General features: G+C 33.8%; 7 protein-coding genes and 2 pseudogenes across 13 annotated transcripts; 4 read left to right on the forward strand and 5 right to left on the reverse strand.

The window, feature by feature from the left end:
• The first annotated feature begins 11876 nt into the window (after positions 1-11876).
• Positions 11877-40259, forward strand: LOC147383798 (callose synthase 3-like). The gene is made up of 43 exons (XM_086425188.1): positions 11877-12028; positions 12128-12390; positions 14123-14223; positions 15742-15866; positions 15981-16074; positions 16528-16638; positions 16724-16840; positions 17896-17988; positions 18086-18177; positions 18682-18808; positions 19304-19441; positions 19557-19633; positions 19718-19811; positions 21729-21842; positions 21961-22078; positions 23861-24195; positions 24316-24368; positions 24463-24523; positions 25389-25470; positions 25557-25606; positions 25698-25784; positions 26582-26719; positions 27170-27264; positions 28006-28090; positions 28167-28327; positions 28465-28588; positions 28686-28783; positions 29633-29771; positions 29865-30016; positions 31948-32057; positions 32166-32288; positions 32413-32481; positions 32592-32781; positions 32860-33022; positions 33823-33942; positions 34244-34359; positions 34463-34546; positions 36637-36749; positions 36856-37085; positions 37491-38285; positions 38562-38612; positions 39513-39698; positions 39815-40259. Exons 2-43 carry the CDS (start codon positions 12198-12200, stop codon positions 40061-40063), a joined length of 5853 nt encoding a protein of 1950 aa, XP_086281314.1. The 5' UTR covers positions 11877-12028; positions 12128-12197; the 3' UTR covers positions 40064-40259.
• Positions 40260-44057: 3798 nt separating this feature from the next.
• On the reverse strand, positions 44058-46137 carry LOC147383799 (Concanavalin A-like lectin protein kinase family protein). Its single transcript, XM_086426056.1, has one exon. It carries the CDS (start codon positions 46063-46065, stop codon positions 44080-44082), a length of 1986 nt encoding a protein of 661 aa, XP_086282182.1. The 5' UTR covers positions 46066-46137; the 3' UTR covers positions 44058-44079.
• Positions 46138-48815: 2678 nt separating this feature from the next.
• Positions 48816-54987, reverse strand: LOC147383800 (Rhodanese/Cell cycle control phosphatase superfamily protein). The gene is made up of 6 exons (XM_086426070.1): positions 54862-54987; positions 53261-53493; positions 53013-53163; positions 51507-51592; positions 51307-51411; positions 48816-49186 (listed from the first exon to the last, which is right to left on the reverse strand). The coding sequence occupies exons 1-6, from the start codon at positions 54900-54902 to the stop codon at positions 49116-49118; spliced, it is 687 nt and encodes a 228-aa protein (XP_086282196.1). The 5' UTR covers positions 54903-54987; the 3' UTR covers positions 48816-49115.
• Positions 54988-59325: 4338 nt separating this feature from the next.
• Positions 59326-63269, forward strand: UPM1 (urophorphyrin methylase 1). The gene is made up of 5 exons (XM_086425461.1): positions 59326-60057; positions 61336-61413; positions 61535-61604; positions 62228-62505; positions 62756-63269. Exons 1-5 carry the CDS (start codon positions 59515-59517, stop codon positions 62909-62911), a joined length of 1125 nt encoding a protein of 374 aa, XP_086281587.1. The 5' UTR covers positions 59326-59514; the 3' UTR covers positions 62912-63269.
• Positions 63270-64764: 1495 nt separating this feature from the next.
• LOC147383802 (UDP-glycosyltransferase 92A1 pseudogene) lies at positions 64765-66399 on the forward strand (annotated as a pseudogene).
• Positions 66400-76271: 9872 nt separating this feature from the next.
• LOC147383803 (beta-glucosidase 12-like) lies at positions 76272-88566 on the reverse strand. Its single transcript, XM_086424849.1, has 13 exons — positions 88357-88566; positions 88193-88262; positions 87386-87444; positions 87234-87309; positions 85146-85223; positions 84982-85069; positions 82678-82930; positions 81714-81829; positions 79941-80158; positions 79465-79496; positions 77718-77820; positions 77522-77630; positions 76272-76620 (listed from the first exon to the last, which is right to left on the reverse strand). The coding sequence occupies exons 1-13, from the start codon at positions 88537-88539 to the stop codon at positions 76452-76454; spliced, it is 1554 nt and encodes a 517-aa protein (XP_086280975.1). The 5' UTR covers positions 88540-88566; the 3' UTR covers positions 76272-76451.
• Positions 88567-91488: 2922 nt separating this feature from the next.
• LOC147383804 (peroxidase 56-like) lies at positions 91489-95520 on the forward strand (annotated as a pseudogene). Its single transcript, XR_015172821.1, has 5 exons — positions 91489-91973; positions 93628-93708; positions 93795-93895; positions 94543-94695; positions 94998-95520. The product of XR_015172821.1 is annotated as a peroxidase 56-like (transcript).
• Positions 95521-96261: 741 nt separating this feature from the next.
• Positions 96262-100212, reverse strand: LOC147383805 (uncharacterized). 5 transcript variants are annotated; one of them, XM_086426102.1, is made up of 9 exons: positions 99784-100212; positions 99135-99233; positions 98749-98952; positions 98450-98600; positions 98234-98344; positions 97737-97810; positions 97003-97075; positions 96631-96830; positions 96262-96541 (listed from the first exon to the last, which is right to left on the reverse strand). In XM_086426102.1, the coding sequence occupies exons 1-4, from the start codon at positions 99874-99876 to the stop codon at positions 98493-98495; spliced, it is 504 nt and encodes a 167-aa protein (XP_086282228.1). In that variant the 5' UTR covers positions 99877-100212; the 3' UTR covers positions 96262-96541; positions 96631-96830; positions 97003-97075; positions 97737-97810; positions 98234-98344; positions 98450-98492. The 5 variants fall into 5 exon arrangements, with proteins under 5 accessions (XP_086282228.1, XP_086282230.1, XP_086282227.1 ...); XM_086426104.1 differs by having other exon boundaries at positions 97003-97065; positions 98483-98600; positions 99784-100210; XM_086426101.1 differs by having other exon boundaries at positions 98483-98600; positions 99784-100210.
• A 3692-nt stretch (positions 100213-103904) lies between these two features.
• Positions 103905-116681, reverse strand: LOC147383806 (beta-glucosidase 13-like). Of its 2 annotated transcripts, XM_086424851.1 has the most exons (13): positions 116475-116680; positions 116314-116383; positions 112981-113039; positions 112828-112903; positions 111364-111441; positions 111200-111287; positions 109336-109588; positions 108084-108199; positions 106561-106778; positions 106034-106065; positions 105285-105387; positions 104851-104959; positions 103905-104246 (listed from the first exon to the last, which is right to left on the reverse strand). In XM_086424851.1, the coding sequence occupies exons 1-13, from the start codon at positions 116655-116657 to the stop codon at positions 104078-104080; spliced, it is 1554 nt and encodes a 517-aa protein (XP_086280977.1). In that variant the 5' UTR covers positions 116658-116680; the 3' UTR covers positions 103905-104077. The 2 variants fall into 2 exon arrangements, with proteins under 2 accessions (XP_086280977.1, XP_086280978.1); XM_086424852.1 differs by lacking the exons at positions 105285-105387; positions 106034-106065 and having other exon boundaries at positions 116475-116681.
• Positions 116682-124509: the final 7828 nt, after the last annotated feature.

Consider the following 124509-nt stretch of genomic DNA (forward strand, 5'->3'; position numbering starts at 1 on the left):
CAATCTAAATGAATGAAGGCCTTCTTAGATTTGGTAAGTTGGTGGGCTACTAATACCATCTCATCCCTCCATTCGAGAGGACCTAAGATTAAATCCCTTGATTTCCTTCGCAATTGGTTTTGGTCTTTCATGAGTAGACTCAGTGAAAAAATAGTTCATATTTATAGAAGATATGATTTGTACTCACAATAGTTGGTGATCCAGAGGTCTAGGTATCCGATGGATTAAAATAAACGTCTTGACTACCATAATACAGAGAAGAACTAAGATAGCATGGTTGTATAGTCTCATCTTGAAAAATCGAACTTCAACTTTTGTTCGGTGTGCTATGGTGCTCTCCTTAGATGCTTTATGAAGTACTTCCTGAAAAAAGAACATATACTTCAGCTAAGGACATATTCTGCAATGTCAAAAGTTTATATAGAGTTAGAATTCATTTTAATTAGGTTTCACAAAAACAAAACTAAGAATTTTAGTTTTAGTAAGCAAATCAAAGAAGAATGTTCACTTGAAATGGGCTTGAACCAAATGGTAACAAATATAAATAGTTGTGAACTTTTGACTCCAATACTAAATAAATTAAAAGCTAACATTAATTTTTAATTTTTTTCAGTTAAGGAGTAAAATATATTCTATTTACTCAAGACTTGAGAAGTGTAAAGTCACAAGCACAGATAAAATCAAGTGCCCAATTCTACAGTAATCCAAAAATTATGGAAATTTTTAATTTTTATATATTTTTAATGCATTTACATGCATAGTACAATATACAGGTACATATATTCTGAGGCAATATTTTACATAAATTAAGAACACCACTAAGTAATCAAATAACTTAACAAATATAAGTAGATTTATCATTATCATCATCAAAATCCTTATCCTAAAGAGTTAATTAGTCTTATCATTATGTAATGTTTTGCCACAGATTATTAAAAGATCTGAAACAACAAATATTACAATACAAAACTCCAGTAGCACAAATAAAATGTCGTGTAACTTGGTCACTAATAAATTTAAAAGCAACAACAAATTAAACAGATAAGAAAGGTGAGTTAATCCAATAGTGAACTTCATATCCATTTTAAAACACAATTAGAAATTTCATCTTGAAAAACAAGTTCTAGGAACCTGAAATTTCACCTTTATTTTTTTTTGTACTCATCTCAATATCTTGGAGCTAATCAAGAAATGGAACCAATGAAAAAAAATGTCAAACTAATACTAATAGCATACACAAGAAAATTGTAGTAAAATAATATAAAATTAAAATTTATTTTAGAAAATTATGTTAATTTATATGTATTTATTTTATTCATCCTAGTCAACTTTTGAATGGCATAATTTTATAAAAATGAAGTAGTAATTAGTTATGGAATATACTAATTAATGATGACTCAATGTATGTCATGCATCATAGTACATTACTTTATATGCTCTACTACTATTCTAATTTCTAAGTTTAATTTGTAAAAATGAAGGATCATAAATCTTTTAGGTACCTAAATCTAATATTTTTATATCACTTGTCACATTATTTTTTTCTTTTCTTATTTTTGATAAATCCGGTACGGTATAATTTAAAAGTTATTCACTGGTTGGTTGGCCAAATGAATGTTTAACAAGGTCTTTTAGGAGTTTGACATCAATTTTTTCATGTTCACCGAAACAATAAATTAACCCCCTTTTCCAACCACTTGTATTTATGAAATATGCTCATCAATAAATTTCAACATCAGCATCAACCACATCAATCAATGTGAAAGGCAAATCAATAAATTATACCAATAAGATAGTACAACAACATTATTTGATACTAAAATTTTATATTTTGGGTGAAAGAGATTTTTTTAACAACATTCTTGAAACTATTTTTTTCCCCATATTTATTTTATAGTTTTTGCAGAATTTAGAGGAGTTACTAAAAGAACTAATTATCAAGTAAGTTTAAGGTGATAGAGGCACTCATTCATCCTTAAAGCAGACTCTGTATTTGTGATTTGTGCCCATAGTTTATAAAATCATTTCAGCCTGTGATCCTCGAGGTGATCTCGATGAGAAAATGTAGGAATCTATAGATCAGATAACAATAAAATTCATCCCAAATAATGTTGTAACCAAAGGAACCATATTGATCATTATTTTGGGTGAATGTCATTATCATTTGATCGACCAAACCTCTACAATAATTAAGGAAAATTTGAGATTCAATCAAAAACCTTAATATACTTGAAGATTCGATCAAAATTTGAGATAGATTGAAACTCTAACATGACTGATATATTTAACAAAGTTGCTGGAAAACATCTCCCTTAAGCACGGTAAATTAAGAAATCCTAATTTTGGAAAAAAATTCATATATCAATTCTAAAGAAATCTCTATCCAATATCAAAACTCCTCCCAAATAAATTAGAAAACACTGTTCACCTAAATCGGAGCAACGGATTAATGAAACAAAATCCAATGAAATTCTAGAGCACAAAAATTCTTGATTAACTAGTTTTGGAAACCAGAAGTTAATATGGATTCAAGCATCAAAGACGTTTCTGAAATCATCTCAAACTATCTTGAATGGAAAATTGTGCCATAGAACTCTGAATTTGGTAAATTACGAGATGAGAAGTAGCCAACCTGAATTGATGAAAGAATTTTTATTGATTTGATTTTTGAGAGATGAACTTCGAAGAATCTCAAAAATAAAATCCTAGATTTCTAAATTTCCACTCTTCTTCTTTCGAATGATTATCGAACTATGTTGCTTTGGTAAACAGTTTAGTTTATTCGAGACAAAGATAACAAGGACTGATTTTACCATGGTAATTTTACCCTCAACGAAACAACTATTCTAGTTCATGAGTTAAGAAATCAGTCATTTCTATTGTAGCGACTGATGTAGTCCATCGCTTTAAAATGACTTATACGAATTGTCGTTTTTGTCGTGGTATTTAACACAATATAACATAGTGCAACAAACATGTGAGTACGCCCCCTATTAAAAGATTACCACCACGACCCTAGAAAAATTACATCCTCAACCACATTGATTGAAGCGACCGTGACATTAAGAACAATCATTTTGAGCAATAAGAGTCGTTGTAGAATGGGTTTTGATGTCTCATGATTAAGTAAGTAAAGCTTGGAGTTCAGAAAAAATAGGAAGCATAGGACAAGTAGATATAATTGTAACGTAGGCTTCATAGCTTGAACAATCATCCAATTCAAGGTGTTAAAGACAAGATCAACATCAAAAATAGGTTGGAATCAAAAGGGTTTTAATTTTATGAAGATAACAAGTGATGGTGAGATTACCCTTTTTGATAGTTTGAAGTTGTAAAACACAAGCGGTGTTTTGAGACGAAAACATAGTTTCAAGAGATTTCCAAACATCTCTCAATGTGGTGAGACCCATGAATTGGGCAAGTATTAATTCAGTTAAGGTAGCATTGATCCAAGAAAAAAGCATTTGATCAACTCATTTCCATGATGCAAACTCGGGATTTGGAATACAAATTTATGTTTTCTCGTCTTCAATCAGTTGAGGAGGGATCAGAGCAATTTCATCAATGTATTCAGGGGCGGAGCTAGGATTTTGCTCATGTGGAAGCAACCAAGAGTAGAAAAAAAATTGTGGGGGCAACTAAAAGTGAAAAAAATAGTTGTGGGAGCAACTAAAAGTCGAAAAAAAATTGTGGGGGCAATAATGGTAAATTTCTTTATCTATCGCTAAAATTTGTCACAATAGCACATTAATCCATAGAATTTGACAACTCTTATGGAGGCAAGTGCCCCCACTCTTAATCCGCCCTTGAATGTATTGGTAAAGATCTTGACTACAGAGAATTGATGACATTTGGCTTTTCCATAAGAGAATGATATTTTTGTCAAGCTTAATAGAAACAAGGTGAGTTACATTGTGAAGGGATTGAATAGAAGTTAAAGGAGACATTGAAATTTGCATTTGAGGTCAATAAAAAAGAGATGATTGAAAGTAAATGATAATGGTTGGATGGCTGGTATGATACCATGGAAGTTTAATGCACACAACAGCCCTAATTAGGATTGTGATGCCTTTTATATTAATATTAAAATATAAAATTACAATAATGCCTTTAGGCTTGTCTAATAATAACATATACACTAACACTCACAACGTTTCAAATCATTCCAACATTCTTAATCTTAAGTAGAGTAGACTTAAATTTGAAAAATAAAAAATATTCCTTAGATTATTTACATAGTTAAGTTATAATGAGTTTTTGGTGACAATATGATTGACCATGCAATTAGCTCGTCTACTATTATAACATAAATTAAGGCCTTTATGTCAACAATAAACATATATTATAGCATAGTGGAAGAGGCATGTGATCTTGATTGAATTTTGACTTATGATCGTTATTGTTCTTTTTATGATGAGGTGATTAGGCTCACAATATCAAAGAATCTCTCTCCCCCTCTCTTTCAAAATGGAGTGGGATCTACACTACCCCACTTTATTGCTTCTCCTCTTCTTTCCTTCAAATTTATTGTCTTCTATCCCCTTGCCACTCTCAATAATATCATTTCAATTGTATTATCTTTCCTCTTTTACTCCTTTAGTATAATAAAACGTAACAGTGGGTAATGTCACTCAAAGATATGGGATACTATGTAGTACTAAAAAGAGGTAGTTAATCTGGAGGAAGCAATGGAAACAAAAGAAAACTATAGTATAGAGAATACTTTGTTGAAATTTTGGAGAAAAAAAATGAAATAATTGGGTATAAAAGTCTAGAGGTGGAAACACTAAGTCATGGGGGCTCTTTCTCTCAATGGTGTAATATTAGGGTAGATAATCTTAAATACGCGTCCAAACCTTAATTTTGTTGGAAAGATTCAAGGACAACGATGTACTCAAAGACAACAACGCAGTGGAGAATGATATCCGGTAAGATTAAGGTTTCTCTCTATTGAAAAATCAAGGATGAGAAAAACATGACTAAACTCATGAAACGGGTTTAACCTTAAAGATTCAAAAAGAGAAAATAATTATTAAAAAAAAAATAATAACGAACAAGAAATCATAAACAACGAATGAACATTAAGGATTAAAACGAAATAACATTACTTTATTGAGAGAATTCACCCCTAGCCAAGGCTACGATTTTAGCAATCCATACAAGAGAAAACTAAAGGTTATTTTTCAGAAAGAGAGAAAAGATAGGTTAGAAAAAACAAATTAGGTTTTAGGAAACCTATTTATAAATGTTTATAGTGATCAAAACACAACCCACCTCAATTTGCGAGTCACCATGGGTACAAATAGGGAATAAAAAATTATTCGATGCTTTCAGCCAAAGTGGGGCCAACTCCATGAGATTTCAACCACACCGCGGTGATTTTCACTCTTTGAGGTTCCACTTTTATTGTGAATTTTTCTTGTAATTTTGCTAGACCATTGGTACACTTGAATTTCTTCAATGAGTTCTTTATAGTGCTCCGAATTTCTAATTTGTGATGTCGATTAATCTTTGTTGGTCCAATTGATCCCTTAATTGCATTTAAATTACTAAGTTCAATGTGAAGGTCTCCGCTAACTCATGATACCTGTATTGAACAACTAAAAATCAATTAACAACACATTATGCACTTGAGAACCAAAAGCTAAGAAACTCTCTAATGTAAGAACTTAAACTCCTAAGAAAACGATAAAACTTCAAATAAAAATATCATCAGAGTGCACATTTGTGCACTCATCAGTGGGTCTCACTCCAACTATAGTAGAATGGGGTCCACACACTACCCCACACTTTATTACCTTCCATCTTCACTTCACTCCATTTAAATTTATTGTCTTTCCTACCTCCACATTTTGCAATAAGGGTATGTTTGATTACACATGGGAAAAGGGGGGGGGGGGGGAAGGGGATTTCATTTTTCATCTATTTAATTAATATTTTCTAAAAATCCAGTCAATGATGGATTTCACTTCTCCACCCTTTCAAATCCATTTTCTAAAACCTTATCTTTTTCTCTTCTCATTTCCCTTCCCACCACCATTGCCATTACCGTCACCACTGACACCATCGTCGTCAAGGTCTATTCTCTCTCTCTCTTCCCACCTTCACCTCTAACCCCTGGTCTATCTTCACTTTCTCTCATATTCTTCTTCTTCTACAACTTTACCCCATTGTCTGTGTGGTCGTACTCTTCCTCTGTCCTTTCTCATCCTACTCTCTCTATCTCTCCTATTTTTCTTCTTCTTCTTTTTTTCCCATATGCAATCAACCACACATTTTCTTATTTTTTCCTTTACTTAATTTATATGGAAATGGGTTTCCATGTAATCAAATAGACCGTAATATCCTTCCAATTTTACTATATTTTCTCTTTCATTCTCTTTTTTATATATCATTTTATTATTATACAAGAGTAAAATTGAACAAAATATGGGTTTTTTTATTTGTAGGTGTAAGAGAAGGTTCCACCATCACATTCATTCCTGGACTCCAATAAAGATGAAGTGCACGTTCATTTTCCTACCTTTCTTTTTAATGTCACCACCTTCTCTCCCCATTTTGTTCATTCAGGTGAACACCATCATCAGCTTTCAATTTGTTGGTTGTACCATTATTGGCTTTCAATTTATTGATTGTACCTCAGGATTTTTTTCTTGTATTGTCATCGATTTGTGTTCCTTCCTTATTTAGTTCTTAGTTACCAACTCCTTAAGCCTCGTAGTAGGTAAGAGAGTGAGATTAGTAATGCCTTAATTAAAAAATACTAAATACATTCGCATGTGATATGCCCTTAAAGCCTCTTCCCTTTCTTCACAGAACAACAAGAACCTTGTCTCCCAAGGGCATGACATCTTAGTCAGTCATTCTAAACTAACTTCGTAGGACACAACGCTAAACACTACACTAATGTGGCCATATCTATAAAATCATAGATTTTTTTTCTCGAGAAACAACAAAGAAAATCTATGATTCCATGCTCGCATGGCCATGTTAGCACAATGTCTTCTAAAGTCAATTCAGCATTTTTTTTTATTTATAAAGAGTACAAATCCAACACAATGGACATATATAAGTGCTCTAGGGATAAGAGGACACATTATTAAAGGCATGAGTTTGGTATATTATTAAATGAATAGGGATCCAATCTGGTGTCTCGTTCCTAACTAAGGTTAAGTGACATCCTATTTCATGCCACATGGCATATTTGGGACCCATTCTTTGATGACCCTACGTACCAAAAATCATAGTGTTTGATAACTTGTATCCATCAGATTTAATCTCTTGAAAAAGAATTTAAATCCAACGATTAGAAATCATTCTTAAGACAATGCTATATAATCAATGGATTTACATCACCAATCAAAATGATCTTTTGTGCTTAGATTCACCAAGAGATGGAGGTTGAGAGTTTCAAAGATCATTCGTTGATCAATTAAGAACATCAAACCTTTTCTATTTATGTGAACAACAAATTCGTGCCACTATAGAAGCGGCGTGTTTTAATTATTATTATATTATTTTTAAAATAATAATAAACAAAGACACTTTCTAAAAACCAAAATACAATAACAATATGGGACCCACGAACCTGAGTTAGGATAGCGTGACGTGGATATAAGCAGGCTGATTTCGTACTCCTCGACATTTTGGTTAATATATGAGATACCCTGTATTTTCAAATTTATCAAATACCCCTTGACCTAGGTCTTCTTGAAAGATCAATGAAATTACGTGAATATCCTCACCTTCAACCTCCAGTTGAAAAAACCCCCTCTCAAAATTCCATTATCTTCGACCTAATAACTTTTAATCTTAGTTGATTTAGATAGACATATGTCCCTTCATGTTTTGGTGAATATTTGAGATACCCTTTTAAATTAATGTCATGTAACCCTTAATTTACATGTTAAAAGTGTGTTAATTATGTGACTTTCACCTCTAATCAAAATAGAATATTGTTGAAATGACCTCAAGTTGGAACCCCACATCCCACTTCTTGACATGAAAGTGTATGGGAACCATAGATGCTTTTCATCAAGATACAAGTGAAAAAAACATCTACGGTTCTTATCTACTCTCACGTCGAGAAGTGCGATATAAGGTCACTCCAGCATAATTCATCAAAATATCCTTGATTTTTTTTCAAAATTAGTCATGTTCAATCTCTAAAGTAAAATCCTTTATCCTTCCATTAAATTTTAGAATTCTATTCTAACGAGATTTTTTTATTTTTTTGTTTTATTTTTGGGAATTAGAAATTGTTGAAACATTAGGTAGAAAAATCAAGGATTTTAAATAAGAGGTCAAGGTTGAAAAGGATTGATAGAAATAATTTTTCACATAGAAATTGATGAGCTTGAAGATAATGTATTTTGGAGAAAAAAATCGAAGATTTTAGCTATAGGTTGGGGATGAGGACATTTCAATCAATTTGTATTAATCTAATGAGAAGACCAAGGTCAAGGGGGTGTATTATCATTTTTGAAAAACAAGGGTTTCTCAAATAATCATCAATGTCATCGTGTCATACGACTGACACCACGTGTCATCTTTATTGGCCAAACGTCAAAACAGACAAAAATTCTTCTCTAATATATCTCACGAGATATCGAATATTTATCGTCTCCAACCGCGTAAATATCGAGAGTGGACTAGTGTCAAATTCAAGTGGGTCCCACTAAAGTGAAAAAGTTGCTAAAGGATTTAAAACAAGGAAAACAACTCAACACTTTATTCTACTGAGATGGGACACACGCGAGTATTTAACCATAAATACCCCTAAACGATGACAAAATAACTAAAGTACCTCACCGCCTTACCAGAAATTGTTGAGTGTCTTTTGCATATTGGATCACCAAACGACCTTTTATAATAATTGACAAAGAATCACTCAAGAGTTTCGAAATAAACAGTTTTAATCAAGGGTAAAATGGTCAATCGAATATTCCCCTCCCACAAACGAGAACTTTCCTTGGGATGGGCGGAAACTATGGGCACATAACCCCATACGTTCAGCTTTTTTGAATTTTGAAACCTTTTGATAATATGGGAACCTACTTGAACATATTTACATTTCGTGTCCTTAATTTCTGACAAGTTTTTTCAATCAAATTGACTTAAATGCCCTCAGAAATTGACGGTTGCTTTTATATATTTAATAAAAATAACTATTTTTTTTTCCAAATTGAGTAATGTTGGTGGATGAATACAAAAATTTTGGCTAGTGGGTTAGCATCGTGAGGGATATTTTTAGAGAGCTGCTTTTGCCACACCAACTCCTATCTAAATCACTAATGAATTGTCCGAATAGGTGTGGCGTTAGTAAAAATTGGTATGGCAATAGTAACTCTATTTTTATTTTTCGACCCATAAAAAATATTTTTCGAAGTAGAAAGTATGTTGGTATTTTACATGATTTTTGAATTTCTATAAATGTCAAATATATATATATATATATATATATATATATCGAAGGGAGTAAATGGAGTTAAACATTTTTTAATGTATGAGTTAGAGATTTCATAATGGACTAGTTTTTTGTGATGATGATCTTTATGATGAAGAGATCATCCTTACCAAAACTCAGCTTATTCTAAAACTTTCAACCCTTATTTTCAAAAATATTTGGTACAATGTTTAACTTTCTTTAGGACATCTAAATGCTTCTCTACTGTCTAAGACCTCATGGGGACCTTAGCAATGTCCAACACTCTTTTTTTTTTTTCAATAATACCTCTTATCGTTTTGTCTTTTAATGAAAAAAACAATGGTATGTTAGTCTTTTATCTAATAAATATATTTATTATGTCATTAATAAATATATTTATTATATTGTCAGTTATTGTCAAAGCATTTCATACAAAAAAAAAGAAGATATTTGATTCAAAATACTTGAATGCTCATAAAATTTACTATGTTAACAAGCATTTATTATGTAAAAGACAGATACACCCTTAACAAGCATCAAAGTTGGACTTTCTATTTATATTCTTAATCTAAGTAGAAGTAAATAGGATTTTACTATTTTTATGCAATTATAATATAATTAGAATAAAACTAAATTTTGTTTGTTCTTTATTATTTTATAAATATTATTGTAACTCCCTTTTTTTTTTTGGGGGGGGGGCACTTTCTATTCTTCAATTATTTTGATCTTGTTTTCATTATCGATGATTGTTTGAATTACCTTGAAACCCAACCCACCTATTATTTATTAGAAAATTTATTTAAATGACCTTCGCGGAGGGTCTTATTTATGAACAATCTCTAAAGTTTTGCCAGTAGTTTGGCAAGACATTTTGTAGATTTTTCTCTTCTAAATGGTCCCTCGTTATTACCGAACTCTGTTTTTTTTATTTACTGTAGAGTTCACCACATTTATTTACTGTCTCATTTGACGTTATTTTTATTCAATATTAAGCTCACAATTTTTAGTATAGAACTTACTACTTTTTACTATTGAGTTCACCACTTTAATTTATTGTCGAACTCGACGCTTTCTATTTACTGTCGAGTTCACAAATTTTATTGTTGAACTCACCACTATTTATTATCGAGTTCACCGCTTTTTATTACTGTTGAACTTGACAAAACTTACCCATATTCAATTTTCAAATTTTCAACTAAAATGAATTGAAAGATTGTCTAAAACTTGAGATAACGATTTGTTTAGATGATTTCAATCAAGGACGCAACTCAGGTGGATTGGTGATCAACCCGTGCCCAACTCAAACTTGACAAACACCAACTTGCGCCCTTGCCTAACCCAACCTCGAGCATGAAATGCTCAACCCAAACCCTAGTCAAGTCGGGTTAATTCATTCCTCATTAATACTAGGTAATTTAGTATTGGTAAGGGTTTAAATAAAGATAAGTTCATGTAAAAGAACTTAAACTTTACAATTATTTGTCCTAAAAATGTGTTTCAAAAGTTTATATACATAAAATTATAAGAAAATTTAACGAGAGAAGAAAATAGTAAGATTAACGAAAATAAATAATTTTTATTAATAATCAAAATATTTAAGAAAAGAAAAATATTTAAATTTGTAATATAATCCTTGCATGGCAATAGATAATTACAATTAAAAGAAAACATTAATAATATAGTAATTATTTATCTAATAAAAGTAATCATACGTCAGTTTTGATACATAGATAAACAAAAGCATACATATTGAAATATGAATTATGAGTGTGAAATAAATCAATACAAGAAATATTTTGAATTATAATCATATTAACTTTGGGTTCGAGGAAATTGGGTTGGCCGATATCTATGCCCACACCCAATCCTATTTGAGTTGGTTTTTTTTTTTTTTTTTTCTGTTGGTTGAACCCAAGCTAATTATGCTCAGACTTGATCCAAGGTTGGGTTTTGCCTGCCTAAATTGCAATCCTAATTTCAATCCAAAAGACAAAATTCTTGATTGATTTTCATTCAAAAAACAAGGGAAAAAAAATCCTAATTTGTTATATATATTTTCAAATTTTTTGAAAAAACTCTTGAAAATGATATTTTTATGAAAACGATGAATTCAAACGATTATAACATTTAATCACGAGAAATGCGAGAGACGACGTCCATGGACTGTTCAGAAAAATACTAAATAGACTATTAAGAAATTGTCAAAAACTTAGAAACTATTTAGAAAGAAGTCTCTCCATGAAAGTTCTTTTAAGTAATTTCACTTTTTTTATTTATGCCTATATCCAAAAAGACAAAATTTTCTAATTGTATAGGGGTATTTTGGTAATCATAAAGCCTTCAAGACACGCAAAAAAGAAATTTTAATATGAAAATGGCACATTCGTTATATCACAAGAAGCCTCGGGCATTATCTAAAACATCCAATTATAATGACAAATGGCCACACACTTATATCAGCAAAATCCACAGTTCACTACATTATTGTTCGTTCTTCACGCCAACTCTTTCCCTCTCTTCCCCCCAAAGGTGGCTTTAAGCAACAAACACTCTCTCTCTCTGTTTCGATTGTTGTCTCAGTTGTTGTTCTCGTTCTTACTGGTACGCTCTTCTCTACAACAAATATCAAAGCTTTCTCTCTCTCTTTAATGGTGGTTTGATTTGATCTGTATTTCAACTAAAACTTACTTCATTTTGCAGCTTTTACATACGGTTAGGGTTTAAACAAGCATCATAGACTATTTTGTGAGGTTTTTATTAGGTTTTCAAGATGTCTTCTAGTTCTAGAGGGGGTAAAGATCCGCCGCCGCCGAGACGGATCATGCGCACTCAAACAGCTGGAAATCTTGGTGAATCTTCGATCTTTGATAGTGAAGTTGTTCCATCTTCGCTCTTCGAGATCGCTCCTATCCTTCGTGTCGCCAATGAAGTCGAAGCCAGCAATCCTAGGGTTGCTTATCTTTGTAAGTTCTTCTCTTTCTATCTGTTTTTTTTTTTTTATTTTTAAAATTATTATTTTTTTGTTTGATTTTGCTTTAATTATTGACAAAGAAGTATCATCAAATGTGGCCACTCTTAGCCTACTTGCGACACTTGTTAGTGGAGTAGGGCCGAGGGGAATTACAGGCTGGTTAAATTACCAAAATGTCCTTAATAGGACACGTGTTCATCATATAGCGCGAGCACAGAATGACCAGCATTTTTAATCACGAAATATGAATTCTTAGTCAGTGGCGTGTTTGGATGCAATTTCTCTTCTTTTATTTTAATGGAGAAAAATTGAATTATGAGGTCCAATTGAGTTTCTCTCGCACCATGCATCTGAGGAATTAGTGCATCGAGAATGGTGGGCACACCTGGATGCGCGGCGAGGATTAATGGGACCCTCGAGAACGGTGTGTCCGCCCACATTGTCCAATGGTGCCATGGTACAATCATTTCTGGAATTAAGTATTCTATCATTCCATCTGTTCAATAAGATTTTTACCAAGTTACAATGTTCAAGGATTAAGTAAAAAATAACAGAAAAAGAAAGACTCAAGAATGGCTTTTACATGGGCCAATTGATTGACATCCATTGTCCTTTGTTTCTCATAATTAAGGAAGATTTTTGGACATTGATGGAACTGTGTGATGCAATTTAGGGAATGCTATCGGATTGGTAAAGTGGCATGAAAGAATTTCTGTTGGTGGTGGTGGGCTTGTTTTGGACAAACTAAGTTGCATTTTGGAATTATTTTCATTTAATGAACATAATTTATAAGAAGTTACATGACTGTTATTGAAGCCCCCCAGTTATGGCTGGCTGAAGTTTGATTCCACAATGGAGTGTTCGTTTTGATGGAAACCTTATCTCAAAGATTTGAGGTCAGCTAAAAAAATGTTGGAACATAAATTTATCAAAAAGCAATGTCTCAACATAAGGAATAAATTGTACAGATGTGTCGAAGTATCGGGTCAGTATAGGCTAATTGTTAATTGTTGTACACTAGGATCTCTCCTCCTTTGCTTTTGTATTTTTTTTACTTAAGTATCTTGCTGCTATCTTTGTTACGTGGATATTGGTATCATAGTTTAACATGGGTACAAGTTTCAAAATCGACTTACCCAGAAAAATATGATTAGTGGTCTCAACATTATATTTTAAAATAATTTGAAAATCCATTTTTATATATTAACAAGGATATCAATGGATCGCGACAAGATATCTTATGGTATGATTTATAGAAGCATCATCATCATCATCAAAGCTTTATTCCAAAAATTGGCGGTCAGTTGAGTGGATCTTGTTTCCTCATTCAATTCCGTCTAAAGACATGTCTTTCATTAATTCAAGTGGATTGATATTCTCTCTTACCATCTCAATCCAAGTTCTTTTTCATCTTCTTCTTACTTCATCTTGCAAATTTCTTTTAATTGAGAGTGCAATCGAATCGACCCTCATTGCCCACTACCAAATCATCTCAATTGACTTTCCCTTAGTTTATCACCTATCTAAACTACAACTACATTTTCATGATTCTAATTTTATATTTTTTAGTCTTTTCATTTATTCATCTTAGCAACCTTATGAATAGTACGGTCAATCTATGAACATTTTGTTTATGATTGCCCAACATTCAACTCTATTTGCTATCTCCTATATTATTGTTATTCATGGGATCTGATGCATATATATGCTGGTGTTGGAGATAGGTCGTTTCTATGCCTTCGAGAAAGCTCACAGGTTGGACCCTACTTCTAGTGGACGAGGTGTTCGTCAATTCAAGACTGCACTTCTACAACGTTTAGAAAGGGTAAGCATTATGTTCTTTTATTTTCCTCATATTTGAGTTAAGAGATTAGAATATAAAGGGGTCAATATTATTACATCATAAACACAAGAAATTCATCATATTCTTATTATGCTTCTTTGTTATATTCTGAATACATTATGATTAACCTCTTTTATATTTGGTGACTATTAATTGGTCTTAATTATTAGTTACTAAATTGTTTTTCAATCAAACTTTAGTGCTTTTTTATTTTTCTATGTATGAAACTGAGAATGGTATGCGTAATCAAAGAAATGCTTCTTAAAGTGGAAAATGGTATTGTTGGGGACTATTTTTATTTTTATGAGATTCTTTGCATTATTTTAAAATTAAAATTTAAAAAGTAAGCTTTCCATTGAGATTCTTCTCTTTATTTGTTGCCATCTAAAATGTATACAACAATTAGTTGGTCATTTATGATCATTTGATACTAAGGAATTTTGATCCAGACAGTCATTTAGACGAGTTCTGTTTGCTGGGAAATTAGGATTTATGAAAAATGTTTCCCCATGAATGGAAAGATCTCCATCAAAATGCAATGTGGCGCACTATTACAAACCCAAGGGAGGGAGTTTTGCCAATGGTTTGTATAAGGGTTTAGAGAGGGGACGATCCCGTGGTGATTCTAGTTATGAGAGATGGATGAACAACATGGTGTTGTGATAGTGTCAAGAGTTAGATAGAGACGATATGAATTACAATAAATAGAACATCTCATCTCAAGTGTAGCCATTAAAAAAATAATTTTTTCTAATTGCTACATCATCATCTTTTTAAACCATTGATTCTTTTCCATCAAGGGTGGTTTGTGGGTGTACAAATAAGGAGTATCCCTAGATTGAATTATGGTTCGGTAATTAAAGTCTGCGTCCTGTAATCTTTTGCAACTCCCGATTAAGATTGCTACATATTTTAATTTTCTTTGATTATTATGTTAAATCTCTGGTTAGATTGAATGATTAGTTTCTATTGCATGGATGTTTCATATGTTGTAAATTGCTTTGCAAAACATATAGGGTCGGGTTCTGACGAGTTATGAGAAACTACATGATCTCAACCATGTAAACATGAAATCCAACGGTTGGGATTTATACATATCCATGTAAGATAAATCTCGAGAATACTTATATCGAGGATAAATATCAACCATTGGATTTTATTTTTTCACAGTTGGGATCATGTGTTTTTTTCCTTGAGTCCTTCTTCATGAGCCAACGAAACCCAACCCAAACAAATATTCAGTGTTAAATTCCGTCTGGTCTCAAAATGTCTTGACCGAGGAGCTTCGGTTTCGGTCAAAACTGGAATGGAAGATTTATCCCTCAAAGCCTTGTTCTAGCTTGTCTTAGAATGTCTCGGATTGTCATAGTTTTTATCCTGATATAGCCAATGGTTCGAGACAAGGCTCTAAACCTTTCATATATAAGTGTATATAGCCATTTATACCTCCTTTCTCCCTCCCTCTTTTTGTTCCCTGACTTCTCCTTTACCCCTTTTCAGGAGAATGATCCAACTTTAATGGGAAGAGTAAAAAAGAGTGATGCACGTGAAATGCAGAGTTTCTATCAACAATACTACAAGAAATATATCCAAGCATTGCAGAATGTTGCTGATAAAGCTGACCGGTGAGTTTCGTGTGAGACTTTACCATGTATAAGTGTGTTATGGTACTTTTCTTGGAATATTTTTCTGTATAATGTAATCTTTGTTTTGATAGTTATTTTTGTCTACCCATTCAGAGCACAACTTACAAAAGCCTATCAAACTGCTGCTGTCCTTTTTGAGGTTTTGAAGGCTGTCAATCTGACACAATCTGTTGAAGTTGATCATGAGGTGAAGCCACAACAATATCTGACGTGTCTTTTATTTAAGGGTATTTTAGAAACACCCCCCTATTAAATTGGTGATATTAGGTTTACCCCCTTGCTAAATGCAAGATTAGGTTCACACTCCTTCATTGTAAGTGAAGATTGTTTTTTCTTGATGATTTAACAGTGAACTTTGATTTAGTAATTTAAGTATATGAAAAGCATTTTGAAAAAATAAATAAAATTTCACCGTTAAATCATCAAGAAAATGCAACGTTGACTTATGTTCAATGGTGGTAAACCTAACATCACCAATTTAATATGGGGGTATTTCTAAAATACCCTTTTTTTAATTATGTTCTTTGAATGAACCGCTTTTTGGACATTTTTTTCAGAGAAGTTAGAATTTGGATATTGCAATCTTCTTCCAGCTCAGGAACTCTCATGTTTGTAATATGATGATTGCCCTTTTACATAGATATTGGAGACTCATAACAAGGTTGCTGAAAAAACGGAGATATATGTTCCTTACAATATTCTTCCTCTCGACCCTGATAGCTCAAATCAGGCTATTATGCAATATCCAGAGGTCTGTATGCAATATCCTCATTTCCACTTTTTTTTCCTCCGAATGTTGGTGAAGTACTTTTTGATTGGTTATTTCACATTCTCAGATTCAAGCGGTTGTTTTTGCACTTCGTAACACCAGGGGCCTGCCATGGCCCACGGGCTACAAGAAAAAAGTAGATGAAGACATTCTTGACTGGCTTCAGGCAATGTTCGGATTTCAGGTGAACAAATAGCGTCTAACGTTCTCTTTCTACCTCAACTCACTTGGTTATATTTAGACTCTTTGAAATATGGTCCTTCAAACATGATAACTGTCTATTCAACTTTTGGATTGAAAATTTTTTAGGTTTTAAAATTTAGAACACTGAGATTCAATGGAAAACAATGCTCCAAATATTTGGGCCAGCAACATGAATATTATTTATCCATTCAGTTCCATCTTACATATTCAAATAGGATGTCTTCGTATAATATTTTTTACAACCTCCATTAATTTCATTTTCTTTCAGAGCATTGATGACGCAAGAGCAACTTACATTTGATGCACTTGCATTACACCTAAGTTAGGCTCTCCTCTAAAGAGATGGCCCACAAGAGAAGGGAGAAGAAAAGTGCCATGAGTCTAACTTGAACAATTGCCTGCTTTTTATTAGTACAATCACGATTTTTTTAAAACCAAATATTGCTTTAAATAGTACAATCATGTTTTTTTTTGTGTGTGTGGAAAAGTAGTAGAATCATAATTAAAGCAATATTTGATTTTAACATTTTGGTTTTACTGATCGTAAAAGATATTTGGTTTTAATATTTTTAGCAAATCATGAAATTACTATTTATAGTAAAATTTGTATTTATTTATTTATTTTTTTTTGTTGAAGAAAATTAGGTTCTTTTTGATTAAGTCAAAAAAAGGTTCAAAATTTTATAGAATGAAACATTCCAAAACAATTAAAATTTTCGGTAGGAAACATTCTGAGACAGAACAAAACAGTTTGAAAATATTTAAAACATTCCGAAACATTCAAGGTAGGTCTTGACGACTTAAGATTTGATGTCTCATGGGGTTCAAATAGTATGCCGCAGAATTTCACAAGCATTGGATCCACAACTTTTTATTTTCTTGACGCTCATTATTATAGTTTTCATATTTGATCTAAGATTTGATTCAACTCGTAGGTCTCAAATCATAAGCATATAGGGCTTAAAAAAGTAGTGGATTCACTGCCTTTAGTTTTCTTGCCACTCATGGTTATAGTTTTTACTTATGAACATACAGAAGGATAGCGTGGCTAATCAAAGGGAGCACTTGATTTTGCTACTCGCAAATGTCCATATACGACAATTTCCGAAGCCTGACCAACAGCCCAAGGTTTTCTTCTTTTCTCAAGATGTTCATTCTGATCTTTTCTGCTTCTGAGAATTCTTGAATATACTTGTGATAACACGTGTGTGCATTTCTGTTTTAGTTGGACGAGCGAGCACTGACTGAAGTCATGAAGAAATTGTTCAAAAATTACAAGAAATGGTGCAAGTACTTGCATCGCAAGAGTAGCCTTTGGTGAGGTGTTCCAGTATGAAATTGATTGTGTTGCATGGATATGTTTGTAATGTTGACTGAGAACTGATGATAATCTGTATAATAAAACACTATGGTGGGTCCTACTCTAGCTACAGTTATGAGGTATAAGCGTCCCATCCAATTACAGTGTAGTGGGATCCACTTTATTACCTTCCGTCTTCACCCCCTCTCAACTTTATTGTCTTTCCTCTCCTCCCCCTCCCTCTTTTTCAATGATGCCCTCTCTAATTTTATACCCCTCTAACTCTACTATCTTTTCTCTTTTACCCCTTTAACCCCAAAGAGGATGCCCATGTGCCATGGGCATGGGCGAATTCTAGTTTCCTTTTATGGTACTCTATTTCTGGGTTTTCCATGGGTATCATAATTGTTTTATCCACTCTACCTTATCTAGCTTATTCAAGGTTGATTTTTCAATGAATTTTTAACCTTTTGTCTGTTGTACTGTGCTCACAGTTTGTGTTTTTATCCACTATATTGCAGGTTGCCAACCATACAACAGGAAGTGCAACAGCGGAAATTACTCTATATGGGTTTATATCTTCTCATATGGGGTGAAGCTGCAAACTTACGATTCATGCCTGAATGCCTTTGCTATATCTATCATAATGTAAATCCTGTTACATTTCCTTCACTTCATGTCCTCACCTTTGCTTTGATCGTAGGACAGTATTTCTTTTGGAAGTTTCCATTGTGTGATCTAGCTATTGTAAAGTTATTTGTTTCTATCCCTGATACAATTTGTTATTTTTTTTCCTGGTTTGTTGTTAATTTTTATTCAAGTAACCAGGAGTTCACAAAAAAAAAAAAAAAAAAAAAAAAAAAACTTACTAGATCTAGATTCACTCATGGAAAAAAATGAGAGAAAACCAATCCTTGCCTGTTAATAATATAATCCCATCTAAATGCAATCCTCAAAAAGCATCCGTTGTACTGTGTCAGAATTTGCATTGATTCATTCAATTGGAAATATTTTAGATGCACTGATGTTTGATCGTTCTTTGATACATCCGTTCTATTTTCTGGCATGTCCTCTATATTTGTCTTTTTGTGCTATGTAGTTCTCACACTTATTCATTTATTTTATGACTTCTTACCTTTTTAGATGGCATTTGAACTATACGGTATGCTAGCTGGGAATGTCAGTCCCATGACTGGTGAGAACGTGAAGCCAGCTTATGGGGGTGAAGAAGAGGCTTTCTTGAGAAAAGTTGTAACTCCAATTTATGAAATTATAGCCAAGGTATTTACATGTGCTTACTTTCGTATTTCTCTTCTATAAGCTTGGGATTTGCCTAATTTTTCTACTTTTTCGCAATTTCATTTTTTCCACTATCTTTGTTCTGCTGGCTTTGCAGGAAGCTGAAAGGAGCAAAAGAGGGAAAACAAAGCATTCCCAATGGAGGAACTATGATGACTTAAATGAATACTTCTGGTATTGTTATATGCTTTGCTTGGTCTTGTTTTTCTCAATGTTCCATTTATGATATATAAGTCATTTTTTTCTATAAAAGTGTAGGTCAGTTAATTGTTTTCGGCTAGGATGGCCAATGCGGGCTGATGCCGATTTCTTTTGTGAGCCTCCAGAGCAGCTTCTTAATGACAAAAATGGGGTAACCTTTTGTGTAATATTTATTTCTTTTCCTTTCCTTTCTTCTTTCCCGATGTATTGTTCCATGAATTCACTCTCTATCAGTACCATAAAAATATTTTTGATAATTGAAATGTTTTCAATACCACTAGCGTATCTCTGTTCTAAATAACAATGCTATTTTTTTTTCTTGATTAGTAATAGCTTAATAATCATGGTTCTTGGATTTCCTGCTAGTATTCTGATTGACATTTGGAGATTTTGGTGGGAACATTTTATTAGCTTGCTTTAATTCTCATTGACCTTATTTTTGTGATATAACTTTAGATTTCCAGTGCATTATAGATTCAGCATTATAACTTTGTTAGTTTAAATGCTAGAATTTTTTCTTCCATTAATATTTTATTAATATTAAAGATTATAGACTATTATGCTGGGAAGCAATAGTATTTATTATGCTAGCGGATTTATGTTATGTCATATATTTCCACAACATATGACCATGGAGGCTGGAGTCATACACTTACCTTTTTTTTTTTCATAAGCTTTTTTCTTTTTTCTTAGTGAACGACGATTAAGCTTCTTCACAAGCACATTTACAACTTTACTTGGAGAATTGAGACGTACATCTGCCTTTTCTTTTCCTTTTGTCTAAGTGAATGACAATTAAACTTCTTAACAAGCATTTACTCCTTTTTATTAAACCTCGTGGCACATTGTGGGAGGCTAACAAGGCAAGTCTCAAAGCATAAGCCTCGAAAACCATTTAAATCACTATCCAAAATCAATGTTTTTAAAGGGGGTGTGGATGAAGCTCTTCAACTAAAGCATGAGACAGGCCTCATGAGCATGCCTCTTCAAATGTGTACTAAAAAATAGATTGAAAAATAATAAGATAAATTTAGTAAATTTGAACTTTTTAAGCCATTGCATCCTAAAATTATCATCAGCAAGATATGCATCCGCAAGGCATAGAGGGGGAGGGTCGATGTAATTGAGATCCAGTCTGGACAGCTAAATAAACGGATCCGTCTTCCTTCCTTTCCTCGGGGCTGTCCCTAACCTTAAGTACATAGCTTTGACGCGATGCATTAAAAAATGTGTAGAGTATGTGAAGCATTTGCCTTTTCTAAGGCTTAGCAAGTGACTTATTTGCCTAATGAGCTTTTACGCTATTTTAATAAGGAGCATATTGTTACATGGAGACCAGCTGTAAGGCGTAAGCCTCAAAAGCCAGTTCAAGCATTGCCCAAAACGAACAATCCAATTTGGAATCAACCTTTAGCCTGCCATACTTAGGGGCTTCAATAAAAGTATTGTTACTTCTTATAATTTATATGTTCATTAAATGATAATAATTCCAAAATACAACTTAGTTTATCAAAGACACCCATGAGACCCCAAGTGAATATCATCCGAAGTGAATGCTTTTCAAAATGCGTTCTACAAAGTTATTATGGCTCCGGTTTGGCAACCACCAAGAACAGCAGAAGTAATTAGGGTTCTCCTTCAAAATCCACATAACATAAATATTTCCATATATTTCTGTATTGTATGGGGAGGTTTTATAGTTCAACTTGGATTGCTTTTTTCGTTTGGTTTGGATTTGGGGTGTGCAAGGTGCAATATGTCTCTTGTTTTCTTCTTTGTGATTGCTTTGGTCCACCATCTTGATCTCTAAGGGCACCTTTTTTGTTGTTGTTTTGTGCTTTTCTATTTGATTAATGAAACATATTCTTTATTTATTTAAAGTTTTTTCTAACTGACCAAAATATACATTGAAATTGAAATTTAATACCTTGCTGCAGATATATGCTTATATAGCATAGTGGAATGGTTTTGGTTGAGCTTAATTAATTGAAAGAATAATTATTAATTGATTAAATGGGTATAGGTTTCTATAATTTTTTTCTTAATTTTTATTATTTGTGATATTTAGGAGAGAAAACCATACCAATGGGTGGGCAAGATTAATTTTGTTGAGATACGTTCATTTTGGCATATATTTAGAAGCTTTGATAGAATGTGGAGCTTTTTCATCCTATGTTTACAGGTAATTCTTTATCTTGTTGCATTAATTTCCCTCTTACCTCTTACCTCTTACCTCTTCATCTTCATTCTTTTTTGGGTCTAAATTTATTGTAATATATTAATTTTAATTATTTCATAAGGCAATGATTATAATTGCTTGGAATGGGTCGGGGCAATTGAGTGGTATCTTTGACGTTGATGTTATCAAGAAAGTGCTGAGTGTCTTCATCACTGCTGCAATACTGAAATTTGGACAAGGTTAGATTAAAGCATTAGATCTTGATGTTGTTATCAGCATATCCTCACTTTTTAGTTTTTACCATACTGATTTCTTTGATAGCTTCCTTTAAGTTCTTAAGTGGTTCCAATATCATTTTGTTTTTGTTTTGACGGGCAAGAAATCTCCAAAAAGTTCACTTCCTCTTGTTTAGGTCAATTATCCATAAAAATGGGGCGATTTGTGAGACAATGATGCATACCATCATTGCTGGGTGGATAAAGTAGAGTTGCACTTTTGGAGAATTTTGTGACCTACATGTAATGGTCAAACAAAGAGAAAATTTATGTCTGGAGTTTGTTTAAAATCTTATATTCTTGAACTACTGATGCGACAAATTGTTTGGGTAATTAACGTTGAACTCGAGTGGGTCCAATTTATTAAGGAGATTATATCCAGTTCATAATTTTCCTATTTCAGTTTTACATAAAAATCTGGGGCCCAGTGGTCTTTGATAAAAGTTTTTTGCTAAATTCTTTAGAGAGATATATTTGATATTATAGTGTATCTTTTAAATTAGTACTCTTAAGGAATTTCTTTTCCATGTCCAGTGGAATCAACATGACATTGTCTAAAAGTATTTTCCAGAAGTATTAAGGTTTAGTCAATAATATATTTTATTTTCTTAGAGCTTCTAAGGATATTGTATGGTAGAGGGACCAAGTTGTTATGCATTCATGGAATGTGGCTCAGTAATAAAATCTCTTGGGAGTTTAGTTGCAAATAATTTACTGACCTTATATGCAATTAATAGAGTTTTAAATAATAAAAGGTTTTTGATTTCTTAAGTTTATCATTACCTCGAAAAGGAGATGAATCAAAACCCTATAGCCTGTGAGTGTTGGAACCCATAAGGATCCCACTCCCCAAGGGGGGATGTGCCATCCTGTGCTCCCTGGATACGAACAAGCTCTAGAGAGAGGACCAGTAGTTCTCTTTAGACTCTGAGATCCCTAGATCAATGTGTTCTTTGGAGGTCGGGTAAGTTCAGATCTAGTGCCCAATTCAACCATCAGGGGGAGTTAATTTTGTCTTATGCTTTGGTCAATCTTCAATCCACATATGGAGATCAAGTCAGATCAGTTCTGTTTTTTTTGTTCGCAATTATTTGTTCTTTATGTTTTAAGTTTTTGAAATTCTTTAGTCATAGACGACAACATGCCTGGGCACATGTGTCAAGACATATTGATCCCTACAGGGTATGCTGTAAATCTGGTTCAAGTGTTTTGTATATATTGAGAAATATATACTGTAGAGTAGCATTGTTAATACTAACTACACAATATAAAGGGGAAATATTTAGATAAGATGGAATATATTTTCACATATGTCCATATCTTGGACAACAGGGGTTGCATCAGGCTGTCAGCAAGTGTAAACATAGTGCCAAATCCATTAACATTCATCCTAACTTGATTTTGAATCATATTAGCTCAAAATTTTTATTTTTTTTTGATAGGTCGAATCATATGAGTTCTGTATAAATAATTGTAAAAGAACAAAACATTTGAATGAGATAAGATTTATTTCTATCTGCATTGGATGTGCCAACATGATTTCTGACACAGCAAAATATTAGAAGTAGAGTGTCCTTATTACATAGATCAACATCAGTTGAAATGTTTCCAGAGTTCCTTTTAATCATTGATTTATTTATTTATTTATTATTATTTTGAAATTTTAGAGGTTCGAATTACATTGGTATAATAATGGCTGTTTTTCTACTTCATGCACATTGTGTTTGACTATTTCTTCTTTTGCAGCCGTGCTTGATGTAATCATGAGCTGGAAGGCAAGGCAGAGGATGTCATTCCAAATTAAGCTCAGATACATCTTAAAGGTTGTTTCCGCTGCTGCGTGGGTCATTATTTTACCAGTTACTTATGCTTATTCTTGGGCCCATCCTCCTGGATTTGCACAAACCATCAAGAAATGGTTTGGGAACAGTCCCCATTCGCCTACACTGTACATCATGGCTGTTATCATATACTTGTCACCAAATATGCTCGCTGGGTTGTTGTTTTTGGCCCCCTTCCTTAGGCGGTTTCTAGAAAGGTCAAACTACAGGATTGTGATGCTCATGATGTGGTGGTCTCAGGTATGCAGAATCATGAATCATTTTATGCATTGTTAGTGGATTATGGAATTTTCACGGATTTATATATATTGTTTCATGTTGATGTTTATAGTCTGATTAATACTGCCCAATGTTTAACAGCCCCGACTATATGTTGGAAGGGGAATGCATGAAGGCTGGGCCTCACTCGCCAAGTAAGAGTACAATGTTTGTAATGTTGGGTGGGGTTCTGACTGGAGTTATATTCTAATTTTATGTCAATATGCTTATCATTATTTCCAATTTCAGGTACACCGTGTTCTGGGTTCTTCTTCTAATAACAAAGCTAGCATTCAGTTACTATATAGAGGTATTGCTTGTATCCAGCTTCAAGAGTCATGATCGGTTGAAAATTAAGAAGCTTGTACTCTCTTTAAAATAGAGAGATGCTATTAGCACCCCAATTTTTACTTATCACACCTTAATTTATTAAATTGTTAATCACACCCCAATTGAAGATAAAAACACAACTCTTCAAACATTACAAAAGGTTTGGCTCAAATTATAATCTCAACAATTATGAATAGGTTCATATAAAATCCTAAACCCAAAAAATAGCAATCTAGCAAAAAGAGAGAGAGATAGAGAGCTTCTATTGGCACCCCAACTTTTACTTATTCTCAACCATTCACTTATTTTTTTTCCAATTGGGGTGTAATGAGTAAAGGTTGGGGTGCCAATAGCAACTCTTAAAATATTAGTCCAAATAATATATTAACAATAGTAGTCATCTTACTATTTTCTGTGGAGTTGGTCATCTAAGACGTTCTATGTGCCATTGCTGAAGTTTTATTCTCATTGTTCTGTCAATAAATAATTTTCTAGAATAAATTGAACTCTTGTAAAAGTTGTTTATCGAAAGCTAATCTAAAATAGAACTGCAAACAGACTAGTTGGTTGATAAACCTTGATACCTAGTTATAAGCTGGAATCTTACATTTTTATGATTGAAGAGTTTCATTAACCATTTTGATACCAAATTCGTATGGAATACTTCAGTATTTACGGTGACTAATGAGTACACCACAAAATGCTATATGACATTCTGTAGTTCAATGGTTAATTGCTTGTACTTTGTATGGTCAATGACGTCTAATATTCCAGAATATAACTAGACTTCTTGCTAATATTCTAATTATAATTCTTGTGTCAAACCATCATTTTTTCCTATGCAGATCAAGCCCCTTGTCGGTCCAACAAAAACAATAATGGACGTTCGCATATCAAGGTTTCAATGGCATGAATTCTTTCCAAGGGGTAATAACACAAGCAAAAGTCCTGGCTTTTATAACGACTCTTAAAATTTTCTTTTGTTTAATAGTGGAGTTATTTTTTATTTGCAGCCAAAAGTAATATGGGTGTTGTGATTGCACTCTGGGCTCCGGTTATTCTTGTATGTTTCTTTCTTATCTTAGTTGTTGGTTTTTCTTCTGTTTTAATTAGTTCGCTTTCCTGTTGAGTTCTAATTCAGCATTGCTTTTCAGGTTTATTTTATGGACACACAGATTTGGTATGCTATTTTCTCAACGATATTTGGGGGAATCTATGGTGCGTTTCGTCGTCTTGGTGAGGTCAGTGGATCTTGCTTTGCTCTCTAACTCTTTATGGCTGGGTATATCTGCTGTTTGGTTCTGTATTAAGTGTGTTAGGGTTTAGGGTCATTCTTTAAATCCCATTATGCATTGAAGTTTTAAAAATTTATGAGATGAAACCTTTTCTTAGAAATACAGAAATGTACATAATAATTTAGCTTTTCTTCCATTCTCTTTCTCAAATTTTTGTACATTCTGAATGCGTCATGAGTATTTAAAATAGGTGAATTCCAACGAACACCGAAGGAATTTGTTTGGGCCACACGTCATTGTTATTTTTTTTCCCTTTTTGTTTCGTCTGATCGCATTTCTTCCTCTGTATATTTCATTGTTTTTCTTATGAGTCGTGATGAATGGATGTGGTATATCATAAGCGGCTGATGCGGCAAGGGCACATAACTGTAGATCTTTTTCTTTGGGATATACTCAGGAAAAGATCTGCGTTTCTGTAACTTTGCCACATCAGCTGCGTACGATTTACTGCATCGTTTTATCATTAGTCTTTTCTTATACATTCTCTATCTATAAAGAAATGAGAAATATCGACAGACAGGTAGATTAGTTTTAACACCAAAGTTAATGTTAGGTATTGGTTAACTATTTCACAAATTTGACCTAATTGAATGTGAATCTCAAAACAAAAATAACAAAGAACATTAGTGCCAATTTTAGAACAACTTACACTTATACATACTGATAAAAAAAATTACCATTAGATATTGGTTGTTGGTTCTTAAAGCACATGTGCCATCTGTTTGTGTTATTGTTGCTTGCAGATTCGAACATTGGGAATGCTGAGATCCCGATTTCAGTCTTTGCCGGGTGCCTTTAATGCTCGTTTAATACCAGTAGAGAAGACAGGGGTGGCTAAGAAAAAGGGGCTGATGGCTACTTTTTCTCGCAAATTTGATGAGGTTTGAACTTTCTTGTATTATCTATATAATTAAACACAACTGTAGCACACTAACTATAGTTTTGTGGGGGATAAACGTCCCACTTAGCCACAGTTTGTGGGGTCCACACTGCCCCACACTTTATTGCATTTCCTCTTCACCCTCTTCAACATTATTGTCTTTCCTCTCCTCGACCCTTTTCGATAAAACCTTTTAACTTTACTATCTTTTCTCTTTTACCCCTTTAACCTAAGAGAGGATTAACCTCAAAAGATTTTTGATAATACCCCTCCAACTTTATTATTTTTCTTTGTTACCCTGCTAAACCCAAAGAGGATGCGGCATGGACAAACTCTAGTTTGTCAATAAGACCAAGATCTCATTGTCATTGATTTTTTGAGTACTGTACATGGGTTTATTGAATTCTCTTGGAACATATCTGGAAATCTCACTGATTGCTGGTTATTTCAGATCCCTTCCGATAAAGACAAGGAGGCAGCGAAATTTGCACAATTGTGGAACAAAATCATTAGCAGTTTCAGAGAGGAAGATTTAATAAGTCACAGGTACTTGAAGGGTGCATCACTGGGAACAGAGATTTTCTGTTACCAAATTTCTGTGCTAAGCTGATGAAGCAATGATATGATGCCATGTGTATGGAAAAAGCAAGTAAAATCCAAGCACTTAGATCGCCCAAAATGTTTCTCTCTACTAACCAGTCACAATTTCTATTTCAATACACCTGGTGTCATGCCTTTGGGTCAATCACCTTAGCACATAATTTTGTAACAGCAAATCTCTGTTCCTTTTCGAATCTTACTGTATTGAATCGATTCTATTGTTCTCTCTTTTATTTTCTTCGTGCGTGAGATCAAGGTGGGTGTTTGGTAACAGATGCAGGTCTATTCCTAGATTAATAGAATCTTAATTTTTTAAAAGTAAGAAATTTATTCTGGATTAATAATCTTACTGTGAACAATCATCTTTATTGGGATGATGTTTCACATTCCACATGTAATTTTAAGTTTAGTTTAGAGATACATTCCATTAGAATTTTTTCTGTTTGGAAATACCCCCTTTGGTCTATACGATTGCAAGAGAAAATGGATGAAAATGGTTTTCCCTGGAAAATGCATTTCACCTTGACTCCTTCCCCCACAATGCTAGCAAATAAATTCTCAGATTTTTTTTCTTTCTGAGAACCATTTTTTGATTTTCAGATAAAACATTTTCATGGCAATTTTACACCCCTAAAATTTATTATGCTATATTCCGCTGGGATAATCTGATATCATTTGAAATCTCAGGGAAATGGACTTACTGCTTGTTCCCTATTGGGCTGATCGTGCTTTGAATCTTATCCAATGGCCTCCATTCTTACTTGCTAGCAAGGTTTGTATTTACTTAAGTTCTTGCCTTTAGTAGCTATTGCGGAGTCTCACATATGTCAAATCTTTTTTGTACGTAGATCCCAATAGCATTAGATATGGCTAAAGATAGCAATGGTAAGGACCGTGAGCTGAAGAAGCGAATCAATGCGGACGATTATATGTATTGTGCTGTTCGTGAGTGTTATGCTTCATTTAGAAATGTTATTAACTTCTTAGTTCAAGGAGATCGAGAAAAAGAGTAAGGGATTCGTTTCGTCACCTGATTTATGAGTATTTTACTTTGTTTTGTAAATATCTTAAGGGCCTCATAGTCTAGAAACCAAAAAGTAAAAATAAAAATCTTAATGTTTCTTTTTATTGTTGCTCTTATTCTAGGGTTCTAAATGATATTTTCTCTGAAGTTGACAAACATATAGAGGCGGACACTTTGATAAGTGAGTTGAGGATGAGTGCTCTCCCTAGCCTCTATGACTACTTCGTTAAGCTCATCAAAATATTGGTAAAACGTTTGAAACTAACGTAATTACATGATTCTATTCCTTTCATTATAAGACTAGTTGTCGGTTCTTCTAACTTGATTAGTTTAATTGTTACAGTTAGAAAATAAGCCTGAGGACAGGGATCAGGTTGTAATTCTTTTCCAAGACATGCTTGAGGTTGCGACTCGAGATATTATGGAGGATCAAGTTCCTAGGTAGATTTTTTTTTTTTGAATGATTTATCTCCAAACCGTTTTATGTTTTAACTAGAGTTCACCCGTGCCTATGGCACATGCATCCTCTCTGGGGTTAAGGGGGTAAAAGTGGAAAAATAATAAAGTTGGAGGGGTATTTGAGGTTAAGGGGGTAAATGGTGAAAAATAAAAATAACGAAGTTGGAGAGGTACTATTAAGAAAGGGGGAGAAGAGGAAAGACAATAAAGTGAGTTAAAGGGGTAAAAGAGGAAATATATAGTAAAGTAGGGTTATTTTTGAAAAATGGGTAAAGAGGAAAGAGAGTCAAATTGGAGTGATGTTATTGGAAAAAAAAAAGGGGGGGGGTGGAGACAATAAAGTTGAAGGGGTGAAAGAGGAAATTAATAAGGATAATGATAAACTGACTCCCCCTCTAACATACTCCCCTCTACTCTCTTGAAGTGGCATGTGCATAGAACCATTGAGTTTTTCCTTGGGATACACAACTGCACATCCCCATAAATATGTGCAATTGTGTATCCCGAGGAAAATCAATGGTTCTATGCACATGCCACGTCAGGAGAGTAGAGGGGGAGTCAGAAAATACGACTCAAATGATAAAATTTGAAAAAGAGGAAAGATGGTAAAATTGGAAGGATATTATTGAAAAGGAGGGGGGACAAGGAGAGGAAAGACAGTGAAGTCGAAGGGGGATAAGAGGAATGGGGTGGGTAGTGTGGACCCCACTCCAAAACTATAGTTGGAGGGGACGTTTATCCCCTATAACTATAGCTGAAGTGGGCCCTACAATTGTGATTTATTATATATATATGTGTTGTGCTTATGGGTCATCTTTTTTTGTGGAGTAGCCTTTTGGATTCAAGCCATGGTGGATCCTATGGAAGGGTTGAGGGCATGACACCCCTCGATCAACAATATCAGTTATTTGCATCATCCGGGGCAATCAAGTTCCCAATTGAGCCACTAACCGAAGCATGGAAGGAGAAGGCAAGTTTCAGCGTGTAAAGATGATTATCATAATGAAAGTTCAAATCTCCGAATTGGACTTTATTCTGATTGTGAATTAAACATTCTTTGCAGATCAACAGGCTTTATCTATTGCTTACTGTGAAGGAATCTGCTATGGATGTCCCATCCAACTTAGAAGCTAGGAGGCGCATTTCCTTCTTCTCGAATTCATTATTTATGGAAATGCCTCCAGCACCTAAAGTTCGGAACATGCTTTCATTCTCGTAAGCTTTTCTTGGTCATTGAACTCATCTTGTTGGGAATTTAGCAAGCCTAAAGTCATACTAGTATTTTTCTAGTTAAACACACACTACATATGGATTCCATCATGACATGAGTATGGGTGTTAATGGGCCTGGTGGGTCTTTGGCGTGGTACTAAGCTTTGTTTTTTAGTCGGTATGTTCAGTCTGTATTCTGTTTATGCAACTATATCTTCACAATATACATACTAAAGTCAGAGTGCAATACTAACAAAGAAAATCATTAATGGAAAGTAGAATACAAGCTGCCCAATAAAAGAAAAAGAATAGTTTATTAATTTACGGTTGGGTTCCAATGACTCATGAGAAAACATATGATCACAACTGTGTAAACACATCTCGAAGATACTTATTTCGAGGATCAATCTCAACCGGTGGATTTCGTGTTTAAACGATTGAGATCATGAGTTTTTTCCATGAGTCATTCTTCATTGGTCACCGGATCCTAACTCGTTAATTTAAATAGAAAGCAACTTTGTTTTGGCCTCCCTATAAATGAAGAAAAAGAACTACAATTTTTCCTCAGTTCTGTTCATTGTTTGGTGACCCATCAGTGATACTCTCATGTCTTGGACTTGAATAAGAATCAAAATCACTTGGTGGTCACTTCATATAAACTAGAATCTTAGTTTTCATGGTCCAAAGAGTCGATTGGTCGTGCACTACTTTCTCATTTTCTGATCGGGTTTGAAAAACGAAGAAACTAATGATGTTCTTCTTCAAACTAATTACAATGACCCTAATAGATGAAATTGAAACACATCCTATCCATAATTATTCAAGAAAAATTTATAAAGACCCACTTAAGACTCCAACCACATAAGGAGAGTTATAATATATCACAGATGCAATTAGAAAACATCAAATTAAAAAAAAAATGGGTAAAAAAAAATCCCTAGATATGGATGCCTTTCCAAGCTTTTCATGTTATACATCAAAGGACTCTAAGGTTATAAATAATGCCAACTGTCATTTTTGTGATATTTACATTGAACTTCATGATTTCTCTGAAATAGAAGGGAATAAAAAGAAGACATGGTGGAAAATAGGTCATAAACCAAAGTCGTGAAAAATTGAATTAAGTCCATGTATCTTAAAAATCTCTAGAAGTCTTTTAGCTAACGAACACATCAGAACAAAATCCAGTTTGAACTCATGAACGTATGAAGTCAAATGGGTTCAGTGTTTTTTAAATGTTGAGGCATTTCTCTAGTCAAAGCCTTGAATGTGCCTCAAGTAATAAGGCCCGAGCCTTATGAGCACGCACCTTTAAATGGATAAATAATTGGATGGTAAATGTCTGATAAAAGGGAAAATCTAAAATGAGCTTTGATATCTTAAGGCAATTCAACACTTAGGGTGTGTTTGATTGCCTGGAAAATCAAAATCCATAGAAAAATGTCTAGGATGGAAAAAATTGAATCCATTGTTCGATGTTACTTTGGAAAAATAATAGGGGGAAAAAAAAAAGAGAAGAAGAAGAAGAAGAATAAGAGGGGAGGACGTGGTGGCAACAACGGTGGGAGAGATCAGCGACGATGGTGAGGTTGAGTGTGATGGTGGTGGTGGGGAAGAAGAAGATATGAGTTAAGATTTTCATTGGGGGTTGGAAAATAGAGGTGGATTTCATTTTCCCACATATATGGGTAGGAAAGTGAAATCCAGCTTTTGTTGGACTTTTGGATGTGGGTGGAAAAATGCAATCAAACACATCCATGGAAAATGATTTTCCACCCTATATTCCATGTGCAATCAAACATACCCTTAGAAAAGTGTAACATGCACTCTTGTTAAAAAAAGGCTTAGAATAAACGTAGGTTCAACATAGGTGAGTTTATTTTTGTTTGAGTTTATTTGTAACATACTTTGCCTAATATTTAATTTCTGTTGTAGTGTCTTGACTCCGTACTATACCGAAGAGGTTCTTTTCTCTATACATGACCTAGAAGTGCAGAATGAAGATGGTGTATCTATCCTCTTTTACTTGCAGAAAATCTTTCCAGGTTTCCTCGTTTTCTTTTCACATTGTATAAAAGCACTTGAACTTACATATATTTTGAAAAGAAGTCAATTTTCCAATCTTTGGTATTAAATGGACCAATAATATACAGATGAATGGACCAACTTTCTTGAGCGGGTCCGTTGTAGCAACGAAGAAGAACTCAAAGGATCTGAATCAGAAGAAGAGCTTCGTCTTTGGGCATCGCATAGAGGCCAGACTTTGACTAGAACTGGTACAAATTTGTTTTCTACATGAAATAGCTCAAGGCTCTTTTATCTCCTTTATCAACAACTAAAATATAATACCAAGCGTATTCTATTTTGGTTCTTTATCTGATACTTTATTCAAAATACCAGTAAGAGGCATGATGTATTACCGGAAAGCTTTGGAACTTCAGGCCTTCCTTGATATGGCTAAGGATGAAGGTAATTATAGTATCTCCGGACAATTATGTAATCCACAATTAAAAGTGGATCATCATTTGTATGGTACATGGTGTTCTTGTTTATGTATCTTCGTTGGTGCTTTCCCTCAGATTTGATGGAAGGCTATAAGGCCGCTGAATCAAATACCGAGGAACATTTGAAGGGTGAAAGATCATTGTGGGCACAATGTCAAGCTGTAGCTGATATGAAGTTCACTTATGTGGTATCCTGTCAGAAGTATGGGATTCACAAACGATCTGGAGATCCTCGTGCACTGGACATTCTTAAGCTTATGACAACGTATGTGCACCAAATTAATTTACTTGTTGTACGTTGCTTATTATAGCTTATAACCATTGGATAATTTTGTTTTGGCAGATACCCATCTCTTCGTGTTGCTTATATTGATGAGGTAGAAGAGCCTAGCAAAGATAAATCCGAAAAGATCAATCGGAAGGTTTATTATTCTGCTCTCGTCAAGGCTGCTTTACCACAGCCCATGAATTCTTCAGAACCTCAGCCTGTACAAACTTTAGATCAGGTAATACCTTATTAGGTTTCGATAATTGGATTAGAATACTAATTTTTTTAATAGTATGTATAGATTATAGAAGCTATTGATTTACATTGCCTAGGTACTTCAAAATGGGTCTTGTATCTGAATCAGATATTTCAGTATTAATTGTTAATTTTGCATTCATTGGGCTTATGGTCCCTTTGCCCCCATGAGGAATTTTCTTTCGAGATTTCCTCCATTATGGTTTTTTTCAGTGGTATCTGAAAAGGATGTAATAACCAAAATCTGCTTAGTTTGTGAAGCTATTGGGGGAATCTTGGTTGGGCAGTCCAGCATGCTAAGAGAAAGCCTTGTTAAGATGATGGATTTTGGTAAAGTTGGGATTTTTTTATTCATAGTGGTAATTTAACTATAGCTCTAAAACCTGTACTTAAAAATTAATGAAATTAATAGCGTATACTTTTAATTTTAATACAAAATTTCCCAAATTTGAAATAATAGCGTATACTTTTAATTTGTTTTGTTTCCCAAATTTTCTCTATATTTCAATACAACGTCTATTTATCATGTGGGGTTATCTAAGCTTGAAATATCAACTTAGTAGTAGGCGAGCAACATATCTATTTTCAACTGGTTGGTCTTATTTAAATTTAATTCTATGATTTTTGTAATCGTGTTTTAGACATTTTGTTATCTAAGTTGCTTTATTTTTTTGTCCTGATATGAATGGCACAATTTTATGGCTGAAATGCATTTAAAGGAAAAAAAAATAAAAGAATTCTTGATGTAACTTTCCTGACTGTTATTTGGATTTCCATATGCAGGTTATTTATCGCATTAAGCTTCCAGGGCCTGCAATATTGGGTGAAGGAAAACCTGAAAATCAAAATCATGCCATTATATTCACGCGTGGGGAGGGGCTGCAAACGATTGATATGAACCAGGTAGCATAGTGACAAAATTCTCCAATTTTTTGAAAAAGTGCTTTGAAAAAAGTATATTTAATATGAATTGTTTTAATTCTATATTATGTTTAATGATATACATTTGTATATCATTCATAAGTAATAGTATATGTGTAGTTTTTCCGATTTTTCCAAAATTTCCAAACTTTTCACTTGCCGAATTTGTTCCGAATCCCAATTTTATCACTATGCCAGGTAGGGTAATGAATGTATCCGCGTAATGCTTATGGTGACCTTAAATAGAAAGGCTGCTTGATGACATTGCCCATTATTACTATAGGACAACTACATGGAAGAAGCCTTCAAGATGAGGAACCTGTTGGAAGAATTTCTTGAAGAGCATGGTGTAAGGCATCCAACTATACTTGGACTTAGGGAACATATATTTACTGGCAGGTAGCTGTGCTTTTCATGTTGTGGGTTTGGATTTTAATGCGTAGCTTGTGCAATCCTGACTAATTTGTTCCCTGATTATTATGGGATTTGCTATATTGTGCAGTGTTTCTTCTCTTGCATGGTTTATGTCAAATCAGGAGACTAGTTTTGTAACTATTGGGCAGAGATTGTTGGCGAACCCTTTGAAGTAAGATCTCTTATTTACAGAACTTGTAATCAATAACATAGTCGAGGCTTTTATAGAATTTTATTTTATAGCTGATGCTGGACAATGCAAATTTAACCTAAGATGATGATTTTGAGATCAAGAATAATTACCAAGAACAATAAAATCCATATAATAAACTAATTCTACCAGAGATTACTAAAGAAAGTCTTATAAGTTCCAATCCTACAGGGCTACTCCCAAATATTTAAGTGAGGGATCCTAAGGAAGTTAAAATTTCAAACTAACTTAGGGTATAATCCAATAGCCAATTTGAATTCTATTGATCATTTCAAGGATTCAAGAATTAGTTTAGGCCCAAAAGTTTTTATTGGCTATTGTGGAGGTTTCAACAATCCCAATTGGCCATATGTTGAAAGGTTAGATACAAAGTTTTGCAATTACAAATATGTTTTAATGAGGTTAAAGGGTTGGTATGCGGCTGGAACAGGGTTCAGTTAGGGTTAAAGGTTGGGAATAATGTGTAGGGATGTTAAGAGGGTGCGATTAGGTTTAGGACTGGTTTAGGCAGCATTTAGGGCATATTCTAGGGGTGCAGCGGCAATATGGAACTGTTATAAGGGTTCAGCTAGGTTGTATTTGATGGGGCAACACGGTGTAGAGATGGGGTTAGGATTTAAAAACAGGTTCGACAGGTTTTTGTGAAGGGTAGGGATAATTTTGCTAGCAGGTTTATCAGTATATAGATAATAAAAACTGAAACTAATGTGGAGAAGAAGATGAGATAAGAGTCACACTGACTAAATCTTCTCTACCTTGGAGTCGCAACGGAGCAATCATCACATTCAAACCAAGCAGTCAACAATGGAGGTAGGAGGACATGCTATAAAATTTGTTCAATTATCTGCTATGAAATAACATAAGAATGTCTTAAAATACTAAAACAAAACCCTAAAGAGAAAAATATCTAACGTACTTGTAACTTAAAAAATTAAAATTAAAAAGAAAAAAAAAACCCTTAATTTTTGTAACTTTATCTCCCTTAAATTTTTAATCCATATAAATATAAACTTAATTAAAAGACATAATAAATTTATCAAACTACCCCAAATATCTATACTAAGACCATAGACAAATAAAACATAAAAATAAGTCCAAATACTAATCATAGTCACCAAAATAGACCCTCAAACATAAAATCTAACCAATGGCCTAATGGAAAAGGCTCGTGATTTTGGATGTCCTCATCAATAGCTTTGTATTAGGGGAAGGTTTTTAATCATGCCATCTGATATTGAATTAATAAATTTCTGATGAAATAATCCTGAAAGGGATTGTTGGCTACGCATGCATGCAAATTTGTTAAATCAATCTGTTGAGTGATGGTTTGTAATTCAGTTGATGAAATAATTCAAGCAGCACAATGTGTTTTCAAGTGTAGGATATGATTTGAGTCAATTGTTTTCCTTCTTTGTTGCCACTACATTCTGTTTTTAGGCCAAGTGGTCTTGGTCTTGTCGAATTTCTACTGTAACTTTGGTGGTTATTGGACTGGCATTCACTTCATTGTCAGATTACAAGAACTTGGTTGTATACCAGGATCACCCTTGAATTATAAAAGTGGCCATTTTTAATTTGAATAGTTGAACAATCAATTGACACCTTGTCCACTGGGTGACGTTTGATGTCAACTGAGTCGTAAACTATTTATTTGAAGCTTTAAGCCCTAAAACTGGAAACTGGAACTATATTTGTAGTTGAAAATATATTCATTTAAAAAAAAAATTAGGGAGGTTTGGGCACATTTTCTTTCTCAATTCTACTACTACTTGTTCCTTTCCTAAGTTTTAGGTCTGATCTAGAGTTGGCAGATGTGTCTAGGGAGTGAGTTTTGTTTTGTTCTTGTTGTAGTTCGGCCTCCTTTTCCTAATAAATATTTTACTAATCAAAAGAAGGAATTCTATCCTAGACTTGTACCTGTGACAAGCTTCCTTTTTCCCTGCATTTCCTTCATTTTCACTCACTATTTACCAGTTTTTACCATTTTGTAGAATTTTTTTTTGATCAGCATACTGACCTTCACACTTATTTATATTTTTCTGTCTACGAAGGGTCCGGTTCCACTATGGCCATCCTGATGTGTTTGATAGACTGTTTCACCTAACAAGGGGGGGCATCAGCAAAGCATCCCGGATAATCAATTTAAGCGAGGATATATTTGCAGGCATGATCAGAATTATTTACTTCCTCCTATTTGAAAAATGTGGAGCTTGTATTTGTTCGGCTTCAAATATATATATGTATATATTTATTTGGGTCTGGCATTGCAGGTTTCAATTCAACTCTTCGTGAAGGAAACGTTACTCATCACGAGTACATGCAAGTTGGCAAAGGGAGGGATGTGGGTCTTAACCAGATCTCACTGTTTGAGGCAAAGATAGCTAACGGAAATGGCGAGCAGACATTAAGTCGTGACATTTACAGGCTTGGCCACCGTTTTGATTTCTTCCGAATGTTATCGGTTTATTTCACTACCGTGGGTTTCTACTTCAGTACCCTGGTACGATAAGAATTATACTGTTTTTACTCATTCATGGTTTTGGTGATTATATATAGAGTCCGACTAGCCTTACTAACTTAGGATTTCACCTGTACTAAGGGTCCTTGGCTCACCTTGTGGCATCCAAAAACTTGATCTGATGCTTCAGTGTGGTGGTAGAGGAAAAAAAAATGCCAAAAAAGTTTGTTTTAATCATTGAATTTCAATTTTAAGTTTGGGAGTAATGTGGAAGTTTAGTAGCCGTCCAATTTCAAAATCTTGGATCAAGCTCAAAAGAAATATATTTTTGATTTTTTTTGGATCTGAGATTTTCGATGAAATGGATTGAAATCTTATTATGATAGTAAGGAAAGTGTTTCCCTTTTATATATGGTTATCTGAAAATTTTCTGGATTTTTTGAACAGGTGACTGTTCTCACAGTCTACATATTTTTGTATGGCCGCCTTTATCTTGCTCTTAGTGGACTTGAAGAAGGATTGAGCACTGAAGCAGCTATCCGAGATAACAAGCCTCTTCAAGTGGCTCTTGCCTCTCAGTCTTTTGTACAGCTTGGATTTCTAATGGCCCTTCCTATGATGATGGAAATTGGCTTGGAAAGAGGTTTCCGTACTGCACTAAGTGATTTCATACTAATGCAATTGCAGTTAGCCCCGGTATTTTTCACATTTTCTCTTGGAACAAAGACCCACTATTATGGAAGGACTCTGCTTCATGGAGGTGCGGAATATAGAGCTACGGGTCGTGGGTTTGTAGTGTTTCATGCTAAGTTTGCTGACAACTATAGGTTCTACTCCCGCAGTCACTTTGTTAAGGGAATTGAGATTATGACTCTACTTATAGTGTACGAAATCTTTGGCCAATCGTATAGAGGTGCAGTTGCATATGTCCTGATCACCATATCTATGTGGTTTATGGTGGGGACATGGCTTTTCGCTCCTTTCCTTTTCAATCCGTCAGGATTTGAGTGGCAAAAGATTGTAGATGATTGGACCGATTGGAACAAGTGGATTAGCAATCGAGGAGGTATTGGTGTGCCGCCTGAAAAAAGTTGGGAATCATGGTGGGAGAAGGAGCAAGAACATCTTCGTTACTCTGGAAAGCGTGGCATTGTTGCTGAGATAGTATTAGCATTGCGGTTCTTTATCTATCAGTATGGACTTGTATATCACTTGGACATCACAAAAGCTAAAAGTGTTTTGGTATGGTTTTTCCTCCATTTTATTTTTGGGAAATTTTCCAAATAATTACAAGAATTTATGTTTATTCCAAAATTATTACTAGTGTTGACAGAGCTATTACAAGTGTTGACACTTTGATAATTTATTTTAAAAACTTCGGTAATTATTTGGGAAATTACCCTTTATTTTTTGGGATGTATTTTAACATTCCATATTTGTGTGAACAATTTTGCTCCTCTCGAGACTACCATATTCCTATATGAAAGATATTAAAATTTATCTGTTTGTAAATTTCAGGTCTATGTGGCTTCATGGCTGGTGATCGTCTTAATACTGCTTGTTATGAAGGTGAGTCACACTTGTCTTTCTCACATGTCTAAAAATGACGGGAGAAGGGGTGACATGTTTCCGAAAAACATCTCTTAAAAAACCAGCCCATTCCGAAACTTCTAACCCCATCAAACAAGTTGAAGAAATCGTGGACCGTCCATTTTTTTGTAAACCACTTTTGATAGGGGTTAGAAGTTTCGGAATGGGCTGATTTTTGATGAGGATGATCTCCTCATCATAGAGATCATCCTGATGAGGAGATCATCCTTATCAAAAATCAGCCCAGTTTGAAACTTCTAACCCATATAGGACAAAACATGTTGGCTCTTAATCTTGCCCATATATATATGGGTAGCATTCGGCAGCCAATGTTAGGGAGCCAAAATTTATCCTATATGGGTTAAAAGTTTGGTGAGGAGGTAATCCTCACAAAAACTCAGCCCAATCTGAAACTTCTAACCCATCAAAAGAAAAGTGGTTTTCAAATTTACGGTAAAAAATCAACGGTCCAAAATTTTAAATCACTTTTGATGGGGTTGGAAGTTTCAGATTGGACTGGTTTTTTGTGAAAAGAATCTCCTCACCATAGAGATCATCCTCACAAAAAATCAGCCCAATCCGAAACTTCTGACCCATTTAGGACAAATGTGTTGGCTGCCGAACGGGACCCTATATTTGTAATAAAACACAAGGTGGATCCCACTACTATCGAAAAAATTTCCATCGATCGAAAGTGATTCTAGGCTTAGTGCTTTCGCCTATCTGGCAGCACTAAGCCTGGAATAATAAAGTTGGAGGGGAAGATTGATTATGGTTTTGCAAGGTTTAAGTATTGTTTCTGTGCTTCCTAATGGTTTAACGACAATTGTGTCATATTTTGTGCTCTCTCTGATTACATTGTTTTTTGGCTGTCTGCAGACTGTGTCCGTCGGAAGGAGGAAATTCAGTGCAGACTTTCAACTTGCATTCCGTTTAATCAAAGGCCTTATCTTTGTGACATTTGCTTCCATTATCATCACTTTGATTGCTCTCCCTATTATGACTGTAAAGGACGTCTTTGTATGCTTACTTGCATTCATGCCGACCGGATGGGGAATACTTTTGGTTGGTGAAAAAAAAATTATTCGCTCCCTTATACTTTCCATTTTTACTTTTAAACACCATACCCGTATTCCTTTTCTTTCTTTGTGGTTAATTTATTTTGATTTTTTTTTTTTCAGATTGCACAAGCATGTAAACCTCTTGTCCACCGGGCTGGCTTTTGGGGATCGGTTCGAACCCTCGCTCGTTCATATGAAATCATTATGGGTTTGCTTTTGTTCACCCCGGTTGCATTTCTCGCCTGGTTCCCATTTGTCTCAGAATTCCAAACACGAATGCTATTCAACCAAGCATTCAGCAGAGGTTTACAGATTTCTCGTATACTTGGTGGACAGAGGAAGGAGCGTTCTTCCCGTAACAAAGAGTAGGCTCGATGCCCTAGAGAGGTTTCAACATTAGGTTTGACGTATTTGTCAGATCATGTTTTTTAAAAATTAATCATGATAGATATACCTAAGTTGTATAATTATGGACAAGAAATAGGTAGTTTTTTTTTGTCAACTAGAAATATTATATAGGAAATATATATATCTTGTCGATGTCTTGAAAGATTTTTATCAGAAATGTCTTATTTTGTTGTTGAAGACAAACCCAATTTTCTCTCAAGAGTTGTGCTGGGGTGAACGCAGGGGACACATCTGATGTCGTGACGCGCACATAATCGTAGATGCTTTTCTGCGAGATACAAGTAAAAAAGCATCTACGGTTATGTGTGCGCCACCACATCAGATGTGTCCCGCCTTGTGTCACTCCAGCATTAGTCTTTCTCAACTTGGGTCATTTGGGAAGCTGGAAGTTATTTCCATGACGTACGTGCAACTTCTAGGATATTTTAAGAAAATTAAGCTTCAGCTAGTCACTTTAAAAAAAAAAAAAGAGGAAAAATTACTTAAAAGACCTTGACAGGGATTTATTTCTAAATGGCTCCTATGTTTTGAGCGGTGGCTTGATGGTCCATTTTTGTAAATTTCTTAATAGTCCCTCAATATTGGTGAGCCCACCACTTTTTAAAGTCGATTTATTATTATTTTTTTTTTTTAATTGTTGAACTCTATATTTGAAAAAAAAATGTCAAATTCGACAGTAAAACGGGGTAAATGCAACATTGGGAACTAAAACCTGCCCATTTTTGTTTTTCGAGTTTTTCCGATTAAAATATATTGAAAGATTAATTAAAAGTTTGAGATAATTTGTTTAGATGATTTCAAATCAAAAGACTCATTCTTGATCGATATTCATTCAAAAATGAAGTAGAAAAAATGGAAGAAAGAAGAGTTTTTTTTATGCGTTTTCAAAATATTTGTAAAAACCCTTGAAAATAATTTCTTTTTTTCTTTTTAAATCCTTTCCGATGTAATGAAGTCTCCGGAGCTCAATTGGAAATGCCAAAGTACCAGTTTTGACAATAAGTTTTTCGTGTCAAATAAGAACAGGTTAAGTTATATTATTAAAATACCCTGAGAATGTGATGTTTGATAGTAAACATCAATTGTATTTTTGTAATTTAAAAAATGTTTTCCTATTTGGTAAAAAATATATTAATTCATTACCGTTTTTGGAATTGAAATGAAGAGCGTGCTGGAACAGAAAATTCACAATTTCTCTATTTTAGTAATTAAAAAAACAAATTTCTCTTTTTTTTTTTTGTTAAATTTTTTTGGTAACTAAAACTTGCCCATTTTCATTTTTTTTTCAAGTTTTTCTGACTAAAATATATTGAAAGATTGATTAAAATCTTGAGATAATTTGTTTAGATGATTTCAAACTAAAAGACCCATTCTTCATCGATTTTCATCCAAAAATGAAATAGAAAAATCGAAAAAAGAAGAAGAGTTTCTTACACGTTTTCAAAATATTTGTAAAAATCCTTGAAAATAGTTTCTTCTTCCTTCTTAAATCCTTTCCGACGTAATGAAGTCTTCGGAACTCAATTGAGATTGTCAAAGTACCAGTTTTGACAATAAGTTTTTCTTGCCAAATAAGAAAAGGTTAAGTTATATAATTAAAGTACCCTGAGAATGTGATGATGTTTGATAAAAAGCATCAATGGTATTTTATTAACTTGAAAAAATATTTTCCTATTTGGTAAAAAAAAAATATTAATTCATTACCGTTTTTGGAATTGAAATGAAGAGTGTGCTGGAATGAAAAAATTCACAATTTCTCTATTTTTTTTATTAAAATTTTCTTTTGTTAATTTCCCATTTTATAATCCTCAAATTTTTTTGAATTTTTTTCGAAACTTTCCCTAATTTATAAGAATTACACCCGCACATACGAATGAGCCATGATACCTCTCATTTTTCCTCTTTTGAATTAATTGAAATTTTACTATTAATAATATGTTTGGTCTAATTCCAATTACTTTGGTTGAATTGCTCATAACTGTATACTTACAATATAGACGTGGTGATCGGTTGGACCGTTGAATATTGGCCTCATTTTTTTAATGGGACGTGGTATTTGCACCCACCTAATTGCTTGTCTCACCCACTTTACTACTTTCACGCGCCATCCCCTCTTGAATTTGATCGGGTGTCCTCTCTCTCTCTCTCTCATTTGTCTTTCCTTTTGTCTCATTCTTATTCGTCTTCTTTCAACCTACGTAAGTTTCAATTAGGGTCTTGTGGTACAAGAAGCAATACTTGTAGGAAGAAAAAATATTTGATCCTAGAGATTAAAAAAAGAAACGATCCAACCCGACTCAAATTTGATTTTTTTCTTCTTAAATCCTTTATTGATTTGCCCTTAAAGTGGTTCGACCTTCATGGGAGTTGACCCTTCACTAATTCGTCTCTAAAGTGGTTCAGCCTCCATGGTAACCAATCCTTCATTGATTCGTTTCCAAAGTAGTTTGACTTTTGAAGGAGCCAATCCCTCATTGATTCTCACCTAAAAGACATTTGGCCTTCTCAAGGAATCGACCCCTTGTTATCTCATCCCAAGGAGGTTTGGTCTCCTTAAGGAGCCGAGCCCTTGCTATTTCATTCAAAAGAGATTCAGCCCCTATAGGGAGCCGACCCTTTCCTACATCATCTAGACAAGGTTCAGCCCTTCTAAGGAGCCAACCTCACATTGTAGCATACAAAGGTAATTCAACTTCCTCAAGAAACCAATTCCTTTTAATGGTTCGACACCATCGAATAATATTTTACGGTAGCTCAGACTTATGAATTCCACTCTTAAAGCTGCCCGAGTAATGTCAAAGGGAGGAATTATCATAGAAAAATATACAAAAGTGTTATTGGTAGAATAAATCTTAGATATATAACATGACTAAGTCAACTCAAGGAACTAAGTAACCACCAAGTTGAAGCAGTTACAAAATAAAGGTCACTCCTCATGTCAGTTACAAAAGTCATGAGAAGTTGAGTTTTAAGACCATTATGAACCAAAAGGAGTGTAGCTTTAAGACCATCATAACATTATGGGTCATTAATGAATTTAATATTGTACAATATGAGAAAATGTTACATACTCTGTATTAATGAGCCAATTTTATAAATAGAGAAACTTCTTTCACTCAAACTCAGGGGACAACATTTCACAATTATTTGTTTTTAAACTTTTTCTTTTTGCTTTACATTTTTTTTATTATCAAGTCCTAACTTGATCATTGGAGGATCTTTCACTGACACTATAGTACTGATGTTTTTTTAGGTGAGATAGACGATCGAAAAAGAAAAGTTTATTAGAGAAAACAACCGGAGAAAGTCTTAAAGACAATACATAATTCAAGGATCAACACATCATCAACAAGACAAATCTCGAGGAGTGGGAGATCGAAAAATCACCTACAATACGCTTAGAGCTTGCAAAATAGGTTAGCTATGATCGTGGAAACCTCAATTCCTAATTAAGTAGTTGTTAGAAAATCTCGGAAGTGGAAAAAAAAAATTCAAACAAAGCTTATGTCGGTGGGTTAGTACCTAATTCACCACCATAGAAATGACAGAAAATTACTAAATTTACCTTAAAGGATTCAGTAGGTACCAACAATGTTTCAATCGATATCTTCTTACTGAGTCCTTTCAGGTGTATTTGGTAAGATCCTACAGAGTCACAATATAAATTTTCAATAACTTCCTACCGAACAAAAAATTAGTCTTTTTTTTTAAAGTGGGTGTTGCGAGTAATTTCATTATTTGTTTGAAAATAGTGTTTAAGTGGGTGAGACGAAAAAAGTGGGTGCAAATAGTCTAGGCCTTTTTTAAATTCGCAGTTGTTACAAATCAATATGCCTTTACACTTCTAACATTTGAAAAGGATCATTAAATAGTATCCCTTGATTCAATCAAATTTCAACTTATAAGCATACATACTTATGTAACAATTACAAAGATATAATTACACATAAACAAAATTAGACAAATACATGGATGGGTCATCTACCACTAAGATCTGTACTTGGACTAAATTGCCCCCCATTAATAGAAATCTCTGAATCATCTATTAAAACTGGCCACATAAAAGCAGGTTTCTCATTAGGAGGAATTGGTGGAGCTATTTCACCACTAAGAACTTGTAATGCCACTCTCATAGAAGGCCTCTGATTTGGGTTTGGGTGACAACATGCCAACCCCAACCTAAGCATCCCCTCCAAATTCTCCTCGTCAACATCGTGCAATCTTGGATCGATAGCGTCAACTATCCTTTGTTTTCCATACAAATACCATACCCAATCAACAATGTTGTTTTTCCCGTTTTGGTAATCTTGAATGTTAGTTCCCGGTCGCCTTCCACATACAACTTCCATCACAAATACACCAAACCCGTAAACATCTGTTTCCACGCTCGCTCTACCTGTCAAGCAACACTCTGGAGCCATATAACCAGGTGTCCCGGCTATCTCATTTGTGGTATGATGAGTTTTCCCTTTTTGTTCAACCGTTCGAGCCAATCCGAAGTCACCCAACCGAGCGTTGAACTCGGAATCTAACATTACATTGCTTGCTTTTACGTCTCGATGTATCACTCTCTTCTCGCACCCATCATGAAGATAATCCAAAGCAGAAGCCACACCACAAATTATATTATGTCTTCTTTCCCAACTTAGTATGTCTTCCTCCATTGTTTGGCTCTCATTGAAATATATCAACTTGTCTAAGCTTCCATTAGGCATGAATTTGTATACCAAAAGGAGCTCACCGCTTTCGTAGCACCACCCGATTAATTTCACGAGATTCTTGTGTTCAAGGTGGCTGATTGTTGTCACCTCCGCTATGAATTCTTGCTTGCCTTGATGCGAATCTTTGGAGACTCTTTTAATGGCAACGTCCATGTTGATCTCCTTCAAGAATCCTTTGTAGACCGTCCCAAAGCCTCCTTTCCCAAGCTTGTTCATCGAATGAAAATTTCTCGTTGCGTTTTTTAGTTCCTTTAGTCGGAACTTTCGGGGTGGCGTCGTTGAACTTCCAATCCTGTTTTCCATGTCCTGATCCTCGTATGTCTTTCGGGTTTTTGCAATTTTTCTCCTCCAACAGAAGTAGCATGTGAACCCACTCGTTAAGAGTATTATTATTACCACCGTAACCGTAATCGTGATCCAAACCCATAATAGGTTATTAGAATCCTTTTCCATGTCTTCACCTGTGAAATTCCATGATTTTACACAATTCAATTCAGTTAGGTTCCCCGTAGAAGCCGAGAACCCCACGTAAACATCCTCAGGAAGATGCTCAGAGAGATTGAGCATTAATGAAATTGCTTCATTAGTCGGGGGGAATCCAATGGTCATATTTTTCGATTTTGCATCATATTGGATGCTAACATTTACATCGGTTCCACTCGAAAGGTTGACACCGTAATTTCTTAATGGGTATTGCATGAAGGAGTTGATGCTATTTACGTTCACACCTACATGATTGTCCTCTTCATCGTCCGCATAGCTTCTCCTCGTGTCGAATTCTATAGCAACTATGTGGTCTTGAGAGGACCCATTAGTTGTCTTGTTTACGATCCCAAGCCATTGTCCTTCGCTGTTAAGGGGAACTTCCGCATCACCCGTTAATATGAAGGCCATGCCTTCACCGCCCGTTCCATTGTCGGACTTGGGTGTGATATTGAGTGTAAAGGTAGAATTGAAGGAAGATGTTGCGTTGCTTGTTTTGCTCCATAGATTGAATTTCTTTTTATGTAAGAATCTCCCCGACAAATTCAAAATATGAGAATCATTCGACACATCGAGTGTCACTTGAAGAGCTCCCAAAGCTATTCTCGATTGTCCAGAACGTATGAGATCTGATTCGGTTTTGTCTGTGAAGTTCGCATAACTGAAATTCAAGCAACCCACTTGAATTAAACCATCACCCAAGAGAGTGATCAGCACAAAAACCATAGGGACACACATAGATTGTTTCATATTGAACATGTTCGTATGTTCTTGGCTTGTTAAGGCAAATGTTTACAAAGATTTGCTATTAAAAACTCCTCCAAATAAGAGACTTTGGTTGGTGGAGATGATAACTTGAAGAGATTATAAGCATTAGTTTAGGAATTGTCAAGGAGGGAAATAGCTTTGCTGTTTCCTTCGAAAGGTATTTATGTTGATTTTATTTGAACAGTACAAGAATTGTACCATGTGATTACACTATAGGCACCATAGAGTCTTCGCCTCAACAGTCCTAAATATTAATCCTGACCGTTTGATTGATGCTACACATGAATGATTATCGTAACAATTTAAATTAGACTTAATCTATGAAGACTTTCTATATATAACAATCTTCTCTCTACTAGAATTCCACCCCACTTTCCTTCATTACATCTATAGATAAGTTTCAATTTTATACCCATTTTTAATTTTAGTCAATGTTAATGAAATTCAAATTTAACAATATTGGGATCGTTGTCGTCGTCATCATCATCGTGTTCTATAATATTTTTTCTCGATTTATTGGAGACAATGACATGGATATTGTTAGACTATTCAAGGTCATATGTGTTCATATTCTTTCTTACTACATCAAGGTTAGAAATACACAAGTGAATTGTCTTCTAACCATGATATTCTTAGAAAGAGCAGAAAAAGAAAAAGAGAGAAGAAAAACAAACATAAATAGAGCTAGTTGACTTGGCCCTGATTATTTTTGTTAGAGAATATATTTTAAGTGTCGTGATGATTTGACTCACTTTTTTGTACGCTCTTTTCACAAAAACGTACAAAATCATAAAGATCTGTCCTTGTGTATTCCGAAGCAAAGGATCTACGGTTTTGTGAGGGGAGCGTACAAAAAATGAGTCAGATTGTCACGACTCATATTTTAAATATATCTCTCTCCACCACAACCTATCACATTAGACACATTGACAACGACACAATGTATCTCATGCATCTTATTCTCTAGTAGAAAATATTTTTCTACATAGAGGAAAATGGCTTTGGGGAGAAAACAACATTTTAGGGAAAATGTGCAATCATACACTTGAAATTTGTTTTTTATAGGAAAAATCAATTTCTTTTACCTATTTTCCATTTGAGTAATGATATAAGATGCAATATCAATAGGGTTTAGATCCATTGACTCGTGGAAAAATACATGATCCAAATTATGTAAACATAGAATCCAACACTTGGGATTTTATGCGTATCTTGATAGAATAAATCTCAATAGTTGGATTTTATGTTTACCGAATCCCTCATCTTCAACCTCTAGCTCAAAAACATTTATTTTTCTTTCATAACTAGTCGCCTCGAGACATCAACCACTTGTATAAGAAAAAAAACACAAACAAACAAACAAACAAATCGGGGTTTTTGTCTATAAGTTAAAAATAAGGTTATTCTGATAATTTTCTATTAGAGTATCTCAAATATTCTTCAAACGTGAAGGGATAGCTTTGAAAGTTGATGCAGCACGCATGCGTGTTGGCCTCAAACTCATACATGTTCAAACGAGAGCTCGTCGTATATCAGAGGAGTCATATTAGATGGCAAATATTTTTCTTTATTAAAGGCTGCTATCATATTGAGTTGACCAAATATGAAATCTCTCTATTATAATAATAATAATAATAATAATGTTATGGCTCCAAATACAAGTGTATGTACTCCATTGGATAAGATCTTTGGAATTTGTGTCTCCCTCGTAGAATAATGAAATATTTATAGACCTTTCTTATGTCCTTGTTTGCTTGGAAGCATACCACCATTGTCACAACCATTACCACCATTGTCACAACCATTAGTCTTCGGGACGTGCATCCTTTTCATTGGGGTCCTATCCATTGGCACCACTCTGTCCTGGTCAGACTTGTCCTTCCACATGGCCCCTTGTCTTTAGCCATGTGTCATCCTCTGATTGGCATACCCCTTACGTCCTCTCGGTCAACGGTGCCTCATCATCCATCGACTGTCAAGTGTCATTGTCGAATGACGCGACTTCTATGCCATTTTACACTATCCACAAATAATTATTTGTTCATGATTATAACAGCCTTTATGTGAGATACACCCGACATGGCACAATTAATCACTAAAACACATGGCAGCTCATGTATGAGACATGAGGCATTTGACATTTATAGGGTCAGTGGATCACAAAGGGACATAAAGATCTTCCAAATAAAGTGTGTTTTTGAGAAAGAAATTAGAATGCTCAAAGTAAAAAACCACAAGCATTACCACTGATATCATAGCTTCACATAATAAATTTAGAGAGCTGCTATTGGCACCCCAACCTTTAATTATATATTCTCCCATTTCTTAAATTATTTATCACCCCCTAATTAAAGATTAAAACACACCATTCGAATATTAGAAAATTTGATTTCAAAACAATATCACATTCAACCAACTTCAACAGGTTTACAATTGGGATTAGGCTCATATAAAATCCTAAATCTAGCAAATAGAAATCTTAAAAAAAAAGAAGAAAAAGAAGAATTTCTATTCACACCCCAACTTTTACTTATTCTAAACCATTGATCTATTTATTTTTAAATGGGATGTAATAAGTAAAAGTTGGGGTGCCAATAGCAGCTCTCTAATTTTAATGGAATGTGTTCCATGGAACAAATCCATCTGAGATAATGTGTTCTTGTGCTCCATACAAAGCTATAACTCCTTTACAAGCTCTCTTGGATATGAAAGATAAAAGTTGGAAGAAATAAGACAATAAGTTTTAGAGTCATCATCAAAGGCCTCCTTTCAATTCTATCCAAAACCATGTCTGCCTCAATGTTACATTTAAAAATTACAATCAAGTTCATTGAACTTGCAATGGGTACATGGGATTTTGATACTTACAACATGTGTTCAACGTTCGGTACTTTGACAAGGAGAGTCTTTTCGAAATGGGAAGTATTTGACATTACTCACCACAAATTCTCTTCAAAATGGGATTTTCACTCTGTATGATCTGTTGGATCTTTTAAGATGCAAACATCCAAACACCAACATTTCCTAGCGAAAGACGTAAACTAGCTTGTAGGAGCCATTTGAAGTAGCTTCTCTGCTTGGTCCGGGAAGAAGGTTATGAAAAGATATGCACCTGTATATCAGATAAGGCAAGCGTGAGACTGTTTACAAGACACAACATAGGAATAAATGCAATCAGGATCATAGTGACAAGAATCTGAATTTTCTTTTTTTGAAAAAAATCACGATTTTAATAGTTGCCCATAAGATAACGATTTTTTTCAAAAAATTGCAAAGTTTATGAAAAAATCACGATTAATTGTGATTTGATCGATGATGTTTTGAAAAATAAAATCACAGAATATTTTTTACTTTTAGCAATTTTTAAAGAGACCTTCTATTGCCACACCAACTTTTACTAACAACACCCCAAGATGTGTGTTAATTCTTTGGTGATCTGTATATGAATTGGGGTGCTGTTATAAAAAATAGGTGTGGCAATAGAATCTTTCTTTTAAAATGTTATGTAACCATTTAATATATGAAATCTGTACATATGTATGGGTCAGCTTCCATAGACAACATTGTAGACAACGTTCTAGACAACATGTTTTTTACTATATGAGCTAAAAGTTTTGGAATAGGCTGATTTTTGTTTTTGTGAGAATGATCTCTATGGTGAGGGGATCATCCTCACAAAGAATCAGTCCATTCTGACATTACTAACCCCACTTTACAAGTTGAAGAATCGTGGACCGTTCATTTTATACCGTTAGTTTTAACCACTTTTCAAAGGGTTAGAAGTTTTAGAATCGGCTGATTTTTGTTGAGGATGATCTCCTAACATAGACTTAATTTTTTTTTTTTTTTTTGAGAAAAGTTTATTTCAACTTAAAAATCACCTATATTTGCTTGCAGTTGGAAGTGGCAAAACAAAGATACGAAACGATTAAAAGAACTTAGAAGAGTGCTTTTATGAGTTAAAAAAAAAAAGAGTCATGATGAATGCATGTGGTTGGGTGTGCAGTTGACGTGGCAAGGGCACAGAACCACAGATCTTTTTCATCGGAATACACAGGAAAAAGATGTGCGGTTCTGTGCCTTTGCCACGCCAACTGCGTACCAAAACCACATGCATCCATCATTATTCTTAAAAAAAAAAAAAGTTTCCTGAACATAAAAAAAAGTATAGACAACTTACAACAAAATAAAGTAATTTACATCTACCAAAATATATAAAATAATTTGTAACCTGAGAAACACTAATTTCAGAGACTCAAATATACATTTTTTACAGTTGCAACCCTCATCTCTGTGGATTTAAGGTCTTTCATATATAAAAATCAAATCTAAGAAGGGATTTTACATATTGCAGATATTTAGTTGGATATGAGGTGCAGTCTAAAACGACTTTTATTATAAATTTATTAATGGAAAATGCTGGAATGACACAGGGTATTTACTGCGATTCTCACAAGTCTGATATGGGATGTGCACATAACCATAAATGTGTTTCCTCGCGATACGAGTAAAATCATCTACGGTTATGTATGCATCTCCACGTCAGAATTGTGAGAATCACGGTAGATCCTGTGTCACCCCAGCACGACTCTTTATTAATAAAACAAAAGTGCTTGGCTCAATATTAAAAGTAACTGTTTTAATGTGACACGTCAGCATTAATATATGCCATTGATTGTATAGGATCTATGGTGGGCAATGGGTGTACATATAGGGAGCATCTTTAGACTCCCTTTAAATATATAGGGTGGCGTTCAGAGGCCCTAAAGAGAGCCAAACATTGTGCCAAACATTTTTTCAATGTATGGAGATCCTCCTCACCAAAAATCAGCCCATTCCGAAACTTCTAACCCCATCAAAAGTGGTTTACAAAAAACGGACAGTCCACGGTTCTTTAACTAGTAAACTAGGGTTGAAAGTTTCGGAATGAGCTGATTTTTGGTGACAATGATCTCTTCACCATGGAGATCATCCTCACAAAAAATCAGCCCATTCCGAAACTTGTAACCCCTATTTTGAAAAACGTTTGGCTCTCTTTAGGGCCTCCGAACGCCACCCATATATATATATATATATACATTTTTATACTTTAAAAATTATGTTATTTTTTATTTTATCCGACCTTATCGACTTTTGCAGACTTTTTTCGAAGCTTTCTCTTGCCAAATTATTACCTAACCCCAATTTTGCCACAATGACCAGGCTTATTTGAAAAAGTTTAAAAGGACTTACAAATAAGTACGGTCCCAAGTACAGCTGAAATCTTGCCTTGAATGGTAACCAGACCGGCCTTGCCCGCATTTTGTAGTTCAGTTGAACCAACCGAATCGAATGTTCCTGAAATTAAAGAACATATTACTTATATTTATTTATACATCATATGTATATCAAAAGTAAGCAAATAAAATGATATCTTGGAATCAAACTTAGACCTGGTTTTACCGACTGAAGTCCTGATGTTATACATGATATATTTTGGAAGCCTGATTTCTCTAGTCTATCCGCTGCTGCAGCAGACCTTAAATCACAAAAAGAGACGAACAATTAAAATGGTCATTACGAAAGATAGCATTCAGAGGGAACTAATGCGATTTACAAGGCATGCTCCAAGATTAGAATCTAACAAGAAGGATTTTCAACTTATTTAGCTATAGAAGAATGTGAGATCACATTCGGTAGAGAATGAAGTAACCTCATGTAATCTTTATAAGAAGGACGGGCACATGAAATCTATATAACCTAGTGTAATCTAGAGGTTTTAAAAATCTAGGATTGTTAATTTTTTTTTTTCCATTTAATAATAAATTCTGGTTCAAATTGGCCAAACCCTAAGCTTTCCCTCCACAAAAACCTATTAGAAAGTATGTTCTCAGAAAAACTTGCCCTTACATTTTGATTGAATTTTGACTGAAAAGTGAAACCTGTTGAAGAGTTCATTCATCCTAAAGACTCGTAAAGTGGGTCATACTTGTCATCATTTATGTCTTATCCCAAATATTGAGTTTGACAACACGAATCCCATTTAGTCATTCAAATCTACCTTGAATGATTAGATGTCCTAAAGCAAAGAATAATATAACCTTCATTTTGGTACCCATTGTTGAGTGTATTTTCCTGCACTCTCAGGTGCGTCATACCCCAATTAAGTCCCATGACCCTGTTATATTAATAGTTCTCCCCCTCTCCAACAGATTGATCTTTTGGAGTAGTTGGTTGGTTAACATGGTATTAGAGTGCCAGGTTCGTATAGGTCACGGGTTTGATTCTTTCCACCCTTATGGGTGAGGGGGAGGGGGAGTGTTGAGTGTATATTTTCCTCCACTCTCAAGTGTGTCATACCCAATTAAGTCCCGTGACCCTCTTATGTTCGTAGTTCTCCCCCTCTCCAACATATCGGTCTTTTGGAATAGTTGGTTGGTTAAACATGGTATCAAAACCCTAAGTTTGTATGGTTCGATTCTTTCCACCCTTATGGGTGAGGGGGAGAGTTGAATGTATATTTTCTTTCACTTTCAGGTGTGTCCCACCCTAGTTAAGCCCTGTGACCCTCTTCTATTCATAGTTCTTCCCCTCTCCAACAGATCGGTCTTTCAAAGTAGTTGTTTGGTTAACATGGTATCAGAGCGCTAGGTTCGTATGGTTCGATTCTTTCCATCCTTATGGGTGAGGAGGAGTGTTGAGTGTGTATTTCCTCCTCATCCTCGGGTGTGTTATAGCCCACTTAAGCCATGTGGTCCTCTTATATTCATCGTTATCCCCCTCTCCAATTGGTTGGTTAGCAAGATTTATGGGCTATGCCCTATCTAGAAGGTGGTTTACCTGTTGAAAAGGTCTAGATAAGGAGCAGAGTGCATCGTACATTACCTCTCTAAAGAGCGATAACCATGGTTCGTTGTTACATAAATAGCCCACACAAAGTAATCCAAGGAGAAACTCACCTCAATCCTTCTTGACAGACAAGTAATAATTTACTCTCGGGTGAGAATTGGCTTTTAACAGATTTCACAAAATCTGGATTAGATTTGGTGAATGGCAACCCAAAGAATAATCCCGAAAAATTGTTATGTACAGTCCGCTTTATAATTGTGCCTACAAAATTCAGAAACCATAGAAATTGAATCCGAACTTTGAAAATTATACTTCAAATAAGATCAACTACAACTAAATGATAGACTAAAAGGCGTACCGAAGTCACTGTCATTGTTTTCGATAAAGAGGGGAACATGATAACATGACTTTATATGTGCTCGATTGTATTGAGACTTGTCCCGGACGTCCAAAACTTGAAACCCCTCAACATCTATGAGTTTCTTTGCCTCTTCAGAATTCACAAATTTCACTTCTGCCCGAATGCGCACACTTCTCTTGCAAAGTGGTTTGGTCCCTCTGCGATTGGTCTCAAATACCAACCAAGGTGTCCTGAAATTTATAAAGCACATAATGAATCTCTTATCCCCAAGTACTTGGAAAAAGTTTTCTACATCACAATAACTGAAATTTTTTATGAAGGTGTCAGCCTGGTAAGTTGGTAAAGTTTGTGAATGATAATAGCATAGAGCTAAGTTCAATACTCTCCATTGTCGCTTGCCTAAAACTCAAAGGAAAAAAAAAAATAGTTACATGCATTTCATATCCATCATCACTACCATCACAAAATTCTCCAAAAATTTTGGAAAAATTCAGAAAATAAGGGGCTGCCCAATGCAATTCTTCAAAGTAATTGGCAAATCATTGAATCGAAAAAATAATATGTTTTCAAGATCAGCCCTAACCTCCGCCCCTCTCCATCTCTTGAAATCCTAACTCCGCAATGCACCTACGTTATTTCTTAAAAACATCATTTTATAGTCCTTATTTTTTTTTCTTTCTGAATCTTTCCCAAATTAAATTGAATTAACACTCCCACAGAATTATTGTGGAATCTGAACTTGGTTGCTATGATCATAAAAATATTGAGGTCGGCAATGTGAACCCTGTTTGGCCAATTCAACCCTATTTTGAGCCAAAATCAGTGAGATTGTTCGACACTATATAACTCCAACTTTCAAAGCAACATAACCATCCTCCTTTAATGGGATTGGAGATGCAAGCCTAATGCTCACGAAGTTTGTTCTGAAACCGCTTCGTTCATAATATCTTACATTAAATTAATCCAAAAAGATTAAGTTTCAATTACAACATTTTGTTTCAGACCCATATAACTAAAGAAAAAACTCAATATGTTTCTTTGAAAACTCTTCAAAGAAAATCACCAAAAACCCATAATTTGAAAACCCTAATTCAGAAATTCATGTAATTAAAACATGGACATTTCCTAATATCTTACCTTAAATGAACCCAAACAGATAAAGTTTCAAATTACAACATTTTGTTTCAGACCCATAGAACTAAAGAAAAAAACTCGATTTTGTTTCTTTGAAAACTCCCAAAAGAAATTCACCAAAAACCCATAATATAAAAACACTAGTTCAGAAATACCTATAATTAAAACATGAACATTTCTTTTGCTCCAGAATTTCAAATTCTAGAACTAACTTATCGAAATTGAGATGGAATCTGAAAAACCCAAACCAATAAGTAGAACTAAAAACGATTAGTCATAAATTTTGTAACATTTTATGGGAATTATGAGATGTTATAGGAGAATTAAATTCTAAAATATTTACTGGTTTTACTTTCTGGATTTCAGAATTAAGTAAAACATTTCCATTAAAAAAAAAACTGAAATTTACGATTTTTTTACAAAATAGGAATCAAAAAGAGAAAAATTTCCATGAAATTAATTACCTTCGTGAAGAAAGAGCCGTACAGCAACCCAAGCTTGCCATCTCTGTCTCTCTCCCTCTCTCTGTGGAAGAGTTGAGAAGCTCTCTTCTTCAAAAAGCTATTTTCTATCCAACTCGTCCAAAGCCCATTAGGCCCAGAAATTAAGAGAATCAATGATAGATAGCCACGTGTCAATAAAAAATTACTTCTGGATATATTTCATGTCTTCTCCTACTTCTGGTGGGTCCACATAACAATAACAAAAAGACATTTTGATTTTTTTAGCTTTTGCAGCCCCATCCATGATTTTTAAACTCGTCCGAGACCGAGACGTATCGTTCGAGTTAACTTGGTATCAGAACTGAATGAGACCAACTCACAAAGTCATTTTTTTTACCAAGTTTTATATCTCACGTTATATTTTTTGAGTTATCTCACGAGACGTCTCAAACGTATCGAAAAACTCATCCGAGACGATTCGATATCGGAGTTGAACGAGACGAGACGCGATACCGAGTTTAAAAACCATGGTCCCATCTGACTACCTATGTGAAACACTTTCCTTACTAACATGGTAAGATTTTGAGTCTTACTAAGGGTCATTTTACTCATTGAAAAACTCATATCCAATTAAAAATAAAAGAAAATTTAGAACTTAATCCAATGTTTCCAAAATGGATGGCTACTGAACTTTCAGCTAACTCTTAAATTTCAAATAACATTCAACGATGAAAAATAATAATTTTATTTTAGAATATTTTTTTTTTCAAAGTTCATATAATTTTGTCCTCTACATCTTTAAAGCATCAGATCATGTTTTTCGATGGCACAAGGTGAGTCCAAGGACCTTTAGTAAGCTGATAGGACTTTTTTCCTATTCTAATGACACTTTCCTTACTTACTTAGTAAGATTTTAAGTCTTACTATGGGTCATTTTGCTCAAATGGATTATAACATTGGCAACTTTAACACGACATCTTTCTAGATTTCATGAAAAAATTTAGATAAAAAAAAAATAAAAAAATAATCTTTTAGACTTAATTTTGAAAATGGATGGCTACTGAACTTCCACGTAACTCTCAAATTTAAAATTAAAATTTAACGGTGAAAAATAATCTTTTTTGAATTTTTTTTTTCAAAGCTCATAGTATTTTATTCTCAACAAGACTACAACCGTGAAGTACCAGATCATGGTTTTTGATCCCACAAGTTGATCCAAAGGATTCTTAGTAAGGGTGAAATCTTTACTAACTTAGTGAGACTAGTTGGACTCTTTCCTATTCATAAAGCTTGGAACCCAAGGACTAAGATGGGATGTTGGATTTGGTCCGATTAAATTGTCCTTGAATCTATTAATTTGACCCGTTAATCCTATTCCATTTGCCTATAAAAACAAGGTTTAGGGCCTTGATATTGAACTGATAAAGATTGAATCGGGCTCGAAAGTTTGTTAAGTCCATACTAAATATATCATAAAATATCAAATTTACTTGTATCGTTATTTTTTTTTCAACTATGATAGAAATTAAACTCTAATTTTATGAAAAATAGCATCAAATGACTTTCAAAGGTGTATTAATTTATTTTTAATATTTTTAAAACACCCAAAAATCCGCACTAGTATAGTCCAAACCATTGGTGCTGGATTGGGTTTAACCAACTTTGAATCATTGGGGATTTAGGGTCGATCCATGAAGAGAAGTACAACATGTTCTATAAGGATGGGTTAGGATTCATGATCCATGACCGACACAAAACCCCCAATTGAATGTCCTAAGGAGGTGATCCATGGGTACCCATTTAACTAGAATCGAATTCTAAACATTGGTTCTGGATCCCTATTTTCAATATTTGAATGGAGTCATGTGTAAAAGGAATTGAACTAAATAGGAACCGAAACCAATTGGTTCTACCCGATGTGGTTGTGGTGTATTAGAATCAAAATTTCGTACCTTTTAAACATAATAGAAATTACATAAATTTTTTTCTTGATTTCTTACCAAATATGTATTTTAATTTAAAATTTCCATCTTTCCTACAAGTTTTAATCACTTGTAAAAAAAGATGGTTTTTAATTTTTGAAAAAAAAAAATGTTAACTCGTCTATTTATCAAAATAATTTGTATTTATGTTATTGATACTTTTATAGATGACGTGTTGTGTTCTTGAACAAAAAAATATTTTGCACTAATTTGTAAATGGTGTTTTTTATACAAATCGTGATACTCTAACTACCCCATGTGTCGAACTCAATCAACTACCTCGACGTGGCAAGTTCGGGAACGGTAGATTTGTGTTCCTTGGGATACGTGGCTGCACTTCCCCATAAAAAAATTTATCTCGAGGGAGCCGTGTATCCCAAGGAGCACGGATCTACGATTCGAACTTGTCATGTTAGGTAGTTGATTGAGTATGCCACGTGAGGTGGTTAGATTATCACGACTCTTTTTTATATATTTTATAATATAAAAAAAAAAGTTGCATATTTTTTTTTTGTCTTATCTGTTTGTTAAGAATAGGAAATAATGATACGTATGGGTTTTGAGGTTTCCAATTCCACAAATTTTAAAATCAAAATTGGAACCGACAATAACCAAGATCTGAAAAATATGAAACCTTAGGAACCAAACAGAAACCGACCCATTGACACTCTTAACCTAAGTTGAACCAAACTCAACATCCCCCATTAAGGTAGCAATGGGTCGGGTTGTGTTCGTATTGTGTTGCGGTAAGGTTATTATGAGAAAATCCAAACTTGACCCATTTAATAATTGTGTCAAACCTAATCCATTTACAAATGGGTATATCTAACCTGACCCATTTGAACTTGTTTAATAAAATTCTAATCTTTATTGAAGAAAAATAAATTTCACTTCCACCGCCAAAATTAAAATATCATTTCTAAGAATAAAGTCACACAATCATATACCAATATCTATCAACATAAATTAATGATCACAAAACATAAACAAATTGTATCACCAAAATTGGATAATTTAAAAAATTGTGAAATAATTGTTGATATATTTAAAACTACAATCTTACTGACAGAATAATTAAACATGTCAAAACGGGTTAATACTCTTAACTCACATGCAACCCATTTAATAATCGTGTTAGATAGATTGACACTATTATGATTCAAAACCAATTAGACCCTAAGCCACTAATTTCGTGTTGTTTTCAAGTGGTGTTCGCGGGTCATGTTAAGATTGTCACGCCTATCCTCGGTATCCTAACGTGTATCTTGATCTCTATTAAATAGAGAGCTACTATTGGTACCCTTGTTAACAATCTCCCGTTTAATTCTTAAAAAATTCACGAATTTTTTGCTTTTCTCAATGAAAGTATTATTCTTTGGATTATTGAAATATTTTAAATAATTCTTGCATTTTAAGTTAAAAAGAATAAATTTTTTTTTTATTACGAATTTTTATAAAACTTGATAAAAAATTGTTACTGTAACTCGTTGTATGTTGCAAAGTGTAAACTTGTAGGTTGTGACGTATGATACAAGTTGACTTTGAAGCAGCCATGCTTCAAAATTTTGGAGGAATCTATCTTTTTTAATTGACAAATTTCTCTTTTATTTAAAAAAAATAATGGTATGACCCTCTTCATTTATTTGAGATTACACTTGAATTTTCAAAATTAATTATTTGTTCTTTGACTTTGGTTTTCTTTTATAAACCAATGGAACAATAACCTCAATGTTTTCATTATCACCACCATCATTATTACCATTACCAATATATCATCACCTTCACCATTAACATCACTAATTTCCTCATCACCATCACCATCACTATCATATTATTGAATTTTTGAAATGAGACGGATAATACGCGTATTAAGCACATGCCTATATTTTTCATTTATCAAATTTTTACAATTCAAAATCGATTCACGAATTGAAATTTTGCCGTATTCTGAATTGCCAACAAGGATTGGCACCCCAACTTTTACTTATCATACATCAATTTCATAAATTATTTCTCACAAGCCATTTAAAGATTAGAACATTACAAAAGTTAGGCTCAAATTATTATCGAAACATTAAAACAATCGTTCAAATAATTTCACAAGAGCGAGAGAGAAATTCTATTGGCACCCCAATTTTTTACTTATTCTTAATCATTTATTTATTTTTTCGATATTTTTCTTGAAATATGTGCAATTTTTGGAAAAATTCCAATTCCAATATACTGTTCATTTTAATTCCCAAAACATGTTTTGATGTCATGGGTAAAAAACACGTTTTGAGAATTAAAACAAACAGTACTTGAATCGGAATTTCGTCATATTCAGTACAAGAAAAAGGTAATTTATCTTATTTTCCTCATTTTTATTTGAGATGTAATAAGTAAAAATTGGGGTGCCAATAGTAACTTTCTTTAAATAACTCTGGTCAATTAGTCAAATTGCTTTAATGGCGGCCATTACAGAAAGAAAATGTTAATCTGGCTCTATTCTCCAACCAAATACATCTCACCACCTCACACAAGAACCTGACCCTCTCAACATCAAAAAGCTACTTCTTTTCTGCCTTTTCAGTCTCTCCTAAGTCCATACAACACCCATTTATATAAACAAACAGACCCTCTCACTCTCACAAAATACCTCAAAATCTGTAGTTTTTTCAGACCATCAAAGGAGGCAAAAAAACACTAAAAAATGACTCTTGTCAATCGATTTCCATGTCTACCAACTCCTTATCCTACACCCATTTTCCAAAAACCCAACACCCATAACCTACACCCATCCTGCTCCTTACCCTACACCCACTCTTCTTCCTCCTCTTCACCCTTCACAGAAAAACACTCCTTTGAGAGATATCAAAGAGACAGTTGGTTATACAAAGACCCATATCTCCAAACTTCTTCTTGTTCTATCCAAACTGATTCAAACTCCATTAGAGAGAATGATATAGCTTTACAACTACCTGAGTTGAAGAAATTGCTTTGGGTTTTGCGAGAGAAGAGAGAGATTGTTGATGGTTTTAATGGAGGAGAGAAGAGAGGTGTTGGAAATGTGTTCTTGGTTGGGACTGGGCCTGGTGATCCAGAATTATTGACATTGAAGGCTTTGAAGGTGATTGAAAGTGCTGATCTTCTGTTGTATGATAGATTGGTGTCTAATGATGTGTTGGATTTGGTGAGAGATGATGCAAGACTTTTGTATGTTGGGAAGACTGCTGGGTACCATAGCAGAACTCAGGTTTGATACTAATCTGTTATCAAGAAAATTGATCTATTTTGCTTTTTTTTTTTTTTTTTTGGGTTTGTTTCACAATTTGATGATTTGGGTTTTTTTCCCCACACTTGGGTTTGGGCGATTGTAATTGTCAATTTTTTTTTTTTTTTTTTTTTGGGGGGGGGGGGGGGGGGGGGTGTTAAATTTTCATGATTTGGGTTTTTTGGCATTTATTTTTTTTCATACTTGGGTTGGGTTTTTGTAATTGGCATTTTTTTTTTTCTTGATTTAACACTTGTATTGGTTTTTTTTTTCCTTCTTTTTTTATTTCCTTGAATTTTAGCGCTAATGGTGGTTGTAAGATTGAGAAAGACAATATCACAAAAGAAAAGAGTACATTTTATGAATTTAGAAATAGTTCCATAGGCAAATAAAATAAAGGAAAGCCAATTGAGATTGCTTGTAGCATCAGTGAAAAGGAGCACTTTGGTGCAAATTGAAGGCTCTAAAAGTGTTTGAAGAAAGTTGAATTAGAAGAAAATGAGGGTGGTTAGACAAGAAATGAACACACACACACACACTGACCAAAGATATGGCTAAAGCTAGATGTAAATGGCAAATTGGATTCATGTTTCCGGCCACAATATTTGGGATAAGGCATTAGTGGTGGTGGTTGTGGTGATGGTGATGATGATCTTATAGAAATGAACACCATGGAAGGAACTCTTGATATATCCTTAATATGTGATAAAATAAAGGTAAGCTGGTTGAAATGGTTTGGGTGTGTATATTGCTGACCAGTGTCGATACCAATGAGAATCACTTTGGTGGCATGTTGAAGACTCCAAAAGAGCAAGAGAAAGGCTGGAATTATTATGGGTATTGAGTTTAGAGAGAAAAGATTTGATGGTGCATGATATAATATAGCTTAAGAAAGATCTGAATGCGGGCTTAGACCCATAACTCAGTTGGTTGACATGTTATAATGCAGACCCAAATAGTTGGGATAAGCCTTGTGTGATGAAGATAATTGATTTGTGTACTCATTTTTCTGATTTTATAAGCTCACTCTCAATCACAGAAGACTTGAATTTGGACAAAGTAGAATGGAGGAAGACGATTTGTTTAGCCGATCCTAAATCTTTTGTATAAGGCTTTGTTGTTGTGTTTGTTTTCCTGATTTCACAAATGGGATTTTTTTTGTCTAATGTTTTATGTAACTGTGATTACGGGGTTTTATTTCACAACGGGGTTCCTTTAATGGAATGAAAAAGTGAACTTTTTTTTGTTTTGTTTTGGCAGGAAGAGATTCATGAGTTGCTCCTGAATTTTGCAGAAGCGGGTGCTACTGTTGTGAGGCTTAAAGGAGGGGATCCACTGGTGAGTTTATACTCATAACATGGACATGGTTGTGTACAAGTAGTTTAATGTATTTAGCTTGGAAGTGCTGCATGTTTTCTTTGGTGGGTTTTATCTGAAAATTACTCTTTGGGTTTTATAGGTATTTGGGAGGGGTGGAGAGGAGATGGATTTTCTACAACAACAAGGGATTCAAGTGAAGGTTATTCCAGGTATAATAGAATAAACATATTGTTTATCATCCTTTGAGACTCTTAGTTAATCTCTAATGAATCAAAATGTAATCTTCTCATGGATAAAAATGTAAAACTTCCGGGAAGCCCTCCCTTCTTAGACATTGAAATCAAAAGCAAGAGAGGAGCTCTTCTGGTCCCGAACCCACAACTGGCTCACAATAAACTTGGTTTGGTGGCCCGAAATTTACTTGGCTTTGCCAGAAGGCCTTATCTCTGGAAGCATTTAAATATATATATAAAATTGTTTGTCATCATTGAGACTGTTGGTCGATCTCTAATGAATCAAAATGTTATCTTCGCGCGATAATGTCTTCGTATAGATTAAAATGTAACACTTCTGGGAGTCCCTCTCTTCTTAGACATCGAAATCAAACACAAGAGAGGAGCTCTTCTGGTCCCGAACCCACAACTGGCACACAAAAAACTTGGTTTGGTGGCCCGAAGTTTACTTGGCTTTTCCAAAAGGCTTCATCTATAGAAGCTTTTGTTAAAAAAAAAAAAAATCGTTTATCATCATTGAGACTCTTAGTCGATCTCTAATGAATCAAAACGTTAGCACAGATAAAAAATGTGACCCACCCATGTTCATGATTGTGCAGGTATCACTGCGGCTTCTGGAATAGCTGCAGAGCTTGGGATCCCATTAACTCAACGAGGTGTTGCAAATAGTGTCAGATTTCTAACCGGGCATTCAAGGAAAGGAGGGAAAGACCCTCTTTTTGTAGCAGAGAGTGAAGCTGACCCTGATTCGACCTTGGTTGTCTACATGGGCTTGTCGACTCTTCCTTCTCTTGCGCAAAAATTGATGCATCATGGTCTGCCACCTGATACGCCAGTTGTTGCAGTAGAGCGAGGGACCACACCTCAACAACGGATGGTGAGTAAGCTTGATCGGATACTCTTCTCTTTGATAGCTATTTGATTCCCTCTTCACTGATATCATCAACTTCCCATTTGGTCGGGTTTAGATCACTAGCTCAGTTAATGACAAATCGCAAACAACTTTGAGGTCGTGGGTTCAAGTCCAGCTTACCCAATACACACACACACACACACACACACACACACAAAAGCCCCATTTTTCCGTATTAATAATACTGATAGCCTGATTGGTTGGGTTGATGTAGGTATTTGCGGAGTTGAAGGATATAGTAGCTGAAGTTTCTTCAGCAGAGTTGGTGTCACCAACATTGATCGTCATCGGGAAAGTTGTGTCACTCTCACCGTTCTGGCCTCATTCTTATAAAGGGCAAACTCCAATTTTAGAGACTAAACAAGCCTAATGACACAGACAAATGCTTATGAACATGGCTTTTTTGTGGGTTTTGGCTCCAATTTGATTAAATGATCAGTTTAGGTTGAGTGTATACTGTATTGAGGTCAAGAAGACTGGCATCTCTTAGGCTAAGAAAGCTTTGATGGCAATTACGTGGGTGATTCCAAGATCAGTTCTGCTTTCTTTTTTCAAAATTGGCACCAAGTGATTGCACGGAGGATTTTGGAAGGAGAGTTACAGGACTTTCGGCGGGGAAATAGTTTTGTAAATGGCTCATTGTCATTATAACAATTTTGTATTTTATATGACATTGGTGCAACGATGATTCAAGAAATTTAATAATTTAAGGGGTTTTTCTTTGAAAATTGCCCATTTAAAGATTAAGCTTCATCAAGTAATTGGGAGTCTTTCTTGTTCTGCAACATATCGACTTTCATGAATTCGACTACTTGGGCTGTTTCAAAATATTGTCGTCCCTCTACTAGTTTTCCATTGATTCAAGCATTTAGGAAGGATTTCATTGTTCTCTAGTTTGATTTACCAATGATGTGGTCATGGCATGTGTGTTGTTTATGTCTTGGAAGGTCCCATGAGGGAGAAGAAGACCTAGAAAAACGTGAATGGAGAAGGTGAAAACAAATATGAACTCACTCACTCTCAATAGCATAACACTTAGCCAACTTCAAATCTTTGGAATTAAAGTAGGTCTGATGGTATGGGTTCTAAAAACATTGATAATAGAAATGAACTTAAACCTACTTCACAGCCCCAATATTCTCAATCAGGTTTTCATACCATTTTGGTATAACAACTTGATTTTTTTTATCTTCTCAAAAGAGACCCTATGATAAGAGAATAAAAGAGTCCAACTAGTTGCACACCAACCTTCATCTTCTCTACTGGTGTAAATTGTACTCATGCTTATTATATATGATCAAGTATTTTTCACAAAAATTATCGCACCTCATAAAATTTATATGAGCATGGTTGAAGAAGAAGAACGAAAAACAAAAACCAAAGGAGCGCGATATTTTAATTTTAATTTTAAGTGCAATCATCCAAATGGAGTGCAAAGGAATTTTTTTTTTTTAAGTGATGAAGTGCAATTGGTAGAGGATGGTGTGCAACTAGTCGGTCTTGAATAGAAAACGGTCAAAATTTTATACAAAATCTAAATAAATTTTAGTTAGTACTTAATTAAACTACTAATTTTATTATAAATATTTATAAATTTTATAAATAAAATAAATTTACTAGTCAGATACCCAAAGCAAACTCGATTCTTATCAGGTCCCTAAAAATGGCTACCCAGAATTGGAAAATGTTTGGGTCCATGATGATAGACCTAAAACCGATTAGTCGATTTTGGGTACATCGAGTAATTGGGTACCCATTGATACCATTACACAAACCAAAGATTTAAAAATAGAATGGAGTACCCTAACACTAGTCCATTGGACACCTAAAAGTTACACATAGAGATCTCTTTCGATTCACATTTTCTCCTCAATAATGTCTTATTCTCGGTGGATCAAACTCAAATCTAGAGATAAGAAAATTACACATTATCTTTTAACGTAAAGGATTCCATTAATGGACCATATGATGAACATGCCAAAGAATATTCCAATTAAGAAGAAGGAATTACAAGAAGCAATCAAAACTAAGAAGAAATTTCCTAATAAATATTCCAACAAGGCAACTGATTTGATTGCTTCAATTAAAGAAAAAGAATAAAAAAAATTGGAATCCTTTACGTTAAAGAATAGGATTGCTTTTCCTAAACAAACCAGACCAGATCCAAGAAAAAGAATAAAAAAAAAAAAAAAAAAAAAATTCCAGTTCAACCACTCTCATCTATTTCTTAATCATGCGCACGAGGCGCATTGCGCACTAACTACTCCCTATTATAAACCTCACAACCCATCAAAACAACATCGGCGCACGATAGACAAAAGTCAGATGGAGAAGGCCTAAAGTGGTGGTTCTCTTCCCATTCATGGCGCAGGGCCACATCAACCCTTTCCTTGACCTTGCTCGACTCCTAGCGTACAGAGCCCCATCACTCACCATCACTATCGTGAGCACCCCTGCTAACATCCTTAACCTACGCCCACGTTTCATCTCCTACTCCACCATTAATTTCGCACAACTCCCTTTCCCCGAAACTACACAAAACACCGACACCCTTACAACCCAATCAGCAATCTCAACCTTCTATCATAACTCAGAGGCCCACCTCAAACCTTCTTTCCATCGTTTGATCTCTCAGATCACTCAATCTAACGGTGGATGTCCTCCCATCTGTATTATTTCCGATATGTTCTTAGGTTTCACAGTTGATGTCGCACATAGCTTCGGATCACGACACGTGCCTCTTTACACTTCTGGACCTTACGCTATGTCCATCTACAATTCCATTTGGACTCATTTTCCACATACGCTAACATGCGCCGATGTGTTAACTTTACCTGATCTCCCAAACGTTACAATCCATCGATCTCAACTGTCCAACAATATGAAAGCTTCAAACCCAAACAATCCATCATCTCTGTTCGTTAAACAACAAGCGTTGTACTGTAAACGGTCCGACGGTAGTCTCTGGAACACAGTCGAAGTGATCGAAAAATCGAGTCTTGAAAATTGGGAGAAAAGTTTTGGGAAATCTGTTTGGGCAATTGGGCCTTTGCTTCCAGTTTCAGCTCAAGAGTACGAGAGAGGAGGGAAGGAGCCTGGGGTGTCGCCGCTAATGTGCACCGAATGGCTTAACCTACACCCACCAAAATCGGTTCTTTACGTCTCATTTGGGTCTCAGAACAGCATCCCAATCGCGCAAATGAAGGAATTAGCGAAAGGGTTAGAGCAGAGTGGGAAGAGTTTCATATGGGTTCTTCGAAATCCAACTGGATTCGATTTTAAAGAGGAATTTAAATCTGAATGGTTACCAGATGGGTTCCAAGATCGAGTTTTGGAAACAAAAAGAGGTCTTTTGGTGCGAAATTGGGCTCCACAGATGGAGATTCTCTCGCATGGATCGATTGGAGCGATTTTGAGTCATTGTGGGTGGAATTCTTTGTTGGAGAGTTTGAGTAGAGGAGTACCGATCATTGGGTGGCCACTTGGGTCTGAACAGTATTACAATTCGAAGCTTTTGGAGGAAGAATTGGGGGTTTGTGTAGAGGTAGCAAGAGGGGTTGATACAGAGATTAATGGAGCAGATTTGGGGGCAAAGGTGAGGTTAGTAATGGAGGACGAGGAGATGAGGAGAAGGACTGAGAGTTTGGGAGAGGAGATGAAGAGAGCTGTGTTGGAGGTTGATGGTGTGAAGGGGTCTTCGCTTCGAGATTTGGATGATTTCGTGGAGACGTTGACGAGGTGGGGTCAGGATTTGGCGTATTGTTAGTAAAATTTGGCGTGCCATTAGAATCTTTCTTGGATATTTGCTTTGCTTGAAGTATTTGTATCTTTCGTTTTTCTTGATGGATATGTTTGGTATATGTTGTGGGTGATTTAGATATGCCCAACATTTTTTATCAATATTAGAGATAGCCCCTTGTGTTTTCAAACAGATGACATACCCCTCTTACTAGGTTAAAAAAAAAAAAAAAAAACCTTTGGTCGAAAATGATCGAAAATCCCTTGATATTTTCTCCCAAAATCAGTCATCTATTATTCAACTTTTTTTTTCGTCATTTCCTATTTTAAGATTCTATCCTCTTCAACCTTCATACCTCAAGACCAAGATAATATTTCGAAGAAAAGGAATAAAAGATTTTTGGGTAGAAAAATCAAGAGTTTATACAAGATATTGACGATGAGCTCAAATAGCTTAAATATAGATTACCCTAGAAGTTAACAGCTTAAAGACGATGGATTTTAAGGTAAGCATGACTTCAATTGTACGATTTTATCAAACCCTAAGGGCTTGTCTCAATGACAATTTCATACCGATAAGCGACGTTAATTCTGAGCATTAATTAATCACTTATTTGGGGTGTGGGATGTGTGGGTGTTGCATGTCAGGACTAGTCCTTAGACAAGACCATGGTCTATGGACTAGGCAAAGCCTAGACACGAGTTCGGTCCGTTGTCTATAGGTATACCTGATTATCAAAAAAATAAAATTGTAAGATTTTATCTCCTTCAACCTTCAAATATCAAGAATAAAATATGATTTTTGGAGATGTGGAAAGGTATGGGTTTTTGTTTGAAAAATTGATAGTTTTCTACAAAACATTGAATCCAAGAAATTGAATAGGCCAAAAATAATTTATTCTAGAGGTTGAAGACAAAGGTGCTGTTTGTTAAACTGAAAAAAATAAGTGCTGAATAGCATTAAGTACTAAAACTTATAAGCGCTGAATTTAAGTGTTGAAAAAGTTTGTTTAAATGCTGAATCATGTTTGTTACACATTGCTGAAACTGGTAAATTGTCTTTGTTACCCTTACAATCATATTATACATTGTTTGCATGTTTCAAATGCTTATTTATTATCAAATACAATAAAATATATTATTTCTTATAAAATTAAAATACAATTTATTTTTAAATAATAAATAATACTCAAATATTCAATTTATAAATAATAATTTCTATTTATAAAGCCCACAAATTTCAAATTAAAAATAATAATATCATACAAGTCACCAAAATTTGAAATCAACTTTAAAAGAACTTAATTTTGGATGAATAATTTTCGATGGAAATAAAGGATGTGTAATTATAAAAGCACCCTATGAACTAATAAGGGCAACCCACACTATAGCCATTTTTTGTTTGTTTTATATGGGTTAAAGTTTTTGGAATGAGCAAATTTTTAGTGAGGATGGTCTATATGGTTTAGAGATCATCCTCACCAAAAATCGGTCTATTTTGAAACTTCTAACTCGTCAAAAATAATTTTCAAAAAAATAAAAAGGACAATTTACAGTTCTTAAACTTGTTTTGATAGGGTTAGAAGTTTCAAGATGTGCTGATTTTTTGTGAGGATGATCTCCTCATTATAGAGATCATCCTCACCAAAAATCAACTCATTCTAAAACTTTTAACCCATATAAGACAAAATAATTTAGCTATGGTGTGGGTTTATTAATTTGTGGGGTGTTTATATGCTTATCCATGGGATATAAGAGGTAATATCCTTTTAAGAATAAGGGCATACTTGTCCATGCTCAAACAAACAAATGGCATACTTGTCCGTGTTGAAAAAAGCGAAGTGCTTACCGCTTCAGCACTTTTTTTCAGCATCAAAATAGTGCTGGATTTTTTTTCACTTATTTTCAGCAATAAGCGCTGAAAATATAGAGTAAACAAACGCGCTATTTTGACAAAAGTGCTGAATTTAATTTTTTTCAGCAATAAATACTGAAAAATAGCGCAAACAAACACCGCAAAAGGCATTTAGGTCATTTTATATTAGTCTCTCATACAAATATTATGTGATGAGGGCATGTCATTTGTTTGAAAACATGGGATATCTAATGATTTACTATGAAAATAATCGAATCTAATAATTTGAAGTGATCACCAATTAAGTTTGATTTCTACATCTATACGATTAACATGCTTAAAGAAGTGAAACCATAGTGCTGGCCGACTCTATTTCTAAAGGAATTTCTTAAAACACAGAGAGGAATGCTTGGGATATCATTCCAATCCATTTTTGAAATTTACGTAATTGATACCGAATCGAACTGTATAACCATCTGCCTATTCAAAGCATCCCCTTAAATCTAAACCTTTCCTACAAAATTCCAAAAAATTACATATAGGTTTACTATAATAATTGATTTCATCACTTTATATACCTAAGCGGATAGAGAGAGGGATTGGGTTGCATGGACTAAAGAACCACCTATGAAAATGGCGTGCACCTCCACGTGGCAAGCAAAAGAGTCCGGATCTTATGCACCTCTTCAATACATGCCACGACACTACATGATAAAAAGGGTAAATCCAACGTCAAGAAATTAACCTCTAAAATATCTCATTTTTAAAATTTCCTTGAATTGTGGCTTATGTGACATGTATAGATTGAGGTGTGGGAGGAGGGTTTCAATCCTCCATGCTAGGTGCCTACCGTAGAAGTCCAAGGGACTAACTCATCCTATCAAAATTGGCTTGTAAAGTTAGGATTGTCCTAGGTTTATATATAACCCAAGCTCATGATACCTAAGCTATGTGGGACAATCACTCACACTCCCCTTCGTGTGTAACGTGTTTCCTACATCCCTGTGGTTATCACTCTGATACCATTTAGAAGCTCATGGGCCTAACTCATCCCCACAAAATTGGCTTGTAAAATCATGATTGCCCTAGGTTTATATATAGCCCAAGGTCATGATACCCAGGCAACGTGGGTCTGTCGCTGACACATACAATTTGGGCTCCATGCAAAAATATAATTGGGTGCCACGTCGATCTAATCTAAAAATTCTAAGAACTCTAAAACATATATCTTTTTTTTTATAAATAGAAATAGAAATAGATCAAAACATTTTTAAATTTGGGACATTCTAATTTGAATCCTTTAAAAAGTTCAACACTTACTTGATAGCTTTATTAACAAACAAAAGATGGTGATGGTAGAAGTCTATACTCATATTGTCCTCCAAAGCTTCCTTGAGAGATAAAGTACCATTGTTGAACTCATCTACACCAGCAAAAAACATTCAATATATATATTTAAATTAGATTAAAAAATCCAATAAATGTTCTCTTATGTAAAAGAGATTCAAAATTTTACCATTTTCAATAATGTAAATGGTTGGATTGTTATATTTTTTTCTTGACGTAAAGGAGGAGATCTGATCCCTTTTGGATACACACAGAGCCAATATGAAGTAGCTTGGGGGGGGGGGGGTCGAGGTTTAATAGGCCCAACTCCACTCGGTTGAATAGTTCAATTCAAATTCCTCCCAAAACCATCAATGCCCAATTCCTCAACATTAGTTTCAACAGACTTAACAACCCCATTAGTGTAGAACTCTCGTCCCAGATAATATGCTTAACTATTCTATCTCCAAAACCATCAATGGAAGACATGATAATTAACATGATGTAGATGATGCAAAATCAACATCATCAAACTCAGGCCATTGTTAAGCTTGAAATTCAAATGGGTCAGTAGGCACAGACTATAGGGAAGAGAGATGGGTCATTTTCCTAGTCGAACACTACTCAACCTGAGAGGCAGCACAAATTAGCAAATAACATCCCAGGCTAGTATGAGGTAGGTAGTAAATTCGACATAGAGGAACCAAGGTCCCTGAAGTAGGAAACCAAAAGAAAGGTAAGAAACCACTAAGTGTGCCATCAATCCCTACATATGTGCCAAAGACATATTTTCCTCAGCGCTTTCAGGATAATAGGAAGGGTAAACAATTCAGGAAAATCTTGAAAGTTTTTAAAAATGTCCAAATCAACATCCCTTTGTTAAATGTCACAAAGAAAATACCTTCCTACGCTAAGTTTTTAAAGGATCTCATCATCATCAAGAGGAAAACATTTGTCCTTCGACAAATTACTGTGGTGGTATAAACCTCGGATTTCATTTTGCAAATCATTGCACCCAAATATAAAGACTCAGGCAGCCCTATAATCCCAATTACCATTGATGATACTATGGTGGAAAAAGGTCTAGCAGATCTAGAGGCGAGTGTGAATCTCTTACCATACCCAATTTATAAGCAACTAGATTTGAGGGAGTTGAAAACCACTAACATCACCCTTGGTTTAGCATATTGATCGGTAAAAATCCCAAAAGGAATTATAGAGGACGTTATCATCAAGGTCAATAAATTCTACTTCTCAATCGATTTCGTGATTTTAGACATAGATCCCGTTATGAATCCAGATTGTCACGTTCCCGTGATTCTAGGTTGTCCTTTTCTAGTCATGTTGGATATAGCCATCAGTTGTTGGAATGTAGTCATGACACTCGCCTTCGATAATATGAAAGTCAATCTAAACATCTTCCACACTAATCTATAGATTCACGATCTATATGATATAGACGATGTCAACATAATCGACACATGCATTAATGAGTCCTTTGAAAATTCTTACCCTTTTGATCTCCCAGATATCCAATCCATTCTAGAAGGGGTTATGACATTATTAGGTCTACTGAAGAGGTCAATGCATTGTTAGATCTTACATCTCCTTTAGATTATAATAAATGGAAATCTAAAGAAGAACTACTTCCTATCCTCATTAGCGTGCCAAGTCCATTAACTATTGACCCCCCAAAGTTATAGCTCAAAACTTTTACATATACACAATCTTATCATTACCTTGGTGAGTTTGAAACTAACATTTGATTATAACATCTGATCTAGATACTAGCTATGAGGATAAATTGGTAAAATAATTCTACTTAGGACAGAAGATTCTACTCTACAAACACCAAGTTACATTTTTTTTTGGAAAATTAAAAATTAGATGGTCAAGTTTGTACATAGTCCACTTTGTACACCAACATGGCGCAATAAAAATTTAGAACCCCAAGGATGGGTCAATTTTCAAAGTCAATGGATAAAGATTGAGGCCATATCTATAATACTCTATTCTAGAGAGCAATGAGGTACAAATCAATGATCTTGTTTATTAGGATTAGAACTACCATTCGTCTAGTTGAAGACGTTAAACTTAACGTTTCTAGGACGCAACTAATGGTTTTAGAGTTTTTAGGCAATCAATGATTTTTTATTATTATCATAAACTAGTGTTTATTCTCTGATGAAAAATGAATTTTAGTGTTTTCAATTTTTTTAAGTCATTCCTATATCAAATATACATTATATCAGGTGTTTTCCACCCTTTTTTTCCTTTCTTTTTCAATTATTTCCAAATTTGCATTTCATGTATTTATTATAAAAATTGGAATATTAAGAACAATATTCAATTTAGTTTGGGGGTATGGGTTGGTTAATCAAAATATTTGTTTAAGCTATTAAATAAATATTAAAATTAAAAAAAATTGATTTTTTATTTTTCAAAATAAAGCATTTGTAGATATTTTTATATATTTTTTAAAATTAGAAAAATTAGAATTTCAGTAACGAACCTTATGATTTGAGTTTTTTCATTATCATTCACTTAGTAGATCTTTGAAAGAATTGCATTTCTAAAAAATTTACTACACATTTAACTAGTTTTGAGAGTATAGATTGATTAGAATAGGGTGAAACATCTATTTGCATAGAATATTAGGGAAAATCAAGTCTAGTGAACTCTAACTTCATTGTCCTTTAGTTAGTTAGTTATAAAAAAAAAATTAAGTATTTACATATTTGATAACAACCTTAGGATTAGACTAAGTACATTGAAAATGACTATTTATTTAAAAAAATTAAAGAAAAATGTGTTAAAAAATTAAAGTATAAAATGCAGAATGTAGTGAAAAGATCCAAAAGAAATAAAAGTCAAAAGAATGAAAAAGTAAAAAAAAAAAATCCCAATATAGACAAATTATCTGCGTTTCAGTAGGGTAAAAATTGTCAATAGTAAAAATGCGAGAAAATAGGAATATCATAGAAAAAGTCCCTTAGAGGTATTAACATGAACACCCACGCCTTTCACTATCCCAAACAAGTATTGAGTTTAGAGTTAGATTTTAGGTTATTTTAGGTATATTGAGTCTAACTTTATTTTTTAAAGTTGAACTTCAAAGTTCTAGTGAGACTTTCACTGTGTAATCAAGATCATAGTATTTCTAAATTCTCCTAACAGATTTGATAATGGTTTAACTCTATTAAAATGTAAATTATTGATTTTCAGGTAGATATAAGTTTAATTTAATACTTTCAAATGTTAATTTAATTAAATTTTGATATAAAATACCATATGTTGAAATTTTGTGGGTATATTCATTGTAAATCCTCATGAGTCGAATTTGTCCACTAGGGATAATCTAGGGTTAAAAGGCTTGTTGCATTCACTAAATGCAGTCAAGAAGTATACGAAAATGACATTATTTTTATTGCTTATTTTTATTTTATTTTTCTATTTTACTCAAGATTAGCAAAATCTAAGTTTGGGGTTGTGTTAAGTGTTTCAAAGTGTGTATTTTTCTGTTATTTATAGAGCACTTAACCATGTTTTTTAACCTAGAACTATGATTTCATTATAAATAATTTACATTTTAATGACTAAATTGCTTGTATTTTCACGAATTTTGAAGATTTAATTATATGTTCATTTCTCGTAGGTAAAGTATATGAAAATTGAAAAACTAAAGAGTGGAAAAACTACTAAAGTCAAATATCAAAGTTCAAGGTCAAAGTCTAAGTCAAAACATAGTTCAAGAGATTTGATGGTTTTGAATTAAAAAAAATCAAGTTCTAAATCTGCTACGTCATACTGTTTTGCACATAACTTTTGATTCACTTACTGAAATAAGACAAGGGTTGGCAAATTGATTTAGAAGAGAATAGATTTGTATTTTATGAAACAAAACTCATTCGGACTTCGAATTGGTCAAAAACACGTAATAAGTTAGAAACTCCAAGTCTATCACGTTTTACCATTTTTGACGTAACTTTTAACTTAATTATTAAAATGAAGCAAAGTTATAACTAAAATTGATAAGGAAACATATTTCAATTTATCGTAGAAGATCAGATTCAGACGAAAAAATAACGAATACGCATTATCAAAGCAACCTTAGTTTTTTCTTTTTATTTTTTATTATTTTTTATTATTGATAAGTTGGGGTTAAAGGGACCCCACCCTGAAAACACTTCTAATCAGTGTATATACACATTAAATCTTCCTCAATAATTCTCACTAGATCTTGAGGAACATTACTCATCTCTTCCATAACAAAATAATTATTCGAATAGCACTTCAATTTTGCTAAGTAATCCGTCACCCGATTTGTTTCTCTCCAATAAAATTCAAAAGCACACTTCACAAAAAATTCAATCTGTTATGAAATTTCCAGTAGAATTTCACTATACTTCCATGAAGACTCGATTTCATGCTTAATGCTTTTGATTGAGTATAAGGAATCAAAGGAGATTATAATTTGCTGAATTCCCTTCATCCTTCATATCTCATAGCTTCTAAAACAACCCTAGTTTTTGTCTATAAAGAAACCTTAATTCTCTAATTTTTGGACTCCCTTTTTCTTCGGTCTCTCTCATCTCTTCCCCTATCCTAATATTTTTTCTTCTCTATTTATATTTTTAAGTTTTAATTAATTTATTTTACAATTGGAAGACACATTGTTTAACTAAATTCAAGAGATAAAAAAAAAAAAAAATTAAGTATGATTTCCAAACTTTGTTTATTTAGTATTCTCGATTTATTTCTCTTTATCTTTCATCTCGATGTGATCCATTACTATTGGGTACAACTCATTATATCGGATGCTCATTGTAATATGAATCATTAGATGATAAAACTTTTGAAAGAAAAAAAAAAATCTTAAATAATCTTAGATTTATAAAAAGATAAGGATTTTTATTATTATATTTTTTGAATCAATAATCTTTATCAATTTCTTAATTTGAGTTATCTAAAATGAACTTGAAAATAAATAAATTTATATTAATTATCTTTGACAGATTCATTATCCTTAGATGTTTTTTAATTAAGATTTTTTTAGTTAATTTAATTAGTTTTTATTTTAATCTCCAAATTCACACCATTTTTTCCTTGGTTTTCTAAAATCTAGAATATTAGTTTCCCAAACCTCAGTAAAACGATCCTACTTGCCAATCTAAAATAGGTTTTAATATTAATTTTATATTTTATTCTTATCCATTCAAGAGACATCTTTACATGACAAACAATAAATATAACGACCGATCACAAAAACATGAAATTAACGATGGGATTTCACATCAGTGAAGTTTAGAATAATTCAGATCCTGACTAAGAAGTATTTAGTCATGATTCTCACGCTCTTATCAACCATATTACCATTGTTTGTACTTAAATTGTTAAACATGCTTTATCTTATTTTATTGAACTGAAATTTATCTTGTAAACTGATTTAAATAATGTCGTGTTTATGTTTCCAGCTTGTTTTACTTTATGTTAGGAAATGTTTCGTAAAAGGTTAAAGTATGAGATTTTATTTTGAATAGTAGACTTAGTAGATTGATAGTTTTTACATATTTTTATTTCTTTTCAACTATTCTTTATTTTTGAGATTTATGTTATGACAAACCTCACAAATATTTAAATGTTCGGTATGATTTCACAATTTTTACTATTGTTCACATTGAAAAACTTACATATATTTTAAAATGATTTAGAATAATGTATCTCATATTTAGGAAACTGTTAGTTTATGATATTTACTGGGTTACTCCCATGTTACTTTCACCATTTTAGATATGTTAGCTATTGAGGAGTTAGTCCTTGAAGAGCAACATTTCAAGATAGCACATAGAGTTCTTTATGCTAATAAATTGCAGTCCCATGTGCTTGATGATGCTTTAAGGGTTTAGATGTTTATACTATTATGTTGAGAATGTGTGCTTGGAGAATTGTAAGTGGATCATAGGTTAAAATTAAGGTTTAGTTTCCACACTCTAATACTCTTTGGTTATGTATTATTCTTTTTTTACTGTCATATTATTATTATTATGTAGTAACCTATTTATGTTATTATCAATTTTTAGTAGTGTTTTTAGTGGTTTGAATTCTAACATAAAATCATGGGGATTCGTGTTAGAATTTGGGGGTACTACATCTTTCGAGTCTACCTGCATTCCATTATGTTTCGTTTCGCAAGCAGACAACGAAGGAAGCCATTGGGCTGGACCCATGGGAAAGAGGGTTGATGTAATTTATGTATAAGATAATAGATAATATAGGTAGGTCAGTGGTAGGAGTGATCAAGTAAGTAATCCAATTAAAGTTAAACATGACTTCAATTTTAAGATTTTATCTCCTTTAACCTTCAAATATAAAAAACAAAATATGATTTTTAGAGAGGTAGATAGGTGGATTTTTTGTTAGCAAAATTGAGAATTTTCTACAAAATTTGGAATCCAATAGATTGAAAACGAGATTGAGTTGGCCAAAAATAATTTACCCTAGAATTTAACAACTAGGGGTTTTAGTTCGAGATTGAAGACAATTGCATTTAGGTCATTTTAAGGGGGCTTGTCATTTGTTTGAAAACATGAGGTACCTAATTATTAACTATGAAAAATTATTGAATCTAATGATTTGAAGTCATGACCAATCAAGCTTAATTTTTTATGTGTAGATGGTAGGTCTGCCAAAATATACATCTATATGATTACATGCCTAAAAATTATTCTACGGAATATCGAATATCATGCTTATTAAAAAAAAATTTTAATGCAAAAAAGCTCACGTCAAACTCGAACTCCTGAAAGAAATATGTTCAAAGCGAACGGCTCAAGTCCATATAGTTGAGCCTCGTTATTATAATAAAAATCAAAACATGCATGGTTTTCTACATATAAATTATTATGACAATAAATTAAAGAAGCAAAACAATTACAAATATCCTTTGACTGATTCATTTAATTAAGACGATTTATGATAAATAAAGCCGACTCTATTTCTGAAGGAATTTCTTAAACCATAGAGAGGAATGCTTGGGGTATCGCTTCAATCCATTTTTGAAATCTACGTAATTGATACCAAATCGAACAGTGAAAGCATCTGGCCATTCGAAGTTGTCCAACAAAGACCATGCAAAGTATCCCCTTAAATCTACACCTTTCCTGCAAAATTCCAAAAAATTACATATACTTTTACTAAAATAATTGATTTCATCACTTTATATACATAAGTGGAGAGAGGGATTGGGTGCCATGGACCAAAGAACCACCTATCTATATGGGATGCACCTCCACGTGGCATGCAAAAGAGTCCGGATCTTATGCACCAGAGGTTGAGGATTGAAACACTCCTCCCACACCTCAATACATGAGACGACACTATGATTTACATTCCAAATCTTTTGCAATGCAAATAGTTCACGATGAATGATTTACTATTGCTTGGTAACCATAGGAAAATCTCTTGCGAATTTTTTTTTGTGATTGGTTGATCTTTATAATAAAAAGTTCTATTGTAATTTTGCAAATGATTTGCGATACTTTCTGTGCCACAAATCATTTGCTGAAATTTCTTAAGAATTTAGGTGATTCCATGGAAATATTTTGCAAATGCACATCATTTGCATTGTGTAACCAAACACTAGTAAAATTGATTTCAGATAATTATTTGCATTTGCAAATGATTTGCAGCACATCAAGTAGGGCCTACATGATAACAATAGGTAAATTCAATGTCAAGGTCGGTCAAATTTTGTTAAATCCAAGCAAATTCGACAGACCTTGGTGTCGAATTTATCCTTTTTCACGTAGTAACGAAACCCACAAGCCAAGAGATTAATGCCTAAAAAATTCATCATTTTTAAAATTTCCCTGAATTGTACCTTGTGTGGGATGTATATATTGAGGTGTGGGAGGAGGGTTTCCCTCCTCCACCCTTGGTGCATACAATCTGGACTTCATGCAAAAATATAATAGTTTTTTAATAGAAAAAGAAATAAATCAAAGAATTTTAAATTTGGGAGGTTCTAATTAATATAAATCCTTTGAAAAGTTCAACACTTACTTGATAGCTGTATTAACAACTAAGAGATGGCGACGGTAGAAATCTATCCTCATATTGTCCTCCAAAGCTTCCTCCAGAGATAATGTATTATTATTGAACTCACTAACACCTACAAAAGAACTCAATATATATATTTTTAACTTTGATTAAAAATCAAATAAATGTTCCCTTGTGTAAAAGAGATACAAATTTTTACCATTTTCAGTAATGTAAACAGTTGGATTGTTATATTTTTTCTTGATGTAAAGGAGGATGTCTTGGATCCCTTTCGGATAAACATAGAGCCAATCTGAAGCAGCCTGCAAAATCATTTAATGATGGGTATCAATGGGTGGGGTCGAGGTTTAATACGCTCACCTTGGCCCAATCGTACAATTCAAATTCAAGCTCCATGCCCCACATTGATTAAAATGATTTGGATGATCATACCAGAATCAATGATTTGGATGCTATTTCAAGTCTGACTCATATTGAGTATGATGACTTGAGACAAAGTCAGTGGGTTTTCTATCATTGATCCAAATGACCCGAAATTGGTTTATGCAATCCAATTTATATATCTATGGGGAATGCTTATGTCTAATATCACACGGGACGTTAGCATTCTCCAACACTTTTGTTGTTAGTAATACCCTTATTTATTTTGTCTTTTAGTAAAAAAAATAGGGATATATTAATCTTTTATATAATAAATGCTTGTATGCATTAATGTTCGTCTTTACATGCATTTTCAAATGTGGCCTTTGAACACTCTTTTATATATATACATATATATATATATATATATATATATATATATATATATATATATATATATATATATATATATATATAGGGTCCCTTTCAGCAACAAACATTTTGGCAAACATTTTGGCAAAACATTTTTCAAAACATGGGTTAGAGGTTTTGGAATGGGCTGATTTTTGGTGAGGATGATCTCTACGGTGAGGAGATCATCCTCACCAAAAATCAGCTCATTCCAAAACTTCTAGCCCCATGTTTACAAGTTGAAAAATCGTGGACCGTCCATTTTTTGTAAATCATTTTTGATGGGTTAGAAGTTTTGGAATGGGCTGATTTTTGGTGATGATGATCTCCTCACTGTAGAGATCATCCTCACCAAAAATCAGCTCATTCCAAAACCTCTAACCCATATTTTGAAAAATGTTTTGCCAAAATGTTTGTTGCTGAACATTTCCCATATATATATATATAGAACAGCGTTATTACGACCCCCTTTGCGACCCCCTTTGCGACACACCTTTTTGTCTTATATGGGAAAAAATGTTTGGAATGGGCTGATTTTTTGTGAGGATGATCTCTATGGTGAGGGGATCATCCTGGCAAAAAATCAGCCCATTCCAAAACTTCTAGACCGTCCGATTTTTGTTGAAAAATTATAGACCGTCCAATTTTTGTAAATCAATTTTGATGGGGTTAGAAGTTTTGGAATGGGATGATTTTTTGCCAGGATGATCCCCTCACCATAGAGATCATCCTCACAAAAAATCAGCCCATTCCAAACATTTTTGCCCATATAAGACAAAAAGGTGTGTCGCAAAGGGGGTCGCAAAGGGGGTCGTAATAACGTGACCCATATATATATATATATATATATATATATCATTCTCACAAACAATCAATCCATTATGAGATTTTCTAACTTTTCAAATATGAAATCACGTTGATGACAGAAGACATGTATCTGGAAAGAATTGAATGGAAGAGTGAGATTCATTAATAGTTTGACCCCAACTCTTTCAGAAAAAGATGATATTTTGTGAGGATGATCTTTGTAACCTTGAATTCATCTCCACGTGGGTCCCAAATTTATGCCAAAAAAAAAAAAAAAATCATGTTTATGTGTACACGTAACATGCATGGAATATCGTACTTTTTTATTTTTATAATTTATTTATTTATTTTAGTGCATTAATTCTCACCTTCACACCAATGGGGATCCCATTCCTCACCACTGCCAGGACAATAAACAATCTTTTATTAGTTTCTTTTTCAAACTAAAACACATAACTAAAATTCTATTAATGTTAATATAACTTGAGAACTTGGATGTATATCGATTAGAGCTAACTTGAGCACTCATGAGTCAACATGAGTGAGTCTAAACATATTTTTAATATATGTTTTCGAGAAAGATTACGTTACTGACTCAACTCAAAATTCCACATGGCCGAGTCAACTAGGTCAAGTTTCGAGTTGACTCCATGCGCATTCGACCTTGCAAGATTTATTATAAGATGAAAAAAAAAAAAAAGAAAAAACTCTTCTAACAGTTGTTCCATTTTCAAGAATGTAGTGTGATCCTTATCTGATGTGTAATTTCATAAGTTGGTGTTTATATAAGAAAAAGCTGGTCTGGCAATATTAACTCTATTATTAATTTAAATTTGTTACTTACCAGTGAGATTAGCACGGTAATCTGTAAGATAGTTTGCTTCAACATTATTACTGAAGGGAACATTAATTGCATAACTTGCTGTATAGTAATTGAATCCAACGAAATCGAATGATCCTTTTAGCATTCTTGATTCTTTTTCCGAAAACTGTGGTAGTCGACTCCCAACAAGCGATTGCATGCTTTGTGGATAGACACCTTTGGTCAAAGGATCCATGAACCTGTGAAAATAACCAGAGAGCCCTAATTAAATCACATTCTTTCATGGTTTAAAATCTCGTCCGAGACCAAGATGACTCACCTGAGTCATCTTGGTCTCGTTCAGGGCCGATACAGATATACATGGTGTGTCAACATTGACATCATCTCGTGAGATAAACGAGATGTCTCAGATGATATTTTGAAAATCCCAACCAAGTCAATAAAATTTGGCCGAGTCAACTGGGATTTTATAGATTTTTGATTAAAATAATTATTAGTTTTAGATTTTAAATATTTGTTATATAAATAAAATATTATTTTATGACTAAATATTAACATATTTTATTTTATTATAAAAGTATAATAATTTTAATTTAAATATGCGTAAATCAATCAATATAAATTGAATTTATGGAGTGTCTCGACCATAACGAGTTGACTTGTCAGAGACGAGATGTCAAACCATGCTTTCATTTGACTTTGTTAGAGTTAAAAATAGGGAGCAATATCATTGGGTAAAATGTTTAATAAGAAAATATTGTTAGTGTGACACAAGTAAAGGTTGGTGTGACAATAGAAGTTCTCTTATTATCTAAGTAGAAATTATTGAATAAGTTTAATGATTTTGTAATTCTAACTGATAGGGTAATTCAAAAGCTCAATTGATGTGTACCTTGCAAGAATCGTAGATTTTCCCTTGGGATACACAACTAGTAAATTTCCTAGCTTCATAAAATCCTTAGAACCTCTTTTTCAAAGAAAATCTTCTCTATATTATTCCTCTTTGTTTTAAAATCTTAGAAATTGTTTGTCTTAATTTATAATTTCTTTGAGAACGATTGGGATCAGATCCGTTGAGACTCTTGGAAAATGAGATATTTTAATGTTTGAAATTTATCTTTGTGAAATATTATATATCCTCAAGATATATATTGTATCACAACCATTGGATTTCAAATTTCAATCATCGGCACTTCTTATTTTCTTTATTAATCATTTTTTCTTGACTCTAGGGTTGTGACCATTTAATTATGGGATCGGGTTCAAATTACTTATGAAGAATGACTCCTGAGAAAACACATGTTCTTAACCATTTAAACTTGAAATTTGACGATTGAGATTTATATGTATCCCAATAACACACATTTCAAATATACTTATTTCGAGAATTAATCTCAATCATTGTATTTTGTGTTTCAACGGTCAAGATCATGTGTTTCTTTTTCCATGCGTAACAGGATCCTAACCCTTAATTATGTGTTTGATGTGTGATAGTGAATTGTTGGTGTGGCAATGGTAGTTACCATGGTTTCAATACTTGTCCAAGATCAAGACGTACGTAGCGCCCTAGTTGTTTCGGTATCAGGCATGGACAAGACAGACAGAAAAATCAATGTATCAGATGAGATATAATACCCCATATTCATTTTTTTCATTGTTGAACTAGACGCTTCAAATGTATCGGAAAACTCGTCCAAAACGACTCAATATCTGACATGGACGAGATATGAAGCCGAGTTTTAAAACCATGATAGTTACTTATCGTACTTTTTAATAGGGTTGTACAAGACTTACCATCCTAATTGGAAGTCAATTGCTCGCTGAGCGGCATCACGGTCAGCCTTGGCTTTGGAGAAAGGCACATACCAAGTAAAAGCCAATGCCATTCCAATCTTCCCCCCTTGAGACTCCTGCACAGATTATAGGGGTAAGAAATATACACAATTCTCACTCAATTATAATGACATTGGTTCCTTGGGATACGAAGTCAGATAACATCATGGATATCCACGATTCTTGATGAAACTGATCTAGAAGTGGGACAACGCACACATCATGATCCAACTCAGAAGAAGACCACTCGAAACCTTCTTGTCATGAGGAGATGTTGATCAAGGATTATCTATCGGATCCAGAAGATATGTTTCTCGTCTCAATAAAGTCGGGATGTAGTTGTGTATCTAAATGGAACGAAACCTTTGGTAAAGGGGGATGGGCAACACATGTCTAGATTAGGTACATAATAGTTAGATTTCCAACTGATCTAGCCTAGCCCCCGCTCCCTCTTCCCCCAGGTGTGCCTAAAATTTTTGGGAAAAATTATCAAAAACGGTGAAGTAAAATTAAAAATTTATTAAAACAACACATTATTCATTTTAATTCCGAAAATAATAAATTAAATATTTTTGGAATTAAAATATTTTTTGTTAAAGTGAAATTTTTTTTTTCTTATTCTACAAAACAATAAATACTTTTCCTACTTAATTTCATAGTTTTAAAAAAGGTTATGTTTTATAAAATTGTGAATTTTTTTCCACTTAAAAAATATATATTTTAATTTTGAAAATGATAAATTAATGATTTCGGAATTAAAATGAATAGTGCATGTTTTGATAAATCATCCTTTAGTATTTTAGCTAATAGTCCCTAAGTATTTTAATTGATTGTGCACAAGCCACACACAGAAGATTGCACACATCTTGTCATCCAATCAACAACACTCCAAAAATCTCAACCATCCAAATGATCCGATGTTCACCTGGTATTTTTTCCTATAAACTTCTACAGCAGCTGCATGAGCAAGAAGCTGGTGGTGAGCCACCAGATACGGCTCCCTCCCTGAATCGCCAACGCTACAATTTCCAACCGATTTAGAGCATCGGCCGGGCGCAAACATGCCCAAGACATATCCTCCATAGCAAAAGGATGACGGCTCATTTAAGGTCATCCAATGCTTCACTCGATCACCAAATTTCTTGTAACACAGCTCCGCATAGTCCTTGAAATCTTGCCTACATTTCAAACCAGTTAGATCAAAATTTTTTTTTTCTCACTTTAGCATCCCCACCCTTCGGGGTGAGAGTAATCCCATGGTCACACAAACCAACCCCTCAAAAAGTCCTACCTACAACTGTTTGAGTCAAGGGTCAATCAGACCCTGAAGGGTGGCCCCAAGAAATTCATTGTTTTATGGGGTTTTAAACACTTGACCTACCCTTCCCAAGGAGTTTGTCAAGGCTAGGCTTGCCACTAGGCCTCCCGTTCGGGTTGAAAATGCTGTTATTGTTACGTAGATGACATTCTATCATTAAAAACATTATTATTAGAAATGACTTGTTTGGAAATCAAGTAGTCTCATTTGACCATTTTTATATGGGTAAGAGGTTGAATGTGGAGTTTTTATTAGGGTATTTTAGAAACACCCACCTTTGAAATTGGTGATACTAGCTAGATTTACCCTTTTGCAAAATGCAAGATTAGGCTTTTATCCCCTTGACCATAAATCAATGGTGTGTTTTCTTGGTGATTCAATGGTGAAATTTTGATTTTTTTTTCTTCAAAATGCTCTTTAAATACTTAATTACTAAACCCAACTTCGAAAATATCAAAATAAATCATCTAGAAAAAAACATCATTGACTTATGGTTAAGGGGGTAAACCTAATCTTCCAATTTACAAGGAGGTAAACCTAATATCACCAATTTTACAAGGAGTGTGTCTAAAATATACATTTTATTAAGACAGATTTACAGGACAGACCTATATATTCGTAGCAATTCTATTACACAAACTCCTTTCCTTTATTAAGTTTGTTATTTGAACAATCCTTACTTTTTGAATTAGGCAATCATGACTAACTGAGTAAGATTTCAAATCTTACTATCGGTCATTGATTGAACACAAGACTTCGAAGATCTACAAGGGTCACAATTATTTGTCAAATCTAAAACCTATTTAATGAACTCGAATGACTTCTTGGTAGAGAAAATAGATCTTTCTCACTCTATTTCCATATTGTAACCTGTTGGAAGGAAGAAGGTTATAATTTAGAAGATTATTTTTTAAAGATTTATTAGAGAAATTATAAGTGAGGGCATTTCTATCCAAAAACATGAGTTACTGTTGCAAATAGTCTTATTTTGAGTTTAAAAAAGTAACCCTTTTTTGTTAGTTCCATGAACTCTAAATGTCCTTTTCTTATAAGATGAATTTTAAGAATAAACCCCTTTGGATATTATTTTTACCATTATAATGAGAGAAGGTTGGGTAGAAGTGGTTGGCACCAAAATTTGGATCTCACAAATACTCCCATACTTATTTAAATTTAATAAAATCATGGCTATTTTGGTCAAATAGAAGAAATTTGCAATCCACGCCACCTAATAATTACAGTCGTTAATTTTCAAAAGAGTCATGCTATATGTCACGATATGCAATATGAGGTACAATATTGATATCAGTTCGGCATTATTCTTTTCAAAACTGCAAAACTATTTTACAATGCAATCTTAAAAAACAAACACTTTCTTTATTAACTTAGTAAGATTTTATTTCTTATTACTTGTCATTTAGGTCAAATGGATTACCACATTGGCAATCCAACACCACAGCCCTCTTGTTTTTATGGAAAAACTTAATTGTAATAAAATATTCAATTTTTTTTTTTTTGTTGTCTTGATCCAAGGTTTTGAAAATTGACAACTACTATTGAACTTTCACCTATAACCCCTAAATTTAAAATTAACGGTGAAAAATAATTTTTTTAGATTTTATTTTTTCAAAGTTCATATAATTTTGTCCTCTAAATCTTGAAGCATCATATCATCATTTTGGATGCCACAAGTTGAGTCAAGGGCCCTTAGTAAGGGTGAAATCCTTACTAACATAGTAAGGCTAGTCAGACTCATCTTAAAAAAAAAAAAACTGTTTAACAAATATTTTAAATTTTACAAATAAGCACTTTTGATGGTTGAATTTTAAGATGGGACCCACTTTTTGATGGTTTTGATTCACTGTATCGTCACCGTTGACAGTCATCATTAGTTTATATTAAGTTACTTACACGACACGTGGACTTAAAAAACCACCATATTCGTCTTCCAGGGCTTGGGGAAGATCCCAGTGAAAGAGAGTCACAAAGGGTAGAAGACCTGCGCAAGATAAGTAGTAGATCAGAGACATAGGCTCATGTTAGCAAAAGATAAGAGTGTGAGATTGAATGATGACCGTTGGATAGGAGCTCATTGATGAGATTGTTGTAATATTTAATGCCTTCTTCGTTTACTCCCCCACTTAGCTTTCCATCTGAGAAAATTGAATATTCAGAAACGATCAACTAAACATACATAGAGATATAGAGTCTCATGACTCGACGAAATTCCGAGCCAACTAGTTTGAGTTCTCTCCACTTGAGTTGTATATTGAGTCCAATCGATATCAATAGGAGTCGACTTGATGAGTTTTATATCATAGATTACAATAAATATATAATTGAAACTACTAATTAAAAAAAAAAAAAACCGAAGTGGACCCAATGGGATGATAAATGTCTTTATCATTAAATATGATTGTATATAACTAGGGTTGGCAATGATGTGAAATATACCTAATGTCTGAACCAACCTGATCTAAAAATAAATATGAAAAATTTGATTCCGATTGAAATCATAGGTCCGAAAAACAATTTCGAATTGGATTCAAATGTACCCCAACCTGTTTTAGAAAAAAATCCAATCCGAACATATTTCAATAATTTTTTTATTTTTAATTTCATATATTACCTATATATAAAACGTTTGTCTTTTTGGTTTCCCTCTATATTTGTAATTGGAAAGTAGATTCTTTAAAATTTTATATAAATTTATATTTTTGAAAATTTTTGAACATTGATAATTTGAAAATAAGGCATGTGTTCAAATCAGATTGTGTTGGTTTTGGATTAAGCATAAAATGAAACAGATCGGATTTAGTCCACACATTCATTAATCCAATCGGATCGGGTACATGTTTTAAAAAAATTCGGATTGATATTGGAATGATATTGATCTAGTACCGAACTGATCTATTGCCAACCCTCTGTATAACCCCCAAGTTGAGCTGATCGATGGGGATGTTCGATTCAACATTCAAAAACTAAAGCAGAACTTGACCCGACATGAGCTTAGGGAAAATATGTTTAATCAAAATCCAGCTCAAGCTGAACATCTCTAAATCTAATCCGTATTTGGGTTAGTCGTAGATATTTAATTTGTACATACGAAATACTTGTATAAGTGATATATTTATAAGTTCATCTTAAATTATAATTGCCCAATAAAATTGAGGGTCTAGAAACACTCCGAAGTGACCATTTTCATTATCTCAGATCTATTATACATAAGGATCAAGAGAGAGAGAGAGAGAGAGAGAGAGAGAGAGAGAGAGATTTCCTACGGAATCAAAGTTAGATGATTAAAGTGGAGACCTACTTTTGGAGTGCTATGTGATTGGAGTGTATATCAATCAAACTAAAAGAAAAAAAAAATTATAAGATAATAAAATCAACTATGCTTTATAGAACTGAATATTCGGTGGTCAAGAAACACAATGTTAATCTATTATGTAGCAGAGATGGGCTTGTTGAGATGAATGAGTGGAAATACTATAAAAGATTAAATAGAAATATATCAACGCATAAAAACAAAAATGTAAGACTAACTCCAGACGATAAACTAAGAGAAAGTCAGTTGAGATGGTTAAGGCATGTTCAATGAATGTCTATTACAAACCCAAATATTGAAGTAGAAAAAATTAAAAAAAAAAACTAATGGAATATGTAAGAGAACATGGATCGAGATAATGAAAGCAGATATGAACACAATTTCAATAATAAAAGACTTGGCTGTAGACAAAGTAGTGTGGAGGAATATTATCATCCTAACGGACATAACTCTTTGGGATGTGGATTTGTTTTCACTGGGACCAACCCTGGCTTGAGAACCAAATGCCAAAACAAACCTAGTTATATAAGGACCAACCCAAGATTGACTCATTCGAGTTGAGCTTGTTGGGTAGGTCGAGCTGCCCAAGTTGCATCTTTCTTAGCAGAATATATTTCGAAAACTTTTATTGCCACATCGACTTTTTCTAGCAACACTCCAATGGTAGAATGAGTATTCTTATTTGGTGTTTGATACAAGATTTCTTTAATTGGGTTGTTATAAATAAGATGTGCAAATAGAATTTTCTTTTATTTAATTATTATGTTTAACGTTAATAATTCAAAGATCCAATGGTGGAGATCAATTCTTGAGTTAAAAAGGATCAGTGTCTTACTCGGTAAGATTCTGGACCAAGAAATGGAGAATCTATGAGCATCTAAATTCATTTCCTTCATAATCCCTACATCTTCCTGTAAAATCCCATACATTTATTAAGTAAAAAACTAATTTATAAAAAATAAAATAAAAATCATAAACCCCACATACCTTGTATCGATGATAAAAATCAACGGCTACATCTCCATTACTTCCACCCTTTATTTTACCTGACACACCATAAATTGTCTCTTTAAATTGTCTAGGGTCTGTTTGTTATTGATTCCAACTTTTGCTTCAAGATTCCGTGTCTACGAGAAGCAGAAGCTTAGAATCTAAGAAGTTGCATTAAGGAGAATCTTGTTTCATATAGAAGCCGACAAAAAAGTAATAGTAGAGAGATGTCAAATTGATGTTGTTGTTTAATCGATGAGTTAAGAAGAATGAAGGGTGAAACCGTCATTTAACCCTCGTGCAGACACCTTACCTTTACTACATAACGTCTAGGCTGGAAAATTGCTTCTCACCAAACATTATTACATAACGCCTAGACCAGAAAAAGCACTTTTTTTAAAATATTATTTTTAAGATTAACTTATCATCTTAATTAAAGGGTATTATGGTTAATCAAACACAATTTTAAATGCATAAGCTGATTTTCATTAAACAGTGGTTTTTAAACTCGGTATCGTGTCTCATCTTGTTCAGCTCCGATACCGAGTTGTCTCAGACGAGTTTTCTGATACGTTTGAGACGTCTCGTGAGATAACTCAAAAAATTGTACTTGAGACGTAAAACTCGGTCAAAAAATGACTTTGGGAGTTGGTCTCGTTCAGCTATGATACCGAGTTAACTCGGGCAATACGTTTCGGTCTCAGACGAGTTTAAAAACCATGTATAAAACATCTGGATTGTAAAAAAGCACTTCTTAAATGTCGTGATTTTTATAAAAATTGATTGAGAGAGAGAGAGTGAAACCTGGATATTTATGAGTGAAAGTATCCCATATACTTGGGCCTCTGCCACCTTCATTGACTGCACCTTCATACTGAAATACCATGCACACGTACTAATATAAGAGCACCACACGTGTGTGTTTAATAGATTCTAGATTCTTCCACAACAACAACAAAAACTCATACCTGGTAAGAAGCAGAACCTGTCCCAAAAACAAAACCAGGTGGGAAGCTACTCCTGTTGAACGAAACGGAGTTATGAGCAGCTACAACGGATCCCGTACTAATCAACGAACCCACCAATACAAGGAACACCATCAAGAAACTGACTCGAATCCCCATAATGTTTTTCAACTTTGAACTCTCCATGTTTGATTGTCTTCTATTCTCCCATTATATATAAAGAGCCAGACTAACTTTTTTTTTTCCAATTTTAAAAAAAGAAAAAGAAAAATGACTAAAATGTCCAATTCCAATTTAGGGTTGGGTGTTGTTAACCAAATGATTGGATGTGAATGAATCTTCTCAACAATCTCCTATTTTTTAAAGGGTCGTGTTATCCGAAACTTGGGGTGGGAGTTGTGTTATCCAAGACTTGGGGTGTTAATGGGTCGGGTTTGGGTTGGTTCCATGCATACCCAGAATTGGACCCAAAACATTGGTTTCAATTTTGGATCCGGGTATGAGACCCTTGGAATTAGAACCCACCCAACACATACCCAAAATCCAATATTGGTCGTTTTGCTTAAAATGGATTATCACATTAACAATCTAACACCAGAGACCTTTAAATTTCTTTCAAAAACTCAGATAAAAAAAAAAAAAAATCAATATTTGTCCAATATGAATTTTATGGACACTAATAATAGTAAAAAGTGAAATCTTACTAGGTCGTTTGGGCCATGATTTACCACAAGGAGAATCCAAGACCCTAGACGTCTACATTGTATGTAAAGAAAAAAAAATTTTTTTTTGGATTTGTCCACGGTGTTGAAAATGGATGACCACCAAACTATCAAATTTAAAATTAAAATTCAATGGTGAAAAATAACTTTTTTTAATTTCTTTTTTCAAATTTCTTAAAAAAATTCCTCTACGTTCCTATTGGAATCGGATCATGTTTTTGATGCCACAAGGTGACACGGTCAAGAAACTTTTGTTACTTGGTGATGAAAGGGTTATTCAATCTCTAAATATATCCTTAAAAGTTTTGAAGTTTTTTTCCCTTTGTTTTTATTCTATTTTGTTTTTCTCATAATTATTATTTACAAATACACCTCTACTTTGTAACTTGTAAAGTTGAAATACCTCAATTAATATATTTTTTTTATAGAACTTAAAAAAGTGTGAAAGAAAACAAGAAATTGATGTAGAGATTCAAGTTCAAAATCAAGGTTCGTAATTTTTTTTTAAGTTTTCTGTATCAGAAATTTTTTTTTTTTTTTTTAAAGATGTTTATTTTGGGATTTAATATCATGTGCAATTTGGATTTGAAAAATTCTTTATATAAGAACAAATTTTTTTTATATACGAACAAACTTGCATCATTGTTAGATAAAGTAGTAGAAAACTAAACCCATTTTAAGCACAATTTCAAACAAACAACATATAAACTAATCCAGTTCAGGGTTTAACATCACAAGATCAAGGAAAACTCAGGTCAGGATATGTAAGATGATTTATGTAGTAGCCAAATAAACCATAAAATGTCTTGTTTTATTCTTTAAAAGGATTAAAGATGAGGCAAATCTAACTTATAAGTCTGCGAGTGCAGTTATGTTCTTCTTTGAAGTTGAAAATGGAGAAGGAGAGAAGGGAATATAGACAGAAGTTTAGAAAATAGAAAGGGTTGAGACTTGAGAATTAATTATTTATTTGAGAAGATATTGAATGTTAACCCGATGGGTACTTGGCAGTTACCCAATGGTGACCCATAATGGGTCTTTAAAATCACTACCCATAATTGACTCGAAAATTAATCGGGTCTCTCGTAATGGACCCAAAAACTGATTAATCGGTTTCAGGTACATTGGGTAAATGTTGTGACACAACATTTAAGGAGAGAAGTTACAACAAGAATTTGTTAAATTAGTTGCTCTACATTTTTTAGACTTTAATATCCCTTGATTGCAGCATGTTCAATTTGAATTTTCTATAAATAAATACAGCCACATTCGTAAGGTGTGCGGAAAAATCTTCACAATGAAAATTGGTTTGTAAATCTTTCATGGTATCAGAGCCTTTACAAGGCTAACACCTTTTTACCGATTTTTTTTATTGTCTCCTATCCATTTAACAACAATTTCGTCTTGCAAATCTTCCTAAATGGCTGGAACATCTTCCACAAATTCATTCAACATTCCAAATATCTCCCAATTGGTTATGATCTGCCTAGATCATTCCAATTATCTTCTTTTGTTATTTCAATTGTTGCTCGTTCTTCAAAGTCATGAACTCTTGGGCATTGTTGATGGGTCTGAACCATGCCCTTTGAAGTTCTTAGTTGGTCATGATGGCAAAGAGAGTACAAATATCAACCAAACATATATGAAATGAACACTTTGCATATCACTTTGCCTCGTAGTCACGTTCTCGCATAAACCAATTGAAAGGCCAACTATAAAATGTTAAACAAGGGGTGCACATTGGATATTTTTTTGTCCATCAATTTGCGTCTGATAATGATTGTAATTCTATATTTACTAGTGGTGCACATTGGATCAGATCAAATTGAGAATCGAATCGAACCAAGGCATTTCGGATTGGTTTGGTTTGATTTTTTAGTTCAATTCTCTGTTTAAGGGAATCATGGAACTGAACCAAATCGAGAACCCACCAATATCATTAAATAATAAATAATATATATATATATATATATATATATGAACAGCGTTCCTAAGACTCATATTGGGACTCACATTGCGACACACCGTTTTGTCTTATATGGGCAAAAATGTTTGGAATGGGCTGATTTTTTGTGAGGATGATCTCTATGGTGAGGAGATCATCCTTGCCAAAAATCAGCTCATTATGAAACTTCTAGACCGTCCAATTTTTGTTGAAAAATTATAGACCGTCCAATTTTTGTAAATCAATTTTGATGGGGTTAGAAGTTTTGGAATGGGATGATTTTTTGCCAGGATGATCCCCTCATCACAGAGATCATCCTTACAAAAAATCAGTTCATTCCAAATATTTTTGCCCATATAAGACAAAACGGTGTGTCGCAATGTGAGTCTCAATATGAGTCTTAGGAACGTGACCCTATATATATATATATATATATATATATATATATATGGGAAGGGATCAGTAGACAAAATCTGGTACAAAGATCCATACAAACTATTATAGGCGTTGGATTAAAATAGATCTAACGAAATCCGACGGTAGAACACAAAAAACATCACGTGCTGTTTTAATCACTTAAAACTTTCGTTATTTAGAAACACCTCCCCGAGCCAAAATCTCCTATCTTCTCCTTCATTCCAAATTTCTCTAATTCAGTCTCAAAACCCTTCTCTCTTCTCTCTTCTCTCTTCTGTCTTCTCCTTCGTTTCAGATTCTCTAACTCAAACTCTTCTCTTCTCATTCGTTTCAGATTTCTCTCTTCTCTCTTCTCCTCGTTTTACCTCAAATCCTAACTCTCTTCCTCTCTATTGCGGCGACGACAACGAACTACCGTTCCTATGCGACAATCTGACCTCAACGACAACGACGGACAAGATCTACTCTCCTCAACAAGATCCTAACTACAATAACAACAAAAATCAAACAAAATAATATATTTCTTCTCTTTTCAGGTTCGATTTCTTACTAGATTTTAGGGTTTACGCTTGAATCATCTGAAAATTTTCTTATTTTTATTCTAGAGATAATTGATTTAAGAATTAGGGTTTCATGAACATTAGTTTGTTCTAATTTCATTTTTCCAAGGTAATGGATCTAATTTGGATGGAAATTTGATTGAATGAGTATACTAAATGAGATAGTTATATACTCGATTATTTTTATTGATATCTAATAATCAAATCGTCGATTGCTTGGATGTTTACTTCATTTTGAACTTTGTTCTAATTATTAGATTGCTAAATGAAGAAAATATAAAAGGTGCAAAAGTAGATACTTGTCAATTTTTTTTTTCTTCACAAAGTTTGTGGTTAATTTTCTTATGGAGGGTTGAAATTGTTTGATATTCTAAGGCATCTTTCCTTCGCTTTTATTTGAGATAAAAATAAAATATATAAATTTGCAATGAATGCTGTATTTTGTACACTAGCCATACATCCTTTACAATATGTCCATATGGAATCCTATTGGTAATTGAATCTTGAATGCTGCTTTGGCACATGGATTATAATTGTTTGAAGTTTGTATGATGAGCTTATTTCCACATACCAAAACAATGAATGAATACGTCTCTTTTATTATAAAACTTATGTACTTTGTTAAGTGCTCTGGTCTATGCCTTCTTACACACAATCAAAATGAGTAATCTTTAATGAACACCTATTTCCTGTTGTTTTTCTTTATGAGTGATTTTAATGTGGTGGTTTCAATAGAAGAAAATTATTTTATGTTTTTCGGTGTGTTCAGCTAAGTTTTCCCATCGAACTGTAACATCTTCAATACATTCATTGGAGTTTTTATTTTCATATTTGTTTTCTTCATTAACATATGTATGTTAATGAAGTGATCGTAATTGTAATTGTGGATGTTATGTAGTCCCACCTTTTAGTTAGATATGAGCCATTGCATATAACTGTTGTGGATGTTATAAACAAACAAGCTTTATGTGAAATTTCATAGAATATATTCCCATATTACATATTTTATATTGATATTTTTATCAGTTCATATTGGTTCTGCAGAACCCATCTTTTCTTTCTTTTTTCTTGTTGCCTTGCAGATTGGATTCGATGGTTTCCTTACTGGAGTATATAGCATTTCTGAGTTTACATCCAATTGGGGTTTATTTTATGAGTCTGAGATCCCATATGATGTCACGTTCCTATAGATAGGTTAGGTGTCTATGTGGCAAAATTTGATTAGGAGATAAATACATTGGGTTGCATGAACGGCTTGATTAGGAGTCCAAGGTGTTTTAAACACCAATGCACAAACTGTTTCATCAATGGAATGTTGCTTGACACAGTTGATTAATTGGTTGATGCTCTGTGTCACAGCCACAAGATCATAGTTCCAAGGCTGCTCACAAAAATAAAAAAAAATAAAACAAATTATATGTTAATAAAAATGAATGGGTAAATGGAAAGTGATCGTACTTGTAATTGTGTAAATTTAAGAGCTGCAACACTTTTGGAATTATTATTTTTTGCCAGTTTTTTGTTGAATTCTGATATCTGCGTGCCAATTAGTCATCCCACTTAAATGGGTAGTTCATGTATTTTTTTCTATTGATACCGTGTTTGATGCATCTCAAACTATATGATTCAGATCATGACTTGCAGACCTTGATCAGATCTTTATATCAATTTGCCAATGCCAGATCTATGTAAATTGGATAACATGCTTCTTGTAAGATTCATCAACTGTATCTCTTTGTCTATTGTTTCCAATTGTAGGTGGCCATCTAGTAATAGAACTGACTTGTACATCTGCAGGAAATACTAGACAGCTTTAACAACATGGAGTTCTGGTTTGTAGACCAAGGTCTTAGCCCCAGATTCCGATGGTTCGGCCTCCTTTCGTAGAGCTCTTCAACGCATGTTTTTCCGAGACCCCAGTTTTCTTTTGTACATCATTATGTCATACCTACTGAAATCAGTTGCATTTCCAACTTCCATAGCTAATGCAACTTGAGGCCGTCAGAATGACAAGAGTTTGAAGTTCATTGTAACATTGGATCACCTGCCAACCTTTTATCAACCTTTTTTTTTTTTTCTAAAATTAAAATATTTATTCACGTGATACACAGTAATCATGTTATGTTATTCTACTTAGGAGTGGCATCTTGACTCTTTTTATTTCATCAAAGATATCTTATCTCGACTTTTCTGGGTTGGCTTTCGAAACATTATTTGTGAACCATCAGTTGTCAGACTAGGGAGGATGAATTATAGAATTAGAGCAATGTAATTGTTGTATACAACCCAGACAAGTCTACAGTTTTGGATCCTCTAAGAAAGGCGATATGTATACTCATAGACTTACTCAACTATGAAATTGATGTGAAGAAAATAATCAGTGGGTCATATTGGTCATAGTTACACACTCACCACTTGATGTAGTATAATAGCTCTTACACCAGAGAATAAGCAACTTAATTTTTTGTCGATTCTGTCTACTTTTCAGATAGTTGTTCATCCAACGGAGGGAATTTAACAATGTACTCACATTATGTATTTACAGTTCAAGAGACCCTTATGGAAAGTGTTTACTGGTAGAAGAGAAGGCAATGTGTTGCTGGCCTCAAAACGCTTTAGCCAACATCCCTGCTCCTGTCTTCAACTTCACAACCCTCAAGCAAAGGTCTCACTGTCCATGACCTTGTGGTCTTATCAGGTATGTATGGTTTGGCTAGAACATATATCTATACATTTAATACTGAGAATCAAACAAATCATCTCCTAGAGTGATAATTCAAACTATGGGACTTTAACTAACTACTTGTTCTATGAAGATCCAATGTTTCTATCTTTCCGATATATCGACTCTATGGGACATCAAGTAATTCAAAATAATTTTTTTCCCTATCATACTACCATCTAGGGGTATGCTCCTATCATAATTTAATATACTTTTAAAACTATGATGGCAAACAGTACTTTTCATTAAAATTTTAAGAAAATGATTTTTTGGTTTAGGTGCACATACAATTGGGATTGGACGCTGCAATTTCATCACCAACAGGCTTTACAACTTCACGGGGATAGGAGATGTTGATCATTTTCTAAATTCAACCTATGCCGCTCTCTTAAGAACACGATGCATTAATCCTTCAGATCCTACAACCACAGTACAGATGGATCCTCAGACCTCTCTATCATTTGATAGCAACTACTATGTGAACCTAAAGCAGAATATGGGTCTTTTCCAGTTGGACGCTGAGCTTCTTACAAACGAGGACTCGAGCAACATTGTTGATGAGTTGCTGGACTCGAAGGATTTCTTCACCAAGTTTAGCCCGTCAATGAATAGGCTGAGTGCAATTGAAATCCTTACAGGAAATGCAGGAGAGATTAGAAACAAGTGTAGTGTTGTCAACTCTTAGTTGAGATCTATTTGGCTTGAGAAATATTGTTTGTCTTCAAAATGGTTTACTTACACTTTGTCCCAACTTAATTGAGTTTTTCTTCTCCTCTTCTCTTAATGAATTTCTCTTCTCTCCACTTCTCTCAACCCAAACTTAGCGTTAGTGTACACTTTGTATTTATTCTTCAAGTTGGAAGCATGTTCATTTGAATGTGATTTGATTGTTCTTGTTGGTTTACATAAATAACATCTCAATTTGCTTGAATTTGAAATTGAAAAAGAAACTATGGTTTTTATTTTTTTGGTGATGAAATGATGTTTTAAAGGCCCCCCCTTCTACCATCACAAGGGGTTACAGCTTGAACCCTTTGGTAACTTACCCCACATACCCCTAAATATTTTTATTTTTACTTTTTTTTTTGTGAAAGTGATTTTGTTTGACACTCTGGCATTTATGATTGTAAAGTTGAAATCACCATTTATCAAATGGGATGCAAATATTCTCTTCCACTACATCACATTGGCAAGTACAAGATGCTGAGAAAGGTTGCAAAGGCTGACAATGGCCCAAACAACTATCAATAACCAGAAAAAGAGTAACTCACTACTCAGGCATGAAGGACACAATTCTTTTTTTACCCAAACTACTATTCTTCAAACTTGTTCAATATATAAAAATTTCAAACAATATTCTTTCGCTGGTTGATGTGATGAGTTTCGATACTAATACAAGGTACATTTCATTTTTTAGGAAAAAATTATATGCATAAAAGAATAGATATAAGAAAAGCCATCTCTTTACATAGCTCATTTTAGAAAATCAAAACCCTGTCCCCTGCTACTACTCGCAACACCCTTCCCTATATCCCCCTCCACAACTTTCTCAATAGAAGTGTTCAACTCCTCTATTAACAATTCTAACTGGAGGCAGTCACCAAAAAGCTCCCTCATTACCGAAGTGCCCCAAGAACATGTCGTCAAAAGTGGCAAGGAAAATTGTCCATGAAAAGATACTCAAGATTTCATTCATGATCACGGCACGCACAAGTCACAATAATATCTCCTTGAGGACAAGTAGAACGAGCATTATGAAGCACATAATAACAAGCACCGTAGCACACTTCACCATTCCTCTTTTCCTTTGCGTTCTCTCAGCCTACAAAAGTCCAATACACCCTGAATGACAATGACCCAAGCGGGAGCAATACATACTAAATGGATAGATGAACAAGACAGAAAGAGGACCTTCATCAATTGTTTAAAGCCTTGCTCTACTGTGACTGCAACATTCTGAGTTAAAATACCACACTTGGACTAAGCCTCATCACCAACATGTCTTTTTGCCCCATGCCAACCATCACCCCTGTGTTGCGTGGTCAGCCAACAATGCTAGGGAACACTGCCCTCGGAGCATCATCTCCAGCAAATCCAGCCTAAAAGTAGTGCTGTCATCAAAAGAACCAAAATTAAGTTCCCTTAATAAATTAGGGGAAAATGAAGAAAAAGGTATTTGACTATATCTACATAAGAAAGAAGTCATGAATAATAATAGAACATAATAATATTCCATTATAAATATAAAAAAATCAAACATGAAAAAGAATCTTGATTTGGTACCTTAACCATTCCTGTCCTATTGTCCCACACAAGAGGCTGAATATCCTCAGAGTCTGCCATTTGCTATGGGTTGCTAGACAAAGTTACCAATTTCAGATCACAGGAATAAAAAAATAGTGGGAAAAAGAACAACTGCTTGATCCATGCCCAATTCACAGATTCAATTAGCTATCAAGAACTAAATATGATGCTGATGCACACTTTGATTCAGTCTAAAGTCGTAATTCACAAAGTTTCCTTTTTTTATTATTATTTCATCTGTAGCATATATAATAATGAAAACAAACTATTATGTTTACCCTTTTTTTTTTATAAGTATAATTTTTATTGAAAAAACGAACAATCGGCTGAGCTGGCCAACAACAAAAGAAAAAGGTGTGTCCTGAGACATCCATGCAATGGTGTGTCGTACAACAAACCAAGTAGTCAACAGTCTATAAAGCAACAATGGTTAGAAAAACAACTAATAGACTGTGGAACAAAAAATTACAGAGAATTCTGTAGTGGTGTAGTTTTGTCTAATAATTCCAAAAGAAAAAAAAAATCAGATTTAGCAAAAAATTCAGTTACTTGGAAATAATACAGGACCTGGGGATACTAATAATATTTGCATGAAAAAGGAGAATAACTGGAGAAAAAAAAAATTAAATATGAAACATTATAGACTTAGGAATACTAATATTACATGTGCTATGGAAACTGATTACTTAAATTCGACAAGGAAAACAACTTACTATATCGCTGAAATCATCATCACTTCAGATTTATTTCCAGTCAAATTGATCTCCAAATCAACCCCACCTTGACCCTACACCACAGAGCAATGATTAATAAAATCTGAGAAGCACACCACTACAGCCCGAGCTATTAAGATTTTGATGTCTAGATGCAGCATCAGGCAAGGTCAGTCACCATTCAATGGTCCTCGGGTAAGGAGTTCCCAAATCATAAACAAACTAAACTAGATGATCATAATCATCCAAATTCCAAAGTACTGACCTTTTTCTGAAGCATACTTTTTTTTTTTGTTTTTTTGTTTTTTTCTGTAAAATAAAAACTAATGTGATAAATGAGAGGGAAATGATCATCTAATTGGATTTATATGTTTGCCAAGGAGACCTAGGTGGGCCCCATCAAATAGTGATTTAAATACCCTTGCGTGGCATATTGAAGATTTATATAAATTATTGAGTTTACGTGCAAATGATTGCAATGTACATATGGTAGTTACCTTCTACACTAAACTTGTTATCTTGGTATGTCTGAAGGTTTTGAGTTGTTGATCGACCAATACTTTCATCCTTATAATCATTTAGAGCAGACAGTAAATCTTCTTTACTACCTGGTCAACCACAGGTAGTTCAATAATATTAAATGGACGTAATCAATCAGATCTTTTTGGAAAAGATAACAATATACGCATAGGTGCACAAAAATATTTATGTACTTGAATCGATATATCATGGATAAAGTGCACTACCAAGCTCAGTTCATCCCAATTGCACATCCGTAGAGTTCCTTACAACAGATCCATCTTTATAAACCTGAGGCACTCCACTGCTAACTACATCCCCGTGGACAATTCCCTTCAGAATTACCTATTAAAGAAGAAATACAATAAATCAACAAGTTAAAAGGATAATTTTCACCAAAAATGGCAAGAAACGCAAACCAGATTACCGAATCTTCAGGGTTAGGTGCAGAAAGTGCTAGAGGCTCTAAAGTTACACAGTAATACACTCATACCCCACATCCCATATCCAGAATCGTCCTCAGAACCCCTTCACTTTTAGGAATATACTGTCCAAGATTTTCAATATATGATATGGCTCCTTCAGGAAACTTTGTACCACCACCTAGGAAAATAAAATATGGGCCTTCTTCTTTCATCCAGCCCTGATGGCCTTTCCTTTCAGCAATTTTGTTGTGTGGCATGTTGTTGTGCAATATCTGCATGCAAAAAACAGATCATTACTGTTCCTCTTCTAGATTTTGCTGTCAAGAAGGTTGCATACTTCCATTTTGATAAGCCAAAGTCTCCAACCTGGCAAAGAAAAAGCAGATGACTTATCTAAACCACAACTCATCCTCCAATTACACAGTTTAAACAAATAATAAACCTCACATTATACCTTGACAGTCCAGTTTCTGTCAATAAGTAGATTAGAAAATTTCAAATCTCTATGTACTATTGGTGGTTTTCTGTGATGCAAATAGTTCACACCTCTAGCCTGCAACACAAAGGTTTAGGAAATTCCATCATTTTCACAAATTGTAAAATATTTCCATTTCATGATAACAGAATTATAACTCAAAATGGAAATAATGCCTCAAAAAGATTTAGAGAGACATTTAAACAAATAAGCTTCATATCAGCCTATCCCATATGTAAAATGTGTTAAACCACATGTTTTATCTTATTCAAGAACCACACAAGGAAAGAATCCACACCCAAGCTTGGGGATGAACAAAATGAAGGAACAAGGTTCCTTGAGCAGAGCCCATGTTTTATCTTATTCAATAACAAGATTCATTGCTTCATTGGAGCTCTGAAAACCCCCACAAAATGGGAAAAAAGAGACCCCCTTTTGATTATAAACCTAACATCCTTAATTTAATCTGTTAATAAATCTTCTTGGTGAAGGTGAGGAGATTAAACTTATAAACAACTCCTAAGGCATATGAAGTGCATCAACCCCATAACTCCATTCTTATCTTCAACAACATTTGATGGAATAATTATAATATAGAAAAAGCTGAAAAAGCAACTAAAAATCATACCTTTGAGATGAACATCGTCAAAGTCGACCTAAGATGAAGAACCGTATATGGCAGAGATGAAGACAACCAGATGAGTTGGGATTTTTTGCTCATCGTTGAGATCAAGAGTGTCGTAGAGATGGCGTGGTAATGTTCACCTGCACGTCTCCATCTTCTTCGTCACAATAGCTAGAATGGTAGTGAGTTGTCGTCGTTGCAATAGAGAGGAAGAAGGTTAGGGTTTGAGTTACAGAAGACAAGAGGAGAAGAAACAAGAGAGGAAAGGAATCTGAAAATTGTTTTATTTACAATCTCTTGTTTCAGATGAAGAAGTCAGTGAACGAGACTAAACAATGGAAATGGTTAGGGTTTGAGTCGTAGAAGAGAAGCGAAGACGATGGGGAAGAGAGAAATTTGATTTGAATAGTTATTGTTGGCTCGGGGAGGTGTTTCTAAATAACGAAAGTTTTAAGTGATTAAAACAGCACGTGATGTTTTTTGTGTTCTACCGTCGGATTTCGTTAGATCTATTTTAATCCAACGCCTATAATAGTTTGTATGGATCTTTGTCCTAGATTTTGTCAACTGATCCCTTCCCTATATATATATATATATATATATATGGGAAATGTTCAGCAACAAACATTTTGGCAAAACATGGGTTAGAGGTCTTGGAATGGGCTGATTTTTGGTGAGGATGATCTCTACAGTGAGGAGATCATCATCACCAAAAATCAGCCCATTCCAAAACTTCTAACCCCATCAAAACTGGTTTACAAAAAATGGACGGTCCACGATTTTTCAACTTGTAAACTGGGGCTAGAAGTTTTGGAGTGGGCTGATTTTTGGTGAGGATGATCTCCTCACCGTAGAGATCATCCTCACCAAAAATCAGCCCATTCCAAGACCTCTAACTCATGTTTTGAAAAATATTTTGCCAAAATGTTTGTTGCTGAACGCCCCCCTATATATATATATAGATATATATATATATCCCTATATATATATGGGAAATGTTCAGCAACAAACATTTTGACAAACATTTTGGCAAAACATTTTTCAAAATATGAGTTAGAGGTTTTGGAATGGGCTGATTTTTGGTGAGGATGATCTCTGCGGTGAGGAGATCATCATCACCAAAAATCAGCCCATTCCAAAACTTCTAACCCCATCAAAAATGGTTTACAAAAAATGGACGGTCCACGATTTTTCAACTTGTAAACTGGGGCTAGAAATTTTGGAATGGGCTGGTTTTTGGTGAGGATGATCTCCTCACTGTAGAGATCATCCTCACAAAAAATCAGCCCATTCCAAAATCTCTAACACATGTTTTGAAAAATGTTTTGCCAAAATGTTTGCCAAAATGTTTGTTGCTGAACGGGACCCTATATATATATATATATACTGAACCAAATCGAGAACCAACCAATATCATTAAATAATAAATAATATATATATATATATATATATTATTTAATAATTAAAATTCAATGAACAAAAAACAATCTCTTTTTTTCCTTCTCTTTTATCTTTCTCTTATTTCCCAACCTGCAAAAGGCAGCAAAACCCTTTAGTGAAATACTGAAACCCTAACCCTACCCCTCACTAGAGATTCGATCCTTGACGTCACCGCTTTGTCGAAAAATCAGAAAGAGTACTGATTTTGTAACTCAACAAAAACTCACCTACCTGGCATAGGCAAAGAACGGTAGATTATGTCCCTCGGGATACACAACCGACCTGCCATCTGCAGTTGTGTATCCTGAGCGAAAGAATCTACGTTCTTTGCTCATGACACGTCAGTGAGTTTTTGAGTCACGTGGTCAGGTTGAGTTACAAATCCATTAGTCAATCAGAAAAAGATACTCTCTATCTGTAACTCAAAGAACCACTAGTTATCTTCCATGGCTATGAACCCACCAGTTATATTTCAACCCAAATATAACTCTTTAATGAACAAATCTGGGTTTTAAAACCATGATTTGCTAAAGCAAATCAGTTCATTTAAAGTCCAAATGTACCCACAATGCTCTCTCTATCCGATGCAATCCCTACAAAATGTTTTGTCCATGACCACTGCACCTCAAATCCTTGGTTTAGAACTTTCACCCAAACTAGATTCAATGCTCCTAAGTGCCTCAAAAGATGATAAAAGAATTGGAACCAAAACAATAATTGGTGACCCGATAATCAAACCGAACTAATTTCGGTTTGGGTGGTTCGGTTCTAGGGTGTAGTCAGTTCGTTTTCGATTTCGGATTTGTAGAACCGATCAAGTTCAATTTAATTTTTATTCTACCCCCAACCCAAACCAAACCGAACCATGTGCAGCCCTAATATTTACTTCTGACTCATTTTCTGTGAAGGACAATAATACCGGCCAGACGATTTTAAAAGGGCAGTGAGAAAACTCATTCTATTTTTTTTTTTTATACCATCAACACTCATCTCCTTTAGTAAGAGCACCCAAATTCATATGGTATAAAGAATTAGCACACATCTTCAGGTGCCCTTATTAAAAGTTGGTGTGGCATTAGAAGCTCTATTCTTATATTGCAATTTCTTAATGAGTATGACTAGCCTTACTATCTTGGTAAGATTTCAAATCTTACTAAGGGTAGTTGAGCACACCTTTGAAAACAAATATTTAAAAAATTGTATTATTTTTCACTGTTGAATTTTAATTTAATTTGAGAGTTTTGTGAAAGTTTAGTAGTCATCGATTTTCAAAACGTTGGATTAAACCCATTTTTTATTTTTTTTGGATATGAATTTTACATGAAATCTAGAGGGACAAGATGTTGGCTTTCCGATATAGTAATCCATTTGAGCCCAAGGACTCTTAGTAAGAGTTAAAATTTTTCTAGGGCAGTAAGGAAAATGTTTTTCTTTGTTAATTGCTTATGAGAACTTTTATTAACTCACCAATTTTTATTTATAATACAAAACTATATGTAAACAACCAATTAATTTCCAAAAGAGTTGTGTATTGTTAGTAAAATTTGGTGTGCCATTAGAATCTCTTGTTGATTTCCTTTCGATTTAAAGCTTTGTTTATAGTATTTGTATCTTTTATTTTTTTTTGATAGATATGTTTGGTGTATGTTACGGGTGATTTAGACATGCCCCTACACTTTTTATCAATATTAGAGATAGTCTTTGTGTTTTCAAACTGATGACATGCCCCCCTTACCTAGGTCTTCTTCTCTTAGATGAACACAAATGACTTAAATACCCTCATCTTCAACATTTGGTCGAAAATCCCTAAATATTTTCTCCCAAAACCAGTCCTATTCAATTTTTTTTACCGTCATTTTCTATCTTCTTCGACCTTCCTATGTCAAAACCAAGATAAAATTTCAGAGAAGAGGAATGATGGATTTTTGGGTAGAAAAATCAAGTGTTCCTACAAGATATTGACAATGAACTCAAATAACTTAAATATAGGTTACCCTAGAAATTAACAGCTTAAAGATGATATATTTTAAGGTAAATATGACTTTAATTGTAAGATTTTATCTCCTTCAACCTTCAAATATAAAGAACAAAATAAGATTTTTGGAGAGGTAAAAAAGTACATAACTTTGTTAGAAAAATTAAGAGTTTTCAACAAACATTGAATCCCATAGATTGAAAACAGATTAAATAGGAAAAAAAATTACCCTAGAATTTAACAAGTAGGGGTTTGAGCTAGAGATTGAAGACCAAGTCACGTAAGTCATTTTATGTTAGTCTCTCATACAAATATTATTTGTAGGGAGCACGCGATTTGTTTGAAAACATGGGGTATCTAATGATTAACTATGAAAAACTATCAAATATAATGATTTGATTGAAGTCATTACCAATCAAGTTTAATTTTTATGTGTAGATGATAAGTCTGCCAAAATTTAAATCTATATGATTAACATGCCTAAACATCATTCGACAAGATATTACATATCATGCTTTTTATATTTAAGAATAGGGTATAATCTCTATTCATTATATATATATATATATATATATATATATATAGATATGCTTTTTATATTTAAGAATAGGGTATAATCTCTACTCATTTTATATATATATAAATTTTTTTTTTTTAATGCAAAAAAGTCACATCAAACTCGAACTCTTGAAAGAAATATTTCCAAGCGAGCGGCTCAAGTCCATATAATCGAGCCTCATTATTATAATAAATATCACAACATGCATGTTTTTCTACATATAAATTATCATGACAGTAAGCTAAAGAAGCGAAACAATTACAGATATCCCTTGACCGATTTATTTAATTAAGACGAATTATGATAAATAAAACCAGTTGGTTTTATTTCTGAAGGAATTTCTTAAACCATAGGGAGGAATGCTTGGGGTAACGCTTCAATCCATTTTTGTAATCTACGTAGTTGATACCAAATCGAACTGTGTAACCATCCGCCCATTCGAAGTTGTCCAACAGAGACCATGCAAAATATCCCCTCAAATCGACACCTTTCCTGTAAAATTCCGAAAAGTTACATATATATTTTTACGATAATAATTGATTTCATCACTTTATATACATAAGCGGAGAGAGGGAATGGGTTGCATGGCCAAAAGAACCACCTATGTATATGGGGTGCACCTCCTTGTGGCATGCAAGATCTTATATATCCAAAGTGAAGGATTGAAACCCTCCTTGCACACCTCAATACATGCCACTACACTATGTGATAAAAGGGTAAATTAAACTCCAAGGTCGGTTGATTATTGCTAAATTCGACAAACCTTGGTGTATCATTTATCCCTTTTTCATGTAATAACGAAAGTCACAAGCCAAAGAATTAATGCCTAAAATATCTCATTTTTAAAATTTCCTTGAATTGTGGTTTATGTGGCATGTATATGGTGAGGTGCGGGAGGAGGGTTTTCAATCTCCACCCTAGGTGCAAACAATCTGGACTCCATGCAAAAATATAATCAGGTGCCTTATCAATCTAAGTTAAAAATTAAAGAACTCTAAAATAGTTAAATCTTTTTCTTAATCAAAAAAGAAATAAATCAAAATACTTTAAATTTGGGAGGTTCTAATATGTATCCTTTTAAAAGTTCAACACTTACTTGATAGCTTTATTAACAAACAAAAGATGGTGATAGTAGAAGTCTATCCTCATTTTGTCCTCCAAAGCTTCCTCTAGAGACAATGTACCATTATTGAACTCAGATACACCTGCAAAAGAACTCAATATATATTATTTCGGATTAAAACACAAAATATCACTTTTTAAATGATGTCTATGAGAAAAAGGGAAGTCTATAAGAGTGATGTTTATTCTTCAGATGAAAAAAGTGCATGTAAAAGGCGATTTTTAGACACCGATTTTTCCAAAACCGACATTAAAAGATTCAACATAAATTGATGTCTAAAATCTTGCACTTTTTTCCGTGATCCCTCCACTTGCAAAAAATGCACTTTAGATTCAAAATTGACGTTTTTTTAAAAGAAATTGATGTCTAAAGTCTTTTTTCTAATAGTAAAAGATACGAATTTTTACCATTTTCGGTAATGTAAATGGTTGGATTGTTATATTTTTTCTTGATGTAAAGGAGGAGATCTCGGATCCCTTTTGGATACACATAGAGCCAGTCTGAAGCAGCCTGCAAAATCGTTTAGTACTATATTTTAGAAGAAGAAATATATATGGTTATGGCCGGGTGTCAATGGGCCAGGTTGTTCCAGGTTTAATATAGACCCAATCTGGCCTGGTCATAAAAATTCAAATTCAGAATCCAAGGCACACATTATTTAAGATGATTTGGATTCAAGTCTTAGCCTAATTGCGTCTTAGCGGCCAAGTCAATGAGTATTTTTATCATTGATTGGTTCATGCAGTCCAACTCATGATCATTTGGCACTTAAAAGACCATTGTATATGTGATCAGTATAAGATCATTTTTACCAAAAATTAGTCCATTATGAGATGAGTCATGCTGGAGTGACCTTAAGATTATAGCTCATATTGCACATCCTCACGTGAAAGTGTGTCGGAACCATAGATGCTTTTTGACTCAAAGACAAGATGTGGCTCTGGAGAGAATTGAATGAAGGAACAAGGTTCGTTTCTAGCTCATCCCAACTCTTTCGGAAAAAAAAAAAAGATGATCTAGCCTTGGATTCATATATGTATAAATCCGAAGAAATCATGTAACACTAACACGTCTATTTTTCGACTTCTTCTACTTATTAAGATTCTTTTATTAGTTTTGTATTTTTATTTATTTATTTTAGTTCATTAATTCTCACCTTCACACCAATTGGGATACCATTCCTCACCCCTGCCAGAACAAAATACAATTGTTTTATTAGTTACTTTTACATACTAAAACATAAAACAAACATTCTATTAATGACAATATAACTTTAGTACTTGCATGTATATAGCAAACTCAGCACTTATGAGTCGAGTTGAGTGAGTCAAAATATATTTAATTTTTAAATATAAAGACATATTTTTAAATATTTATCATCAACAATATCTCATTGATAAATTACCAAGAATCTTGCAGTTAAAAAATATCAAGGGTATTTAACTTTAACATTACTTGCGATCTCGCTGGTAATTTATTAGCAAGATTGCTAATTATAAAAGTGCAACAATCTCGCTAGAAAACATGGCTTTGGAAATTAAAATGGACGATGTACCGGAATCAGAATTTCGTCATAAGTTACGCATGTTTACGGAAATTTCTCTTTGTAAAATTGGTGTATTATAATAAAAGTTGGTGTGGCAATATAAATTCTATTATATATTAAGTTAGATTTGTACTTACCAGTGAGATTAGCACGGAAATCTGTGAGATAGCTTACTTCAACATTATTACTAAAGGGAACACTACTTGCATAATTTGCAGTGTAGTAATTCAATCCAAGAAAATCGATCGATCCTTTTAGCACTCTTGATTGCTCTTTCGAAAATTTTGGTAGTCGACTCCCAACAAGCAGTTGCATACTTTTTGGATAGACACCTTTGGTCACAGGATCCATGAACCTATAAAAATAACAAGAAAGCCTTAGATCACCTTCTTTTGACTTAATTGGAGATTTTATTTAAGTTTACAAAAAATTAATGGTTGTCATAGTAAAAAAAAAAAAAAAAGGATTGAATTTTTTATTTTTTTTTCCAGGTATCCCCATACTTCGGGTGAGAGTAGTCCCACGGTTACACGCACCGACCCCTCGGAAAGTCCTACTTGCAACCGGTTGAGTCGAGGGTCAACCTGACCCTGGAGGGTGGCCCCAAGGAATTCATTGTTATGGGATTTTGAACTCTTGACCTACCCTTCTTGAGATAGGTTCTTATTATAGGGAAATGTTCAGCACCCTAAGTTTTACCACACACTTTAACAAACGTTTTTTGTCCTACATGGGTTAGAAGTTTTGGAATGGGCTGATTTTTGGTGAGGATGATCTCTATGATTAGAAGATCATCCTCCCCAAAAATCAGCCCATTCTGAAATGTTTAGCCCCATGTTTACACGTTGAAAAATTGTGGACCGTCCATTTTTTGCAAATCATTTTTGATGGGGTTAGAAGTTTTGGAATGAGCTGATTTTTGGTGAGGATGATCTCCTCACCATAGAGATCATCCTCACCAAAAATCAGCTGATTCCAAAACTTCTAACCCATGTAAGACAAAACACGTTTGTTAAAGTGTGTGGTAAAGCTTAGGGTGCTGAACGGGACCCCTTATTATATGAGTAGAAATAATTGAACAAACATTATGATTTTAAAGAAAATGTTATGTGAGAAAGATCTCATTTCTTGATCCACCAATTGAAATTATTCCACTTCAATAAATAAAAAAATGATGCTTAATTACATGTCCTAATTATTGCCTAGTAACCCTAACCCTCTTTTTCCTTTTTCGTAAAATCCTTAGAAACTTTATTTATTTATTTATAGTGTTCCTTCTTCTTCAAAGATAATCTACTATATATTCCTCTTTCTTTTTCTCTCTATTAGAAATCCTTGTCTTCTTTGATTTTAGGAAATATGATATATCCTAGAGATATATATTTTAGAGAGATGCTATTGCCACACCAACTTTTGCTAAGCCACACCAATTCCCATGTAAATCAACAAAGAATTGCACACAGTTGAGGTGGGTTAGCAAAAGTTGGAGTGGCAATAGTAGCTCTCATATTTTCATATTCCAATGTTGGGATTTCTTATTTTTTATTATTAAATATTAATCATTAATGTTTTTCATGATTCTAGGGATTGTGAGTTGTGACCCTTCAAGTGTTTTGGTGTGTGATAGTGAATAGTTGGTGGGGCAACGGAGGTTACTCACCATCCTAATTGGAAGTCAAGTGCTCGCTGAGCTGCATCATCGTCAGCATTGGCATTGGAGTAAGGAACAAACCAACTAGACACCAATGTAATTCCAATCTTCCCCCCTTGAGACTCCTGCACATATTATAGGGATAAGAAATATAACACAACACCCACTTAATTATATTGACATTTGGCTCCTCGAGATATGAAGTTAGATAACATCACCTGTTTATGACTTTTTATTTATTTTTATAACTGGCTATCGCCGTAAACAACATACCGAGCCTGTATCTTTGCCCAGTCCATAGACCATGGTCTTGTCCCAGGACTAGTCTCAGGGCACATGCAATGCCTACACATCACATATGCTAGGTAAGTGAGGATGTGCCCTTGCGGGTAGCCCTTGAGGAATTAATACTCATATTGAGCATCAAACTCATGACTTACAGGTATTAACCTTTTATCAGTCCAAAATTGCCATTGAGCCAACCCCTTCTGGACAACCCACACATTGTGATCGAACTCAGAAGAAGACGACTTGAAACCTTTTTTGTCATAAGGAGACATTGATCGAGAATTATCAATCGGATACTAGAAGATATGGTTTCTCGATTTAGTAAAGTTGGGATGGAGTTGTGTACCTCAAATGAAACCTTTGGCAAGGGGGAGACAACAAATGTCTAGACTAGGTACGTAAGAGGCAAACTTCCACTCTGATCTAACTCTTCTAAGTGCATCACATTAGGTGGGGTAATTGGCGATTGCCTAGCCCCTGACCCCACCCCGTGGTGTGCAAAGTTTAGGAAAAAATTACTAGAACGATGAAGTAAAATTGAAAATTTATCAAAACTGCATGAAATTAGTGAATTAAATTTTTTTTTAAATTAAAATATTTTCGTTAAAGTGAAAAGAAAAAATCTATTCTACAAAACAATAAACACTTTCCCCGCTTAATTTTAGTGAAACAGTTTAAAATAAGTTATGTTTTATAAAATTGTGAATTTTCTCCACACAAACAAAAATATTTTAATTTTGAAAATGATGATAAATTACCGATTTGGAAATTAACATGTATAGTGTGCCATTTTGAAAATTTTTAGTACATGTTTTGGTAAATGACCCTTTAGTATTTTAGCCATATAATAGTCCCTAAGTAGTTTAATCATAATGATATTGTGTACAAGAAACGCACACAAGATTGTACACATCTTGTCATCCAATCAACAACACTCGAAAAATCTCAACCATGCAAATGATCTGATGTTCACCTGGTATTTCTCCTTATAAACTTTTACGGCAGCGGCATGAGCCAAAAGTTGGTGGTGGGCCACCAAATACGGCTCCCTCCCTGAATCGCCAGAGCTACAATTTCCAACAGATTTAGAGCATCGCCCGGGCGCATGGATGCCAAAGGTGTATCCTCCCTGGCAGAAGGTTAATGGTTCATTTAAGGTGATCCAATGCTTCACTCGATCACCAAATTTCTTGTAACACAGCTCTGCGTAGTCCTTGAAATCATCCCTGCATATCAAACCAGATAGATCAATTTAAAAACAAAAAAAAAAAAAAAAAAAAATTTATGTGTGAATAAAGATAGAAAAAAAGAAAAAGAAAGAAAGAAGAGAGATCAAGTAATGTGCATTGTTGTTTGAAAATGCCATTAATGTCACATAGATGACATTCTATCATAAATACACTATTATTAGAAATGAAATGTTTGGAAATTAACTAGTCACGTTTGACCATTTTTAAATGAGTAAGAGGGTAACCCCAAGGGGTTGGCTCCTCAGCAAAGAGTAGGTCAAGTTTTCGAAATCCCGTGAAGCTATGAATTTCTTGGGGCCACCCTCCACATCCTGTTGACCCTTGACTTAACTTATTGCACATAGGATTTTTCAAAGGGACGGTGCATGTGACCACGAGATAGTCCTACCTGAAGGGTGGGGATACCCACGATATTTAAAAAATATATACGGATAAGAGGGTGAAAAGGTGAATGTGGAAGTTTTATTAGGGTATTTCAGAAACACCTCCTGTAAAATTGGTGATATTAGATTTACCCCATTGCAAAATGCAATATTAGGCTTACCCCTTAACCCTTAAGTCAACGTTGCGTATGCTTGATGATTTAACGATGAAATTTTAATTTTGATATATTTTTTTCAAAATGCTCTTTAAATACTTAAATTACTAAATCAAAATTTTAAAATATCAAAATAAATCATCAAGAAAAAAACATCGTTGACTTACAGGCAAGGGGGTAAACCTAATGCATTTTGCAAGAGGGTAAACCTAATATCACTAATTTTACAGGAGATGTTTCTAAAATACCTATTTTATTATGAATGATGATTTTCTAACAAAAAAAGTCTTCACTCGGTCAATACTCGACTGACATGTCATGAACACGAAACCATTGATCTGTTTCCTCAGGACACAGAACCATACATCTTTTATGGGGATTTGCAGTTGTTTATCCAAAGGAAACAAATCTATGGGGTCAGTATGGTAAAAATCAAGAAAATCGAAAATCATGCCACCTTATAATCAAGGTCGTTAATTATAAAAATTGCAAAACGATTTTAAAATATAATCTTCAAACACTAACACTTTCCTTACTAATTTAGTAAGATTTTATGCCTACTAAAGGTCGTTTTGCTCAAATGGATTGCCACCTTGGCAATCCAACACCACAACTCTCTTGTTTTCATGGAAAAACTCTGTTCTAAAAAAGAAATTCTTTTGATCTTGAACCAAGGTTTCGAAAATTGACAGCTACGAACTTCCACCTATAACTCTCAAATTTAAAATTAAAATACAACAATGAAAATAATTTCTTTTGAATATTTTTTTCTTTTTTCAAAGTTCATAGAATTTTATCATCTACTACACTGAGGCATCAGATCATGGTTTTGGTTGCCATAAGTTGAGCCCAAGGACCCATAGCAAGGGTGAAATCCTTACTAATTTGTAAGGCCAGTCGAACTCATCTGCAAAAACTGTTTAATAAATATATTTTTTATTTAAGCCTTTTGATGGTTGAATTTTAAGATGGGGTCCACTTTTTGATGGTTTTGATCCACTGTATCATCGCCGTATACAGCCATCACTAGTTTATGTTAAGTTACTTACGCGACATGTGGACTTAAAAAACCACCATATTCGTCTTCCAGAGCTTGGGGAAGATCCCAATGAAAGAGAGTCACAAAGGGCAGAAGACCTGCGCATGATAACCAGAAGATCAGAGACATAGGCTCATGTTAGCAAAAGATGAGTGTGTGAGATTGAATGATGACCGTTGGATAGGAGCTCATTGATGAGATTGTTGTAATATTTAATGCCTTCTTCGTTTACTCCCCCACTTAGCTTTCCATCTGAGAAAATTAAAATATTCAAAAAAAGATCAACTATGGTGTTATTTGTTAAACTAAAAAAAATAGGTGCTAACTGAAACTTATAAGCTCTGAATTTAAGCATTAAATTCGCAAAATCATGTTTGTTACACATTGTTGAAACTAATAAATTATCTTTTTTACCCTTACAATCATATTATACATTGTTTGCATGTTTCAAATATTTATTTCTTATCAAACATAATAAAATATTTTATTTCTTATAAAATTAAAATAGAATTCATTTTTAAATAATAAGTAATATTCAAAATTTTAATTTCAAATAATAATTTTAATTTCTAAAACCTCACAAATTTCAAATTAAAAATAACAATACTATACAAATCACCAAAATTTGAAATCAACATTAAAAGAACTTAATTTTGGATGAATAATTTTCGATTGAAATGAAGGATATGTAATTATAAAAGCATCCCATGAATTAATACGGGCAACCCACATCATAGCCAAATTTTTTTTGTCTTATATGAGTTAAAGTTTTTGGAATGAGCCAATTTTGGGTGAGGATGGTCTATATGGTCTAGATATCATCATCACCAAAAATTAGCCCATTCTGAAATTTCTAACCACGTCAAATATGATTTTCAAAAAAAAAATTATGAAAGATTTACAGTTCTTGAATTGATTTTGATGGAGTTAGAAGTTTTGGAATGAACTAATTTTTTATAAGGATGATTTCCTCATTGTAGATATCATCCTCACCAAAAATCAATTCAATCAAAAACTTTTAACCCATATAAAACAAAACAATTTGATTATAGTATGGATTCATTAATATGTGGGATGCTTATATACTTATCTATGGAATATAAGAGGTAATATCCTTTTAAGCATAAGGGCATACTTATTCATACCAAAATAAATGAAAGGTATACTTATCCATGCCGAAAAAAGTGAAGTACTTACCGCTTGAACATAAAAATTTAATAACAAAATAGTGCTGGTTTTTTATTTTTTTAGCAATAAACGCTAAAAAAATAGTGCAAACAACCAACACCACCTAAATATACATGGAGTCTCATGACTCGACAAAATTTCGACTCAACTAGTTTGAGTTCTCATATCGAGTCCAACCAAAATCAAGTGGAGTCGACTCGATGAGTTCTACATCATAGATTACAATATATAAATGAAATTACTAATTAAAAAAAGTAGATCAGATGGGCCCAATTTCTACTTATTTTGTGTTTAATACATGATTTCGTTAATTGGGTTGTTACATATAAGAAAATATTGATAAGCAAATAGAATTTTTTATTTATTTAATTATTATGTTTAGCATTAATAATTCAAAGATCCAATGGTGGAGATCAATTTTTGAGTTAAAAAAAAGGATGAGTGTCTTACTCGGTAAGATTCTGGACCAAGAAATGGAGAATCTATAAGCATCCAAATTCATTTCCTTCATAATCCCTACATCTTCCTATAAAATCCCACACATTTATTAATTACAAAGCCAATTCATAAAAATAAATAAAAAAAACCTCAAACTCTACATACCTTGTATCGATGATAAGAATCAATGGCTACATCTCCATTACTTCCATCCTTTATTTTGCCTACCACACCATAAATTATCTCTTTAAGTTGTAATTTTAATTTTCCATTTTCAAATTCAAATGTCTCAAGGGTACGTAAATATTATAAATAATTGATTCAATAATTTTGGCAAAATATTAGAAGTCATAGACTCGCAGAAGACAAGTTTAAAGTCTCTCGAGGTTTCATAGTGGAAATTTCGTGAGAGTTTTTGCCACTTTGAAACAATAAGTTTCACAATATTGCAAAAATCTCGTGTGATTTTTCTTTAAAAACTTGGAAGGTTCCACTAGAAAGAGTTTGGTATTGAATCGTTTGATCTTTTCCAATCCTTAATTGGTTTGAGAACCTGATTTAAGAAGTTTAACTGTTTTAATAATTTTCTTTATTTTCTTTTTATCCCATTCACCCATGTTACCATCGAGGTTATTATTGTAATAAGAATAATGATAATCTTATTCTCTTTGTATGTTTCCTTCATAGAATAGTAGATCATTTACTTCAAGATACATAAAAATAAAAATTTATAATTTTATGAACTACCAGGTTAGAGAGCGTACAAATTAAAGACAGTCACAATTCTGATAATAAACATCAAAGTACACTAAATATCACAAATTTTGACCATTTCAATGGTGTCAATATTATTTCGACGGTCAAAATATCTTTATAATATTTTAATCATTCAATTTTTTCTTCACTTTTTCTGCATACGACATAATCTAAAGGAAGATTTCTCACTCCCTTAGAAGTAAAATTCAAATAGCTTAATAAGATTATATACATATATCACAAAAGTCAATAATCTCTCCATAGACTAATTGCAACATTTAGAAAAATAAACCACCTCTATTCGATAATTTGTTTATAGTCATCATCAACAAAGTCTTATTCCAAAAATTTAGGATAAGCAGACCAAAATGAAATAAAGGATCAAGATTCATATTAAGGGATGACAATTTTTAATTATTTGTCAGTCACGTGACTTGACCTTTTTTTTATTTCCTCGAAACTTGGCTGACCAAACTTGACCCATAGTTATTTGGGTTAAATTCGGTTGGCTCACAAATTTTCTTCTATATACATAAATTATAATAGTTGCACGATGAACTTGAATTTGGTTGGCTCGCAAATTTTCTTCTACATACATAAATTATAATAGTTGCACGATGAACTGGCCTTATAATTAAATGGTCTAATAATACATCCCAAAGCAGACCGACAACAAGTCAGGCCGAAAAAAGGGGTAAATTCAACACTAAGATCCATTGAATTTGGTTAAATCCAAGTAAATTCGACAGATCTTGTCACCGAATTTACCCCTTGTTCACATAAATGATCCATTGAGAGCTCTAGTCCGACGTATGGGTATTCTAAAGATTTACTCAGCTTGAACCCGACCCGTATAATAATTGTATCAAAATCTTTAATCCGAATCCAAGCTGTTTAATGAACATGTAACAGGACATAGTCCGGGTAACCTGTTTAACAAACAGGTTGGATCGTGTCGTGTCAAGGTTTACATGCATAACTCGTGAACACAACACGATTACAACCCAAACACAAATACAAAAACGATGACAACCCAACGACTATTATAACCTACCTGTATCCACCAACCTAACTACTATCAATATAAATTACACAAAACATAAGCCAAGTCGTACAAGCAGAAAATTATATGAGTTGTACACAGATCAGATTGTATGTAGATCAGCACGACAAGTACTTAATGACACAATAATTAAACGGATTAGATGAGTTTATGTCCCCAACTCGAACACGTTTGTTTAATAATCTGGTAAGACTGGTTGATACGATTATGACCAAAACAATAATAGCCTCCCAAAAACACACGCTAACTTGGTGTCACTTTCGAGTCTTGTTAGAATTACCATCCCTAACTGATTGTCATCTAAGTCAAGATATATCCTATTATATGTTGAGTAGTCAACAATACCAATCCTCTTTCATCATCTGTATCTAGAATTATATCTCATATGACGACAAGTGTCGGCATAACTTTATTTGTTACCTGATCTCATGCTCAAATCTGTTAAAGAGATTGTATAATACATATAATATGAAATTTCTTTTGACCTCAATTAATAAAGAAAATTTATTTAAATTTTAAAAGAAATTAATTAAAATTATTAGTTAAAACTTCATCTTTTTTTTTTGGGTCTCTCTCTACCTTTGAGACCATTCTCCTTCCCAAAAATGATATGATACTCTACATTGTGCTAGACCCAAGTATCCTTATGTTGAGTTGTGATAATCGGACTCACCCCTCTGACATGCTTCCCCATACTCTCCTGGTGTGGCATGTGCATAGAGCATAGATTTTCTCGGGATACACAATTGCATATCTTCATAAATTTGTATAATTATGTATCTCGAGAAAAAAATATGTGATTCTATACATATGCCATGCCAGGAAGAGTGTCACAATTTTTTTTTTTTTTTGAGAGAGGTGTGTGTGTGTGTGTGTCAAAAAATCATGATTTCTATGATATGAACCATGAAATGAAGGCATTAATTAAAAAAGAAAGGGAATATTATAGGGGAAATAACAAAGCAGGCGCGCCATGTATTTTACAAACTTTATTGAAACAACCAGTTTTCTTGAAGAAATGGTTAAATACGTTAGAGTATTAGTTATGGAGCCTAATAAGATTTACTATAATACATCAAATTATATTTTAGGATTTGTCAACTACTAACGGATCAAATCATACTAATTAGACTTAATGTTAAAATATGATTTGATTTATCATAGTAAACCTTATTACAATGCTTCATATCTAATATTCTAACAAAGGGATGTTATTCTAGCTATCACGATCCATGAACACGATTCGAAAACGACACGAAATTGTTGAATTACATCTTCAACTAAAGAGCACATATTTTTATAAATTAGTGAATAGAAAATATTGTAATCCAAAAAGTATTAGATTTATTACAATCCACAACACGAATCGAAAATAACACGAAGTCATCTTCTCATGTAGAAGGGGGTATTATGATCAATCAAACACAATTTTGGATAAAAAATTGCTTTTCACCAAACATTATTACTTAACATCTAGACTGGAAAAAATACCTTTTTAAAAAAAAATATTATTTTTAAGATGAACTTCTCATCTTAATTAAAGGGTATTATGGTCAATCAAACACAATTTTGAATGCAGAAGCTGATTTTCATTAAACATATAAAACATCTGGATTGTAAAAAAGCGCTTCTTAAATGTCGTGATTTTTATAAAAATTGATTCATAGAGAGAGAGAAACCTGGATATTTATGAGTGAAAGTATCCCATATACTTGGGCCTCTGCCACCTTCATTGGCTGCACCTTCATACTGAAATACCATACACACGTACTAGTATAAGAGCACCACACGTGTGTGTTTAATAGATTCTAGATTCTTCCACAACAACAACAACTCATACCTGGTAAGAAGATGAAGCTGTCCCAAAAATAAAACCAGGTGGGAAGCTACTCCTGTTGAACGGAACGGAGTTATGATCCGCTACAACGGTTCCCGTACTAATCAACGAACCCACCAATACAAGGAACACCATCAAGAAACTGACTCGAATCCCCATAATTTTTTTCAACTTTGAACTCTTCATGCTTAATCACCTTCTATTCTCCCACTATATATAAAGAGCCAGACACCATTTTTTTCAATATAAAAAAAAAATAAAAAAATAAAAGAAAAAGGAAAATGATTAAATTGTCCCCCCCACCTGCCCCCAAAGAATTTTCAAAATCTACTAAGACAGTGTTTGTTTGCGCTATTTTTCAGCGCTTATTGCTGAAAAAAATTAAATTCAGCACTATTTGTCAAAATAGCGCGTTTATTTACTCTATATATATGAAAGAAAAAAAATATTTTTTTTAGATATATCCATGGTGTTGAAAATGAATGACCACCAAACTATCGTATTAAAAATTAAAATTTAATGGTGAAAAATAACTTTTTTTAATTTCTTTTTTCAAAGTTCTTAAAAAAATTCCTCTACATTCCTATTGGAATCAGATCATGTTTTTTATGCTACAAGGTGACACAGTCAAGAAACTTTTGTTACTAACTTAGTAGTGAAAGGGTTTTTCAATCTCTAAATATATCATTTTTTTTAAACCTATTTCTCTAATTTTAAAAGTTTTGAGGTTTTTTCCCCTTTGTTTTTATTTTATTGGTTTTTCTCATAATTATTATTTATAAATACACCGCTACTTTGTAACTTGTAAAGTTAAAATATCTCAATTATCATTTTTCTTTTATAGAACTTAAAAAGTGTGAAAGAAAACAAGAAATTGATGTAAAGATTCAAGTTCAAAATCAAGGTTCGTAAATTTTGTTTAAGTTTTTTGTATCAGATATTTTTTAGATGTTTATTTTGGGATTTAATATCATGTGCCATTTGGATATGAAATATTCTTTATATAAGAACGAATTTTTTTAGTTTTTATTTTTTGCTAAGCAAGCAAGGTGAATTATATTATATAAGTAAAAGTTTGTACATAGGGCAGACCCTAACGATTTACAACTCGGAATTGAGGTAGATCGAGCTTATCTCCTATATAAGTTTTTTTTACAATTAGAGGTAAATCTATTTCTTGGATGAACAACAATGATTGTTGACTAGAACTACTATAGCTGCAAGGGCGTCTGCAACATCATTTGCCTCTTTCCAAACATGTGTTACTGTAACTTCAATTTTCGATAGCATTGTCTGAGCCTTATTCACCCATTGATCTAGATTCCAAGAGACGACCTGATTTGCAAGTCCCGTCACTATGATAGCTGAGTCCATTTCAATAACGATTTTTTTACCAATTAAATCAAAGCTCTCCAAGGCAGCCACCAACGCACAGATTTCAGCTATATTATTTGTCGCTTCTCTAAAAAACCAATGCCCTGCTGCCACAAGTTCTCCATGTTCATCACGAAGAATAGCGCCTCCTCCTGAAAGACCTGGATTACCCTTAGCCGCATCATCTGTATTTAGTTTAAACCAACCTGGATGTGGTTTTTTCCAGCAAACTTTGACTATATGTCTACAAGGATTCGATCTCCTATGTATACCAATGCCTTGAAGCTTTCTGAGTTCATCATCTGAGGAAGGAAGATTAATAACTAGATGCTCCTCGAGTTCCTTTAACCATTTCAGAAATCTATTTATAACTCTCTCGATAGAGGGCTTATTTTTTTCAAAGATGTAACTATTTCTTGCTATCCAAATGTTGCAGCAAACTACCCATGGAATCATTCCTTTGACACTTCCAAATTGCGATTTTCTTGATAGACCCCATTTAAGAAGTAATCTAGGCGTCATCATGTTGAATTGCTCTTCTAGGAAATGGCAACTAAAAAAATTCCACACCTTAATTGAAAGAGAACATTGAAAGAATAGGTGTTCAATAGATTCCTCCTCACCTTCACAACACGGACATCTTGAAGCCATAGAATAACCCCATTTTTTTCGATTTCGATCCACCGGGCACGCTTTATGATAGATCTTCCACGACAAAGTCTTCATCTTGGTAGGTACTTGAGCCTTCCAGATTGTCTTGTCGATTTGGGATGCATTACCCCTTTCTCTCAATGATTCCCATGCCGAGCGTGATGAAAACAAGCCAGATTTTGTCGCCATCCAGACTGTTCTATCATAACTACTTTGATGAATGTTTGAAGCAAGAATCTCCTCCACGGCATTGCCGTCCTCAATTAGATCTCTAAGTTTAGTTACATTCCAGCCCTCTTGGCTCCATACCTCCTTCACCGTAATATTTTTATTTTCATCCGGGTATTGCTGTCCTGAATTTTTTTATATATTCGAACAAACTTGCACCAGTGTTAGATAAACTACTAGCAAACTAAACCCATTTTAAGCACAATGTCAAACAAACAACATATAAACTAATCCAGTTCAGGGTTTAGTATCACAAGATCAAGGAAAATTCAATTCAAGATATATAAGATGATTTATGTAGTAGCCAAATAAACCCTAAATGTCTTGTTTTATTCTTTCAAAGGATTAAAGATGAGACAAATCTAACTTAAGCCTGTGAGTGCAGTCATGGTCTTCTTTGAAGTTGAAAATTGATAAGGAGAAAAGGGAATATGGACAGAAGTTTAGAAAATAGAAAGGGTTGAGACTTGAGAATTAGTTATTTGTTTGATAAGATGTTGAATGTTAATCCGAAGGGTATTAGTGGTGGTGACCCAATTCTTAATGGGTCTTTAAAATCACTATCCATAACCGACTCGAAAATTAATCGGGTCTCTCGTAATGGACCCAAAAACCGATTAATCGATTTCGGGTATATCAGGTAAATGGGTGCCCATTGACACAGAATCTTAGCTGGTTGTGACACAGGAGAGAAGTTACAACAAGAATTTGATATATTAGTTGCTCTACATTTTATAAACTTAATTTAAAATCACTTGATTGTAGCATATTCAATTTGAATTTTCTAAAAATACATACAGCCACAATCCTAAGGTGTCCGGAAAAATCTTCAAATCAAAATTGGTTTGTAAATCTTTCATGGTATCAGAGCCTTCACAAGGCTAACACTTTTTTCTCGATTTTTTTATTCTCCTATCCATTAACAACAATTTCGTCTTGCAAATCTTTCTAAATGGCTCGAACATCTACCACAAACTCATTCAACATTCCAAATATCTCCCAATTGGTTTCGGTCTGGCTTGATCATTCCAATTATCTTGTTTGGCTATCTCAATTCTTGCTCGTTCTTCGAAGTCATGAACTCTTGGGCATTGTTGATGGGTCTGAACCATGCCCTTTGAAGCACTTAGGTGGTCATGATGGCAAAGAGAGTACAAATATCAACCCTTTGAAGTACTTATTTGGTTTAATACCACACTCTCTTGAAGTGTTCTATCCACGATATATGAAATGAACACCTCACAACAGCTCGTCATCCCTTGCATGTCGCCTTGTAGTCATGTTCTCACATAAACCAATTGGAAAGACAACTATAAAATGTTAAACAAGGGGTGCACATTGGATATTTTTTGTCCATCAATTTGCCTCTCATAATGATTGTAATTCTATATGTACTAGGAGTGCACATTGCATGGATCACGTCAAATAGAGAATCGAATCGAACGAAGGCATTTTGGATTGGTTCGATTCGATTCTCAGTTTAGGGGAATCATAGAACCGAATCAATCTCATTAAATAATAAATAATATATATATATATATATGGGTCTCGTTCAATGGCCAACAGTTTGGCAAACACTTTTTCAAAACATGGGTTAGAGGTCTTGGAATGGGCTGATTTTTGGTGAGGATGATCTCTACGGTGAGGAGATCATCATCACCAAAAATCAGCCAATTCCAAAACTTCTAATCCCATCAAAAATGGTTTACAAAAAACGGACGGTTCATGATTTTTCAACTTGTAAACTGGGGCTAGAAGTTTTGGAATGATTTGATTTTTGGTGAAGATGATCTCCTCACCGTAGAGATCATCCTCACCAAAAATCAGCCCATTCCAAGACCTCTAACCCATGTTTTAAAAAATGTGTTTGCCAAACTGTTGGCCATTGAACGCTACCCTATATATATTTATATATAGGGAGCGGTTCAGCAACCCCTTATGGTGCCACGCATTTTTTGTGAATTACTTTTGATGGGGTTACAAGTTTTGGAATAGGCTGATTTTTTGTGAGGATGATCTCTACACCGTAGAGATCATTCTCACAAAAAATCAGCTCATTTTGAAACTTCTAACCCAAGTTTACAAGTTGAAGAATCGTGGACCATCCAATTTTTGTAAATCACTTTTGACGGGGTTAGAAGTTTTGGAATAGGTTGATTTTTGATGAGGATGATCTCCTCATCATAGAGATCATCCTCACAAAAAATCAGCTCACTCCAAAGCTTGTAACCCATGTTTTGAAAAATGTGTGGCACCATAATGGGGCTGCTGAACCGCTCCCATATATATATATATGGGTCGGGTTATTACGACCCCCTTTGCTACACACCATTTTGTCTTATATGGGCAAAAATGTTTGGAATGGGCTGATTTTTTGTGAGGATGATCTCTATGGTGAAGAGATCATCCTTGCCAAAAATCAACTCATTTTGAGACTTCTAGCCCCATGTTTACAAATTCAAAAATTTTAGACCGTCCAATTTTTGTAAATCAATTTTGATGGGGTTAGAAGTTTTGGAATGGGATGATTTTTTGCCAGGATGATCCCCTCATCACAAAGATCATCCTCACAAAAAATCAGCCCATTCCAAACATTTTTGCCCATATAAGACAAAATGGTGTGTCGCAAAGGGGGTCGTAATAACGCCATCTTCTACATATATATATATATATATATATATATATATATATATATATATATATATGGGTCCCGTTCAGCACCCTAAGTTTTACCACACATTTTAACAAACGCGTTTTGTCCTACATGGGTTAGAAGTTTCGGAATGGGCTGATTTTTGGTGAGGATGATCTCTATGGTGAGGAGATCATCCTCACCAAAAATCAGCTCATTCCAAAACTTCTAACCCCATCAAAAATGATTTACAAAAAATGGACGGTCCACGATTTTTCAACTTGTAAACATGGGGCTAAACATTTCGGAATGGGCTGATTTTTGGGGAGGATGATCTTCTAATCATAGAGATCATCCTCACCAAAAATCAGCCCATTCCAAAACTTATAACCCATGTAAAACAAAAAACGTTTGTTAAAGTGTGTGGTAAAACTTAGGGTGCTGAACATTTCCCTATATATATATATATATATATATATATATATGGGTCCCGTTCGCCACCCTTAGTTTTACCACACACTTTAACAAACGCGTTTTGTCTTACATGGGTTAGAAGTTTCGGAATGAGCTGATTTTTGGTGAGGATGATCTCTATGGTGAGGAGATCATCCTCACCAAAAATCAGCTCATTCCAAAACTTCTAACCCCATCAAAATTGATTTACAAAAAATGGACGGTCCATGATTTTTCAACGTGTAAACATGGGGCTAAACATTTCGGAATGGGCTGATTTTTGGGGAGGATGATCTTCTAATCATAGAGATCATCCTCACCAAAAATCAGCTCATTCCAAAACTTCTAACCCATGTAGGACAAAAAACGTTTGTTAAAGTGTGTGGTAAAACTTAGGGTGCTGAACATTTCCCATATATATATATATATGGGAAATGTTCAGCACCCTAAGTTTTACCACACACTTTAACAAACGTTTTTTGTCCTACATGGGTTAGAAGTTTTGGAATGAGCTGATTTTTGGTGAGGATGATCTCTATGATTAGAAGATCATCCTCCCCAAAAATCAGCCCATTCCGAAATGTTTAGCCCCATGTTTACACGTTGAAAAATCGTGGACCGTCCATTTTTTGTAAATCAATTTTGATGGGGTTAGAAGTTTTGGAATGAGCTGATTTTTGGTGAGGATGATCTCCTCACCATAGAGATCATCCTCACCAAAAATCAGCTCATTCCGAAACTTCTAACCCATGTAAGACAAAACGCGTTTGTTAAAGTGTGTGGTAAAACTAAGGGTGGCGAACGGGACCCTATATATATATATATATATTTATTTTTTTTTTCATTCTCTTTCATCTTTCTGTTATTTCCCAACCTGCAAAAGGCAACAAAACCCTTTAGTGAAATAATGAAACCCTAGAGATTTGATCTTTATCGAAAAATCCAAAAGAGTGCTGATTTTGTAGCTCAAGAAAAACTCGCCAACATGGCATGGGCAAAGAATTGTAGATTATGTCCCTTGGGATGCACAACTGACCTGCCATCTGCAGTTGTGTAATCTACGGTTCTTGCGCATGACACCTCAGTGAGTTTTTGAGTCACGTTGTCAGGTTGAGTTACAAAACCATTAGTCAATCAGAAAAAGGTTCTCTCTTTGTAACTCAAAGATCCACTAGTTATCTTCCATGGCTACGAATCCACCTGTTATATTTCAACCTAAATATAACCCTTTAATGAAAAAATCTGGGTTTTAAAACCATGATTTGCAAAAGCAAATCAGTTCATTTAAAGTCCAAATGTACCCACAATGCCCTCTCTACTCGATGCAATCCCTACAAAATGTTTGTCCACGGACCACTGCACCTCAAATCCTTGGTTCAGAACTTTCACCCATTTTCAAAACATTAAAGGCATTTAATGTCTGTTTGGGTTGGTTCGATTATAGGATGTAGTTGGTTGGGTTTCAAATTTGTAGAATCGATCAAGTTTGATGTAATTTCTATTCTACCCCCAATCCGAACCAAACCGACCCATGTGCAGCCCTAATATTCACTTTGACTCATTTTTTTGTGAAGGATACTAATACGGGCCAGACGATTTAAAGAGGGCAGAGTGAGAACAATCATTCTATATATTTTTTTTTTACCCATCAACACTCGTTTCCTTTACTAAGAGCACCACAATTTATATGTTGCAAAGAATTAGCACACATCTTCGGGTGCTCTTATTAAAAGTTAGTGTGGCATTAGAAGCTCTATTCTTAAGTTACTCTTTTCGATTTCTTAATGAGTATGACTAGCCTTACTATCTTGCATGGGAAGATTTCAACTCTTACTAAGGGTAGTTGAGCGCACCTTCGAAGATAAATATTTCAAAAAAAAAAAAATGTTATTTTTCACGGTTGAATTTTATTTTAATTTGAGAGTTTTGGGGAAGTTTTAGTAATTATTCATTTTCAAAACCTTGGATCAAGTCCATTTTTTATTTTTTTTGGATGTGATATTTTCATGAAATCTAGAGGGTTGTGGTGTTGGCTTGCCGATGTAGTAATCCATTTGAGCTCAAGGAATATTAGTAAGAGTTAAAATTTTACTAAGATAGTAAGGAAAGTGTTTTTCTTTTTTAATTGCTTATGAGAACTTTTATTAACTCACCAATTTTTTATTTATAACACAAAATTATATGTAAACAACCAATTAATTTCAAAAGTAGTGTATTGTTAGTAAAATTTGGTGTGTGCCATTAATTAGAATCTCTAGTTGATTTCCTTTTGGTTTAAATCTTTGTTTGTAGTATTTGTATCTTTTATTTTTCTTGATGGATATGTTCGGTGTATGTTGTGAGTGATTTAGACATGCCCCAACACTTTTTATGAATATTAGAGATAGTACCTTGTTTTTTCAAACTACTGACATGCCCCCCTTACCTAGGTCTTCTTCTCTTAGATGAACATAAATGACGTCAATACCCTTATCTTCAACCTTTGGTTGAAAATCCCTCGATATTTTTTCCCAAAACCAGTCATCTATTATTAAATTTTTTTTACCGTAGTTTTCTATCTTCTTTGACCTTCATACCTCAAGACCAAGATAAAATTTCAGAGAAGAGGAATAATGGATTTTTTAGTAGAAAAATCAATTGTTTCTATAAGATATTGACAATGAGCTCGAATAACTTAAATATAGCTTACCCTAGAAGTTA

Source organism: Akebia trifoliata, chromosome 15, assembly GCF_017979445.1.
Source record: "Akebia trifoliata isolate Shusen 1 chromosome 15, ASM1797944v1, whole genome shotgun sequence".
NCBI lineage: Eukaryota > Viridiplantae > Streptophyta > Magnoliopsida > Ranunculales > Lardizabalaceae > Akebia > Akebia trifoliata.

Excerpts from the sequence above, each read along its gene's own strand:
- LOC147383798 (XM_086425188.1), top strand. The coding sequence starts at position 12,198 with ATGTCTTCTAGTTCTAGAGGGGGTAAAGATCCGCCGCCGCCGAGACGG. Across the intron at positions 37,086-37,490 it reads GTTTCTACTTCAGTACCCTG|GTGACTGTTCTCACAGTCTA; the intron begins GTACGATAAGAA and ends TTTTTTGAACAG. Across the intron at positions 38,286-38,561 it reads CAAAAGCTAAAAGTGTTTTG|GTCTATGTGGCTTCATGGCT; the intron begins GTATGGTTTTTC and ends TGTAAATTTCAG.
- LOC147383799 (XM_086426056.1), bottom strand. The coding sequence starts at position 46,065 with ATGTTCAATATGAAACAATCTATGTGTGTCCCTATGGTTTTTGTGCTG.
- LOC147383800 (XM_086426070.1), bottom strand. The coding sequence starts at position 54,902 with ATGGCAAGCTTGGGTTGCTGTACGGCTCTTTCTTCACGAAG. Across the intron at positions 51,593-53,012 it reads GTCTGTCAAGAAGGATTGAG|GTCTGCTGCAGCAGCGGATA; the intron begins GTGAGTTTCTCC and ends TTGTGATTTAAG. Across the intron at positions 49,187-51,306 it reads ACTTGGGACCGTACTTATTT|GTGCATATCTTTTCATAACC; the intron begins GTAAGTCCTTTT and ends TCTGATATACAG.
- UPM1 (XM_086425461.1), top strand. The coding sequence starts at position 59,515 with ATGACTCTTGTCAATCGATTTCCATGTCTACCAACTCCTTATCCTACA. Across the intron at positions 60,058-61,335 it reads GGTACCATAGCAGAACTCAG|GAAGAGATTCATGAGTTGCT; the intron begins GTTTGATACTAA and ends TTGTTTTGGCAG. Across the intron at positions 61,414-61,534 it reads TTAAAGGAGGGGATCCACTG|GTATTTGGGAGGGGTGGAGA; the intron begins GTGAGTTTATAC and ends TGGGTTTTATAG.
- LOC147383803 (XM_086424849.1), bottom strand. The coding sequence starts at position 88,539 with ATGGAGAGTTCAAAGTTGAAAAACATTATGGGGATTCGAGTCAGTTTC. Across the intron at positions 85,224-87,233 it reads TTGGTCCAGAATCTTACCGA|ATGGAAAGCTAAGTGGGGGA; the intron begins GTAAGACACTGA and ends CAATTTTCTCAG. Across the intron at positions 77,821-79,464 it reads GGATCCCCATTGGTGTGAAG|GCTGCTTCAGATTGGCTCTA; the intron begins GTGAGAATTAAT and ends ATGATTTTGCAG.
- LOC147383805 (XM_086426105.1), bottom strand. The coding sequence starts at position 99,876 with ATGAGCAAAAAATCCCAACTCATCTGGTTGTCTTCATCTCTGCCATAT. Across the intron at positions 99,234-99,783 it reads TGACGATGTTCATCTCAAAG|GCTAGAGGTGTGAACTATTT; the intron begins GTATGATTTTTA and ends TTTGTGTTGCAG. Across the intron at positions 98,601-98,748 it reads TTCTGGATATGGGATGTGGG|GTAATTCTGAAGGGAATTGT; the intron begins GTATGAGTGTAT and ends CTTCTTTAATAG.
- LOC147383806 (XM_086424851.1), bottom strand. The coding sequence starts at position 116,657 with ATGAAGAGTTCAAAGTTGAAAAAAATTATGGGGATTCGAGTCAGTTTC. Across the intron at positions 113,040-116,313 it reads TTTCACTCATAAATATCCAG|GCAAAATAAAGGATGGAAGT; the intron begins GTTTCTCTCTCT and ends ATGGTGTGGTAG. Across the intron at positions 111,288-111,363 it reads CAATGAGCTCCTATCCAACG|GTCTTCTGCCCTTTGTGACT; the intron begins GTCATCATTCAA and ends TATCATGCGCAG.